This window comes from Sinohyriopsis cumingii, chromosome 5 (genome assembly GCF_028554795.1).
Source record: "Sinohyriopsis cumingii isolate HCF-2022 chromosome 5, ASM2855479v2, whole genome shotgun sequence".
Taxonomy (NCBI): domain Eukaryota; kingdom Metazoa; phylum Mollusca; class Bivalvia; order Unionida; family Unionidae; genus Sinohyriopsis; species Sinohyriopsis cumingii.
In genome coordinates, this window is record NC_142965.1 from 21,078,619 (window position 1) to 21,222,797 (window position 144,179).

Consider the following 144,179-nt stretch of genomic DNA (forward strand, 5'->3'; position numbering starts at 1 on the left):
ACTCCTACACTTATCAACATGAGTGGTTCACTCATCAGTCCACATGCTATTGTACCAATAGATTTCCATGTAGCATATCATTGCACTAGTGAATGCAACACTTGCCACATTCCAAGGACAGAAAATATAAATTTTCAAGTAAGGCATGAATTATAAATTTCCTGATGTCACACTTCATTAGAACTGTACCCTGCAGGCATATTTTACTGCACCGTATCCTGCTGTAACCTATCGTAGAACGTTTTCCAAAATTAGAACTGATGAAAGTTTAAACGTAACCGCAAAAAATATTTTAACTATTCATTTTCAACTTCATATGACATCCATTAGTTTAATGTGATATCACAGTAAAATATCAATTGATTTTATATTTCTATTTACTCGTGCGTAGAACATGTGTACTTAGGGTTGATAGGTCATCCCAGTGCCCTCATTAACATTTTCGTCTTCTTGTGCAGTATTTGGAAAGACAAAAGCACGTGGCTCGAGACTCTCATGATGCAATACTGCCAACAGATAACAATTACAACGTTTGCCTTGATATTTTTCCTTTCCTAAGAGCGGCACATATATCTCAAGTCTACTTAGATAATTATTCAGGTTTTCATAAAATAGTACAAAACCTGATTACCTTTATATATATATATATATATATATATATATATATATATATATATATATATATATATATATATATATATATATATATATATATATATATATATATATATATATATATATGTATGTATATATATATATATATGTATGTATATATATATATATATATATATATATATATATATATATATATATATATATATATATATATATATAGAGAGAGAGAGAGAGAGAGAGAGAGAGAGAGAGAGAGAGAGAAGCAATAATAATACCTGATGCATACTGTGTTTTGAATCTGCTAACTAAATTGCATGGGTTCAGTGTTATTTAATTTAGTTTGAAAAATTGTTGAGAAAGATAGTCTATGTCCATGGTTTTATCAAGACAAGAAAATCCCAGTGGTCGGGTTTCATTATTTCTCTCCCTAATCGGCATAGCCTAGTGGGGGAGACACACAATATAAGTCTTGACTGGGATTTCTTTGTCTAAGTCAAAACCCCATCATATATTCTATTATGGTCACCTATGCGACAGAGAAATCTAGCTACTTTGCAAACCTTACTTTTCTTATCTCAATCTGGTTGTCTCTGTTAGGCTGTCTCGGTTCACGCACTTGGAACTACTTTTAAAAACAAGAAATCCATGTTGTCTTCTTCTGAGCCTAACGGAGTTATTCTAAAATAAAACAACAGCAGATATATAAGAAAAAATATTATAATCATTAAGCAACATAAGGTCCCTTAAACTTTGATAACACACCATGCAAAACATTTTGAGAGAGACAGACACAGACACACACAAGAAACTGAGCTATTTGGTATTATGCTATAAATTATATACAGCAAGGTGAATTTTATCATATCTGTAATTTAGCAAATTTTCAGGTCAGCGTCATTGAAAGTATCTAAAAGTATTCAATTTCTTTACAGTACTTCGTGTGAAGTCAATTAGGTACTTTTAGCTAGATTTTAATGACGGTGACCTGAAAATTTACTTAAGAAATTTCCAAAAAGGTAAATCTTAAATTATTAGCTCATTTCATGAAACCAGACTGAGAATATAATGGAATTCTTCGTAAAGAAATGTAGCAGGAGTGGTGTAAAGTCTTTTGTTATGTATGTTTAATTTAATTGCTTGTTTGTTAGTTTTATATAATAAAAAACTTATTTCATTACCACGGTAGTTTAATGTAAAATTGTATGTTGGACTTGGCCTTGTCCAAAATTGAGTTCCTTTCTGCTTGACCTGCTTGATTTGTTTAAAACAGTTATTTCATTTTATGTAAACAACTAATAATAGCTTCATTATTCTCTATGTGTATGAGCTTAATATCAGGATTATTATTAAGGTAAACAAGAGCAAATATTTTTTTTTTAGGCGTGTTGGTTTGATTTTCCTAAGTGAATTTTGCAGGTTATTGTGTTGGAAGTCAACAGGGCTAATTAGATCATTGAAAAAGGTTACTTTGCATTAGAAAATGTTAATTATGAATTTAGGTAAAGTAGATGACTATATAATCTTGTAATTATAATGGCTTGGTCATTGACGATTTAACATCTAGCACTTTTAAGTTGTATTATGCTGTTATCATTTTGTGCTGAATTTTGTTTTCTTCAAATTATTGAATTCAAGTGTTTTATCTCTGGAAATACAAAAGTCCTCTGATAACATTCTTTGATAAAGACATTCACTGGAAATTGTACTGAATTCTAACCTGGGAATTATATTTTTGTGATTTAATAAAAGACTGTTGATAAATCAACATTTCATTAGCTACCATAGACATGTTATCGACTTTAGTTTTGAGATATTTTCTGCCTATTTACTTAATTTTATTCAGGACTGTAAACTACTAGGACTTGTCTCTGTAATTCTTGGATTATTTTGGGATTTAATTAGCAATGCCATAAGTTCTCTCTTCTCATTTTCACTTTGTATTCTAGGGAAATAACTATATTTGTTAAATTTTACAAAGCTTGTTGTCTTTCACTCTTTTCTCTAACTTACTTTAAGAGAATAGACTCGTCACACTTTTATAAAACATTTTAACAAATATAGATTTTATTCAGTAAGGAATTTGTATCTATTGACAATTTTGATGATGTGGAACCGTTTATAAGGAAAATAATAACTAGAAAGTTTACTATGCTTAGATATGTACATTTTCAACACGATTTTATTACATTGCAATATTAACACAGAGCATAATTATATTTCCACTGGATAATAAATATTACTATAATATATATGAATCGATTGAAAGAATGTTTGACATATCACACACGCAGTCTTGATCATTAGTAAACATAATATTTAAAGTTACACATGAATTTATAGATCTCTAGCTAATAATTTATAATAATATAAAACTAATAATGTCTTATTGTCCTAATAATGTCTTTTTGATGAAATACAGATAACAAGTATTGTTATGTCCTTTAAATTTATTATTACGCCTTGATATACATAGAAACACAAAGAGAGACCGACGTAGATATATTGAATATAACTGATAGGGAAATTACCATTTTTGTGGGATAAACATTATATCTTGTCATTGTTTTTCTCATTATAATCCAAAGTTAGCTCGAATGAAATTAGAACTTAGTACTGTTACCAATACAATAACTATAACGTCAAAAAAGTTCGGTGTAAAATTTATTAAAATAATCTTAAAATTCCTTTTCTGATATATTACCTAACCAATGTAAAAACGAAATAATTTCTGATGAAAAACAAAACAAAAACAAAACCCTCACTAAAACGAGATAGAAGAGAACAAAGCGAAAACAACTCTAAAACATAAAACAAAAGATCACGACCACCTGGAAATGTAAATATCGAAAAGGTGCACATAATTATTCTAACCTAAATTACATAAAGAGGCTGTAAGGACTGACCCTAAAACAGTCAAAAAAATTCAAAATAATGACGAAAAATGTATTTTGCTTTCAAAACGAATTGAAGTATATACTTACAAATGAATAGTAAAGCTATTTGATAGTCTTTATATCACGGAAATACACTTAGGAAATTGCTAAACATTCTAAAGAGTGTTGTATTCATAAAGCAAAATTTGATTATGGAACAATGCAGAAAATCGAAGAGAACAAAATATTATTAATATGTGGATTATTTTGATAATATTATTATAGCTACTAAAAATTGGAAACTTATTCGAAACTTTCAGGATCCGGTATTAGTGAAAATGATTAACAGCAACATAAACGATTTGATAAAACATTTTAATTTTTGAAGCAGAGCAGATAACATCTTAAGATTCCAAAGATAATCATTTTTTTTGTAAATTGGTTTTGGTTTATGTAAGATCTAGAAAATGGCATCGTGATTACAGAATACCAAAAATTGTATAATAATATGTTAAACAAGCGATACAGCTGAAAAGAAATTTCGTCTCTAATTACCTTATATTCCAGAAAGAAAATGATGTTGTTGTTTCATCTTCAGGTCTTTTTATCCATATATGATACAATTAGCAGAACATTTAATGATCAATAAATATAAAGAATTGATAGAACATGAACGAAAGATGGAATACATTATCTTGTATTTAAAAATCGCTCATATATTTCTGGAAAAGCGTTGTATTACAAACAAATAGGTTAAACTAGTAGTCAGCTCTCTTTTGTTGGTAGCCCATGTAAATTTAAATTGCTCTATAGATAAACAAACATATAAAAGTGCTAGTTTGAGTTTTTGTTTTTACTTTAGATGAGAGAAGAACAGAAAATACTATTTGGCTTTCATGCTGCTTAGCCCCTCAGTAGAAGCAATGACTGATCAATGATTGGTCATCACCAAACACCCAACATTGCTCAAAGTATCTGCTTGTGCATTGCAGTGGTCATTCTTTGGCAGACCGTTTTAGCAGCAGGTATAAACATGGTGAGTTGGGTCGATTGCGGTACATACTGACCCTAGGAATTTCAAAAGCGGCATAGATTTATGCTATCCCAACGTGTATGGCGGCGTAAGAAGATGACTTGGTAATTTTCACATACAGCTGGGGTCAACAACAGAAAGGCTAAGGGAGTATACACTGTCATACTAATCCAGGGTGTCAGTTTCGACGTCTTGTCTGTCACTTCTGCAGCTCAAGTGGTTCCAAACTGTATTTGTTCTCTCTTTCCTTTAGACAGTAAATGTGACGCCAACAGGCGGGACCTGATAACAACCCAAACTCGCGCCACAGTGTCGAATCCACACGAGAGGCAGCATTTACCTTTTATAAGCCTAGCTCGATTAGCCACAACGTTGGCAATCCGAGGACAATAACATGATGTTCCGACCGTCCGCCTTTTTCAATAGGCGCTTGAAGCTTACAGTCTATACTCGACGACCAGATTGAAACTATGACAAGAGGCGAGAAAAGCACGAATAAAATGAAGATAACAGCCCCCCAAAAATAGGATGATGTGATTTCGGAATCATGACGAATGGCAAGTTCGACGGCTTTCGACAGATCAACGACCCACGCAAAAATGCTGTGGTCACTCTCGATATGAAAAGATATCGCATTAATTGCACTGCTGGCAAAAAAAGCCCAGAAGAAATAATGCAGTACAGAGTTGGCTTCGAAGTCAAGAACACAATCATGGGAATGATCGACCCTTCCACAAGCAAAACTAAAATGCGTGTGTTAACTTTTGAGGAAACGTTAATACTTTTGAGAGTTTACAACACTCAACACGCACTTCGAAATAAAGTACCAGTTTTATGATGAGCTCGAGGCCATCATCAACCGAATTATGAAACATAAACATCTATAACTTTTAAAGGGATTTTAACACATGGGTAGCTAATGATAATGACATTTAACCCACTTCTATAGGACACATGCGAAGATGAAAGACAATAGGCAGATAGAACTTGAACTTTCTTCCTACATCGAGTACTTCCAGACAAAGCCTCAAAATAATGTGCATGAAGAAATCCCAGATCTTGCCACTGGCACTAATTGAATCTGATCATCAGCCTCAACACCATCATCATCACAAGCAGCTACAATAACGTTGACTACGACACATACCATTCCTTGGTATGTAGTAAAGTCAGACGTCAGCCAAAGAAACTGCACCGATCAAATACCAAAGGAATCCCACGTATCAACTCCAGCATCACAGCTGACTATAACTAGTCATAGCGGTACAATGACGCCCTTCAACAAGCTCTTCGCCTCAGCAGCATTACAGGAATGCGCAGCGAAAATGGGAGCTGAGGAAGAATGTGATCTACAACACATCCATGTAAGTAGTGGCAAATAGTAGAACAAGAGCAATAGCTGGTTCAAAGCAAATTCTTGTGAAATGATCACAGTCATTAAACCAGACGCATAGCCTTTGCCAGCTACAAGAGTTACCAAAACAAACAGAGAATATTATATGCAATGAGATCTGCCTGAAGCAATCCGCACAAAAATGCAATACTCTTTGCTAATTACTATTGGCTCAAGACATATCAGCACATCCAGGCATCAGGGGATACAGGCAATGTGTGAAGCATGTACAACGGGATCAAAACGGCGATAGGTCGAACTTAAAAAAGAGAGCCGTCCAAAGTCAGTTACATCGGAGATCATTAATGATCGCGACAAGCGAATGGAGCAATGGGTAGAACACTACTCAGAGTTGAACTTCCTGTGAAGTGTGTTAGTGATATAGCCCTGAACGCAATCGAAAACGTGCCTATCTTAGACGAACTCGATGATGATCAAACTGTTGATGAGCTCAACAAGGCCTTACATATCTTAGCAAATGGAAAGCTTCCGGAACGGTTGCATACAATCTTATTCAAGTACCACCACGAGTTCTTATATCTATGTTGGAAAGTAGTTGAAGTACCCACAAGATATGAGAGATGCTAACATTATCACTCTCTACAAAAACATTGGCTGCGCTAGCGGTTTACAGCAACGATCGAGGTATCTCCATATTGTGCAACGTAGGCATAGTGGTTGCTCAAACTCTCTTGCATATACTTCATACCCTTGCTATTCGAGTCTACCACAGAACACAATGCGGTTTCAGAGCAGAAAGTCCACCATCGACTTGATTTTCTCGAGAAGACACCTGCAAGAGAAGTGCAAGGAACAGAGAATGCCGTTCCATACAGCCTTCATTGACATCACAAAGACTTTCGATCTTATCAGCAGAAGCGGATTGTTCAAGCTGCTAAAATCCCTTTAGGCTCCTCAACATGATCAATACGTTTCAGGAACACATGTATGGCACAGTACAGTTCTGTGAATTACTTATGTTAAGAAATTAGGGAGCGTCCATTTTACGAAACTAATCCATGCTATTATAAAGTCTTGTTCTACAGCTTGACGCCTGAACAAAGAAACGTGATAATCATTCGGTCGGAAAAATATATTCCAACATTGATTATCCATAATATAAAACAATAATCACTAAACTCTAGGAACGTTTTGAACAGAGACGCAAATACAAGTAGCTCATACCCTAGGTTACAAATGTTAATTGGACACATTAGATTAGGAGGAACATGGAAACCCTAACATCACCTGACAGGAGATTCCACTGCTGCAGTCTGGAGCCCAATAGCTCTGCCTTACTCTTGAGTATTTCCTGATCCCTGACAAAATTATTCAGTTCACCTTGTGCAATGAGGTAAGGCTCAGAGGAGGAGAATGTGAGACAAAATGAGTCATGTGATATTGATGGTTCACGACTAGTAGTTTCATCCTCTTCCTCTTCCTCGTCTGACTCAAGTGAGAATGATTCTGGTGCATCAGGAACCGGCTGTCCTTTCCCTGGGGTTCTGGACGTACAGTAGCATCAGCGAAGAGTGGGTGACCTATTAAAAATTGCAGAAGGTGTTGGCAAGCATTTGCTATGATCCAGTCCATCCTGCAGGTTAAGGAGGAGTTCAGAAATTGTATGATGCTGCCAAAACCCATCTGAAAAGTTTCCGTTTACCTCAAGTGCAACGATGCTTACAAGAACAAGCCACGTAAACTCTACACAAACCAATTCGACTAAAAATTTCCAGAAGTCGCACCCGTGTGGAGGGCATCGATCATCAATGTCAAGCCGATTTAGCCGACTTCTCTCATTTGGCCACCTACAATAGTGGCTACAAATATTTCTTTTATGTCACACTGGACAACAAATTTTTACAAAAGTCATGTTACTGAAATAAAATTAGTCAATTCTTATCAATTTTTATGTGCTGAACACGAATATGACAGTCAAATTGCAAAATTGGCTCTAGTTTTTTTGTAATCTGCAAGAAATTAATGTTTACATAACGAAATGCATTCCAATAGTAAAAGGTCAACTGTAATAGCCTACCTATAAAAAATCAAGTCATTGACTACATCTTAGATTTCTTCGCCTGTCTCTTGTACAGCTGTTCGGGAGCATCTCTGAGGAGTGTCCAGCAGTAGTCAGCCAGCATTGTAGTGGACCATTTTCCCTGGTATCTTTGTTCCATTGTTGCGATATCTTGATGAAAACGTTCGCCGTGTTCATCACTAACAATAGCACAGTTGCTAGGAAAGAAATCCAAATGGGAATGAAGGAAGTGAATCTTTAGAGACATATTGCAGCCAAGTTTCTTATACTTCATCAACATGTCTTCTACTAGTTCCTTATAGTTTTCTGCCCTAACATTTCCGAGGAAGTTTGTAGAAACTAGGCGAAAAGCATTCCATGCTTGTTTCGCGTCACCTTCCAGCAAGTTGTTGAACCGGTCATCTTCGAAAAGCTCTCGAATCTGAGGACCCACAAAAACTCCCTCTTTAATCTTTGCTTCGCTGAGTCGAGGGAATTTTTCATGCAGGTATCGGAATGCTGGCAAAGTCCGGTCAATGGCTTTCACGAAGTTCTTCATCAAACCTAGTTTGATGTGAAGGGGTGGTAGCAAGATTTTCTGAGCCTCAACCAGAGCTGGGTGTTGGATATTCTTCTCTCCAATGGCTACATTCTGCCTGTGAGTCCATTCCTTCCTCATGTAGTGCATTTCCCTTGCTCGGCTATCCCACTCGCATAAGAAACACATGTATTTTGTATATCCTTGCTGCAGTCCCATTAAAAGGGCAACTACCTTCAAATCACCACAGAGGTGCCAGCTGTACTTGTTATACTCAATGGAATTCAGTAGCTGCCTTAAGTTATCGTATGTCTCTTTCATGTGGACAGCATACGCTACTGGAATAGATGGAAGAATGTTTCCATTGTGCAAAAGCACAGCCTTGAGACTCAGTTTCGAAGAGTCCACAAATAGTCTCCATTCTTGTGGGTCATGAGTGATTTTTAAAGCATTCATGAGGCCCTCAATATCGGAACAGAATATCAGATTACTTTCCTTTCTGAAGAAAGGCTCCAATTGCTGGTGGCGCTTTCGATATGCAGTAATTGTGACATCTTCTTCTAGAAGATTCCATTGTTGGAGTCTTGATCCTAGCAATTCTGCCTTGTTCTTTGATAAGTCCAAATCACGAATCAGGTCATTTAGTTCTTCCTGTGTTATTCTGTGTGGGGTTGATGATGCACCACAGTGAAAATCTGGATCACTGCATGCTGATGGACCAGTAGAAGAACAGGTCGACTCACCTTTGTCTTCGTCAGATGAATCAAGAGAATATTCTGCTGGAGGTTCTGGAATAGGAAGTCCCTCACCATGTGGAACTGGTCTCAATGCAGACGGAATGTTTGGGTAGACTATTCTCCACTTCTTTCGCTTCGTTATTCCGCCGGAAAGAGGAGGAACCAAGCAGAAGTAACAGTCATTTAGGTGGTTGCTTGGCTCTCTCCACACCATTGGGACTGCAAACGGCATTGATGACCTTTTGCAATTCAACCACTGTGAAAGCTGTGTTGTACATGTAGCACAGCATATATGCGGAGCCCAAGGCTTGTCTTGGTCACCAACCTTGCATCCGAAGTAAAGATGATATGCCTTCTTCACTTGAGAATTGATACTTTTCTTCTGGTTGGCAAATGTCACTTCCCCACAAATATAGCAAAAATTGTCCGCGGTATTAACACACTTTCGAGGCATTACTGTTCTTTATTGTACGTAAATGGATAAAATAATAAGTTTTATGTAACAGTAGCTTGAACTGTCTCGCACAACGTCTAAAATATTTTAAATGCTGAACCTATCTGATTGGGTTTTATATAGTACACTGCTTACGTCAGCTTCAGCAGCCGCCTGGCATTAGTATAATAGGCCTACACATGTATAGTACACTGCTGACGTCAACTTACTTCAGCAGCCGCATGGCATTAGTATTGCGTTGCATCAGAAAATGATGCAATCAACTGTGGATGATGTGAGCATGATGGTATTATGCAATGTTACATCATTATTCCGGATGTTGCTGCAGTCCTACTGGAGAAATTTACACAGTGAAACATAGAAAATGAGGTATATGAATATCTTCAAAACGAGAGCCAATACAAATTTTTCACGGTTATATTCGTGTTCGGCACACCAAAATACTACAGATTAGGGCCTTTTCAAGTCAGTAATGATTTCACTGTTGACCAGTGTCATCGACATCCTTTACAAATTTGCCAGGATTGTACCATTGACTTCCGAATCGAGCAGTGAATTAGTGCGAGCCCTCAAACAAAGTGATTGTGACCCTCTTCGATGGGAAACCAACAAAGGCACCGAATTTCTTAACCACGCTTTCTAAAAAGAATTAAAAGTACGAGCCATTCATTTTTCACTTCCGAGAATCCCAACAACAAAGCCAGCATTGTGGAACGTTTTCAACGCTTCGCAAATCATCAACTAGAAAATGAAGTGACCATCATGCCTTTCAACACAGCCTCAACCGCTACCACCACAGTAACCACTCCTTCACATATTAATTTCTGCAAGATCTGCAAACGCAACTCTTGCGGGTGTGGTGTGTGGAGCTTGTGCCTAAAATGCAAATCGTCTTTTTCTGCCAAATCTTTGTGGTATATTGTGTCATCGTTGCGGCCATTGCCATTTTGAGTTTAGAGGAAGGAGACTAATAAATGTGGACCATTTTACTGAGCAGTTGCATTGGTTACCATCTACCCAATCCTTCAGTGAAACACTCCTCAAACGGGAACAACGAGAGTCTTGAATCCAAATTCAGTCACCACTCCAACAATAACCACAACAACAATCATCTTTTAGACAGTCCTCTGGCTTCGAGTGACCCCTCGGAGAGCAGGTGAACACGGCCAAATTACCTCAGGCCATCCAATTAGAACACGAAGCCCATTGGGAAGTGGCTATGGCGGAAATGATTTACCCTACACAAATCAAAATCATCAGGTATAAATCCTGAACGTCCAATTGCAAGAAGAAATAAATAAAATCGGGTTTTCAGGTGACACAACGTCAGCAAACAATTCATCATGCAGCATCTACACGTTGAAAATTCCGTCAGGCTATTATTTTAGCGGCGAAAATTGGGTGGACAAAATTGCTGACAGGTTCAAGGCAGCGTTTGGAAAAGCTCTGAACAGAGTAAAAAAGTGTTAAGATTGAGTACCATCAAGTGGCTTGTCGCCTGCTGACGAAATTTCAGGATACCAAAGCGTTGTCCATCAGGTTTAATGGTAGTTTGTTTGCAATTTTCGGTGGACATCCACAGATGGTATCTCACAATTTGATCCCAAAAATCAACAGTAATATTGACCTTTATAGGAATTTTGGATCCCCTGTAGAAATGAACCAAGGACCTAATTTTATCTTTGTGTATTCCGATGTGAACGTAGTGGGACACACGTCCGTACCCGTTATTACGTGTCATTCTCTAAGTGGATTCTACCACAACCAATGACCAGGAAGGTGGAAACACCTTTCGCGTTCACCGTGAATTTGTACATCCTCATTATTTACCCGTCAGTAAGTCGTATTTTGACACTGTCGACATTGCTATAAAAGGAGATCTGGGACAAAAGGGAAAGTTACGGTGAAACTCTATTTTCGAAAACGATTCTTTAAGTCATGTAACTAGTGTACCGAGGCGTCGCTCGAGAGCAAGGATATGGCTTAGGAGATATGCTGCAATTGGCCTTTTGTTCGGTTCACCGGATTTGAAACCGATTGTGACACGAGGATTACACGCTTTGAAAGATACAGCATTGACGCACGGCAAAGAATTTGTCCGAAATGTCATCATGAACAATCAAAATCCCAAAGAAGCTTTCTTGAGAGCAGGCAAAAATGTCTTGCAAAAACAATTTGGGCCGACGAGAAACTCCTAGAAATGCCATGGACACTGCCGAGTCAGGTATTCCTGCTTCCCTGACGCCACAGCAAGGACAAGGCAGAAAGAGACGACGAAGAAATCAAAGGACAGCCCGAAGATTCCATCGATCTGAATAGCAGTTACTTGTAATTGAAAGTGAAAGTGATCGACATATCGACGGACGGTCCCGATATAAAGGACGAAGATAAAGTATCCCCATCAACAATTTCATGCATTCCTTGTTCAGTGGAGTGGATTTGTACTTGAATAACAAACTTGTCATTAACAGCATGGACACATACCCTTACTGAACGTACCTGGAAAATCTCTTGACGTACGGAAAAGAAGCCAAGAACACCCATCTGGATGATTGTATGGTATGGAAAACTGGCACAGCAGGCAAATTCAACGATACCGATTTGATTACAGATGAAAAACCAAACCACAATGTGGGATTCAACAGACGACGAAACAAAATCAAAGGACATAACAAAAATGTAGAACTGATGGATCGTTGGCATTTAGACAAGTGGTTGCAAGAGAAGTATTTGGTGAAGGCAGTGGATGTCAGCCTGAGACTGAATCGTAGCAGAGTCACTTTCCATTTGGTAGCTGAGTCTGCCTATTACAAAACGTTCATTCAAGAAGCCAGACTCTACGAGCAACGTGTGGAAGTGTCACGTGGGAAACGACACCAGTCGCAGAACGACCGCCAAGTATCTGATACGACGCGTGGAAGTGAAAACCTTTACCATTCCACCTATAGATCAATCGATAAACGTTTGATCATTGTGTACCAGATCATTCGAACCTGACGTTAGTGACGAGAAGAAAAATTACTTGAGACCGTACTTGCCCATGTACGAAGCCTTGGGACAATTAGTAACCAACACCAGTCACGGCATTACGTAGGAGGATTATGCAGAAGGTTCCATTTTGTGGGTGTTTGATTTCACTCCAGACCAAGGCAGCGACGAGGGACATTTCTACCCTATAAAATCCGGCCAAGTTTGTGTGGAACTTCAGTTTGCAAAGCCAATATCCGTAAACAACACGTTGAACGTCATCTTGAATGCCGAATTCGACAATACGATAAATCTACAGTTTGAGAAACGTCATTCTAGATTATTAGAAATTATGGAAGACTCTGTGGAGTAGCTATGAAAATGGAATGGGAGGACATCGTGGAAGAAGAACCCCAAGACAGAGACGAAGAGTACGTGGTGATGAGGTCCAGATGGTCAGAACAAGAGCACCATTTAGTCTTCTGATTTGTCAAACACTTGGCAGAAAAAAATTACGGACTTGATCAAGAAAGATTGTTATTGATGTCAACACGATCATCCCAGTCAAATTCAACACGATAACTGTCTGATGATGAGTCAAGAAGAAAAATTGGGCGAGTATCTGGAGGACGCTTGGGGTCTCATCTCGAAAGAAGCCGTGTTGCAGTGGTATAAAGACTTGCGTGATCATTCCTCACCTCCATTGATGGCTCAAGAGAGTCATCACTTCGAAGATCTCTTGTCCCAGAAGGCGGAGACAAGGCGATGAAAAAGTTACTTGTCAGAGATTTTCAAGCAAAAAGTCAGGATTGAGTTGATGACTTATCATTACCTGTGATAGAAAAGAACAAAACAAAAAATGGATACCTGGGAACTTTATTAACTTTTGAACAACAGTTCGTACACTGCTTTTTGGAATCCTGTCGTGTGTGCTAAAGATGAACTGCCTCATCGCAAACCTCAAGACCGTCAAGCTTATCAACATGGACGACAGTCATCTTCTAGGAACCCACTGGGTAGACGTCTACTTCCCTAACATGGGTTGTGTGGAGCATTTTGATTTGTACTGATTACCACCTTTGGAAGACGACATCATCGACTTTATGAGGAGAAATGCCCAGAGGAATCGATTCAATAATGTGAAATTACAAGGCACATATTCCATGGTGTGTGGACAACATGGTGTGTATTTTCTTCATCAACGCAGTCTTGGATATTCTTTAAAATATTTAGTGACTTATTGTGATCTTCAGTCTTCTAGAAACGATGAAAAAGTAGATCAGTGGTTTTGTGACCATTATAGCTATCTCTTGTCTTTAGCTAGAAAAGGTAGTGTACATCAATGGCCCAATGATTTTCATCAGCGGAAATCTTACTTCACTTCACAGCGTTGTCAACCATGCCAATAAAAATCATTTGTTTGATTAATTGTTTGTTTGTTTGTTTAAAAAAAAAGTTTTATGATTAATGGTTGGATGTTTGTTGTTTTAATAAAAAATGTTGTGTTTTGAAAAAATGTGTTTGTCGTTTGTTTTCATTTTTTATCGTTATACATGCTCTTTTACTTCTCTCTATCACTCACCCTAATATCAACTCTATAGTATTCCGACCCAACAAAAAAATGTAGGGATGTTTTTTATCACGTCTGCGCTTGAACCATATAAAGCGAGGCAGTCTCCAGTCTGACCATCCATTGTTGACTCGTTCACCTATGAAAATGCCTTCTAAGTAGGTTAAACTAAACGAAGCCTACGTGCATTTGCATCGTGTCAGGCAAAGCCTGATAATCAAACCTGAAGAGATAAGGTCAGGATGCTGAAAGTTACCGAAGACCTGATAGAAGAGGTCTTCAGAGAGGAAATCAAGAAGGATAAAGAATAATGGACAGAGACGTCCAGACTTCAGAAGCAGAGAGAGCAGCAGTAACAACATCATTAACCAGACAGAGATTTTTCGACTGCCGTGTGGACACGAAAGAGTTCTCATTCTCTTTCCGAAGAAGCAGACCCTATCCTGTGGGAAAGCCTGCCGCCAGACGGGGACGCAATCTTAGACGATAAAAGATTGCCATAATCTCCAGTCACAAAAACAGCCCTTCTCATGGTTACCCAGATCTCTAGAAAAGAGACTATTCAATTTGCTAATTGGTATGAGTGTGGAGTAGTGTGACTATAAACACTCACTCCTTTGCTGATATGTGTGTGTGTGTTTTTATGCGTTCGCGTACGTTTGTGTGGATGGTAGATACTGAGGTTTGTGATAGTAAATATTGAGGTATTTTTGATAGTAGATATTTTTATTTTTTTACCTTTCCCTTCTGTGTGGAGTGTGTGTTTGTATGCATGCGCGTACGTTTGTGTGAATAGCAGATATTTGCTTTTTTTTAATAGTAAATATTGGGGTATATTTGATAGTAGATATTAGGATTTTACCCTTCCCTTCTGTGTGGATAGTAGAGTGTGTGTTTGTATGCGCGCGCGTACGTTTGTGTGGATAGTAGATATTGGGGTTTCTTGATAGTAAATATTGGGGTACTTTTGATAGTAGATATTGTTTTTTTTACCCTTCCCTTTTTTGTGGATAGAACAGTGTGTGTTTGTATGCGTGCCCGTACGTTTGTGTGCATATTATATTTGGGGTTTGTATGAAGATAGTAGAAACCCAAAGGCCCATTTTTAAGGACCACTCCACTGCCTCGAAAAGATTTGCTTTCTTGCCTAAATTTTTTTAACTCGGTTGTATAGTTGTTTGTGTGATATATTAATGTTCATCAATCTATGTATATGTGTTATATATGTCCATGACTATAGTGTATTTGCCTCTACCTAGGGTAGGGCGTATTCAGGTCAGCCACTTGCAACACTGTTGCCAGTGTTGCGCCAAAGAGGTCAGCTACTTGCAACGTTGATGCCAGTGTCCACTAACGTAACTTCAATTCCTACTGAGTCGAAACAGGCCCATGTTCAATTCCAGTTTGAGGCTATAGTGCCAGGTCCATTTTCTAACGTGGAAGACTAGAAGTCTACATGAGGCCTAAGTGTCCCACTACACTACTGACTATAAACTCTTATAAGACTATAAATCTTTTTGAATCCATAAAACCGTATGAGACTATAAACCATTTTGACTTTATAAGCACTTATCAGACTATGAACCCTTTTAACTTCATAAATCCGTATGAGGCTATAAACCGTTTTAGCTCTATGAACCCTTATGAGACTATAAACCCTTTTGACTCCATAAACCCTATGAGAATATAAACCCTTTTGACTCTATAAGCCCTTAGCAGACTATGAACCCTTTTGATTCTATAAACCCGTATGAGACTATAAACCCTTTTTACTTTATAAACCCTATGAGACTCTAAATCCTTTTGACTCTATAAACCCGTATGCGACTATAAACCCTTTTGACTCTATAAACCCTTATGCGATTATAAACTCTTTTGAGGCTATAAACATTTAACAGAATATTTCATATCTACCTACAGCAGGTCACTTCGAACACTCTGTTTTGAAGTTCCCACCCGACTGAGGTCAGCCACTTGTAACACTGCTCCCATTTGACCCTATTGTCCATTACCGAGACATCGCCCATGTTAATTTCTCGTTTGAGGCTATAAACGTTTTGCGATCTTAGCAACCGGTTTCTAATTGGGTCTAGTGTGTCGTCCATTACTACTGCTTTGAAATACCAATAAAACTACTAATATATCTTACAATACCCAAATATGAAACGGTTGGCTAGTCAAGGTAACGGATATGTGCCCAACAAGGAAGTTTAGTTTCCATCTGCATAAAACTCAAAGAAAAGCCGTTGTTATGTTTCAAGGTGATCGACTTTTTAGGAAAAATCTGATCCGACTTCACTTTTATTATTTCCACGATGCCTTTTGATGAAACCTGCATGTAAAGGAAAAGTGAAAGGTTTGTGCTTTTTTTCTTTTCACCATACACAGACTATTTGTTATACTTCTTCATTTTACTAATGAGTGGCAGTCATTCATTTCACGATTCCAGACGAATGGATCAATTACAATCGCACACAGAAGCGACAATTTGCAACCGTTAAAGGCTGAGAACAGAATGAGTGCAGATAAATATACATGTTTTTACGTTCAGCTTGTTTGGCAGCATATCATGTTATGTCAGTTATGAGAGGCGGTTCATGTCATAAGTGGCAAAATATTCACGTCCTTGCATTCAACTTAAATAACATTATATGCTGTTATGTAATCTATGAGAGGCGGTTCATGCCTTAAATGGCAAAATAACGCGTTTCTTTTCAAAAAGAAGCGCTTTGGAAAAAATCTTCTTATACGTTACAAAGTAACACAGTAGCAATTTTTGCTCTAGCCCAAATTAACTTGTCAGAAGGATAATGAATTACTTTCTACCCCATTAGTAAGGTTTGTGGAAAAAGGAATGTCCAAAAGGTTATACCATACAGCATCAATTAGAAAATATTTAATATAATTAAGTATTTAATATACATTATTTATTTAATTAAAAAAAGTATTTAATATACATTATTTATCACATTATAAAAAAATGTGAGTAAACAGAGGATCTCAAAGGGGTTATGATTTAATTTTGAATGTATGAAGCGAGTTGAGTAATGGCCAGAATTTATTGTAATGGAAATATTTTAGAGATAACGAACAAACAATTTCGTGTATTATGACTAAGACCTTTTATTTGTTGCGAGTAAAATTAGTTCCAGACGCAGTTCGATAATAAATAATATTTAAATGTAGGTTTGATTTTTTTACAAATTGTAAATTAAAGAGCAACTGTCGTTCGGAAGAAATAAAACATTTAACACAGACAAAATCATTTTTCAGCACAGAATGTCGAATGGAAATTCCGTGTGATTTTACAGTGTGAGTCCTGTTGGGGTAGACAATCAATATTCATACCTAGAGTGTATCCGTTTCATCACTAAGCATTTCAGTTTGTTGGGTTATTGATGTGAATGGATGTATGCATAAGTTCCAGATTTACTCTTTGTGTATTTGAGGCCTGATATGTGCATTATTTGATTTGAAAAAGTAGACAACAGTATAGGTAGCTACCTAACCACTCTTGTATATAGGGTGAATTCCATGTTACAGCTATACCAACAGCCCTCTCCACTTCTTCGCGATCAATCGACCGATTCCCTTAGTTATAGATGATCTTTTTGTTTGGGGTTTAACTCCATTGTCAGCACATGATAGGCTGCACTTTCCGTAATGAGCCCCTATGGAATAAATTGGTCATATTCATACAGACGTGATCGTTTATTCCCGATTTCCACTCAAATCGGAAAATGGCCGCAAAATGTTGATAGAAACAGTAAAAACATAAAGTTCAACAAGGCGGGTAATGAAAAATGTTCTCTCTCTCACTGTATATATATATATATATATATATATATATATATATATATATATATATATATATATATATATATATATATATATATAATATATATAAATAAGTAGTTAAGTGGGATACTATAGGGACAATGGGACTTAGCATTAAAAAGACCCCTGGGACACTTTAGGGACAATGGAAATTTAACATGGAGAAAAATCGTGGGTCACTTTAGGGACAATGGGAATTTAACATAGAGTTTGGGTCTGTCTAGGGACAAGGGAAATTAACATGGGAATAGAGTTTGGGTTTGTCTAGGGACAAGGGGAATTGAATATGGGATTTTTTTTTCAAAAGTTTTTTTTAAATTTAAATTTAAATTTAAATTTAGAAAAGGGGTAAGCAATGGAAAGGCTATCTCTTTTCGAGAAATATGGCTGGCCCTGAAAAGGGCCTTTGGGTTTATGTTAATATTAATATTAACATAGATGGCATCTGTCACATCTTCTTCTTCTTCTTCTTCTTAAACTCCTTCTAACTACCGGTCCATACACAAGTACCCTCTTGAGACATCCTTGTCTTTCTATGTAAACTCTCCTCATCCATTGACTAGTATCTGTCCTATCAACAACAGTCCACTTGGACCTAACATACATGAGCATGTCCGTCCTAAACATCATGGAAGACACAAGGGTGGATGACTCAATGAGCGGGTACAAACACAAACACACAAACACAAACACACAAACACAAATACACAAACACATACGCTAAGAAACAATAAACAAATCCATAATCTACTATCCACACAATCGTACGTGAGCGGGTACAAACACAAACACACAAACACAAACACACAAACACAAATACACAAACACATATGCTAAGAAACAATAAACAAATCCATAATCTACTATCCACACAATCGTACGTGAGCGGGTACAAACACAAACACACAAACACAAACACACAAACACAAATACACAAACACATACGCTAAGAAACAATAAACAAATCCATAATCTACTATCCACACAATCGTACGTGAGCGGGTACAAACACAAACACACAAACACAAACACAAAAACACATACGCTAAGAAACAATAAACAAATCCATAATCTACTATCCACACAATCGTACGTGAGCGGGTACAAACACAAACACACAAACACACACGCTAAGAAACAATAAACAAATCCATAATCTACTATCCACACAATTGTACGTGAGCGGGTACAAACACAAACACACAAACACAAACACACAAACACAAATACACAAACACATACGCTAAGGAACAATAAACAAATCCATAATCTACTATCCACACAATCTTACGTGAGCGGGTACAAACACAAACACACAAACACAAACACACAAACACATACGCTAAGAAACGATAAACAAATCCATAATCTACTATCCACACAATCGTACGTGAGCGGGTACAAACACAAACACACAAACACAAACACACAAACACATACCCTCACACTATCTTAAAAAAGAGTTAGTGTTTATATTCACACTACTCTACCTACACATTGGCAAATTGATGGTTATTTCTTTTCTAGAGTATTGGGTAGCCCTGAAAAGGGCTGTTGTTTTTGGAACTTCATGGACACCTGGTTAATGGTGGCACCTTCCAGGCCTGGCGCCACATACACATCTTATCCCCCAGTTACTTTTTACTTTTTTGGGGGAGAGAGCAGAGGCAGGATATGTCGCTTCAGAATCCCAATTTTCGCTCTCTGGGATTCTGAAATTTATTCTTCTTCTCTTCTTTTCCTTCTCCTCCTCCTCTTCTTTGTTTCTTCTCTCCTCCTCTTTGTATCTTCTTTCCTCTTCTTCTTCTTTATATCTTCTCTCCTCCTCTTCTTTTTTTCTTCTTTCCTCCTCCTCTCTTATCCTTCCCTCCTCCACAATGGCTTCCGCGGCCAGTTCATTCAACAGGCGCCTGGCATATTCCAGATGCACATGAAGTTCCAACAGTTTAGACAGTCTCGTGTTCATTTTTGGTGTTGATCAATCAACAAGGGTAGCTAGACTGCCCAGCGAGTTTCAATTTATAGTGAAAGCGCGGACGTGAAGGAAAACATCCCCCTAAAAAACATAAAATTGATGTTACCTACATCATGACCAAAAACAACAACGCGCGGACCTAAAAGAAACACTCACTCACTTTTTTATGCTACCCATCACTATTTTAAAATTTTTTATAAATCACTTCAATAGACTATCCACATACGCAAAGCAATCCAATCTAACTCCAAATATACACCTCAAACACCAAAAAAACATGATTTTAATCTACTATTCATACCAACTTACTTAAGCACTTAATAACACACAAACACATACCCTCACATTTTTTAAAAAAGAGTTAGTGTTTATTTTCACACTACTCTACCTACACACATTGGCAAATCGATCGTTATTTCTTTTCTAGAGTATTGGGGTAGCCCTGAAAAGGGCTGTTTTTTTTGTTTGCTATGGCATTCTTTTTTTAGTTTCTAAGAATGCGATGTCCTCTGAGGATAGACTTTCTGGCGATAGGTCTGCTTCTTCGGAAAGAAAAGAAGAACTCTTTGGTGTCGATACGGCAATCGACAAAGCCTCTGTCAGGTTCAGGTTGCTGCTGCTGCTGCTGTTGTTGCTGTCTCTGAAGTCTGTACTTCTCTGTCCATTCTTCTTTCTCCCTGTTCATTTCTTCTCTGAAGAGCTCTTCTATCAGGTCTTCAGTGATTTTTAACATTCTCACATTCTCTATTTCTTCTGGCTTCGGTATCAGACTGTGTCTGACCCTATGCAAATTCACGTAGGCTTCGTTGAGTTTAGCTAGTTTGGAGCACATCTTCTTAGGAGGATGAGTCGACAATGGATAGTTAGACTGGAAACAACCCGGTTCTTAAAGTCAAAGCGCGGACGTGAAGGAAAACATCCCCCCACACGGTTTTTGAGTCGCAACGTTTAGTGAGTGTCATGAGAGGGATAGTAAGAAATGAAAGAGCATCAATCCAACATTCTTATAGCTAAACAAAAGACAAAGGCATTTTTTTCAAAACACAACACTTTTTATTTAAAAATCACTTAACACTAAACAACAACTCTAACATTTTTTAACAACAATGCAACACTAAAAGTTTCTCCACTAAGTAAAGAGGGATAACAGCCTTCCATGGTTTCTAGTAATCTAGGATGACTTCTCTCAAACTGTTGATTTCTATGGTATTATCGAATTCTGCATACAGGATGACGTTCACCGTTTCATCAGGGTCTCGGTCTTTAAACTGAATTTCCACACGAATCTGGCCGGATTTTATAGGGTGGAAATGTCCCTCGTCGCTGCCTTGGTCCGGAGTGAAATCGAAAGCCCACAAAGCGTAGCCTCCTGCATAATCCTCGTACGTAATACCGTGACTGGTATTGGTTCCTAACTGTCCGGTGGCTTCGTACAGGGACAAGTACGATCTCAAGTAATTCTTCTTGGTAAAGTCAGGTTCGAAAGGTCGGGTACACAAGGTCTTGCCATCGCGACTGACTTCGATTTTGGACACGCCAAAGTGTTGAAAGTAGAAAGGATTTTTTTCGGCAGCTCCGTTGAAGGCTGTATTCTCGACGATACCAACGATCAAACGTTTGGGTAACTGTCCTTGGAACAGATGATCTTCGATCATGGATCGCTGTCCCTTGGGAATGGTGAAGGTTTTCACTTCCACGCGTCGTATGGGATACTTGGCGGTCGTTCTGCTCAACGTCTGACTGATGTCGTTTCCCACTTTAGGTAACACTTCCACACGGCGTACGTAGAGTCTGGCTTCTAGGATTTTGGTTTTGTAACCGTCACTATCAGCCATCAAATGGAAAGCGGCACTGCTACGATTCAGTCTCAGACAGATATCCACCCCGTTCAGCAAATACTTTTCTTGCAACCACATGTCCAAATGCAAACGATCCATCAGTTCTAAACTTGTGTCGGCTCCCGTGATTCTCTTTCTTCGTTCTACAAATCCATCATTGTTGTCTTTCTTTTCATCAGTTTCCAATATTTCAAACTTGGTAGGTTCGTCAGCTTCCCATACCACACAGGCATTGAGATGAGTGTTCTTGGCATCTATTCCGTACGTCAAGAGATTTTCCAGGTAGGCACGATAAGGGTAAATATCCATGCTGCTACTGACCAGTTTGTTATTCAAGTACAAGTCCACTCCACTGAACAAGGAATGCATGAAATTGTTGACGGTAGGTACTGCTTCATCGTCTATAGCACCTCCAGTCTTATCTAGAATTTTGACTTTCAGGTACAAGTAACTGCTATTTAGATCGATGTAATCTTCGGGCTGTCCTTTGATTTCAAACTCGATGGGAGCGGAATCGGTCAGTGAGGAGACGGGGTGAAATTCCACCCACTGGGATTCTTGCAACGTCATCATCGTGGGGGGCATGGCAAACAGATCAAGTTCCGTCTTGGAACAAGCGCAAGATTCTCGGTGCATCATTTTTTTTTTTTGGTCTCTTTTCTCAATAATCGAAAACGTCTAAGTCTCGAACGGTTCTTCTTTTCTTGGCCTTTCTCGCTTGAAGTCTGGTGAAAGGGTGTTTTCTTCGTCGTCTCTTTCTGCCTTGTCCTTGCTGAATGCCTGACTCGGTAGCGTGCAGGGTATTTATAGGTGTTTCTCGTTGGCCTAAAATGTCTTTGCCCATTTGCAACAAGACATTTTTGCCTGCCCTCATGAAGGCTTCTTTAGGGTTTTGTTTGTCGATGATGACATTTTGGAGAAATTCTTTGCCTTGCGTCAGTGCCGCATCTTTCAAGGCGTGCAATCTGCGTGTCACCATCGGTTTCAACACCGGGGCCACCGAACGAAAGGCCGATTTTAACATATCTCCTAAACCGTGTCCTCGCTGTCGAGCAACGCCTCGGTACACTGGATACATGACTTACGAATCGTGAGAAAACCGTTTTCGAAAATGGAGTTTCACCGTGACTTTTCCTTTGGTGAATGGAATATTTTGTCCCAAATCTCCTTTTATAGTAATGTTGACCGTGTCCAAATACGACTTACTGACAGGCAAATAGTGAGGATGTACAAATTCGCGGTGGACGTGGTAAGTGTTTCCACCTTCCTCGTCAGTGTTCGTGGCAGAATCCACTTTGAAAGGAATGACACGCAGTAACGGTACGGAGGTGTGTCCCACCACGTTATACTCCACCACATCGGAGTACACAAACATCAAATTCAGTCCTTGGTTCAGTTCTACCGGGGCACGAAATAACTTGCTAAAAGACTCGTTGTCGTAAACGATGGGTAATTCGCTTTTCTTCATCATGCTCATTCTCAGGTTCATGTCTCCGCCCAACATGTCATACAATTCAGGACAAAATAAAATGGACAGGATTTTACTCCGTTCAAATTTCATCTAGAAGCGACGAGCTGTTTTGTGGTACTCCATGGTGACACTTTTGTTAACATGCTCCAAAGCTTTCAGAAACACGGCATTAAACCTGGAGGCTATGGTACTGACCAAATGTTGACCACTAAAATAATAGCCTGAGGAAATGAACAAGTGATAGGTGGTGTACGGGTTTTCTTGTCATATTTGACATTGCTATCCATCCACTGTTGCAATTGTTCGTCATGAACTTCCACATCAAAACAATTTTGATTGGGAAGGACATTGAGGACTTGGGTCGGGTGAATCATTTCTACTAAAGCCACCTCCCAATGGGCTTCGTGATCTAAGGGGATGGCTTGAGGTAATTTGGCCGTGTAACAGCACAACGTGTTCTTGGGAAACACCTCCATGGAACTGTCACTGGGTAAGGTTAAGTAAAATTGGTTTTGGTGACTCATAATTCCAGAGTTCTGTGGCTGTCCGAGGGGTTAGTGGACGTCAGAGGCATGTCTCCTTCTAAAATGGGGTTCTGGTTGTGATTGAAGTGGTGACTGGCACTGGCACTGGACACAAGGTTCCCGGGGTTCCCGTTCGAGGTGAATTTCAGGGAGGGATTAGGAAGCAGGTAACCGATGCAACTGCTCAATAAAATGGTCCACAATTGTTTGTCTCCTTGTTGCAAACTCAAATTGGCGATGGCTGCCCCGATGACACAATACACCACGAAGATTTGGCAGAAAAAGACGATTTGCGTTTTAGGCACACGTTCTCCACACCACACCCACAAGGGTTGTTTTTGTAAATCTTGCACAGAAGAACTAGGTGAAGGAGGAGTGGTCGACGTAGCTGCGTCTGCTGTGTGAAAGGGCATGATGGTCACTTCTTTTTATAGTCGATGACTTGCGAAGCGTCGATCCAAGAATCGAAACTGGGGGGATATCCTTTCCAACGTACTTTCACTTCTTTGACACGTCGTTTGCCCACTTTACGGGTTCTGCGTTCGAGAATGCTTTCGATGTCGTACACGTCGTCTTCTTTTTTGGTGACACGTTGTAACTCGGGCAAATAAAACGTTCCTTTGAGCACTTCTCCGTTCATGTCTTCCAATTTATAGACGGCAGGATGACGGCCATGCACTCGTCCAGTGACGCGAAACAATTCGGTCGTCCAGTTAGGTAAGTAACCTTTGTCGAAAGTGCGTTTGGTTTTGCCAATGCGCACCCAATCTCCTACGGCCAACATTCCACTTTTCTCGGGGACAGCCCTCGTCGGGGACGTACCAAACAGGCGCTCAAACACCAACACTTCGTTGTCGGGAGTCACGTCTTGCGGGGCACATCCGATGCTTCGATGGTAAGATTGGTTGTACGCTTGCACCAGGTGCGGTAAGATGTCGATGTACTTCAGAGTGTGGTGATGCGTAAAATATTTCCACATGCGTTCTTTCAAAGTGCGTTGAAAACGTTCCACGATGCTGGCTTTGGTTTCGGGATTCTCGGTGGTAAAAAAATGAATGTCACGTTTCTTTAATGCTTTTTGGAAAGCTTGGTTCAGAAATTCGGTGCCTTTGTCCGTTTGCCATCGAAGAGGGTGACGACCGCTTTGTTTCAACACCCGTTGCAGGGCTCGCACTAACTCGCTGCTCGATTTGGAAGTCAAGGGTACGACCCAGGCAAATTTGGAAAAGACGTCGATGACACAAAACAAATATTTGTAGCCACGATTGTAGCTGACCAAATGAGAGACACCGGCTAAATCGGCTTGCCATTGATGATCGATGCCTTCCACTCGGGTGCGACTTCTGGCAAACTTGCGTCGAATGGGTTTGTATAAAGTGTAGGTAGCTTGTTCTTGTAACCATCGTTGCACTTGAGGTAAACGGAGACTTTTCAGTCGCGTTTTGGCAGCACGATACAATTTTTGAACTCCTGCGTAACCTGCAGGATGGGAGGGATCGTAGTAAATGCTGGCTAAGACTTTTTCCATTTTTTGTGTTGGTTGGTGTGTTAATAAGACACCCACTCTTGGAGGATGCTACTCTTTTTCTCTTGGGGTATTTTCTTGGATTGCAATGCTTTGCGTGTGCGGCCAGCAATAGGTGTCGAAGAGGAGAAGGATGTCTGAGCGGTGGATATCGGTTCTTGTTTCACTTCTGTCTTCACTTCTGTCTTCACTTTCTTTTTCTCTTGTGATGAAGAAGGGGTGACCATCATCTTTTTAATCCATCCAATTCTGGAGGTAGGTGGTGTTGTTAACTTGCGTACTTTTTCTTGTGGAGTTTGAAACCCTTCCTCTTCTTCTCCTTTTTCTGTCTTGGTCACGGGTGCTGGTGGTACTGGTACTAGTGATGGTGCTGGACTTTTCATCAAGGTCTTAAAATCTTTCAGAGTGGGTAGAGCTGTTTCGTCTAAAGCTTTCTGGTGAAAGAGTTGCAGTCGTTGCAAGAGTTGACCGTACTTTTGCGATTTTTCTGTTTCGGACAAATCTTGGCGATCCATTAAGGACTGCAATTCGTGTTGTAACTGGGACATCTCGCTCAAATGGGGATTGGGAGGTAAATGCGGGGTGTGTTGTTCTTGCCACCGATGGTATTCCATCCATCGTTTGTAAGGCACTAAAGCTAGTTTTCGTCCTTCCATGGGGTTGTCAGGGATCGATTCTGAGATCTTGGAACTTCCGAGGCCTTTTTATCTTGCTCCCACCAGTCCTCCCAACATGGTTCCCAAGACTCCTTTCAGTATGGGGCCTAACAAGAGAGGTAAAATACCTCCACCTTGCACTAACATCTTCTTTTTTGACGAATGGGAATTTTCTTTTGAACCATTTGGCGAAGAACGTGACGATGTTTGCCTAAGCATTGTTTCTGGTGTTTGAACAAAGGGATCGTACCTTTCAAAACGTTCAAACAACATTCGCACACGGTATCGATGACCTCTTTGGAGGCTGTTTGAATGAGTTTTTTTCGTAGGGGTGGAGAAGCTTTGGACAGGACAGATAACATGTCCCCATGTTTGGCTAAACGTGGTGGCAGTCCTTTCCTTTTCTTTCCTTGGGGTTTTCTGGAGGGTGACATCTTTGAGTCTTCAGGAGCACCAAAAAAACACTGATACCCGACTTGGTCACAGGCCTTTTTTATACTGGAACGCGTCGCCACTGATTGTCTTTACGTCGTATCAGTTTGAGGACAGGCATGACACGTCGTGCAGGGGTACGTAACGGACTAAATCGAGCCAGTTCTTGCTTGGACAAATCCAGTAAACTTTGTAACATGCCCGATCTTTCTTGAACTTTGATTTTGGGAGAAGGTACTTTGTGAGCAGCAGCCACTGCCACTAAATTGGAAGGTCCTGCCACTGCGGAAGTTCTTTTGGGGGTCATCAACGGAGAAGTTCTTGGTGTGATCAACGTCTCCAAGTACTCTTCAGTTCTGGGTGTCATTAACGGAGAAGTGGACAAACGTGAAGCTGCCGGAGACGCAGTCACCGCCGTGGCAGGTCGTGGTTTGCGAGTGTAAGGTTGCGTCCTGGCCGAAGTGCCTCTCTTGCGACTAGTTTTCTGTGGACTTTTCTTTTTCTGGGGGCTTCTTTTCTTTTTCCGGGGTGGTGGTGGTGTCTGGTCAGAGGAGGGTCCTGCCACTGGAGAAGTTCTCCTTGGGGACCTGGTCTTTTTCTTCTTGGGGCTTCGTTGGACTTTTGTCTTGGGGATAACTTTGGGGGCATTAGGATCCCATCTTAAGAGTGAGCGAATGATGACCCCTCCTAGAGTACCGCTCCCTCCAGGTTTCAAAATGATTTGTTTTTTGGTTTGAGTGTCGATGCGGGGATCGGCCAGTTGGACCAAAGAGACTTTGTTTCGATCGAAAAAGCGTTTGGTTTGATGAGGAATCTGAATGATTCCTTGGAGTAATTGACGTGCCGTCACCGTGAACCATCGTAAGACTTCTTTGAGACTAGCTTCTAAGACACGAGCTCGTGTTTGTGGATCTTTTTCTCGACTGATTCCATACAAGGCACTAATCAATTTGACGGGAAGATGCGACTGAAGGGACGTCATGTTCGCACTGAGAGTGAGACAGACGAAAAAGGGTCTGAGGTTTTTATAGATTTTTTTATGGGGAGTGAAATGAAGTCGAGGACGGAGACGTGTACAGGACAGGCCCTCCGTCTTGGCACCAGTGGTGAAACAAGTGGGTACGAAATCGCAAATCCTCGGGAGTCGTAGGTTTCAAATCGACGAGTAAATAGACGTGTGGCGTTTGAGTGGCATCGTCGTACGCCTGAGCCAGCCAAGGCGTTCCTAACTGTTTGGTTAAGACTTGCACTTGCGATTTATCTCGAGGGCTTTTAAACAAGACCACGTAATGCGCATTGAGACTGATGGTGCGATGGGCTTTACTTTGTTGAAACAAATTTTGGGTGATGTAAACGACACTGGCATTACGGTGATGCCCTTTGCGCGTGAACCACAGTTTAATTTCTTCTTCGTCTTCTCCTAACATGTCGTCGAAAATGACCAAATGGGTTAGACGGGAGTCAGAGACGATGCCATCGTCTTCTTTAGGAATGCCTTCCACAAACACGATGGAATCGCCTTGACTTTCTCGCAAGAGGCTGTACGCCGATTGCCACTCTTTGTAACACCACACGATCCGTTGAGGGGGTCGATCGATCAAATGATGTTTATGTTCGATCAAACGTTTGACGAATTCGGTTTTGCCTGAACCGCTAGGTCCAGCAATGAGCATGTTAAAGGGATGGCGAAGATACAAAGCCTCCCAACTGGCACGATCTAAGTGTTCGTCGATGACTTTGACAGTAGAGGAAGAGGGAGCAGAGACAGCAGAGGTAGCCATGGTGTGAGAAATGTCACTTGTGACACGAAAAACAAACAAGACAAGAGTTTATATACTTTTTCAGAACACGTTTATTGAATGTTTCAAACATGAATACGAAAGACAAAAATGCATAAAAGCCAAAGGCTTAAGTACAAGAATAAAAGGCACATGATAACCATGAACGTGGAATAAACACAAGTGTCTGTACAACATGTTTTGGGTAAAGTTCTAACCAGTTCTATAGTAGGGGTAAGGTCACACAAGTGTCCTCCCGAAAGGGTCTTTCAGGCCTGTCCACGACAGTCCTGTCCTGGGTGACGGGTTCTTCTGGCACCGTCACTAACACAGGTTGAAAAGTAACTTTTTTCCTTGAATAACTCTCGTGCATACTTGGCCACCTATTGTGTCTAAGCCTCAAAACCCTGGTCTCGGAGATGTCCAACATTTGACTCCTAACCAATCTGGTTTCTTCTCCGTCAACGACATGGTAAGTTACTTCAATGAACAATGAACTATCGATCTTGCCTTGGGTTCCTTTTCATATACAGACCAATACCAACGTGACCGTACGGTAAGGTGAAGTGATTGGGAAGTCGCACTCGCTTCTGGTATACAATTTGATAGACTTTTTCCAAGGGTCGACTGACGATGTGGTGAGTGGGTAAACGTACAATCTTGTTCGGTTGATAGGTGGTCACTTTAAAGTTTCCATCCTCTCCCGATTGCAAGGCTTCTTTCAATACCCCAAAGTTGACCACTCGACTGGTACGATGATTCAGAGTCAGTCCTTTCACTTGGCACGTCGTGTGCACTTCTCCTTGTTTGTCCCGGTATTCGTAGCCGTAATTTTTGGGACCACCACTGACGAAACTTAGAATCTTGTCGTCGGGATGCTCGTCTGTCCAGGCTCCTAAACGGTCTCCTTCGATGTCAGGGTGCTGTTGAATCGGGTGATGGATGTAAATGCAACTGTCCGTGTCAAAGTACAGGACGCGTTCTTCTAACAGTTCTAAAGCTTCGTACAATTTTAAGCGAGCATGAGCTGTCACGTAAGCCGCAATGATGACGTTTCCAAAAGGGTCGTCTTATACAAAGTCCAGATCTTCTTCGTAATTGACCAAGATCAAATCCTCTCGAACGACGTCCACGTGTTTCATGTATTTGGTTTTGTCGTGAATCATCTGGAAGTAGCGGGAAGGTTCTGTCAAATATTCCGTCTTGGGTAAACACGGTCGTTGTGCCATTTTACCCCACAAGCAATTTAACATCACTTTGGCAAAGGATCGGCTACCTTCGTTTTTTTCGATGTGGTCTAAGGAGATGCCTTCTTGTGCGTAGTATTTCTCTTTGAATTGTATTTGGTCTTCGGGAGGGTGACACCAGGAAGGATAGCCGCTGGCTTCTTGTTTCAGTTTCAAAAAGGCATCCACGTAGTCAGCGAAAATGCCTTTCTGAGTAGGGTCACCCTTGTGGTACTGTTGTGTCTTGGGAAAGTGACAAATTTCGTACACTTCTAACAGTTGGTATCCCATGTCCAGAGCTTTGAACAATTCCACGCTGACCCAGGTTCCCGTCAAGGCACGTTCTTCCTGGCTGTGATGGCAAGGTTGGTCCTGGTTGCACGTTTCGGCACAAGTACCGCACAAGGGAAACATCAGTTTGCCTTGACAATGGTGAGGTAAGACGGGATGGTATAGGTTCGTGGGAGGCAAAACTTTACACTTGATCAAGCCTTCGTATTGTCGAATGTTTTTCAGGTCGATGTGTTCCGTGAACAATTGCGGGTGCCCTACAGGAAAGCGACAATATTTGCACACGTAGGGATACAGCGAACACACGTCCAAGTATTTGATTTCTTCTCCTTTCTCTTCGTCGGCTTGGTACAGCAAACAGGTGGCATTGGTCCTTCCTCCGTACAAACTATCCCTCGGGTTCAGCGGGTCCATGAACTGGTAACTTTCCACGAGGCGTTTAAACTCGGGATCGGTTTTCAAACGGTGATCGTACTCGTGTTCCCACATTTCCACCACTTGGTATCCTTGCTGTTCTAACTTTAGGCGTCGCTGACAAGTGTCCTGGTACAAGTCTTCCATGGTCCGTTGCAAAAACTGATTTTTAGTGCCACGGTCAGGGTAACAGACGGGACATCCGTGAAATAAGCAACCGTTAAACTCGTACACGATCTTGGGGTTTTCTAAGTCCCAGCCATCTACCGAATACGTTCCGATGGTCTTTTCGCCTCCTCCGTTGCGGGCATGCTGAATCCATTTGTCTTCCTTGTCGCACAAGTAATGTAACCAACGTAGGGCTTTGACCGAGTATTGACGCTTGACATAGTGGGTCGTTTGAGGACTGATGACAGCCACGGTGTTTTCAGGCATGAATCGTTGGCGGTACACTAAGGAACACGCTTTGGCAATGGTGCAAGCTTCTTTCAAAGGATCGACCCCTCCGTGTTCCATGAACAGTTCTCGAAATTTTCCACAGCAACGCCGTAAAATGTCCACGTCGGAACGACAATACTTTAACATTTCTTCCTGAAAGTCGAAAGGGTCCGAGGCGTGAGCCTGGTACCATGCGTAGAAAGCTTCTCGTTGTTCGGTACGCATGTTGTCGGGGTCGTAATAGTGAGCCTCAGGCAAATGGGGTAGAACAGCATGTTGATTGGCTTCCGTATTGAAAAAGTGTGGAAAGTACCCTTTAGCCATTTCTGTCATTCCAAACGTTTTAGGCATTCGGCTCAAAGGCATGGCCAAGTAACTCATCGAATCTTTAAACTGTACTTGTCCCACTTGCATGAAAATGATTTTGGCTCCGTTCAAAATCACTTTAGGACGTTCGGTGCCATGTTCCGTATAGTACCTCAAAAGAAACTGTCCATCGTATCCGGAGAAATTGTGAGCCATCACCGTGGCATGACGATGACAATCTCCGTAACGTTCGATGTCCTCTTGGCTCCACGTCTTGTCGATGGGATCTAAGACCCATTGGGCAAAATCGGCTAACGTGTTTGGTCCCCGAAAGATTTTTTCACGCCCTCCAGGAATCTTGCTGCAGTGAGGGCAATGACTGAAGATAGGTTCTTGAATGCACTTCTCGCACGCTCGATGAGCCACGCAGAAGTTAGGGATGTGAATGCCAGTCTCTTGCATGCATTCGAAATCGAAAAAGATGAAATTGCCCTTCTTCTTGTGACCGTCCTCTTTCTCTGGTGGGGGTTGGTATTTTTGCACGTAGCATTCGTGTTCCAAGTCCACGATGTGGTGACAAATGTGACATTTTTTCTTTCCTCGACATACGTGTGCCTTGGCATTGTTGGTAAGTATGCCTTGTCCACAGGTAGGGCACAATTTCAAGAGTTGACAAGCACATTTCTGCTGTGAACCTTGCGTCTTCAGATGTTGCTGGTAACAGGCAGGGCTGACAAACGTACGCAGACAAGTTGAACAAGGCACTGGTTCTTCGCTCAGACAGGGTGGAGAGGCCAAACATCCTGGGCATTTCAATCCACAATGCTTGTGTTGCTCTCGATTGTTATAACCATAATCACATTTCTCACAATAATAACCGTATCCCAGGAATCCAGTGATACTGGTAATGGTATCGAAATGGTCATCGTGATGATAGACATGAATGTATTTTCCGTCCTTAAAGTCTTGGCCTCGAAACAACAGAGACCCGCGCATTTCTTGAGGGTGCACTTTCAAGGTGTAGCGTGGAGCTAGGGCATCTTGCAATTTTTGCATCTCAGGAATGCCACAGGGTGTGTCTTTGGACAGGCCAGCTTGTTGCAACAGGAGTTCTGCTTCGTTTCGTTGTTTGGTTCGGTTCGATTTTCGAATGTTCTCCCAGGTTCTTTTCCATTCTACCGTGTCGTTCTTGTTGGCATAGGTTCGTCCCACCACGATGGCACGGGCAAAGCACATCTGGTCTTGAGGGTTGTTAATTCGGACAAGACTACGCTTAATGTTGCGAAGGTCGTCCACCAATAACATCTTTTTGCGTCCTGTCCCTTGAGGAAGAGAGACGTGAGCCATTTTCAGTGTGGCTTTACCATCGGTGATGTCAAACTGGTCATTAGATTGTTGTACGTGTTGAATCTTGTCCATGACTTTGGAAGGGGTTAGTTCTGCAGGTCTGCTAAACTCGATCCAAACAGGGGATTTCAAACCGTCGTGATCTATGGATAGTGTCAAGCGATCGTCTTCTTTGGGTTGACATTGTCGCTTGAGTGAGGTGAGCAAAGAATCCCACATCTCGGTGATAAACCCTTCTGCTTTCTCCAGGGGTACGTCAGCCTTGAAATCTTTAAACTTCACCGTGTAGGTGTAAGCCGTGGTTCTAAATTTTCTAGAGGAGCGCTTTTCCGTCTCTCGAATGGAATAGTACTTTTCAGGGTTGACTAAGGGTGGTGAACTTGGTTTAGAGGGTTCGGATTCTGGTTCACTCATGTCCTCTTCAAAATCACTGGCATGAATTTGTGCCAAGATTTCAGCCCTGGTACGAGGCGATAGATCACGTTTCTGCCTCTTACTTTCTTCTTCTTCTTTCTTCTCGAATGAATGGGATCGTTTCATCTTGAGTGCAAAACGTCAAATGACTCAAGTTTAAACACCACAGACTAATTTATAGTCTTGGCAAACCAGCGTATATAAAAAGGGTGTGTGTCTTGTCCTTTCACTATTCATTTCACTCTCAAGCTGAGCACAACGATGGAAGAGACTACCCAGATGGAACGTTTCGTCAGAGCTTTGCGAGGGGTCATTAGAAAATTCTCTTCAGACCAGCCGACGGACTACTCTCCTTCCTTTCGAGATAAAAGTCAAGATACTTGCTATATCTGTCAGAAGAAAGGGCATTGGTCTTCAGAGTGTCCAGACCGTCAAAAAAGAACAAAAACAGGGACTAAAAGAGACAAAAGTCAAGATACCTGTTATTATTGTAAAGAAAAAGGACATTGGTCTCCAGATTGCCCAAAAAAGAAACAAGAGGAGTCAGAAGAAAAGAAGGATTCTTCAAAAGAAGAGAGGGATTCTTCGGAAGAAGAGAGGGATTTTTCAGAGGAAGAAGAGGAAGAAAGAAGACAATTCTATTTAAAAGAAGCAAAGAAACAGGAGAAGAAAAGAAGAAGGGAAGAAAATGAGGTAAAAACGGTGAAGAAATTCAAAAAACAGAGAGACTAAACAAGGAGAAAGAAGAAGTCAATGAACTTTTAATTAACGTGTTCTGTGGTGAATTGTGAATTGGATTGTAAAAAAATGGATAAAAGAATACATGAATGATATAAGGTAAGTGTCTTTGAGTTTTGATTTTAAAATAAGAAGCTACACTCACGCACTCATACACAGACACGTACTATAAGGGTAAAATGGGTGGGGTTTATTTTTGAGTTATTGGCAAATTGAAATTGTATTTCTTTTCGAGAAATGTGGGTGGCCCTGAAAAGGGCCTTTTTATTTTGGTGTAGGAGTGAGTTTAACCAATCAACTTTAACTGCCTTAAGCCTTTGCCACGGCCAAGGCCTACTTCTGATGATTGGGTTGAAATCACTAAGGGTGGTACGACAGGCTTAGTCACAGGGTTGGCGTGTTTAGCTCGGGAAGGTCGTATTCTCTTCGGTCGTGATAAAGAAGTCTGATACATTTGTTTCAGACTTCTTAACTCCGCTAAAATGTCCAACAGTACCGTAGCCGTTTGATTTTCACCCTCTTGTTTCTTTGCTGCTACTTCTTCTTGCTGTTGTTGCTGTTGTTTTTTTCTTACCTCTTCTTGTTGCTGTTGCTGTTGCTGTAGGAGAAAAGCTTGTTCCGCTTCCTTTTGTCGTTGCATAAATTTCTCCAATTCTTCTTTCTGTCTCTGTCTAAAATTCTCCACTTGCGGTAATGAAGAAGGTAACGAAGGTTCTGGAACAAATTCTTGCGAGGTAAGAAAATCCACAAAATCCCAGTGTACCTCTTCTGAAAGTAAGTCCGGGTTCCCTTGGGCAGTCTCCCCTGCTGGTGCACCCCAATGGATCGTTTTCTGAGTTTCCGTCATGTTGAATCACTGTCGCATAGATTGACTGCACACAAGCGCTAACGAATCTATATAGACCACGTGACGTCACAGACTGTTCTCTTCGGATTGGATGCGAGCTGACTGAATTTTGTAACGCGTGTTCGGATTGGTGAATGAATTCAATCCGTTTCAATCCTTCCTGTACCTATAAATAAGCACAGTTCACTGCATTGATTCACCTATTCTCGTCGCTTCAAGATGTGGACCACAGTTGAGTCATCCACCCTTGTGTCTTCCATGATGTTTAGGACGGACATGCTCATGTATGTCAGGTCCAAGTGGACTGTTGTTGATAGGACAGATACTAGTCAATGGATGAGGAGAGTTTACATAGAAAGACAAGGATGTCTCAAGAGGGTACTTGTGTATGGACCGGTAGTTAGAAGGAGTTTAAGAAGAGGAAGAAGAAGAAGATGTGACAGATGCCATCTATGTTAATATTAATATTAACATAAACCCAAAGGCCCTTTTCAGGGCCAGCCATATTTCTCGAAAAGAGATAGCCTTTCCATTGCTTACCCCTTTTCTAAATTTAAATTTAAATTTAAATTTAAAAAAAACTTTAAGAAAAAATCCCATATTCAATTCCCCTTGTCCCTAGACAAACCCAAACTCTATTCCCATGTTAATTTCCCTTGTCCCTAGACAGACCCAAACTCTATGTTAAATTCCCAGTGTCCCTAAAGTGACCCACGATTTTTCTCCATGTTAAATTTCCATTGTCCCTAAAGTGTCCCAGGGGTCTTTTTAATGCTAAGTCCCATTGTCCCTATAGTATCCCACTTAACTACTTATATATATATATATATATATATATATATATATAGAGAGAGAGAGAGAGAGAGAGAGAGAGAGTGAGAGCACGACAAAGACGACACGCATCCGCTGTATTCTGAGTGGAAGATGTAAAACTCCCCCTAAGCGAATTATATTCTGATTTGTGCACTGTATATAGAGAGACGCCTTGACCTTTGTGTCATATGCCTTTGTGGCTAATATAATCTGTTTGGGTTTGGACCGAGAAAAGGAATTCCCGGTCAAAGGGTTAGGTTAATTGTCTCCCCATGAGGCTCTGTCAGGTGGGGAGACAAATAATTTAACCCCTCGACTGGGGTTTCCTTTCCCTTGTTACAAACACCGACATAAATTATTTTTCTAGCTCTGAACCCTTGCAATTTAGTTAGCAGATTCAAAACACAGAATTCATCAGGTACTATCATTGCTTCTCACTCTGTATTAAGGTCAGCAGCTTTTGAATTCTTTTGTGAAAATCTAAATAATTGTCTAAGTAGAATCTAGCTATATATGCCACTCCTAAAAGGAAGAAGATCAAGAAAAAAGTTATAACTGTTATTTATTGGAACTATGGCGCAACGAGCGTCTCCAGCCACGTGCTTTTGTTTCTCCCATACCTCGCATTAAAATGGATATGTTGATGAGGGCAATGGAATGACCTGTCCACCCTTAGTAAACAAGTTCAACGCATGAGAAAATATAAACATAAAATCATTATATATTAGTACTATATTATCATATTTAATCGATGGCTGTATTATGAATAAATAATTAATATATTTTATACGTTTAAATTTAAGTTTCATCAGCTCTAATTTGGAGAACTGTCTAAGGTAGGTAATATTACTATACTGTACAGTACAATATGCGTGCTGGGTACAGTTCTAACGAAGTGTGTGGTGGCAGCAGGAACATTCTAATTCATGGCCTTCTTGGAAATTTTTATTTTCTATCCTGGAAACATGGCAAGTGTTGCAATCACTAGCGCAAGGATACGCTACATGGAGATCTTTTTGTGGAATAGCATGTGGATTGACGAATGAACCACTCTGGTTGGTACGTGCAGGGGTTTCATTTGCAATCACATTACGCTGTTATAATTGATTCAACTGGGGCGGATTGTGGGCGTTCGACAAAGTTAGAAGAAACCAGTCTGACATAGCACATCTCTGGATTTATTTTGCCTGCTTTGCAGTTACACTTGAGAGAGCTTGGTTTTGTGTGGCCGGTGATATGTATTGCCCGTGTGTCTAGAGCTCTATCAAATATCTCGATATGTGTATTCATCTGTCTCAAAATGTTTTGGCTCACAAAAGAAAACAATATACCATATACACCAAATGGAAACAACTATATAAAAGCATTGGACAATCATAGAGGGCCAGGAAGCGAAGAGAAACAGGTACCCTTGTAGCACAATCAGTAATTTCGAAACATATATTGTGTAAATGTTCCTTAAATGCACAAAAGAGCCAAACACGTAAGCTATGTCCCACCAACGATTTAAGTTGACGGTGTACTTTCAATTCTTTTGTCGAGATATCCTTTTTGTCAAGGCAATAATTATCCAAACGGGATGTAACTTCATCTTTATCATAACGAAAATCAGTTCGATGATATTACTAGTATGAGATAATCTCTCAGACGATAAACATATTAATGTGACAAACGTGACCAAGGATTTAACAATTGTAAAATCATTTTCATTATGATTAGCCTTGTGTTCTTTATCGTCCAGACCTTGTTGTCCTGACCGATACGACAGGAATCAACAATGTTCTAGTTGCAAAAGACTATTTATCAGTCAACTACTATTTGATCGACTTCACATCAATCAATTTGAAGTGCGGAATAATCATTTACAGTGTTCTGCACTTGTGGAGACCATGTTGGCACCGATTCATACAGGTCATTCCTTTATCCAGGAAAATCAGATGCTTGTTTTGTAGCCAAATCAACGTGTTGTCGACTGCTGTACGTTTTTCTTGGAAAGTTCTCAGAAGACTCGAATTCACATACGTAAAGGAGTCAAAATCATTAACATGAAAGTGGGAAAGTATAACGTAATGACTCCAAGAGTTATGACATATGTCTTTGTTGTGATTGTGCAGAATAACTAAAATGTTTGGAAAGAAATCTTGAAATATTGTCTATTCTATCCGGACATTTAACTACATTGCAATATTTCGTCAGTTATCTCTGGTTCAAGGAAGTGTCAATCCCTTGAAGTAAAATTCTGCCATCGCCAAAGCTTGTGGATTTGTGTACTGAAAAAGTTGCTGTCCGAGAGAAATGTAGCCATCATACCACCGCAGTTATATCGATCTGTCATCAGCGAAAGTTTTGTGTTGGTTATATTACTTGTGTAAAACGCAAGACCAGTGGATACAATCCCACCTCCTATCCTCACCGAGACCTGAAAAATCCGTTGACAGACTCGAACTTAGAAGTGCTAAACGTTACAAAACTTAAAAAGAAAGTCATAGCTTTGAAAGTCAAGGATACTAAGTTGTATAAATGTGGAACAAAACTGCGATCGGCCTTTAAAATCAGATTCAGAATTCGCATTCATCCTCGAAGATTTCATTGTGATGGACATCAAACCATATAATCCACGCGATCGGTAAAACAGGACGGACAAAGCGGAGGAATACCAAATAGAACAAATTAAATATGTCGATTGTGTTCCTTGTTTTTTTTGGTGTATAAATATGCTCATCAGGTCATCAGGAAATATTGGCAAGACACTCTAAGTTGAATACATTCGCTGGTGCAAAGATTTGTTGAAATGTATAGTTCTTCTACTAAAACTTGTACGATCCCGTGTTGTCCCATCACTGTAACGGAAAACAGATGTTTCCTTGATATATACTTTTGCTGCAACAAGATATGTCTTCAATATCGTCAAGAACACACCTTGATAGGAACCTAGGTGAGCATTACATTGTTTCAAGCTCTCGATCGTGCTAACGGATCGCATAAATTGCCACAGAATTTGTCACTTGCCTACGACATAACAATACAAATGGACGGACGACTCAAATCGAGGGATTTCTTCAGGTAGTGAATGGGTTTCTGAACTTGAAACCAGAAGCCATTATATATCTTTTCTGGTGTCACAGTCGAGAAGAAAATATCAGCACAAAGAACGGTATTGGTCGCTAGACGGGTACCACAGTGTAATGGACACATCGATTTCGATTTGAACGAGGTCGAATGTGATGCATTTACCGTGCGGCCAGTGTGATACTATAACCTGCAGCATTAGCGATGTAGTACAACGATGCCGCTTTGTCTTCTGAACCAACACCGTTCGTGTACGAAATGAGCGATGTCATCTATGAACTCACAAGCCGTTTTTACCTGGCACATCACCAATGCCTCAGAACTCTCATTCAAGATCGGAAATCATAATTTTCAATGTCAATTGCCTACTACTTTTTTACTGGCATCATCTGCCCTATTGCTCTCGCTGGAGGTATTGGTCAAAATCATCGCCAGTTCCATCACTGCAACACGTTTAAGATCGAAGTCTCCCGAGACAGTCAACAGTTTGTACCATAATGTTTCAATCTAGCTTTGCTCGTAACAATTATTAGAGATTTTGATTCTGTTTGAGTCCACGGTTCAATTAAGAACCATCAGTATCCATACTTATGCTTTGTGTGGACTTGATTTCACTCCATTCATGGCAAGGTTGAAATACATTTCCAACCCATACAATAAGGTCTACTCCACGTGGAACCTTATTTTGCTATGCGACCATCAAGAATACATCAAACGTAATATTGAATTCCAAATAATTTGATAATACTTATGAAGACAGCGGCCTAAACAAAGTGTTCCCAGAATATTAAAGCACGGAACATACAAAACCATGCATATATGCGAAAACGATGCTATTATCCATCCATAAAAGGAGTCAAAGACGCAAACTACAAGTTGAGATGAGGAGAATATATGACAAACAATGTCATGGACATAGGCGAAGAGGATGATGTTTTACATCCAGATCAATCGCAGTCGCATGTTCCAGCTCCAAATTGCAGAGAAGAAAAGAAAGATACTGTCGCCGTGTCAAGTTGACAAAAACAAAAACAACACTTTCTCTCGTTTTACTTACCACTTGACTGAAAAAAATCACAACGTAACCAGAGAACATTGTTTTGGCTGTCAACTAAGCTGTCAGCTCAATATTCCCTGTCAAGTATACAATGACAAATTTTGTTGAGTGAAGAAGACAAAAAAAAAAAAAAAAAAAAAAAAAAAAAAATGGCGTGGATCATCCAATGTGATATTTTTCTAAGAAATTAAACAAGCACCAGATAAATGTTTAAGTCAAGAAGAATGTTCGGCTTTGATATCTACTTTTCATAACTTAGTAGTGCAAAACAGTCTAGCTCCTTTTCCGATTTTTGCATTCATTGATTACAAATCTCTTAGGTTATTACCAAAATAAAAAGCAACAATCAGAGATTACTGAATCAGAATTTGATTTTGCAGAAATAAAACATTGACATTAGGAAAAAAATAATCTGATTGCAGATACACTTTCACGTGTATAGAAGTACTGAAGATAGTGAAAAGTACCGTGGTATGTACCACCAGAAAAAAAATCGCGGTAAGCCGGTATACCTGTAATACCGCGAACTTCTAGTGACATATATATATATATATATATATATATATATATATATATATATATATATATATATATATATATATATATATATATGTATGTGTATTTGTGTGTGTGTGTGTGTGTGAGAATGGTTATCAGATCTAAATAAAAGAGTAGCATCTTCATGTGAATTTTTTTAAGGTTTTAAGTAAAACATACTGACTCATATCAGAAGAGTAAAAAAATAGACTTTTAAAAAAGATTTGAAAGATTTTATTTCAAATTATATTATTAGAATTTATTTGCAGAAATACTGACATTATTGTGTGCTTATTATTTGACATGTAGCTGTTTCCACAATACAAATGAGTTATTCCTAATGCATCTACCAGCCTGCATAAACTGGCATTTTTAAATTATGTCTTGTGATTTCGATAAACATTTTTCTCCATTTATTGAGGTATATACTTAATTTATGTCTGAATGGCTCAAATCGTCCTTAATATAACAGTTTCAAAGATTTTCATTGTAAGCGCTTCATCGAAATGTTTTTCATCTCATATGAGGTAACTGCATTCCTATAACTTGCTTTTAAATCTGGTCACTTTATATGATAATGTCTCGAAATCAAAAGTGTTCTGTCTCTCATAGAATTTAGTGATGTTTTAGACGGTCATGTAATCAGTAGTATGATCCTAAGGATGAATATATATCTGGATTCGTAATTTAATGTACTGATCTACATAGCTTTCAAACTAAAATTGTAAATAAAAAGTTGAATAGATTAAAGAAGCTGTAGATAAACAAATATTTATAGATCCTAAACACATAGATTTGTGCACCATGACAAAAAACTGTACAGATGTGGAGAATTGACGTAATGCTGATATGACTGGAATAAGAAACATGATTGTTGATCATTTGTACTTTAACATTATATATGTCAGCAAATGACCTTCTTGCGTTTCACATGAACATGTCACTGAAGATCATCTATTTTAGTACTTATTGCTATTATGTCCAGTTTTTATTGTATATACTGTAAACTATCTCTATAGCAAACCTCAGAGGAAGCCCCAAATACATTACTGTATCCATACTTTGTTATAACCTTGTTACGGTACTGCTTTTGTGCTTTATTATGTTAATTCACTTCCTTCTAACCGTAAATTTGTTATATCCATATCCATGCAAACCATGCGATACTTTTACAATAATGAATATGAGAGTATTAACAGCAACAAAATGCAAACACAATTAAACATTATTTAACATTAAAGAAATTACTGAAAGGGAGCCAAAACTGTACAACTAAAAATGAAACTGTAAATTAAACTGTACCACTGTACGACTAAAATATGACAGCTCTTCATGTTTGAATGTAACTGGTCACGTGTTCATAAAACCACCCACTTCAAAACAGAAGTCATAGAGATCATTCTCCATTCTGAAAGGCATGTCATAAATAAATAAAACAAGGTTTTAGGAGTCTAATTACTTACAATGTTCGATTTGTTTCCTTTATGTTTGTAACTTCAGATTTAGGTACAAGATTATAAAAATCAGTAAAATACATTTTGTAGGTAAAATTATTCAACAGGTCACATTTTCTCTTGAAAATACAAGAATATTAGATATTTTTCACCTTTCTTAATGATACCTAAACCCTCATCCACATCCCCTGTATTCTACCAACAAAACATGCCTCAACAAATTATTGCGCTTAGTAATTACAAGCATATTTCTTACAAAAGTGAAGATTTGGACAAAGGTTTTTTATGTAATATTGAAGCATATTAAATTGGTAACGTCATCTACATATGACTTTATTGCAAGAATTACATAACAAAGTATTGAGAGCTGTTACTAGGTCTACACTAGCTGAGCTCATGAACCGTTTTATATGATGATGAAGTGAACGGTTAAGTGGATGACCGAAAAGATGAAACCTTGACAGACCGGTGATATAAGAGATGACATCAAACAAATAAACATAAGTGAACCATGGTTTATTCCTGAAACATGGTGTATTCATGTGCCATAGTATTCCTGTACCTCAAACAGCTTTTATGATATTAAGCATACACTAATAAAACTTTAAAATTGGATCTTCGACTTTTACCTTGAAGGTATGAACTAAACATACAATGCAACACTTTCCTTGTGTCAGTATATAATGGCAAGCCATATTCATTTATCTTAAAAAGCTCTAAACGCTTTCTCTTTCTTTCTCTCACTTTCCGGTTCTTCAGCAATCCTTGTCAACATATAAATATAATGCTTGACTGAAATTGCCGTTATTAAAATGTTTAAACTAATACATGAATAGAATATAATAACATAAGCAAAGCTCTATTACAAATGAACATTTGTTGCACTGCTTGCAATATCTTCTGCAGGTACTTTTAGCTCCATGAATGTTTTAGCTGCAAGTTGAACATTTGAGTTGGCGTCACAATGTGGTATTCTATTGTTGCTTGCAAGCTGGCTCTAGCAACTAAGTGCTTCACCGATGCCATCTCGTGTTCGTTTCCTATGGCCTCTGTCAAATTAATGCCAGGCTTCTTCAAGTCCGTGGTCATGTCTGTCAAGTTCTTTAATGGATTTTAGATTGATTAGTTGTCATATCACTGAAATATGTGATCTTCCACATGGATGGTCCTAAGATTGGGTTCTGGGGTGAAATAAATGAATATGCAGTGGAAGTGTCATGCTTGAGGCAATCCGAATAATGCAACATTTCAGCATTGTAACTTGGCATTCATTTTATAATAAAAGAAAAATGGATGCAGTGTAGATTGTAACCTGTCCAATGGTGACCTTGCAGAACCTATTGGATGATGAAGCTGTAGTTTTCAGTAAAGTCAAGTACGATCATCCTTCGTTTCGCTGATGTAGCTGGACTGGGCAGTAGAATAAAATGCTGCTGACAGATAATACCATACACATCATCTGTGACTATATGTATAAAGTCCAAGGCAGAAATTACTAGACATGCAAGACAAGTCCTGTCAGCGTGAAGCTACTCTTTGTATACAACTAAACCGTCACCCTCAAAATCATGCGAAGTGAAGGAATCTGAAATTATAATCTAAACGGCAGTTTTTATGCGCATGATGCATAAAGATGGACCATACAGTTGTGATTATCTGTACTGCAAACAACTTTTCCCTGAATGTCTTTTTAGTAATTTCTCCAGGAATGCCACGTTTTGTAAGTTTGACATTCGTGTGATGTTCACATACATCAGTATAATGCATCCCAGCTGCAGCTACTGGAATACACCATTAGAACCTCAATTCACACAAAGGCATGGTTCGTTAAACGCCTATTTTGGCTCCCACATTAGCGACAAATAAAAATGTCTGTATAAATATTTTTTTATAGTTATGCCATATCTACAGATTGTCTACCGCAACGTAAGCACACAAGATATGTGTTCCATCGAAATATCAAATTTCGATTGATTTCGGCATCTTCAAAGTCCTCAAAAGGTAGCAGCGCTGTCGAAAGCAATACTGATTTATTTTTACAGTAAACACCTTTTGTAATTATCTTGTCGTATCCTCACTTTATATATGTTCTACTTTGCTCCCATACCTAACGAATATTTATTGAAGAACGGGAAATATATATATATATATATATATATATATATATATATATATATATATATATATATATATATATATATATATATATATATATATATATATCTTACAATCTCAGTTACGTGTATTGCAATTATAGAATCTTCGAACCCTCAATTATTGCAGTCATATATATATATATATATATATATATATATATATATATATATATATATATATATATATATATATATATATATATATATATAATTATTATTATTATTTCTCATGCATAACAGGAAAAAACTACGCAAAAATCTGCAGTGAGAAAGAAAAAGAATATGTTGTGAACCTTAAAATTGAACTTACACCGAGTAACTTGCAAGAATATGGTTATGGTTTGTCATAACGGTATGTATGCATTTTCTTGGGATTTATCTACCGTGTTCATATAATCAATGAATACGAAGCTGCAAACTCTGTCGACATTATAGAGTACATTTCTCGGTTACGTTGTAGACATACTGTGATGTATTGTTTTGTTGGCATTGTCGTTTCTTAAACATATTATAAAGGTCTAAACAATTATTAATTAAATATGAAAATACCGCCTCTCTCTCTCTCTCTCTCTCTCTCTCTCTCTCTGGACCGTCGTAGCAAGATACAGGCGAAAATCTATGAAAAGACGCTTCTGACATCCAACAATGTCTCTTAACTTTTGATTGATGGAAAAAGTTAAGTTAAACCAACCAAAGGTTGAGAGAGAGAGAGAGAGCGAGAGAGACAGAGAGACAGAGAGAGACAGAGAGGTATAAAAGAGAGAGAGAGAGAGAGAGAGAGAGAGAGTTTTATGGTTGGTAGTACTGTTATTAAAGCAGAATAATGACTTAGACGAACTGTCAGTATATTAATATATTTTTATAAACCTCTTGTTGGTTAGTCATTTCGCTTAGTTTCTATTCCACATTAGTTTCCATGCGACGATATTGAATTACTGAGCGTTCATGTGAATGGCGTAGGTAACAAATTGTTTATTGCGCTCTACTTTCTTCATTATAACTGTATTTCATGCTTAAACCATAAGTGTTTGTTATATTGATTTAATCAATGGGAAGAAAAATAAGAACTCAAAAGAAAAAAACAACAATCACCTTATCAATATCCAAGGATGATTGTGAATAGCCGCAAAAGGAAAAGAACTACATTTTGTAGCGGACATACTCGGCAGCGAGATGATGAGTTCATTCACTCGGTCAATACCCAGCTACCTGTAGTAAATCTGAACTCCGTTCAAAGGGCAAATATATGTATTGGAATGTGATATAAATAAAATATACGTATAGTATATACGCTGCATCAATGATATAGCACTCGCTTTATAAATGCCTTGTTTCCTTTTAATAAAAAATGTATACATCTTGTGGTATATCATATATTATTGGTGCAGCGAATATACTATATATATATATATATATATATATATATATATATATATATATATATATATATATATATATATATATATTATTTATTTCATTATTTATTTATAAATTTTGCGATAGTCTCTACCTTATACAAACGCATGCAAGCTTGCCTAGTACGTTTAGTGCGTCTTCCACAAGTTATTTGTTCATAATTACTGAGCAAAATTGTATTAAAAAATAAATTTCAATGTCATAAAATGGCAAAAAGTATATTGTCCTCTATTCACATTTTGTTACATTTGTTAGATAGATTTCTAGATTATTATTGTTTCTGAACATATCATTTATGGGATCAAGTTTGTGATTTTCTAAAAAATGAAAAATCCGGAAGAAATGTGAACTGTTCTTGAATCATGATATCGTGTTTTAATAAAAATAGCCGGAGATTTCAGGCTGGTTATCACGCACGATCTGAGAATATACTAGATCAGTATACCAGCAAGAAATGTATTCAAATTTAGGTAATACAAGGATAATGGAAGAAGCCTTTTATTCCACTTTGAATACCGATGTACAGTATTTTGTGTGGTACATGCTTGAGTCGTATCAGATTTAGCAAATATGCGATATATTAATATATATTTGAATCTGCTAAACATACATGTTCTTCCGGTCGGTTATTTTTACTAATAGTTTTATTCCGTGTGCCTCCCGGCGATGATTTGGAATACTTCTCTATTATGTGTGGGTGTGTCTGTGTGTGTGAAGACGGGGACATGCACTATATACAAGAAACAATGTAACGTTTGATAATTTGAAAAATAAAATATAACTGGTGTAATGACATATTGGCGACTTAGAGATTACAATCAACAAGTTATTCATTATAGAAAAAGAAACTATATAAACAATGAAAACACAAACACACATTTATGTTCTGGGGAGAACTTGGTGTATGCGTGGTGGCGGAAGTGGAAGCCTTGAGAATTTCCTGAAATAGAGAAACCATTATGGAGTACGTCTTGATATTGTTATGTTTCTCTGTCCGATATGTATTATCATTCGTAAAGGTTTTTTCGTCAATAACAATTTAAACACTAATACTCTACAATTATCGTAGTACTTTATAGATTAGTCGTTCTTGTGTAGTATATAGCTCCATTCATAAAGTTCCAAGGATGATGTATGCTGTAATTCAAGTAAACATCACGTGACCTTCTTCTGAAACCTGCGTTATGAAAGGTCAAGCTGACCTATTTTATGATACTTCGGTGTATAAAATAGCTGTATTATTAATGATAGTGTGTTTTCAAATTACAAAGCTGATTCATTTTAAATCTCCTATCGCATTCTCTCTGTTGCCTAATAGAATTCTATATAAGAAAATTAATATTTAGAATGAAGCATTCTTAGTAGTACAATCATTCTTGGAAGAGTTATACTGAGGGGATTGATTCATTTATTCAATTTAATTATTCGGTGGAATTACAGTGCTCCAGAATCACATTTCGTATTAAAACATATGATTCGATTTGAGAATATACTAGACAAATCACCTTAGATCAGTATGCCGACAGGAATATATGTTGGTATTTCATTGACGTAAGGATATATAGAATCTATATTGGGGTTTGGGCCGAGACAAGGAAATCCCAGTCGAGGGTTTATATTATTTGTCTCCCAACGAGGCGAAAGTTTGTGTTTTAAAGTTTACCGGTCCCAGACGTTCGTGCGATAATAATTAATCTTTCCCTTAGTACAGCAGTATGTTGTCGTCGAGGTTTAAGCCATAACCAGTTGACGCGCACCAAACCTTGAAGCTTAACAAAAACACCTTCGATTCATACCGATACAGCAAAGGTCTTCACATGCATGACATTGGATCGGAAGTTTGACATTTGTTCATACCAGCGTCCATAGAGGCTTAAAGAACTGATAACCCCAGAAATTCTTTCTTCATCAGGACCAGCTCTATATTACTGAAAACGACCTGGATGGCAAGCAAAGACACTGCTGAACGACATATCTGTTGTCTGCAAGTAGTTGCACCGTAATCTGAATATGACCAGATCCTAGCGCAAATTTTATTGTGGTCGCATTCATGAGCTCACGGTTAGATCTCAGCAGTCCACGGCACATTGTAAGCGGGTTTGTAGGAATGTCTGGTGATACAGTCCATAGTAACCTGATAATAGACGATTGAATTGTCACAGGCTTTGGTTAGCATGTTAGCACCTCCGAAGCGGTCTACCAAATGCTACGCAGACGGTACTGGAACCAGTCGTACTGCAACGTTTTGGGACATAATGACTGGCAAACTCACTGCCTGCCAGTGCTATAGAGATTTACTTGTCTTTGGGGAGCTAAGCCGTTTTACAAACGGTACGAACGCACAGAGCGCCTATGCCAAACTACATTGCAGCCCTTCGACGATATTTGCGTATCAAACGAGCTTGGCTTCTATCAGCGATACTGCCTCTATGGTGACCAGACAACTACCCATGGCCGGCAACTGCATCAGCTTTCTGGCTGAGCCTCAAACTAGCGAATAGGCGAAAACAAAATCTTACGCGAATAACATAGACAATGCGTGCCTGCATATCTGCAACATCATGACTGGCAGCCTGTGTTTCGACATCCCGTCCAGGATCACTATCAACGATGGGCTTTTCCCAACTAAGATGCAGGTCACCCATTAACCAGGTGTCCCTACCAGTAGAGGCCCATGATACCGCTATAAAGGCCTCCAACGATGACCGAGACAATTCCACGTTGTTCACAATACCAGATAGGCGAGAATGGAACCGGATATGTGCTAGGGAAGTTTTCCTGATGATCAAACTGTTAATATCTGTGTAATCAGAAATATTGACCTTTGGAACGAGTGGGCGGCTAGAGTGTGGTTTTCTGTACTTATGTGCAACGCTTGGGCCAGGTTTGCAATGATAACGGCTGGTCCTACGATTGTATGTTGGTTTCGCTGGTATGGCTTATGTGACATGGACATGATTGTGTCACCTCATCAATACGGAACTACTGCAAGACGTGTTGCAGCTACACTCCATAATTTCTTCGATGCGGTCAGCTGCAAAGCTGACTTCCATTAGCCGCCATCTCTTTAACGGTTCGCTGAAAACAAGCACAATGTAGGTGACTGATGGCCTTGATACGGTGTGTGGCCTTATCTGCTCCACCGGTTTTTACGCTGTCGTTAGCTGCAATCTTGGCTGAGATAGTAACATGTGGGTATTCGTTGTTGGGTGTATCATTGGGTAAATCAAAACGACAATCCCTCTGTGACAAGCAGAAACACCACAGCGCCGCGCAAAACATATACGAAATGTTGGCAAAGTCAGTTAGGGTCGAGTTATCTGAAGACAGCAAACGAGCGCCCATGAATTTGTTAAAGATGTTTTTCGCGAGTTTGAGTATATTAGAGTAACGGCCTCTGTTCCTAGCGATTTTGGGTGCACATAAAAATATATGTCTCTAATTATTAATATTAGCTTTTTCGGCATGAGCTTGTTCTCGGGCCTGGGTATTACAACATCAAGCTTTGACCGATCGGGAGGCGAGCCGTCCAGTCAAGCTTGAGTCGCAAACTATCAACACGACCACCTGTCTACAAAGGTTTATGAAATTGAATTTATTTTTCTGGTAGTTCTTGGTATTGAATGGAATTTTCTTTTATCAAGACTTCTGTGCTCATTAGCTCTGCTTATTTAGGTTCTTGTTTAATTGAATTTGGCCAAACCTTAAAAAATGCACCCACTCTCCAAGGAGTCACTTTTTAACTATTTCATCAGCACAAACACATCATTGGATACACGCTATATCGTGTTTGGTTTTAATGCACGTTACACTTTAACGTAATCTTCTTAAAGCAGCAAGGCGCTTTTAGCAGATGCTAGCAGCAATGTTGCTTTGTTTAAATAAAGCAATGTAGAATCAGACAAATCTTATAATTTATTTGTTGTTTCAAGCGTACTGAACGACAATCCTTTTGCAATTTGGGAGCAACATGTTTCAGGAATAGGCTTACTGTAGGCATTGTGCTCATTCTGATAACAAATAATGCAACAAGTGGCTCCTATGCCTTGTGCCTGCAAAACATGTCTTTGGGCCCGACGTGTGAAACGAGGCCGAGTATCGCCATGTTTTGTTAAATATAAAATATGCAACTATCTTAAAGGGCGTTATTGGAACTCAGGCTCATTTCGCTGTCTGCTAGTTCCTTATGTTCATATGCGAGATTGGTAAAAAAGGCTTGTAAGAATGATCTGCTTTGCATTTTAGACCAAAACAGAGCTTTACCTCTCTCGTTTGAGTTTTCTCGGGCATTGCAGGACACCAAAATCGATGAAGATGAATTTCAACGAGTTCAAGAAGAATTAAATAAATACATGTCAGAAAATGGACAATTACTCGCCAGATCCGTTGAAGCGTATTACTCCTTTGACGCAACAATACATCCCTAGCGCAGCGGGCTTTTACCTTTTTCCTCCGTAGCGAGAACCGCTGCACACTGAGTGCTAGGGTTTCTCACATTTTAGGCGGAAGCGCTTAAGTAATTAATCCCGTTTTCCACTGGTGTACCAAACGAACGTTCAAAGCAATAATCAATGCAGATTGAAGCGCCCGTGAAATAGTTGGTACAAGTGCGTCGAGTGATTAAAATGTTTTTGTTGTCTTTTTGGGTTGGAGTTCTTGCCGAATTGCACAGGGACATGTATTATTTTCTCGCTTCACTTCTGTGTCCATCTTTCACATACAGTTCAAGTCAAATACATCATTATTCACCTCTTCTTAAGTGGCCACTGGTGCTGTTCGTCGCAGTATTTAACCTGGCTGCATACATTCTACCTGCCATGTTATCGCCTCAGATCATTTTTGTGTTTAACGTTTAACGATGTTTCTATGCCCTACTTTCAGTCCGCTACATTATCACCGGATATTCTACAAATACGGAGCCTGGCATTTATGTGGATTCCAAACTAGAGCACGAAATTGATTTTCAGTATATCATTGAATTTCCACATTGTTACAATAAACGCAAAACAGTTTATGTCAAAGAGAATTTCTGGCATCCTAGTGTTTACAAACTTAAAATTTGTACTAATATGAACCGCATTTCTGGGGAATTAATTAAATTCAGCATCCCAATCGATATGAACATTTGCTTCCAATTGTATATTCTTTCATATCTATAACTGTACAGCAAGAGTAGTGTATTTATATGATTTAAGTGATTACAGTTTGGATTATGTGGAATCAACTTTGGACACATAGTTCTCAGACCGAGCAATTAAAAAAATGGCTGGTACAGTTGTCATACCGAACCGTTTCGAGATGACATTACGTCGGAAAAGTCTTAAAGTTTTCTTGGGATATTCTTGCTACAAGTATTTAGTAATCAGAGACAGGCATAATTATACATACTGTGTGTTTGGAATCTGTATAGTGATTTGGGAATGAAATGTCGAGTCACGATATAGAATTGCATACCAAAATATTATATTAAAGTGTGTCCGAAAAATGATACAGATATGAAATGAACGTTTCGAGAACGTGTCGCCCTTAGTTTAATTAGACAGAATATATTTGTCATATTATCGTATTCTTGAGTGACTGCTGTCTAAATGTCTTTGGAAATAAAGGGAAAAATGACCTCATGTCAGATCATGCATTATGTTTGACACTTTTGCCCTCTTGGTTTTATGTGAGCATAATCTTTTAATACATCCACAGTGAATTAGTATATACATTAATTTTTCCATTCATCTCCTCGACTATGTTTCAAACACATTTGATTGTCAGATCTGGGTAAATCTGTTAGAATGCTTATTATAAGTTTGGAATCAGTTGAAGTGTACAGCTACATTATCCTGAAGTAATTAAAGAGATATGTGATAGAAGAAATAGAGTATAATATTCTAAATAATCGTACAAACAAAGTATATGAATGTTGTTGGAAATGTTTTAGATGAACAATATATTCATGGGTTTTCATGCGGCGTATTAGCAGAGAAGTAATTAAATTGAAAAAAATATTCAAATTTTTTCTTCTTCTTCCTGTTACATAGTCCAGGACCGTAGGGTTGTAACAAAATTACACATACATTATACATGTTAAACACGATAAAAATGGAAAATACTATATTCGAAACAATAACCAAATGTTACAGGTTTCTTACAGCTAAGTTCTTTTTAGAAGGCATAACTGAAACATTTATAAGTAGATACCCTCAGTTTCTTATGATATGTCACAGCTTATCAGGTTATTAATACAAGTTAGGATTTGATCTATTTATTGACTGGCAATATGTGAGATCTGTAAATTGTCATTTTGATAAAAACAATGGTACAACTCTTTTCCACCAAAATTCCTTCTCCAAAATATTTCGACAGAGTCAAGCTTCTTAAAAATAGAGGTGGGGTTGAGGCTGATCACATTAATATGATCATTAATTTAAATTTAATTAAGCAATGTCAAAGAGGAAGCATGTTGAATTAATAGATTTGTCACAAAATAAAGTTTGTTTAGTGAACTCAGGATTGAAAAAAAAAATTGGCATAGTTGAAATCACTTATATCATTGAGTGTTCTTGATGCAGGATTTAAGGATGCATAACATTATATAACGTCATTTGGAAATCAATTTACATATGAAGGAAATGGCGACTTGTGTATTTTATCTAAGGTATAATTTTAACTATAACCTGAATGAAATGAGCGTGTTCTGATTATTTACGTAAATGTAAACCTGTCAGACCAAACTCTCATTGAAAAGAATATTAAAATTGCTCCATCATAAATATATTCACGTCATTACTGTCTTGATATCACGTGTCCACTTAATTTCAAAAATTTATTGCACTGAATATTTTGTTTATAAGTGCGGAAATTACTATGAATAGTACAACTTCAGTTTTTCAACGAATCGATGCATTTGTCCAATTGTTAGTTTCTTCATTAATTACTAAATTTAGTTGAACGCATTCCTTTCCAGTGTAAAATAATATGTGAGCGACAACTCAATCCGTGAAGTTATGGAGGAAATTCTAGTTGTGGCTTTGTTGCTGTGCTGGGCAATCTTTCCAGTATCAGGTATTTATGACTCGAAATTATGCATTCAAAGCGTGACTTAGATAGATGCAGCATATACAACATGTTTTAGCATGCCATACGGAAAATCCACTATTTTACTACATCATCAGCCCCCTCCCCCACATCATGTCGTTGACATCTATGACCGAAATAATGAGGACGCACTGTCAAGCACTGGTAACAAGTCTCATTATAAAGACGGCGCTTTCAAGATTGATTTTTTTTTCAGGAAGAAATAATGAGGACGCACTGTCAAGCACTGGTAACAAGTCTCATTATAAAGACGGCGCTTTCAAGATTGATTTTTTTTTCAGGAAATTGTTTTTAACTTCAGCAAGGTATTAACATGTAAAGAAAACGTTTCTATTCCACACTGTATCCAGCAGAATGTAGCCAAATATATCTGGAATAGTAAGCTGCTGCCTAAACAGCGCTTTTACTGCTATGAAAAATCCACTGTTACCACAATGTAATATCTCAAACTAGTTGCAGAACGAAATTGTTGTTATTAATTCATTTACAAGGGATTTACGAAAATATAACGGAATAAAGAGAAATAATTGTAAGTCTTGACCGAGCAACTCTAGCAATGCCATCCTCAAACTTTTATCTTTTTGCGCCACATTTTGTGTAATATTGATTTCAATGTCAACCCAAAAAGAGTCTCATTGTGTAATTAAATAACTGTTAAATATAAATATGGGACACTTTAGTTCAATGTTAAAATCCAAAGAAAGTTGTTAAATTAAACACAAGATTAAACAGCCAAAACGTCACAACACATCGAATATAAATATCACGCGCACCACCTTTATAGTATGTGCTACCAGCAGATAATGGAATCCAGGTTGCAAAACATTAAATTAATTAATAATTATATGATTAAAGAGATTGAACTCTACAACAATGTCAGAAAGAAATGCAAAATATAATGTAATGTGTCTAATTGGATAGACTTAATGGCTACTGTTTCAAGTATAAACCCATTGTAAAGTAGCAATTTTATTATTTATGTTTTAATACGTATCCGAAAAAACACAATTAATGTCGTTTTAATCTAAATTAGATGTCAATCGCATTTATTGTCTTTTCATTATCATCTATTGCATTTGTTGTTTCGGTTAAATCATTCTTTTTCTGCACCTCTGAGAGAATAGTAGATGTAACTGTTATCTTGCTGCAAAATAGAGTATGAAGCAAAAATCAAAAACCGTTTATAGGATGCACAGCGCTTCTAGAATTTATTGTACCAAGTAAGAATACTTCGGATGCTATCAGTGAAATATCAGTTAGACACATATATTGTCAAAGGAGGTGAAGGTTATGATTCCACTGGTCTACAACCAATATACTTTCGAAAAAAGTAGTCAAACTTTACTAATTCTGAGGACAAAAATGATGTCTAACATTGTTTGATTGACTTTAGCTTTACAAATATGATACTAGGTCAGTATACACGACTCTTGAGTTGGGAATGGCGGATGATAAGTGGGTTATGTAGGGAAGGGATCCCAGTTTAAACCAGAAATGACTAAAATAAGTCTTGGCATTAATCTATGAATAAATCTGTGACTGGGTTTGGACAGTACTTGCTTTCTAGGCAAAATAATTAATGATGCAATTGGAAGCTGCTGTTGTGTTTCTTACATGATAGGAATTGCATCATGTTATTCCTAGACGTCATAGATGATGCAATCATAACTAAGCTTACATCACTCTGCTGAACAAATTGCCCTGTATCAGCTCTAGAAATATCATACAGTGTCGTGTTCTCTTAGTTGTCAGTGTTTGATTTTGCAAAGGGCACATTTCTACCACATTGTGAACAATGCAGATAACTTCTGCTATGTTTGTGGTGAAGTGACATTGCATCACAAAAGCGCAGTATAACCACTATGGTTAAGAAAGCCTATCACTTTTTCTTGCCTGCAGAATTAGAGATCAGGACGAGAGGTGGGGCCCACACATATACTGCAACACTTGTGCAACAAATCTTCGCCAGTGGTTGAACAGGAAAAGGAAATATATGCCCTTCGCAGTGCCAATGATTTGAAGAAAGCCAACAGATCATACCAGCAGTTGTTACTTCTGCATGGTGCCTCAGTTGGGAAAGGTGTGTCAAAGAAGAAAAATGAACTGTGCAGTATTCAAACACTCCATCATCTGTACGTCCAGCACCCCAGGGAAAGGACAGCTGGTTCCTGATGCACCAGAATCATTCTCACTTGAGTCAGACGAGGAAGAGGAAGAGGATGAAACTCCTAGTCGTGAACCATCAATATCACATGACTCATTTTGTCTCACATTCTCCTCCTCTGAGCCTTACCTCATTGCACAAGGTGAACTGAATAATTGGGCTCCAGACTGCAGCAGTGGAATCTCCTGTCAGGTGATGTTAGGGTTTCCATGTTCCTCCTAATCTAATGTGTCCAATTAACATTTGTAACCTAGGGTATGAGCTACTTGTATTTGCGTCTCTGTTCAAAACGTTCCTAGAGTTTAGTGATTATTGTTTTATATTATGGGTAATCGATGTTGGAATATATTTTTCCGACCGAATGATTATCACGTTTCTTTGTTCAGGCGTCAAGCTGTAGAACAAGACTTTATAATAGCATGGATTAGTTTCGTAAAATGGACGCTCCCTAATTTCTTAACATAAGTAATTCACAGAACTGTACTGTGCCATACATGTGTTCCTGAAACGTATTGATCATGTTGAGGAGCCTAAAGGGATTTTAGCAGCTTGAACAATCCGCTTCTGCTGATAAGATCGAAAGTCTTTGTGATGTCAATGAAGGCTGTATGGAACGGCATTCTCTGTTCCTTGCACTTCTCTTGCAGGTGTCTTCTCGAGAAAATCAAGTCGATGGTGGACTTTCTGCTCTGAAACCGCATTGTGTTCTGTGGTAGACTCGAATAGCAAGGGTATGAAGTATATGCAAGAGAGTTTGAGCAACCACTATGCCTACGTTGCACAATATGGAGATACCTCGATCGTTGCTGTAAACCGCTAGCGCAGCCAATGTTTTTGTAGAGAGTGATAATGTTAGCATCTCTCATATCTTGTGGGTACTTCAACTACTTTCCAACATAGATATAAGAACTCGTGGTGGTACTTGAATAAGATTGTATGCAACCGTTCCGGAAGGCTTTCCATTTGCTAAGATATGTAAGGCCTTGTTGAGCTCATCAACAGTTTGATCATCATTGAGTTCGTCTAAGATAGGCACGTTTTCGATTGCGTTCAGGGCTATATCACTAACACACTTTACAGGAAGTTCAACTCTTAGTAGTGTTCTACCCATTGCTCCATTCGCTTGTCGCGATCATTAATGATCTCCGATGTAACTGACTTTGGACGGCTCTCTTTTTTAAGTTCGACCTATCGCCGTTTTGATCCCGTTGTACATGCTTCACACATTGCCTGTATCCCCTGATGCCTGGATGTGCTGATATGTCTTGAGCCAATAGTAATTAGCAAAGAGTATTGCATTTTTGTGCGGATTGCTTCAGGCAGATCTCATTGCATATAATATTCTCTGTTTGTTTTGGTAACTCTTGTAGCTGGCAAAGGCTATGCGTCTGGTTTAATGACTGTGATCATTTCACAAGAATTTGCTTTGAACCAGCTATTGCTCTTGTTCTACTATTTGCCACTACTTACATGGATGTGTTGTAGATCACATTCTTCCTCAGCTCCCATTTTCGCTGCGCATTCCTGTAATGCTGCTGAGGCGAAGAGCTTGTTGAAGGGCTTCATTGTACCGCTATGACTAGCTATAGTCAGCTGTGATGCTGGAGTTGATACGTGGGATTCCTTTGGTATTTGATCGGTGCAGTTTCTTTGGCTGACGTCTGACTTTACTACATACCAAGGAATGGTATGTGTCGTAGTCAACGTTATTGTAGCTGCTTGTGATGATGATGGTGTTGAGGCTGATGATCAGATTCAATTAGTGCCAGTGGCCAGATCTGGGATTTCTTCATGCACATTATCTTGAGGCTTTGTCTGGAAGTACTCGATGTAGGAAGAAAGTTCAAGTTCTATCTGCCTATTGTCTTTCATCTTCGCATGTGTCCTATAGAAGTGGGTTAAATGTCATTATCATTAGCTACCCATGTGTTAAAATCCCTTTAAAAGTTATAGATGTTTATGTTTCATAATTCGGTTGATGATGGCCTCGAGCTCATCATAAAACTGGTACTTTATTTCGAAGTGCGTGTTGAGTGTTGTAAACTCTCAAAAGTATTAACGTTTCCTCAAAAGTTAACACACGCATTTTAGTTTTGCTTGTGGAAGGGTCGATCATTCCCATGATTGTGTTCTTGACTTCGAAGCCAACTCTGTACTGCATTATTTCTTCTGGGCTTTTTTTGCCAGCAGTGCAATTAATGCGATGTCTTTTCATATCGAGTGTGACCACAGCATTTTTGCGTGGGTCGTTGATCTGTCGAAAGCCGTCGAACTTGCCATTCGTCATGATTCCGAAATCACATCATCCTATTTTTGGGGGGCTGTTATCTTCATTTTATTCGTGCTTTTCTCGCCTCTTGTCATAGTTTCAATCTGGTCGTCGAGTATAGACTGTAAGCTTCAAGCGCCTATTGAAAAAGGCGGACGGTCGGAACATCATGTTATTGTCCTCGGATTGCCAACATTGTGGCTAATCGAGCTAGGCTTATAAAAGGTAAATGCTGCCTCTCGTGTGGATTCGACACTGTGGCGCGAGTTTGGGTTGTTATCAGGTCCCGCCTGTTGGCGTCACATTTACTGTCTAAAGGAAAGAGAGAACAAATACAGTTTGGAACCACTTGAGCTGCAGAAGTTACAGACAAGACGTCGAAACTGACACCCTGGATTAGTATGACAGTGTATACTCCCTTAGCCTTTCTGTTGTTGACCCCAGCTGTATGTGAAAATTACCAAGTCATCTTCTTACGCCGCCATACACGTTGGGATAGCATAAATCTATGCCGCTTTTGAAATTCCTAGGGTCAGTATGTACCGCAATCGACCCAACTCACCACGTTTATACCTGCTGCTAAAACGGTCTGCCAAAGAATGACCACTGCAATGCACAAGCAGCTACTTTGAGCAATGTTGGGTGTTTGGTGATGACCAATCATCAATCAGTCATTGCTTCTACTGAGGGGCTAAGCAGCATGAAAGCCAAATAGTATTTTCTGTTCTTCTCTCATCTAAAGTAAAAACAAAAACTCAAACTAGCACTTTTATATGTTTGTTTATCTATAGAGCAATTTAAATTTACATGGGCTACCAACAAAAGAGAGCTGACTACTAGTTTAACCTATTTGTTTGTAATACAACGCTTTTCCAGAAATATATGAGCGATTTTTAAATACAAGATAATGTATTCCATCTTTCGTTCATGTTCTATCAATTCTTTATATTTATTGATCATTAAATGTTCTGCTAATTGTATCATATATGGATAAAAAGACCTGAAGATGAAACAACAACATCATTTTCTTTCTGGAATATAAGGTAATTAGAGACGAAATTTCTTTTCAGCTGTATCGCCTATTTAACATATTATTATACAATTTTTGGTATTCTGTAATCACGATGCCATTTTCTAGATCTTACATAAACCAAAACCAATTTACAAAAAAATGATTATCTTTGGAATCTTAAGATGTTATCTGCTCTGCTTCAAAAATTAAAATGTTTTATCAAATCGTTTATGTTGCTGTTAATCATTTTCACTAATACCGGATCCTGAAAGTTTCGAATAAGTTTCCAATTTTTAGTAGCTATAATAATATTATCAAAATAATCCACATATTAATAATATTTTGTTCTCTTCGATTTTCTGCATTGTTCCATAATCAAATTTTGCTTTATGAATACAACACTCTTTAGAATGTTTAGCAATTTCCTAAGTGTATTTCCGTGATATAAAGACTATCAAATAGCTTTACTATTCATTTGTAAGTATATACTTCAATTCGTTTTGAAAGGAAAATACATTTTTCGTCATTATTTTGAATTTTTTTGACTGTTTTAGGGTCAGTCCTTACAGCCTCTTTATGTAATTTAGGTTAGAATAATTATGTGCACCTTTTCGATATTTACATTTCCAGGTGGTCGTGATCTTTTGTTTTATGTTTTAGAGTTGTTTTCGCTTTGTTCTCTTCTATCTCGTTTTAGTGAGGGTTTTGTTTTTGTTTTGTTTTTCATCAGAAATTATTTCGTTTTTACAATGGTTAGGTAATATATCAGAAAAGGAATTTTAAGATTATTTTAATAAATTTTACACCGAACTTTTTTGACGTTATAGTTATTGTATTGGTAACAGTACTAAGTTCTAATTTCATTCGAGCTAACTTTGGATTATAATGAGAAAAACAATGACAAGATATAATGTTTATCCCACAAAAATGGTAATTTCCCTAGCAGTTATATTCAACATATCTACGTCGGTCTCTCTTTGTGTTTCTATGTATATCAAGGCGTAATAATAAATTTAAAGGACATAACAATACTTGTTATCTGTATTTCATCAAAAAGACATTATTAGGACAATAAGACATTATTAGTTTTATATTATTATAAATTATTAGCTAGAGATCTATAAATTCATGTGTAACTTTAAATATTATGTTTACTAATGATCAAGACTGCGTGTGTGATATGTCAAACATTCTTTCAATCGATTCATATATATTATAGTAATATTTATTATCCAGTGGAAATATAATTATGCTCTGTGTTAATATTGCAATGTAATAAAATCGTGTTGAAAATGTACATATCTAAGCATAGTGAACTTTCTAGTTATTATTTTCCTTATAAACGGTTCCACATCATCAAAATTGTCAATAGATACAAATTCCTTACTGAATAAAATCTATATTTGTTAAAATGTTTTATAAAAGTGTGACGAGTCTATTCTCTTAAAGTAAGTTAGAGAAAAGAGTGAAAGACAACAAGCTTTGTAAAATTTAACAAATATAATTATTTCCCTAGAATACAAAGTGAAAATGAGAAGAGAGAACTTATGGCATTGCTAATTAAATCCCAAAATAATCCAAGAATTACAGAGACAAGTCTTAGTAGTTTACAGTCCTGAATAAAATTAAGTAAATAGGCAGAAAATATCTCAAAACTAAAGTCGATAACATGTCTATGGTAGCTAATGAAATGTTGATTTATCAACAGTCTTTTATTAAATCACAAAAATATAATTCCCAGGTTAGAATTCAGTACAATTTCCAGTGAATGTCTTTATCAAAGAATGTTATCAGAGGACTTTTGTATTTCCAGAGATAAAACACTTGAATTCAATAATTTGAAGAAAACAAAATTCAGCACAAAATGATAACAGCATAATACAACTTAAAAGTGCTAGATGTTAAATCGTGAATGACCAAGCCATTATAATTACAAGATTATATAGTCATCTACTTTACCTAAATTCATAATTAACATTTTCTAATGCAAAGTAACCTTTTACAATGATCTAATTAGTCCTGTTGACTTCCAACACAATAACCTGCAAAATTCACTTAGGAAAATCAAACCAACACGCCTAAAAAAACATATTTGCTCTTGTTTACCTTAATAATAATCCTGATATTAAGCTCATACACATAGAGAATAATGAAGCTATTATTAGTTGTTTACATAAAATGAAATAACTGTTTTAAACAAATCAAGCAGGTCAAGCAGAAAGGAACTCAATTTTGGACAAGGCCAAGTCCAGCATACAATTTTACATTAAACTACCGTGGTAATGAAATAAGTTTTTTTTTATTATATAAAACTAACAAACAAGCAATTAAATTAAACATACATAACAAAAGACTTTACACCACTCCTGCTACATTTCTTTACGAAGAATTCCATTATATTCTCAGTCTGGTTTCATGAAATGTGCTTATAATTTAAGATTTACCTTTTTGGATATTTCTTAAGGAATTGAGATATAATTTGTTTCATAACTATTTTTTAACAAATGTTTGAACATTTTTTTGGGTAATGCATTTGTTTAGTATTTACACAAAGGCTAGACTATTTATTTCACAAATAGTATTTCCAATAATTTGTTTTGAAACTTTTTGAGATTTTTGCAGCAATACGCTTTTCTGAATCTATATAATAGTCAATTTATTTATTTCACTATTATTTTTCAAACAATTTTTCTTGGCCATTTTTAAGTTCTTGTTTTAATCAGAATTCGCCTTTCCCAGTGTATGCAACATCTGGGCAATTGTTTTTCAGAACTATTTTCGGCAAAGTCATTTAGTCAAATTTCATTTTAATCATTTCCGTGATATTTTGTCCGGATTGTGCAGGAATAAGTTCTTTTTCTTCCTTAATGCAATCGATATTCTTTTTATTTAACAGTAATTTCGGTATTTCTTTCATGAATAATTGTTAATGCTATGCTTTATAAAATTTATATTTGCCTAGTGCTCCAACTGGCACACGATTTATCTTAACATTTCTCTTTACCTAAATATATTTTAGCATTAATTTTGAGTTTTCAAAATTGTTTGACATTGACAACGGCATGACTGCGATTATTCTTCCTCGTAAAAGATTCCTTTAATATTCTCTCGCTATAAGCCTCACAAGTTTTATAAGACTTATAATGCTAAAGGGCATAAAATATGTTTTGCCGTATCAATGTTTTCTTATTTTTGTTTTGCTAATGATAATTTAGATGAATAATTACCAGATGATAATTTTCCAAACCCGGGCATACCATTAATTATTTTTGGTCATTTATACTTAAATTGTCCATCGAACTATGGTTATATTGAAGCCAAAGACTGTATAGATTATTATGATGAAAAGCAGAAATGACAAATTACAAGAAAAATCGTTTATCCCAATAAATGGTACGTTAGGCCATTTTTATATAATCATGAAACGAAAAATAAATACGAAATTGATCATATAACTTGACCAACATTATTATGCTTGTATTACAAAACCATTTATCTTACGAAAACCGAATTTATCTAGAAAGAATATGCCTATGTCTGATTACGTATTACATCAAAATAGTTAATATTTATCAAATCCATATAAAAAAACAATTCTCAAACCAAAATGGTTGAAGTAGAACATGACTTGATATGGAAATAAACAACAAATTCATATTTATTTATCCACTGTTTAAAATATACGTTTTATTCTGTCAATATGCACACTGCTCTATCTTTTCTTTTTCTAAAGCATCATGATGGTAACCAGTTTTATTCAGACACTTTTTTTCATAAGTTTACACCTTCCTAATTAGTTATTGCTGCCTCTTATCAGAGTTAATTTTAATACGTGCTGTCTATTTGGATTAACATACAACCTTTTTGCTACATCAATGATGTTTTAATTTTGTGTTTTTGTTACGTTAGTGTATATAAGCGTTATACGATTTCTTGTACACTGGGTGACAATTGTGATAGAAAACTTGATGCTATTAAACATTCAATAAAAATAAAGGTATTGTTGTTAAAATTTATTGGATGATAATGTTCACCAAGGGTTGGGTTGCAACCTGAATCATCAAAATGAAACAAAATTTAAATAATAATAACAGTAACATTGAAAATTTAGGGCAGCTTGTTTGTACAAGAAAAGTGATGACAAAATAGTATACAAAAAATAATGTCAACAGTCTCATAACACATTGCATTGAATAACTAATTCCAAAGAGTTGATATACAGAAATTAGATCATAGATGTCTGATACATGCACAACACAGTTCGTATCAAATGACCTAAAACGACAAACATTGCTCACTCTTTACTGTGCATTTTAATTCGTTATTGTGACGGGAGGGATTTCGGTACCTTGTAACTCAATAATACTGCTGTACTTAAAGTATTGTCGAGAATCTCTTTAATAAATGACATATTTCTGTCTGGAAGTTTTGAAAATCGGACAATAATTAAAATTGGGATAATTATAACTAAATCTGAGTTTAATGCTATCATATCAATATTCGGCCTCCCAAATTAATATAGCATAATAATATAAATGTTAAATATTTTACAAGACGAAACATCAGAAAATTACGTAATTATTTAACACTACGGTTTTCTGCGTGTTGAATAAGTGGTCAATTATATGAAAACATATATGAATCAACTATCCCAACAGAAAATTCGTTCATGTGGTACAGCCTCGGTAGAGGTGATATTAGCAATTCCGATTTTTGCGGCAACATTGAGTATCATACGTGTGATCCAACATCAATAAACTGTGCGTTGAAACTTGATGATAAGCAACCAAAATTCAACTCGCATTACTGCTATTTAAAGGGAGTATTCCTGCATGTAAATACCCTGAGGTAATTCAACCTATTCTATAACAGTTACCCTGAGTGGATAATGTGAATGTTAACTGCTTGTGTGTCTGTGATCCGTTTTGTTATATTGCTAGCATTACAACGAACTGTCACGCTGGAGAATGAATTAAAAATATATATTATGCTTCTGCAATTAAATAAAAGATGAGTTCAATCTGGACGTGGATACATTAGATCTCGTTAGGTTTTAATCTTCTTTGCTTTCTCGGTCACAACTATTTACATTTTTTGTTACTAAATTTTGTCTGTATGTTATGCCCGTCTGTCAATTTCGGAAGAAATATCTAACTCGTAACTTTATATTCCCATGCCTGGAGGAAGGTGTAATCTTTTGCAATGAAATTTCAGGTACTTATAGCCAGACCATTCTGATATGTGCACCATTTCACCTGAATTTATTTGGAAACATACGCCTTTAGACCAGAATGATAAAGACACCGCTAAGTTTCTTTTGTGCTAAAATTCCTTATAACGAATTATAGTTCTAAGTTGTGTACGAATTATATCCGCCGATGTGTGTGTGCCATTGAATCTATCAAAGAATTTTAAATAACCGGATGTTGTGTTCAAATTTTATCAAATAGGAATGAGTCTATATTTTGCAAGAATTTGACCATTTCCGATATGACCTAACGAAGTATAATCTCACAAAAATCTCGCTATTCCAACATACAAACAAGGGAACACAAATGCTCACCTTTAAAATCGAAAACTAGTCAGAATCATTGGTTATTTGCACATCAAGGTCCCGGAGTTTTATCTTGGCAACGCCATTTTTTCATATTGGCAATTCATTGTGCAACATGTGCAGTATATGCATTCCAATAAAAATGTAAAATGTAACATTAGTCACTTATTTGATAGTTAAGCAGGTTAGTCCTGTTGAATGAAAAGGATATTCAAAATACCACCAAGCGCAAGTCAAGAAGAATATTCATCCTTAACCAGCCAAAGCTCATAAGTACAATTAAAAACTATTCATCGGCGGTTGAAAAAGCAATACAATTACCGTTAAGCTCGCCCGAAAAATATTAAAATATAATGCTCTGAAGCACTAAGAAAAAAGGTTGCTTTATAGAAAAATAAAGTGAAAAATAAGGAATAAATACCCCAACATACTCTGTTTTAAAGCCTGAATAATCCGACAAATATATCTCGCTCGTAAAAATTTAAAATGAAAAAATATTTTAAGTTTGCCAGTTTAAGTTTAAAAAATTAAAATCGAAACATTAAGTCATATTTTAGAGAGAGTACAACGTCGAAAATGATGTTACGCCATGTAAAACCAAAGGACCGTAAAAACTAAGAACAAGAATCGAATCCTTGACTTCGTGATATACCTAGCATTAGTCATGTCAGAGCTTCTTAGCATATCTGGCATCTACATTATCAAACGTTCGTGATGGCAGAATAATAATCAATTATTCACTTACTTTACCCATAAATCGATCCATTACTCAGTTACTTTGCCCATGGAGCGATCGATATATAGATCATTAGATGAATTTACTTGTTTCCGTACTGACTGTATGACTGTATCATATTTTCTGCTGGCGTTCCTGACGATGACAGATGTTGGGCATATGACTGTGGAATGTGATGTATAGTCTTCATTAAACCGTCACTACCAGTATGTACGATGTATTATTGTTACAACTATATGGTGTTAAACTAAGCAAAATAAAAGAGCCCACAATAACAAGTTTAGTAAAATTAAAACGTTATTTATTTTCCAAGAATACAAAGTGAAAATTTAAAAACGAGCTTACAGTGTTGTGAATTAAATTCCAACTAGTCCTAAATATTTTATCGCAAGTAGCAAAGTACAGTGTTTCGAATGAATTCCAATGGTGTTCCGAATAAATGTCAATCTTGAATGCGCTGATCTGCCATTTGCACGGAATGTGGCGATGTGTCAAGAGTCTTGTAGTATGACAATAATATAATCCAAAATGTCATTGATGAATGAACATATAATCTAAATCATTTTAGATATGTGATAACTTTTCAGTAAACAAAATAAATTAGTCAAGAAGACCAAAGCTCCAACCTTTACATTTGGACAAAGGGCAATCACACAATACAAATTAAATTTTTATAACTTTTGAAATTTATACAAATCAGCCGAATATTTCAAACATCTTCTGACAGTGTTTAATAGTCCCAACTATTACCACCACCATTGATTGCTGCAATAAATAGTTCCATGATGGTTTGTTTGATTTGAATTTTAAACACGTAATGATATCACATATTATAATGTCAGTAAAATGTTCATTTCTAAAGCAAAGATTGCATTGCATATAATATTGTTTCAGACGACGGTTTATCTTGAAAGCCAAGGTTAGATGAAATTTTCTGATAGTATTTCAATTTTGGAAATTAAGTTTTGATTCGAAAGACGGCTTGTTCTTTTAGAAGACTGGATAATATCTATTGTATTTGTAATCATCAGCAACACGTGCATATCTGCAAAACGTGAGAGATAGTGAAAATCAAATACACAAAGAGCAATCAATATGTTTTGTACAAACACTAGCTGAAAGGGGAACTTTGAGGAAGATATGCTAAATGTTTGAATTCAATTATTTTCTTTTCAGGTTGCTCGGCAGGTTCCTACGTATCATTCTGGACATGTCAAAATTGTCCTGTTGGTCAGTATCAGAATCAAGCGGATCAAGTGTCCTGTATCGTTTGTCCTGTTGGTTGGTATCAAAATCAAATGGGCCAGACGTCTTGTTTATCCTGCCCTGTCGGACAATATCAACATAACCCTGGTCAGGCATCCTGTATGCTTTGCCCTACAAGTCAATATCAACCTTACACCGGTCAGGTATCCTGTATGTCGTGCCCTACAGGTCAATATCAACCTAACACCGGTCAGGCATCTTGCATGTTATGCCCTACTGGTCAATATCAACCTAACACCGGTCAGGTATCCTGTATGTCGTGCCCTGCAGGTCAATATCAACCTAACACTGGTCAGGCAGCCTGTATGTTATGCCCTACTGGTCAATATCAACCTAACACCGGTCAGGTATCCTGCATGACTTGCCCTACTGGTCATTATCAACCTAACACCGGCCAGACATCCTGTTTACCTTGCGAAATCGGCCACTATCAAAACCGTGCCGGTCAGCCATTCTGTTTATCTTGTCCAGTTGGCCATTTTCAAAATGTAAGTGCTCAGTCATCTTGCATACCTTGTGCAGTTGGTGAATATCAAAACTTGAGCGGTCGTTCATTTTGTCTCTCATGTCCTTTTGGTAAGTATCAGAACAAACCTGGTCAGACATTATGTTTGCCATGTTCTGGAGGTCAATATCAAGATCTATCTGGTCAAAGTTCATGTTTGTCTTGTTCTCTTGGACAATATCAATTTAACACGGGCCAAACATCATGTTTGCTTTGTCCATCAGGTCAGTTTCAGAACTTAACTGGACAGTCATCATGCTCGTTTTGCGATGTTGGTCTATATCAGAATCTCGCTGGTCAAACTTATTGTCATAATTGCGGTCCAGGCACATATCAAAATGTAACTGGCAAATCTTCATGTGATTTTTGTCCTCTCGGCCATTTTCAAAACCTAACAGGTCAAATTTCTTGCAGACTTTGCCCAAAGGGTAGCTTTAGTAACCAGACAGGTGCCAAAATATGCAAACCATGTGAAGTTGGAACGTATCAGGAATCAAGTGGACAAATATTATGTTTACCGTGTGAGACAAAGAAGACTACAAGGTCTGAAAGATCGGAATCAGAATCTGCGTGTTATACAGGTACATCGATGTATTCCAAAGTGTACGCACACGTTTATATGTTTGTGTTCGCATGTACGTGTCTGAGATAGAGAAATAACTTTACACTCCGAATCATTTCGTAGAATAACTGCTTTACATGTGACAGTTACGTTAAGTTAAAGGCAAGAACTTTGTGTACATTTCCCTGTCAAAATTCGTACAAGGTTTTAAACCTAAGAAATATATACAAACATTAGGACATTTACTGGAATATGCATTTAGGATTACAAAAGCAAATAAGATTGAGACCGCAAAAATGTATTGAAGACAAAAAAAGAAAAGAAAATCTTCCACATGAATTTTAATGTTTCAGAGCACTAAAATACTTAGATAGCGAACATCACGTTATTTTAATTCCATCCCTTCATTTTATTAACAATATCGAAGAATCTATAGTTTGATGTACGGTTCTATTTTGTGAAAACTAGGAGGTGTAGGATGCAACAGTTTGACCTGCTTATGAGCTTTCGAGTATTAGTCTGATATATTTTTGTAACTTAGAGTCAAACTTGATGTGGCGGATCGGAAAGTTTCCTTGTTTGACATTACTGTAAACTGAAGTCAAGTACGAATCATGGACTCAAGTGTTGCCATTGGTTATCTAAAATATTCTGTCTTGTATCGAAACTGATCCACAGTTTATAAACTTTATGTTGCAAAATATGGACAATAATCAATATCTGATTCAATAAGACACAATATCTTGAGCTCGCCTTTTTATGGGTCGTTATGGTACTTTCTGTTTCTTATTACCAACTTTGATCAAAGTTAACATTGTGAACTCACAACTGTGATCTGACAACAAATAGCGTGCAGATAGATTCAAAACGAACGATGATAAATAAATGTAACTCAGTATTTAAAGACAGAGCGTTTCTAATTATCGAAGCGACTGAAAGAGGATACTATAAACATAACCCTTTTCTTGTTTTAATTATCCGTTTATTTAGCGTTTCAACTACTAAGTGCGAGAGACGTTTTGTTTATTGGTAAAGAATTGAAGTCTAAGGAACTAAGTTCTAGTCTATGCGCCAGTTATCGACAAAGGAACAAATGGGTCCGTTTTTATTGTATTTGAAAAAAATTAACACATGAAACTTTAACTAAATTGTCATTCCACCAACAGTACCGACATCAGTATCGCTTTATACGTCCTAATGGTAAAGGTCCTTGTTGTAGCAAAACAAAAAGGTATTGTTAGGTATGGCGACATTTTGCACTGGGACACTGTACTGAATATATCATCAGTTTATATCATCATATAATTTTTCTTGTTTTCAGCAAAATATTTTCACTACATATACTAACTAACAAACAAAATGGTGAACACTTGCACCGAATAAGGCCTGTAGTTAAAGACCATTTTTTATCATAGAGCATGAACAGTCCAGTGCATATCGCATCCAGCTAACAATACTGTTTAACTGCTTTAGTTGAAAAGTTAAAGGCAATTATATTTGTTGATTGGCAAACTTGTAGTGCAGAGACTATCACACAGCATTCGAACACATTTAAGTTTAATGTATACATTTTATTCTCGCTCTCCTTCTATAAAAATTCCAACACCGTTGACTATATGTTTCCATATGCCCAACAGATACTGCTGCAAGATAAACGTTGCCATTACCAAAGTAAATTTTAAAACAAAATTAAAACACCTTTATCACCTTGCAAGCAGACGAGATTAAAAACAAGACTTTTCGGAAGATTGACAGGATTATAATTAAAATGTTAATTAATATCAGTTAAATACTGTTGAGCACAAACTTTACTTTGATAACAGTCAATACTTGTGTGCATTTTTCAATGACTTTGGACCATATTATATCGAGATTATCATTTGAAGTGTCGGCAATTTAATATGAATGTTCATATATATACTTTATAAGTAGACGTATAACAAAACCCATTGAAAAGGTGGATACCTTGGGTATAGGCAATTTGACCTCGTAATAAAAAAGGTTTATAAATATGTTAAATAGAAGCACAACGGATAATGTCATTGAGCTTTTATTTTTAACTTGCTTGTAAAATATGGCCAGGAAATAAGCGATTGTATAAGACAGATTTTTAAAAGTACTAAATATTTAACACAGTAGACATATAGGTATTAACAGCTGAAGGCAAGCTCGCCCATAGTTTTACACGAGTCTAAATGTGAAGAAAACTAATTAATCTGTATTTAATGTGCGAGGTGAACTGTATTAAATTCATCATATACTAATATAGTTCCCAAGCTATTGAATCATAGGCATTTAGCATTGTAGTGTTTGTTATGCGCTTTAAGTTTTACAAAGGCTGATTTTATCTTGTGAGTTGTGTTTAAGACTCTCGTCATCTCCATTTTCAGAATGTCCCACTTTCATTTATTAATATACATTTTGGAGTTGTACAAGTTCAGTAATTAAAACATTGTATATTCATAATGTTCCTGATGTATGCATATATGTGTCTTTCTACCTCTGCGAGACCTATTATCCGGAAATGATGACAAGGGCACAGGACAAGTTTTGTCCCTGAACTACCACGACAGTCACACGTATCATGGTGGAGCACTTATTCCTATCGGTTATTGTTGTGCATGAATTAGACATGTCATAATATAAAGAGATAAACAATTTTGCTGACTGCAGATGTTGTGCAGTAGTCGATTCGTAACTGTTTGGGTTTCGAATAATTCGTAATAATGCAGTATCAATATTTGATGGTATATGTATTGACATTTAAACTGCTTATTCAAAAACATGCTGTATGTTACTGTTAGGAAGGTAATAAATAAAGCATAGTCAGCAGGTTTAATACGTTTAGTTTTTACTCTACATCTGTCTGTTGTCAAACGCTAAGCCGTCATTTAACTGAAAGGTTTAATTATTTTGGTATGTTGTTATTAATCAATACTGATTTTTGTTGTCTCTGAACGTATATTTGTATATGTTTTAACGTTTTCAGACGCCTTAACAAAAGCCACATAAACCACAAAATGAAACCTAAAACAGCTACAAGACCCATGTACAATACTATATCATATTGTCTGCATTTGTTTATCTGCTTTATGTAACGTGATCATACCATCTGTTGATCATGTGCCGTGTATGTTTAAGTTTTAGCACCGTCTTCGATGCTTTTGCGTCAATTGTATCTTTATTTAACGTTGTATTGTTCTTTTCAAATTTCTGTAAACCTTTCATAAGTTGTATATCAAATTAAACTCTGCCGTGATCATTTCGTATTCTAATGAAATCGCTTTTTTGCCTCATTTTAGTTAATTTTGAGGCAAATCTTTGCACACGGATGTTGGACAATTGTAATTGCCACGATTTCAAGTCTTCGTTCTGGAATATTCCTATTGCGAAAACCAATATAAGTTTGCATGAGTCACATTGTTGTCATTATCAATCTAACGCAAACGAAATGGACCTAGGCATACAATATGATACCTTTACACTGAATTGTATGATATTGTTTGATATATTGAAGGCCATTCAACTCAGCAGGGGTGACAGTGTCGCCCTAAAATGAAAATCTCCAGTATCTCATAATGTACTATCACGTATGGTGGTAATTATTAGGTACACATAGTCTATAGTTTTTTCTCCAGAATATGTGTACCGTTGGATGTCCATTTTAAGGTATTACACCAGGTAACAGTAATTTACACATTTATTTACTGTACAGGATTGACCTAATGGTGTATTACAGTGTTTTCATAAAGTGCATATTATGGTGTGGGACTTCCCCTTACAACTGTATAGAGAAACCACTCCTTTCATCCCATTTCTCCAAATTTGAACCTCTGTTGAGATGAAACATTATAGTTAATTTCTTTTGCCCAACCTCAGGTCGGCTCGTGATTTCTAGATTGTACATTTTAGCAAAGAAAGTTATGTGGCGTCAACCTTGGCATTTCACGCCATACACAATAATGCATAGATTTATCTGCCTACTCCATAACCAAAAATATTTATGCTTATTATGCCAACTTCTATGCATGATATGTGCACATTTTTCGAACTGGAATTGCTTACACAAGTAAGCAAATGATGCAATTTGGGAACTGGAATGCGGCACACAAGTACTTATATGATACATTTTGTCGTTTTACTGTTCATTATAATCCTCAGCGCAATCAGTATAATCAAAGACCATTGCAATGCATTCATCGAAATTGTCTTAGACCGTGGCAATGCATTCACTGAGATTATCTTAAACCAATGCTATGCATTCATTGAGTTTGTCTTAACCTTGCGACTATTGATGTAGTTTTAGTAAAGATAATACAACTACTACTACTACTACTACTACTAATAATAATAATAATCTTCAATCGTTGTCCCAGGTGACAGTAGTTCACCTGGAAGTTTGACAAAACACCAAAAAGAATGCATTCGCATGCTTCATTCGCTATCCATGAATGAGTCTGGTGTGCAAAATTACCATGCAAATGTTTCATATTGATCGCTGGTGACTTGTTTCTGGTATTGTAATATAACTGCTCCAAATGAACCGTAAACATGCCTTAAGTACGTTTGTGTCGATATGGCAAGATGATGACTAGGTGATCATGTCTGGATATAGTGGAAATCTGCTATAGGATACATGATAATCATAATATGGATACAACTTATGAAATATATGCCTTGATTGCTACAGTTGGAACATACAGAGTTTCAAATTTACTTTACGTTTGGAATCTTTGTCCTGTTTTGTTCAACCGGAGACGCCGTCCCTATTAAGTAATATGTCTAGAGGCGACCTAATGAAATTCGGCCTGCAAGCTGGAAGTTTCATTGTATAACATTGTTGTTAGGATACGTAGAGCGGGAAAGCATATGTTGTTGCTCAGCAAAGCGAATTGCAAACCTTCCACTTCCTCGCAACGTATTTTCACTAGTTAAAGCTCTTTCCGTTATACGAAAAAATGAGATATTCAATATAAATGAGAAAGTTTCAGAAAGACCTAATGAAATCGTTATCGTAAAAGACGAAAAGATACTATCTAAATTTGTCTAAAAAGGAAATGTAATAGAGACTTTCATGTCATCACTACGAGGTGGAATGGTTCGATTTTTTTCCTGATAAATCTCCCCTTTGGTGAGATAAAATACTGTTTGTAAAAATTATACGTACTTTTGTATATTTATTTATTAATCATTTTGATGAAGATTTTTATTATACAGTTGATGTAAATTCACCGGTACCATATGGTATTATTGGAGGTCTTGCTGGGGCAGGATTTATCATCTTGGTGGCTGTCAGTCTGTTCTTTTGCTACAGGTACGTGAACAGTATACCCACTTTAGGGAGTTTATTTGTCTTTATTCTTGCTGCCGTGAGTTAACATCAAAAGTGTTTTAGGATGTTCAGTGTTATATCGTTTGTGATTAAGGTTTAGATTAAAGCACGTGCTACCGATAAGAAACGCAATGGTGAAAATAGACAATACATATAATATTTAAAGGTAATCATTTGGCATAAAGGGAATATAATATTGCTTTCTGTCCATTGTGATGCAAAATAGATACTTTATAATTTTCGATATTATCTCTCCCTGATTCAATAAACACATTTTAAGTGGCCAGTATAAGTGGATAATTAGTTTTGATTACTAATCCCCCAGAAAACATAATCAATGAAAACTATTTGCCATGTATTCGTTCATAAATTTCATGTCTCATAATTTCGTATTCACTTAATTGACCCGAAGTATATCACAGAGAAAAGCATGCGTTGTATTTCTAAATGTCGTAGTTACAAAACATGGAAACAAACTAGTACCGTATTCCTAATGACAAATTATACAAATCAAACCATATATATATATATATATATATATATATATATATATATATATATATATATATATATATATATATGCATTTTCTCCTAAGGATATGTATTTTAAGCTAGTTAATATATTTATTATTATCCAACCCATCAACGTAATGAATGAAACAACGATGAAAATAAAAATACAAAAGATAAAAATGTCGTGTTACAGTTATTAAGATGCCGTATGACAGGAAAATTACTCGTCATGCACGATGACATGCGTTTGATAAACAAGAAGGTCTGAGTGAAAGCTGTGCCATATAGATCGGGAAATTCAGTGTCGAGTTGATTAGCACACTATAAATAATGACGTATATGTATACAGTAAACGATAATGCAAAACATTGAAGCTTGCAAATAATTGTAGTTTAAAAGATTCAAACAAACACTTCGGTAATTAATGTAGCAGTACAAAAAAGCATTGAGAAAGAAATATCATCGTCGTAGGAACCTTCCAGCTTGAAAATATTTATGAACATAAATTAATAATATAATAAATAAATATCAAAAAGGAAAGATTTAAAAATTCGTTTGAAAGAAATTCATATGAGTACAGATTTTACGGTGGCAACTCTGTGGTTAAATTTGAATTGTGCAATTCTATCAAGTCATAGTTGAAGTAGATCATCAGGAACAAGTTTAAAAAAATCTTATTATTAAATATCCCAGTCAAAAATGCGAAGATGTTGTGCATAGTTTATAAAATACAGCACACGGCCTGCACATATGATAAATAGATGCAAATTAGATACGGTACTAAAGTTTATCTGACGATTTACGTGCCAAATGTAGACCGAAAATAAGTAAATATTACTATAGTCAACATTGCACACTGATCAGATAATAAATGTTTCATGCATGCCGTGGATCAAATGTCATAAGAATAGAATTTGTTTTCAAATAGCCGTTCTAGAGAAACGAGGATATTAAATACTTAATGTATATATATGTGTGTGTTTGTGTGTGCAAAATTATGAGGGAGATATAAGCAATTAGCAGATTTAAGGATCTACATCAATCCTGAACTGAAAAAAAACCCAAAAGAAGCAATGAAAAGTATAGTTGAAAATAGTTGGTCATACTATCAACAAAGTTTGCATAAATAATTGTCTTGGGATGAACATTTGTTTTCATAATTATTGTCATGTAAATAAACAAATACGACGGCCAGAAAACATCAGCAAATATTCAATATGTACAATGTCTGAATTGAATTCAGTTGTAAAATTCAAATCTAGCATTGTCAATTAAACATTCTGACTTCTCGTTGTGTTTTTAATAGTATCACTCAAGTAAAATGAGTAACACGTTAATATATGCAGATAAACTAACTGTATTGTTTCAAGTATTTTACGATGCTTGGGGCAAATTACAGGCCGATTGAAAGATGAATCAAGATACGAAAATAGTGTATGCAAAAGTTATTATAAAAAGCAATGTAATTTAACAGACGCATCTTACATCTGTGAAATTTAAATCAAGGCATCGGTGGTACGGTTCTGGATCAAAACGTAAATGATCATGATGACATACCATATAAGTATACAAGACCAGAATATAACTAATTAAATTTTAATTTTTAAATATCCAGAAAAGAATCTAGTGTTCATTCGTACGTTATGTCACTTATTCATCAAAACATTGACTCAAAGTGATCCAGACCAAAAGGGATAAAGAGAACTAAGACGAAAGAAACATATCTTTTAGTAGGGATTGCATGGTTCATTGTTTCATGGGTGATCAACATTAGAACAGTTGGAAAGGACAATTAGGTTTGTACTCAGATATACTTTCATGAGGAAATCTGTCGAACATATGCTAAAAGCTTAAGTAATGGAAGATTTACTTACACAAAGAAACAGTTTACTGAAATGAAATCGAACTGTTTTACAGACAATTAACTATACATATTCATGTTTAAAATCTGTCTATAGAAGATAGGCAAGCAGATGTTATGGAAACACTTAGAAAGCAACGTGACTTACTATATAAAGAAAGTGAAGCTGTGATTGTTTCAAATGTTTGAACTGTAGTCTTCCATCCATACCAAACTAACATGTACATCACTGCAAAGAAAAATGAGAGAAGTATAGCGTTCACTAAATACACTGAAAGTGTTATACACTTGGTTCTAAAACTGAAAAGAATACACTGGTACGAGTCTAGGGTCTTAAAATAAGTAAGATAAAAGGGTAAAAGGCAAAACGCTTTGCAAAATTCAACATTTAATTTATTTTTCTGCAATACAAAGTGAAAATGAGAAAAAAGAACTAACGATATGGCGAATTATTTCCAAAACCATCCAAGAATTACAGATACAAGTCCTAATAACTTCAAGTCCTCAATACAATTCAGTACAAGTCCCAAATTAAATCCAAACCTGATACAGATGATGTGTCCTTTGTAACTCATAGAGTGCTGATGTGTCAACAGTCTCTTGTTGAATCACATTGATATAATTCCAGTTTTGATTTCGATATGAATTGCAATGAATGTATCTGTCTATGAGTTTTATCAGAGCACGTTTGTATTTCAAGATAAAATAATCACTTAAATTCAATAATTTAAAGAAAATACATTTCCAGCCCAAAACTTACTGGCCACAACATATAATACAACCTGATTGGGATAGCTGTTTAAAGCAAGAAGGAAAAGTCATTTCTGCTAAAGAATTAGGATGTTCTCTACTTGACCTCAGGTCTCAATTAGCATTTCCTATATAAAATATTACCTATTGAAAAATAACCTTCTAAAATAATCCCGATGTTTACAAAATAAAAATGTCAGTTATTATTAGAAGCCTAATACTAAAATTAAAAATAAAATGGAAATTTCAAAACCTAGACCCAGACCCAAATAAACATATTTACTTCTATTAATAATAATCATGATAGTAAGTCCATACCCAGAAAGAATATTTTAGCTATGTATTAGTTGTTTAAAAATAAAATAAAACAAGTCAATTCATGTCAAGCTGAAAATGAACTCAATTTTGGACAAGGTTAATCCAAAAATACAATGTTACAGTACAATAGCAAATAATAAAATGTAAATAAAAAATAAAGAAATTAACCTGATGATAAAAAGCAACAGAAAAAACAGCAGATAATTTTGAGAAGAATGTCTGTCAATTAATGAATAAATATGGTTAATATACAGAAAATCGGAAGAACACAATAACAGTTAAGTGTAATTATTACAAATACCACAAAGCCTAAATTATTCGAAATTACTGATGATGATTTAAATTTAGAAGTTTTGAAATAAAAAAAACCAAGTAAATATAAGCAACAACACAAAAATAAATTCAATTTACAGTGTTAGTGTTATGAAGCAGTTGATGCACGAATTTTAGTGCGACACTCGTAAACATAAATACTTTGATAGAATGATACTACTTATGCATGATGCTGATTCATTGTGAATCCATGATAAGAGAGAAAACGTTTACAATGACATGAAAGGATAACATCAATTACATAAGCTGTAATTACATACTATATTGTATTTGGATCACACCAAATGAACAAAAAGCTCTTGAACGTTTTCATAATGAGTTCAGTGTCATTCTGCTTATGGAATAGGGCCAAAATCTTATTTATTCAAAATAGAAAAATATGAAAAGAACGATTACGATTCAATGTGCAAATAAAACAAATTATTGTTTAAATGTACACTGAATTATCATTTAATCGCAAGGACAATTACTAAGTGGTGGATTTGCTATGGACATAAAAACCACATGTATAACAGTAAAATAAAAAAATAAATCTTACAATGTCTGTGTTTTATGTATATACACGCACCTTCGGAACAATCTATGTGTTTAATAGAACGCTGAGTCCTCATGAAAACTTTATTTCTTTATTATTTTGTTTCTGTAGATGTTGCCTTCTGCTTGTTTTTAGTGGGTGGGTGTTTTATTTAAAGGTATATACAGAATTTATATTTATTTGGTCCTTTTGTAAATTTCCATTGTTTATTTTACCTTAATGTAAAATTTCACCTAAGAAACGATATATTTTATATCTTGGATATTTTATTACAGATATGTCTTTTGCATTATAATGATATTTCAAGTATCGTATGTTTTTTTTTTGTGTGTATCGTCATGATTACAAAAATTAAAATCCAGTTAATATCAACTGATCGCTTTCACCACTTATCTTCGGGATCTAGCACGATTACCTTTGCATCCGTTGCAACACTACTTTCTATTGTAAGTCTTTTGCAGACCGTAGCTGTCGGTCTGATGATATAGTTGTAATCGAAATGGTTTTGGTTTATGTTTCCACCTGTAAACAACAAATACTAGTATACAATAGATTCATTTACCCTGAAAATATCATCGATATAAGGTGATGCCTTTTATAGGGTATCCAAACTTTGTATCACTCTATTGCTATCATCTCTTTCATCGTGACATCAACCGCCATTATGAAACTAAGACGTGCAATGAATATGTTTGAATATATTTTGGAATATTTATTGCATAAAAATATATTTGATGTCACTTGTTGCTTGTTGCATATGTGATATAATGTGCTGGACTTAGATCTTTAACTGCATATTGATATGCAGAAGCAAGTAAATGATAATAATCAATAAAAATGCATCATGCATTTTGAGAAAGCTTTATCAGCTAAAACGAAATGAAACAAAAATTACAACGACAAGGGCAAGGCGCTGAGAAAGGCAGACACTGCCGACTAATTATCCACTTGCTCAGATATAATGAATCCAGTTATGGAGAGGTTTAATAGAATGTTAGATGATAAATTGTGGAAACATTTTCCACAAATGAAACTGTTAATATTCAAGATGTATTACATTAAGCGGATCAAGAACATGGCGATATGCTTCAGAGATACATAACAATGACGCCAATTCACGCGAGCGTTCAAAACATGGATTACATTATTAGTCCATTTGACAGCTGATATATTATTGAACAACAAAGTATACAACCGGCCCTACGCATAAAGTTGCGAAATATAAGTAAATATTTTCATAAGGATATGTACTTAAAATTACAGATGATTTTTACAAAATAAGAAGGGCATATTAGATGACCATGCCACGTATACATTAGAGCACTTAAAGGGAGGTAATATTCACTGGCTATTATGCACGAAAGAGTTCTCTTTCTATGACAAAAATTATAACCTATACAATTTTGTAAATATTTTAAACGATGAAAAATGAACGATGTAAACTTTCTTTTGGTCCCATGAAAAGAGATAATTAGGTTTTTAATTTGTATGAACCAGTTGGAAATATTGTGTCATTAAAATAAGTGGAAGACATACATTTTGCCACTTATAAAAATACGGTCGATAACGCAACTTATAGATATTTCAAATTGACCGTAACAAAATTTTGCATGGAAAAGTCAGACACTTTGACATTTCAATCGATTTGGCTTTCAAGTAGGACCAAAACAGTTACATTGATATGATGTAATGTGCGATGGAATTAAAGATTGATATAGATTTGTCTCATAGCAAATAAACATGCATGCCTAAAGAACAATGGATCTCTACCATACACAACATGCCCATACTGTATACCAAATAAAATTGTAGACTTGCTGTGCATCAGCAAAATATATCCTGGCAATCGAAGACGTGTTGCCAAATCGAATGTGGTTCGATATGCATCATCACAGCTTGACAAAGGAAACATCGAAATACATTCCATCACGGTTCTGTATGTACCCTAAGTCAAATAGAAGCTTTCGTGCTAGTTAGTCTGAGAAAGTTAGATCTAATCCACCAAATCAATGGTGGGTATGCAGAGAAAGGGATATTCAAAAGGCTGATGCAGGAATCATGCTATGCCGACTTGCAATCTAAATACAGTGATGCTTTTCTGTTGAAACAGAAATTTTTCCATTGATGCAGCATATCACTTTATGTCACTAGTGACTATCCACAAGACATTGTCTCTACCTTACCATAAACGAATAATCGTATTAACATATATTTCAAATACGAACTAACCGGCACATATATTAAAGATTTCTATAGGATAATACACAAAGTCTATTTATTCGTGCAAAACTAATGCAAAAAAGAACATGGAAAATAACACAAAAGATACGAAAAAAATGCAAAAGTTAACGTGCAAACACTGCTATTCAAGCAGGTTGTATTATCTCGAGATGAAAATATTTTGGTCAAATAAACATATATATATATATATATATATATATATATATATATATATATATATATATATATATATATATATATATATATATATATATATATATATATATATATATATATATTCATATACTATCAGAATCAACAAATTAGCTTCGAAGTACACTAAATGAAGTGGCTGAAGCATTTTGTTTTAACAAAAGGATACCTCAGCGCCATCTAATCAAAGTACATTCTCAACGAATTTAGTTTCTTTTATTTCAAGGCATCTGCAATTTCTCATTTATTTCTGGTCGGACGAGCACGATTCTCTTCAAACTATGTTGCCATTGTTGGTTTCTCCTTGCGCTTCGCAAAATCTTATGGAAGTAAGAAAGTATTTTTACATCTTGGTCTATATGAATAATTAACTGTAACTGCTGTTCAAATTTATCATCGGGGTGTATCTTAATCACATTTTGATCTGAATTGTTCTCTCAGTAGATTATTGTATTAGGGCCTTTAAAATACATGTATTCAAACTTAAAACATATTTGATCTTAATTGATTATTTGGAATATTTACCAGACCATCATACAAGAAATAAGTATATGTTTTGTTCTTTGTTGATTTTAAGCTGTAAACCCAGGTGTGCATTAACTAGTTTAGGACCTTTCCCGTGCAATCCGGTCTGTATCTTTGAATAGCTATTAGTGTACTATTTTGGTGTTATTCTTTTCGTCACGGAAAAGATTTTTACTGACTGGTTTCAAAAACATGCATATGTTTTTTTTTTTGTTTTTTTTTTAAATTAGATATCTCCATTGATTTTAGGGCAATTATTTTTCGGAGTGATATTAACTTTTGCCCTTATCTTTCAACATTCATATTAGTACTATTTTAATTGTTACTATTTTCGTCTATGCCCTCTTTGATGTCTAAATTTATATTTTAAAATTCTAATTACCATCAGGCATTGAAACTCTCTTTATTGCTTCCTTGTCATTTGACAAGTAAATTATATTGTCTCTGCCCTCGTCAGAAATAAAATAATATGCAAGAAGATATTTTTATAACAGATCTCTCTCTATACGTGGATTTATAGCAGTATGTGCAATATTTAACTGTGTAGATGTCCAGGATGGACACACAAATGCTTACCTTTGTTCTCATTTAAAAATTCATATAAATTTCCATTGTAATTTCGGCTGAAAAAAATGGAATCATTGGCTCAATAACTTCTCCGATATCCATTGTTGATGGTTGTCCAATAGCATCAACATACATTGCTATTGGCAACGGGTACGATCAGATTAATCTTGCGTAATAGATTGTGTTGATAATGTTGGTTTCTGTGCTCAACATATTTCTGCTATATAGTACCCAAGTTAGTGAACCATCTCAGCGGAAATGTTCTGATAGATCATTTCTGATATTGGTTGCCTGCATTTCAGGCTTCGCAATTGTAAAATCGTGACATGGTGTGATGTTGCTGCTGTCATTTTACTGATTGCATACCGCTAAATGCAACATCTTTTACAACAAAGTGGTACTCTACCGAAGGCATCATATTGTATATTCTGTGAAAAGATAATTGTTTTTCTGACCATACGAGTAAATAGGCGAAAGCAAGAATACAGATTCATCTTGTTTCATTTCTTTCAAGAATTATCATTTGGCATCGTGCGGTAAGTTTTGCACTCTTATTGACATGCTAGACTCTTGGTCTTATTTTTAAAAATTTCGGGTTGTGTGAGTGTTGTCTGCTTTTTTGTTGCATTCGTGCGAACGTCGTCGAAGCTACTTTCCTAGATGAGTCGTATTAGGACCTTTCGGCGTTATTGAAGCTACTTTCTATATTCACCTTACATTCACAATTGCCGTTTACTTTTGTTATCATCCATCTAATACAATTTGGATAATATATAAACTTAAAGATGAATACGAACAAAGACAATTTGCAAGATGACCAAAATTTTGTTTTGAATAGTGCAAATTAATTTAAAAAATGATATTGTAAGTAATAAGAGTATTCCAATACATGTCGAAACTATTTAGAACAGAAATATATAACTGCATTTAACATAAGTTATGATTATTGTACAAGATTTAGCAACACATACAAATAAGAAGCACGCACAAAAATATGCGAAAGAGTTCCAGTGACAAATATAGTAATTACAAAATATTAGGTTCTGTGTTATGTGTGTGTGATTTGGATTTTTAACGTATCTTTAACAATTGTTCAGTCATATCGCCAGGAGGTCTGCAGGGTAACAATTTATAGTGATGTCTAGCTCTGAGGCATCATGCCGCAGACATGTAGCATGATGTCCCACCCAGTCACATTATCCTGACACCAGGCCGACCAGTCCTAGCACTAACCTCTTAATGCTGAGCGCCAAGCGAGGCAGCTGTTAGTACAATTTTTGTAAGTCTTTGGTATGACTCGGCCGGGGTTCAAATCCACGACCCACGACCTCCCGCTTCCGAGGAGAACGCTCTATCCACTAGGCCACCGGAACGATCCTAGATTAAGATCTAATAAGTTTACATACATTGAATCAAACCAATAAATAAGACATCTTGAAAAAGTTAGTGTAGACATTAATACTGAGCATGTCCCATCACGTAGCTGTCTTTATATATCTAACAAAATAATCACTCGAGATGGTTTAACTTAATAATCACATGACGTACGAATGCAAGCAGGAAAACCATCAGAAACAACAACAACAACAACAACAACAAATAAACAAAAGATCTTGCCAACGGAAGATGAAATGCTCTTGAAGAAAGAGATACAAAATCACCACGAAAAAATTAACCGTTCAAGATTGTTAATTTATCACTGAGGATAATATAAGAGTACACGTTGCCCCTGGCATACTATTGTACAGTGCTGTTTAATATATTTTCCTTGTTAAGCTTCGTCGCATAATATAACGGGCTATTTTAATAATGAATATTGTAATCTTTGGTGAAAGCTTAACTGTGTAGTAATATTAAAATTTGACAATGTTTTTAATTTTTCAATTACGTACACTGTTGACCGTCAGTAAAGGTCACATCATTCTGCTGATGAAGTCCTTAGCGCAAGGGCGAAAGCTTTATGTTAGCTTTCTCTATTGTTTTGTGTACGTAATTGAAAGCTTAAATACATTGTCAAATATGAATATTGTAATCAGTGTGATTATGAGAAGAATTGCAATGAAGCTGAAATATATTTATTCGGCAGGCATTTTTCCAGTATTCTTAAATTCCATAATTTACAGTTGGTCTTGATATATGCTTCAAAATTAGTAAGATAACACTCAACGATGATATAAAAAAAACAGCCTTGAATGACAAAATTATGGTAAAACATTAATTCCGTTTGATGTCCTGTAGAATATTCAGTTCAATTTTAAATCTCACCAAATGGTTGATGCCCCCTACTGATGTTACAATGTACATTACTGTATCTGACAAAAACCTTGAAATTTCCGGACCTTTGCCATGTACCAAAATGCATTCTTTATTCATATGGATACTTGTTCGTCCATTGTTTCCAACTAGTTTTCAGTCATGTTTCCAAAGGTTGTATGTTTCATTTACGATAGCTCTGCTCAAATCCAGCTTGTGTTTTATCTGAACAAATGTGACCATGCATATGTAATGCCACTGTTTAATTGCTATATTTGTCTTCTATAAATCCCAATCATATTCATGCTGGACTTTGTCGAGGCCCTTTTTCATAAATTATATATTTCCAACGTATTCACATGATCCAAACTATGTCGGAGGACAGTATAGATTTTCTTAAAAATTATTTGAAAATCCCTCACGTGAAGATAATGTGTTAGGCAAGCAACAAATACAAGGTGAAAATACCATAAACCTTGCCAGTAGATTGGCTGGTAGAGGACTTGATGTTCCGAAGGTTTTCATACAAGATATTAGAATTGTACGCCACACGTTTATTCTGTATCAAGAAGAACAAAATGTGAAAAAGTGGCCTTACATCACAAAACATAACGCACAGTAATAAGTATTTTGGAGAAATGAAACACCTAGTTAGCATCTATACCTCGCAGAATATACAACCTGAATTGCATAGCGTCTTTGTAACAGAAGTTATGTTGAATCTTTTACTGTGCAAAAAGGCTACCAATACATGTCTTTGAGGAAAGCAGTGTGCAAATGCTAGACACATATGAGCCTTTAATAAGAATTATAAACTATGACTGATGATTGCCGTGTGCAAATGCTAGACACATATGAGCCTTTAATAAGAATTATAAACTATGACTGATGATTGCCGTGGAAGACTTGAAAGAAGTAATTTTCCGTCTGTGTTGAAAAAGATCATTAACCACAGTATTCAAGCAAGAATTGAGAGGACAGGTTACAGGTGTAGAAGATGCCAAATCAAAATATGAATCTTTGAAATCTGATGGTGAAAAGTAAATAGAAGAGTTACAAAAGGGTGTCAGCAGAAAAGGAATTGAATGAGCGGTAGGAACGTTTTAAAATTGAATGAGACAATTTCTTGGATATTTAATACAGTTCGAGATTAATTTTACAGAAAACTTTGAGAATGTCATTTTAAAACTTTTGGGACAAATTAAAACCAAGTGAAACAATGAAATGACACTTAAAATAAGAGAGTTCAACAATGGTTACAGCTCCAGTGACATGGATGACAATATCACCACTTGGCATCTCTGACAGTACGAATACCGTCATTATATACTTTTTCTTCTACGTAATTTTAATATCTGTATCTTCCTTTGTGTCCTTTACAATTTCTTATTGCACTGTTACATATTAGTTTTCCACCATTTTAATGCCATTATTTATTACAGCAATAGTAATCGAATGGTTTAACCAAAATTACGCCCTGGCCACGCTGATGTTTTATCCAAAATTGTAAAACAAACTACACATTATTTCCACATCTTGGGATTATTGTGTTTACTGTTAACCGCATGAAACAGTTTGTTCAAAAATCTGAATATATTTAAACATATTGCAATAAAAATATTATACCATGGTTTGTATTGAGCGCAGTTTTTCCAATCAGTATTTGCTCTATTCAATTTTAACTTAAGAAGATGCAATATTGCCTAGAATCTGGAATAGATTTATCATTTATGAACACATTAATGGCCCAGGGCTGTTGACGGTGTATTGAGTAGCAATGAAATTAAACTTGCTAGAATGAGAATTTCTGTAAATATTGTTATGTATATTTGATTTAATTTATATTTAATTTAATTTAATTGTGTGTTTGTTGATTTTAATTTTTTCCATTACATGCTATTGTAATGTAATTTTGTTTACTGGATTTGATATTTTCCAGAATATCAGTTCAGTTTTTCGAAAACCTAATATTAGAACTATGTATCAAATGTATCAAATGCTGACCTAGTTCCTGACCTTGATTCAGAATCAGTAAACGACTTCTTTTTTTCTATTTTTTTAAATTCATTCTTAGTGTGAAATTTAGAGTGAAATCGAGGCTGTACGTGATGTTTTGATAAATAATTTTAGTTGGGCTTTTAAACAATTAGACATCAAGGTGTTAATTCTGTTGTGACCAGTTGGAGTTAAATTTTAATTTTTCTTCAAATTATTTGGATTCTAAGAGACTAGTTCTTTCCCTGGGAATATTTAAGTGCTCATACAGATTTTAATTCTTGGATTATTCTTGGATTTGATTCTTAAAACCGTAAGTTCTTTTCCTGTGCTATCTTGTTTTTTTTTCTAGGGAAATAAATTATTTGTTAAATTTTACAAAGCATGTTGTCATCACCTTTTTCTTGTTACTGTTCATGAGAGCCTAAACACGTAACAATATGTTGAAGCTAGTATAGGAGGGATCGAGTGTTTCGGTAATTGAGACATTTGCTTGTGGCGAACATTAGATACACGAAATGGTCATTTTCATAGCAACATGCATGCAACGTCAGATTCCACTTGCACTACTATGTCTGCGATGTGCACCACTTCCGTCTTCGTGTCTATCAGTTCTTGCATTTCCTTCAGCCATTTCAATGCAAATCATGATCCACCTCTTTTTTGCTGGAACTCTACAGTTTGGCTTTAACAGCCTATGAATTCAATGCATGCAATGCATAAAGACCTGACTTTTTATACTTTGTATCTGTGTCTCAAACTTCTTTGTTTGGTTTCGTCCGAAAATATCTGATGTGTGCCCTAGGTGCGGATCTTGACGGCTTCGATGTATCATGTCCTTTCAGGTTTAATTATGTCATTTTTCGTTTTAATCTTCATCATCATCATCATCATCATCATCATCATCTTCTTAATTGTTATTACGATGATTTGTTTTTTTTATTGCCTTATTTTGTATTTTTTTATAATAATAATACTAATAATAGTAGTAGCAGTAGTAGTAGTAGTAGTAGTAATAATAATAATAATAATAATAATAATATTATTATTATTATTATTATTATTATTATTATTATTATTATTATTATTATTATTTCAGGTGGTATAAAGCCAAGGCTCTGCTGAGGCGATCTAAAAATAACGGCGAATCAGTATATGAAGGCATTTATCGGTCTCCATCGTCCGACTACGCTACAATAGATGATGCACAATTATACGACGTTCTAGAGCCATGTAAATCGGACATGCCAATCAAGGGAGAAAACAAATCTGATGTTGTAACTCAAGGGAGTGCATGTTTACCTATTGAGATGGACGTGACATATGACAACATGGTGATAAACACCAGGACTGAAACTGAACTATGTTCGGATTCTTCCAAATGATAAGTTCATTATTCGGAGAAAAACGAAATCCGAGTAAATCACCATTTTCACATGAAATGTCTCCTCTTCAGTTTCAGAAACTACCGAAGATTTTACTTTAAGCTCCAATATGAAATGAAAATGTATAAAAAGAATATGAATATTGTAAAATAGGGAAAAGGTTTAACTTTCAAACAATGAGTAGGATAGTGCCAATAATAATTGCCACCAAAGTAACCAAAACCACCAAAGGCATCTGAATATTTTACCGAACACATAAATTTACTTCAATGAAGCACATTACATTCTTTACCTGCCAGTGCCTGTGGTTTCGGACCATCAAGTACTAATAATACACATGTCTAATTACATTTTTAAATCGGCGTCAAATACCTAACTACCGATACTTGATTTATCGCCTATTGATTATATATGTTAACACTGCTGACTTGATGTTGGAAAAAGATCAATACATTCCTTTATGTAACTTTATATTAGCATATTCCATCTATTCTTCTTTGTACCAAGTATTATGCATTCTTTCTTATGCTTAATACCTTTTAGAATTGCAGATATTCATCCTAACTTGTACCTAATGGATATGTATCATAAATATATTAGCATGTAGCAATTAAAAATTACATTACTTCTCATTTTCCGTAGACAGCACAACTTCCATCAAAGATAGTAAAAGTATCAACTGAGTGTCTTAACAGACAGCTTGCACTTAGAAACATCACCTTAAACATTAATAATTATCAGTAAAAATACATCTTATATCATTGTATCCATCACTGACCATTATATTTCAACAGTTTGAAGCTTGCCAAAGATCAGTCAGTCTACTTTGAGATCGTAATGCTTTAATCTCTTTAACAATACAATACCTGCTGTTTGAATTAATACTTACTCACATCTAAGAAGTTATTGATAAGTATGCAAATTTGTTTTCAATCCTGTAAAAGAAATTGTAGTAATATACTCATTGATACAGTCTACTCAGTGATACAGTCTGCTCAATGATTCGGTCTGCTCACTGATACAGTCTACTCACTGATACGGTCTACTCATTGATGCAGTCTACTCACTGATACAGTCTGCTCAATGATTCGGTCTGCTCACTGATACAGTCTACTCACTGATACGGTCTACTCATTGATGCAGTCTACTCACTGATACAGTCTGCTCAATGATTCGGTCTGCTCATTGATACAGTCTACCCAGTGAGACAGCCTACTCATTAATACAGTCTACTCATTGATACAGTCTACCCAGTGAGACAGCCTACTCATTGATACAGTCTACTCATTGATACAGTCAACTCATTGATAAAGTCTACTCATTTTGACAGTCTACTCATTGATATAGACAGATTGCCTTTATTTAAAAGTTATTGAACATTCACACTAACAAAATGTTGACATTTTAGAATAAATTCAGTAAAATATATTTCAATTTCGGCATTAGTCTGAAATATTGAATGTTAGGTTCTTTAGCTATCGTGAATTTATTCGATATTTAATTATCTGTATTTTTGTAAAAGGCAGAAATTATACAAAGTATGATATTGGTAAATGAAAGAATATCGTAGTTTTACATGTATCTCTTATATCAGTAATTTAAGCTTATGTAGTTTGATATTGGAATGCAATTTTATATGTTGAGTATTTCAATAAAGTTGCTTCTCCAGAGACTCAAACAGGCTTCTGTCTTTACAGTCGATCCCGAGTTCCTTTGCTTGCCGAAATACGCCAGATGTTGCCATATCTTCATTTCAAGTGACACCTCTTTCAAGAGGATTGAACTTAGTCTTTCTTTTTTTCTTTCTGTCCCTATTGGGTCATGGAAACATCTTGACCAAGAGTTTAAGAGAAAATCCGTCTCTTAAAAATAGCATCGAAAATAAAGCATCAAAGTAACATAGTTTTCAATTACAATATTAAGATATTTGATGATTAGAATACCATGGCAATAATTTGAAATGGACCTGACTTTTTTTTAAAAAGAACTAAAAGAAACACGTCGTCAGAACTCCTATTAAAACAAAGCCACGAAGCTCGAAAAGGTTACAAGAAAAACACGACTCGAGCTGCGAAATAGGCATTATGCTTCAACGACTCAGAACCAAATACGTTCCTATCATTAATATAAGAGATATTCAGGTAACCTTGTTTCGTATATGAAGAACGAATAATACATCTTTGCGAACCTTATGTACCAGTTTTTGCTATCCTTGCTTTTTATAACTTTAGCCCTTTTTTTATCTTGTACCATAAAACTCTATTATTTTAAATTTGTCACGCTAGGAGTTCGGGCTATTCAGAAGTGAAGGCGTATCTCTCTGATTTCAGCAGTTACTTCCCTCTATTCTTCTCACTGGTATTTATTTAACTGAAAATGAACGTCCTTCTCCTCGATACTTATCCTCATCGCTATCGGAAGCATTGAAGTCTTCATTATGATTTATCTCCCTTGCAACACTGTCCCATTAGTACCATACGTAGCAATTGAAAACTTCAGAATAGACTATTGCTACTTCTACTGCTATTAATATTACTACTACTACTACAGCTAATATAACTACTAGCACTACTACTACTCGTAATACAACTAGCACTGCTATTACTACTATTACTAATAATAATAAAAGAGCCTTTGACACCTGTCTGTAAAGAATTTATACGACTTGCATCAAAAGCAAGCACCGACATTTTCAATATCATCTCCCATACTAAAGGCAAATGTATATCATAAGCTTTATATGGAAATTTCTTGTTAATGGAAGTCACCTCACGAATATCTGATCAGTGTTGTTACATGTAAGATACGTGGTAAACATGATAGTTATCCCTCATGATGACAGTGACTGCTCGTATAGTGTCGTCCTATGTAAGTCATTTCGTCCATATAGTTTTCTACTTTGAGGCTCGGTATTTAGGTGCTATTGTGGAAAATGTGTATTCCATTAACACATTTCGACTTTTTCAACACATGTTAAATGAATATTACAAAATATGAATCGCTTATTTATGTTGAAAAGAAAATGTGGTCTTAAAGTAAATAACATAAAGGAGAGAAAACCAAGAAGTTATGTAAACTTCAAAAAAAAAGAAAGAATTATTTTCCTAAAATACAGACTTAAAAGTTATAAACAACTTACAGTATTATGAAATAAATCCCAATCAGTTCTGAAAGTTCTATCGCAGGTCCAAATAATTATATGAAGTTCCATTTGAAGTATTTTCAAACGTGCAAATTCGCCTATTTTCAAAAAGTTGCACCAGTCTTTTGATGTATCACAAGAACATAATACAAAATGTCCTCGTCTGAATTCACTATAATTCAGATTTAATGTTTTAGTCCGCGGATATTATTAATCATTTTGTAATTCCAGTGAAAAATCATTTGAATAAATACATCCACCCACTGTAAAAACAGCACAAGAAAAAGACTGATTCTGCTTCAGATGTTACGGCAGGAATGAATAATGTTTTAAGTAAACAACATTGTTATAAAAACTAAGACTGTTGAGCTGTTTTTAAAGAATGAGAAGCCACATAGTACATTTACAAATGACTCATTAATGAGACAAAGGTATCTATTTCAGTATAATTACTCTAAATCAACCAGATGTGGAAATGAGACAAACACACACACACACACACACACACTCAAACCAAGGGAATGTAATCATACATTGCACAACGCATATACTTTAAGTGTAACATTTGAAAGCAGATGTAATTCTTAGTGGTGACATTAATTTATTTAGAATTTGCTAGCTTTAATCTCATGATATATATGTTGCATGAATAGTGATTGAAAGGTTAAGCGAGATAGTACGGTAGGGCATCATAACGAGTATCACTTTTATCACTCAAGTTTTCTCTGACAATACAGCCTTATATTCCCGCATTATACAATATATAAGTTAATACACGGGATGATATTGTCTAAATGATGATTGGTATGACATATTTTCTTACCGATTTGCAAGCGATCAAATCTCTTTTCTTCACCCAATAATATTCATCGTCCTTCCTCCTCCTCCTCTCTTTAATTCAATATGTCTGCCCTCATCATTCTCGTACACAAACACTACATATGCATCATTCGCATATTACATATCAGTTTTGGGGTTTACGAATTACAATTCGAGTGAATTAAACAAAATATATAATTAATAAAGCAATATTTTATTAATGGTGTGTAGGTACATATGAACACAAGCAATAGCATAAGACGTACATTGCTTAAGAAATATTTTGTCATAAATAACATGTAAATGTATATTCCAAATGGAAAGTTAGGTTGATCGCAGTGTAATACGTGTTCAATGTTTAGCATCCTCTTTGACTTAAATGAAGAAAGGACGTATTTTATGCAAATTATCAAAAATCTTGAAAGTTTAAACAGGAATCAGAGACACATACATTGGTTACGGCCATTTTGTAGCCCTACTGTCCAGAGGAAATTAAACAAAACCGTCCCGTTTATGGAATGTTAAATGAATGAAAGTTTCCAATGAAGAACGGGGAGAGATTATATGGACTGGTTAACGTAATGTTTATTTTGCAGATGGATACACTATTGTAATACGAACATTCCTTTATGCAGATATTTCTACGTCTCAGTTGCATCCACTGATCAAACTGATCATGAATCATAAATCATATATTATTCAAAATTACCTTGAAAGATGAACTCATAATGAAGTCCATGTCACAAATTTTTGATCATTGTTTTAGGAGGCTGGAAGTGATGAGAAATCTGCATTGGATCACATATTTCTCTTCTGTATCAGCATCAATGTCTCATTATTCACTGTGCACTGTCGCCAAACAACACACAGCCATGTACAACATAATGGTCATATTCTAAAGAATAATCAGTTACCTATATATCAATACCTATAATGACTAAATCTAAATATTTTAGCACCATCCAAAATTAAATTACAGAATAAAAATTGCTCTAAAACAAGATGTGACTACGTTGGGACTGGACTTGATGTAATACATTTTATCTCCATATGGTTATGCCAATCGGATCACCTCGTAACATTCAACTTCTTCTCATAGGTTATGAGAAATAGCCCAGTTTACATTCAGCATAGCAGACGCTAGGCCAAGACCTCATGGCGATCCTACCGTTTCGTTTTCAAACTATGCCGCTCTTCTTGTCAGTTCGCTGACAGTAGGCATACGTCGCACTTGTCGTATGATGCTAAATCATGACGTTTTCACAAACTTATCTCACTATCTTTGACACGAGTGGTAATGGTATTTCACAGTATTTCTTATAACAATTTAATACGTAAAAATGATGATATTGATGATAATGACGACGAAACACGTTTCAAACGTACCAGAGCGTTGTAAATATACACCAGGTCAACATAATTAAGCAGAAAAAACGCGATGTAGCAAATGTTTGATTAGTGAATATATTATACGCTAAAAGAATTGGAATAATTTACTCATTCGTTGTAATAAAGTTGGTTTGCATACCTTAAAAACCTTTTGAACAGTTGACAAATTCAGCTAATAGAACACCTTTTTTGGGATATGGTTATTTTTTTATTGGGTGACATTAAACATTTCCTCTGGGCGACAGTAATGTGTCAATTGATGTCTTGGCAACGTGTACATCATTGTGCATTAGGCTGTACATGTACTTTGATCATCACTGCAAAGTCGAAAATAGTCTCATTAAGGTATATGTAAGTACAACGATCTCAACATTTATAGTTGTTGGACCCCATTATTACATTTTCTGTGATCCAGAAATGTAATATAATGTGTTTAACGTCACCAATACGTGTCTTGAATAGCCACGCAGTTCAATTGTTCCGACAAATCCCTGTTAGTACGTCTGTCCCACATATTTGACCGCACTCATAGTTAGACCTTACTCAATAGTATCCCTCTGTACCGTGTTACTGCAATGCTTGCGGTATTGTTCTTTCATTAAATTATATTAGTACATTCCAATAAAACATGAAATCATCTCTTTTAGTGACCTGACTAAACAATATTCTACTAAATATGCAATACAAGTAGTGAAGCGGGGCGATTCAGCCTCAAGGGGACTTACCATTAAAAACATGGTCCCGGCGATTTAGCCTCTATGTAAATTTAACATGGGGAAAACTAGCCCGGCGATTTAGCCTCAAGGGGATTTACCATTAAAAACACAGGGTCCCGGCACTTTGGCCTCAAGGGAAATTGAACATGGGGAAAACTAGCCCGGTACTTTGGCCTCAAGGGGAATTGAACATGGAGATACAGGCCCGGCACTTTGGGTCTCTATTTTTTTTTTAAAAAAGGGTAGGCAATGACAGTCAAGGTCTTTTCGAGACCTATGAGTGGCCCTGAAAAGGGCCTTTGGTATTATGTTAATATACCCTTAATATGAACATAAAGGGCATCTGTGAGATCTTCTTCCCAAGCTGCGCCTGACTGCAGGGCCATATATTAATTCTCTTTTTAGGCATCCTTGCCTCTCTACATATATTCTTCTTATCCACAGGCTGGTGTCTGTCCTGTGGACAACTGTCCACTTGGATCGGACATACATCGGTTTGTCCGTCCGGAACATCATGGAAGACACAAGAGTTGATGATTGCACATCGGTCCACATGTTGAGGGTGCCGAGAACAGGTGAAGGAATACAGTGAACGGAGCTTATTTATAGGGAGAGGAAGGATCGAAACGGATTGAGTTCATTGACCAATCCAAACACGCGTTACAAAATTCAGTCAGTCCACGTCCAATCCGAAGAGAGCAGTCTGTGACGTCACATTACCTATATAGATTCGCTAGCGCCTGTGTGCAGTCAATCCATGCGACAGTTTTTTTCAACATGACGGAAACTCAGAAAACGATAAATTGGGGTGCACCAGCCGTGGAGACTACCCAAGGGAACCCGGACTTACTTTCAGAAGAGGTAAATTGGGATTTTGTGGATTTTCTTACCTCGCAAGAATTTGTTCTGAAACCTTCGCCACCTTCTCCTTCATTACCGCACGTGGAGAATTTTAGACAGAGACAGAAAGAACAATTGGAGAAATTCATACAACAGCAAAAGGAAGCAGATCAAGCTTTTCTCCTACAGCAACTACAACAAGAAGAGGTAAGAAAAAAACAACAATAAGAAGAAACAGCAGCAGCAAAGAAACAAGGGTGTGACAGTCAAACGGTCACGGTACTGTTAGACATTTTAGCGGAGTTAAGAAGTCTGAAACAAATGTATCAGACTTCTTTATTACGACCGAAGAGAATACGACCTTCCCGAGCTAAACACTCCAACTCTGTGACTAAGCCTACCCTAGTGATTTCAACCAAATCATCATCATCATCATCAACATTACCCAGTCCAGAAGTAGGCCTTGGCCGTGGCAAAGGCTTAAGGCAGTTAAAGTTGATTGTTTAAACTCACCCATACACCAAAAAAGGCCCTTTTCAGGGCCACCCATGTCTCTCGAAAAGAGATAGTCTTTCAATTGCCAACATCCATTCAAACTAAAGAAACCAATTTATCCCTATAGTACGTGTCTGTGTATGAGTGTAGGTTCTTATTTTAAAATCAAAACCCAAAGACACTTACCTTTTTATAACTAATTTATTCTTTTATAAATATTTGCAAACCAATTCACAATTCACAGCATAACACTTTATAAAGTTCATAGACTTCTTCTGTCTCACTGTTCACTCTCTCTGTCTTTTAAATTTCTTCACAGTCACAGTCTTTTCCTCCTCTTCATCCTCACTTTCTTCCCTTCTTCTTTTCTTCTCCTGTTTCTTTTTCTTCACCTGTCTGCTTTCTTTCTCTTCTTCTTCCTCTTCTTCTTTCTCTTCAGAATCCCTCTCTTCTTCTGACTCCTCTTGTTTCTTAGGGCAATCTGGAGACCAATGTCCTTTTTCTTGACAATAATAACAGGTATCTTGACTTTTGTCTCTTCTAGCCCCATTTTTTCTTTTTTGACGGTCTGGACACTGTGAAGACCAATGCCCTTTCTTCTGACAGATATAGCAAGTATCTTGACTTTTATCTCGAAAGGAAGGAGAGTAGTCCGACGACTGGTCTGAAGAAAATTTTTTAATGACCCCTCGCAACGCTCTGATGAAACGTTCGATCTGGGTAGCCTCTTCCATCGTTGTGTTCGGTTTGAGAGTGAAATGAATAGTGGAAGGACAAGACACATACCCTTTATATACGCTGGTCTGCCATGACTATAAAGTAGCCCATGGTGTTTAAACTTTAGTCATTTGACTTTTTGCTATCAAGATGGACAAGATTCAACACACACAACAATCCAACGACCAGTTTGACATCACCGATGGAAAAGCCACACTGGACATGACCCACGTTTCTCCTCCTCAAGGGACCGGACAGCACAAAAAGGTCTTATTGGTGAACGGTCTTCGCAGCACAAAAAAGGGTCTCGTCCAAATTAACAACCCTCAAGACCAGATGTGCTTAGCCCGAGCCATCATGGTGGGATTAACCTATGCCAACAAGAACGACACGGCAGAATGGAAAACAGCCTGGAAAACTATTCGACAATCTGACCGAGCCAAACAACGAAACGAAGCAGAACTCCTGTTGCAACAAGCTAGCCTGTCCAAAGACACACCCTGTGGCATTCTGAGATGCAAAAATTGCAAGATGACCTAGCTCCACTCTACACCTTGAAAGTGCACCCTCAAGAAGTGCGCGGGCCTCTCTTGTTTCGAGGCCAAGATTTTAAGGATGGAAAATACATTCACCTTTATCATCACGATGAACATTTCGATGCCATTACCAGTATCACTGCCTTCCTGGGATACAGTTATTTCTGTGAGAAATGCGACTATGGCTATAAAAATCGAGAACATCACAAACATTGTGGATCGAAATGCTCAGGATGTTTGGCCTCTCAACCCTGTCTGAACGAAGGACAAGAACGAGTGCATTGTCCTGCTTGTCCGCGCACGTTTGTCAGTCCTACCTGTTACCAACAACATTTGAAAACACAAGGTTCACAGAAGAAATGCGCTTGTCAGCTCCTGAGATGGTGCCCTACGTGTAGACAAGGTCTATGTACCAACAATGCCAAGGCACACGTATGTCGAGGAAAGAAAAAATATCACATTTTTCACCACATCGTGGACTTGGAACACCAATGCTACGTGCAAATGTACCAACCACAACCAGAGAAAGAGGATGGTCACACAAAGAAAGGCAATTTCATCTTTTTCGATTTTGAATGCATGCAAGAGACCGGCATTCACATTCCTAATTTCTGCGTGGCTCATCGAGCGTGCGAGAAGTGTATTCAAGAACCTATCTTCAGTTATTGCCCTCACTGCAGCAAAATTCCTGGAGGGCGTGAAAAAATCTTTCGAGGACCGAACACGCTAGCCGATTTCGCTCGATGGGTCTTAGACCCCATCGACAAGACGTGGAGCCAAGAGGACATCGAACGTTACGGAGATTGTCATCGTCATGCCACGGTGATGGCTAACAATTTCTCCGGATACGATAAACAGTTTCTTCTCAGATACTATACAGAACATGGCAACGAACGTCCTAAACTCACTTTGAACGGAGGCAAAATCATTGTCATGCAAGTGGGACAAGTACAGTTTAAAGATTCAATGAGCTATTTGGTCATACCTTTGAGTCGAATGCCTAAAACGTTTGGAATGACAGAAATGGCTAACGGGTACATTCCACACATTTTCAATACGGAAGCCAATCAACACGCCGTTCTATCCCATTTGCCTGAGGCTCACTATTACGACCCCGACAACATGCGTACCGAACAACGAGAAGCTTTCTACGCTTGGTACCAGGCTCACGCCTCAGACCCTTTTGACTTTCAGGAAGAAATGCTAAAGTATTGTCGTTCCGACGTGGACATTTTACGGCATTGCTGTAGAAAATTTCGAGAACTGTTCATGGAACACGGAGGGGTCGATCCTTTGAAAGAAGCTTGCACCATTGCCAAAGCGTGTTCCTTAGTGTACCGGCAACGATTCATGCCTGAAAACACCGTGGCTGTCATCAGTCCTCAAACAACCAACTATGTCAAACGTCAATACTCGGTCAAAGCCCTACGCTGGTTACATTACTTGTGCGACAAGGAAGACAAATGGATTCAGCATGCCCGCAACGGAGGGGGCGAAAAGACCATTGGAACGCATTCGGTCGATGGCTGGGACTTAGAAAACCCCAAGATCGTGTACGAGTTTAACGGTTGCTTATTTCACGGATGCCCCGTCTGTTACACTGATCGTGGCACTAAAAATTAGTTTTTACAACGAACCATGGAAGACGTGTACCAGGCCAAGTTAGAACAGGAAGGATACCAAGTGGTGGAAATGTGGGAACACGAGTACGATCACCGTCTGAAAACCGATCCCGAGTTTAAACGGCTCGTGGAAAGTTACCAGTGGGTGGACCCCCTGAACCCGAGGGATAGTTTGTACGGAGGAAGGACCAATACCACCTGTTTGCTGTACCAAGTCGACGAAGAGAAAGGAGAATAAATCAAATACTTGGACGTGTGTTCGCTGTATCCCTACGTGTGCAAATATTGTCACTTTCCTGCAGAGCACCCACAATTGTTAACGAACACATCGACCCGAAAAACATTCGACAATACGAAGGCTTGATCAAGTGCAAAGTTTTGCCTCCCACCGACTTGTACCATCCCGTCTTACCTCACCATTGCCAAGATAAACTGATGTTTCCTTTGTGCCGTACTTGTGCTGAAACGTGCAACCAAGACCAACCTTGTCAGCACACCAAGGAAGAACGGGCCTTGACGGGGACGTGGGTCAGCGTAGAATTGTTCAAAGCTCTGGACATGGGATACCAACTGTTAGAAGTTTATGAAATTTATCACTTTCCCAAGACACAACAATACCACAAGGATGACCCCAGTCAGAAAGGCATTTTCGCAGACTACGTGGATGCCTTTTTGAAACTAAAGCAAGAAGCCAGTGGCTATCCTTCCTGGTGTCACACTCCCGAAGACCAAAAGACATTCAAAGAGAAATACTATGCACAAGAAGGCATCTCTTTAGACCAGATCGAGAAAAACGAAGGCAGGCGATCGTTTGCCAAAGTGATGTTAAATTGCTTGTGGGGTAAAATGGCACAACGACCGTGTTTACCCAAGACGGAATATTTGACAGAACCTTCCCGCTATTTCCAGATGATTCACGACAAAACCAAATTCATGAAACACGTGGACGTCGTTCGCGAGGATTTGATCTTAGTCAATTACGAAGAAGATCTGGACTTTGTAGAAGCCGGCCCCTTTGGAAATGTCATCATTGCGGCTTACGTGACAGCCCATGCTCGCTTAAAATTGTACGAAGCTTTAGAACTGTTAGAAGAACGCGTCCTGTACTTTGACACTGACAGTTGCATTTACATCCATCACCCGGGTCAACAACACCCTGACATCGAAGGAGACCGTTTAGGAGCCTGGACAGACGAACATCCCGACGACAAGATTCTAAGTTTCGCGAGTGGCGGACCTAAACATTACGGCTTTGAATACCGGGACAAGAAAGGAGAAGTGCACACGGAGTGAAAAGTGAAAGGACTGACTCTGAATTATCGTACCAGTCGAGTGGTGAACTTTGGCGTATTGAAAGAAGCCTTGCAGTCTTGAGAAGATGAACACTTTAAAGTGACCACCCAACAAGATTGTACGTTTACCCACCCACCACATCGTCAGTCGACCCTTGGAAAAAGTCTATCAAATCGTGTATCAGAAGCGAGTGCGGCTTCCCAACCACTTTACTTTGCCGTATGGACATGTCGGTATAAAACATTGGTTGTAAGAGGATAGCCACCCACCAGAAGCATGACTTCGCCACAGCAAGAATCGAGTGAGAAATCCAGGGAGAACTCCATGTTCAAACCCTACCATTTTCCGGTCTTCTTACCTGACTATTGTGATTGTGCCCGTCGATTGGAAACGTTTCAAGCATGGCCTACGGATAGGGAAGAATTATCTTCTTCGCATGTTTTAGCTAGAACAGGATTTGTCTACTTGGGACCTGAGTCTGTTTTGGGATACGAAGTACACTGTTTCGCTTGCGGACTGAAGTTACGAATGGATCTATGTATCTATAAAGATTCAGCTATTCTGGAACATACTCGATGGTCTCCGCACTGCCCTTGCCTTTCTATGGCCTTTGCACCCATTACACTACGGTACAATTATGACGGTTCCTTAGAGACGGTACCTTCCAAAACTATACATAAAAAAGGAACGATGGTACAAACTTGAGACTGCATTGCGACTAGTATAAAAAGGGGATATGGTCAAGATCGATAGTTCATTGTGACTAGCAAGACCAAGCGAGCAAGATGAATACTTTCAGAGAAAGACAAAACAAGTTCAGACAGGCACAGTTCAAGTTTGGGGCCTCTGAAGTGGAATGCGATTGTGAGCCTTGCGATGGGAACCATACCGTACGCTGTGACCTTAGCGATGCCGTAAAGCATCATGGGAACTTTAGTGTCACTACCCCTATCATGGAAAGTGATGCTGTGCGTGTCCATGTCACCCTTCCCTCATCGAAACGAACCTGTGAAAGACGAATATTCGTTTCCTGATTGGTTAGGAATCAAATGTTGGACATCACTGAGACCAGTATTTAAACTCCATTTCAAAAACGATATTGAATCATTACCTATAAAACTGCAATAGAAGATTTACAAGGAAGTTTGGCAGGGTTTACCAGCATATTCCTTGTGGACTCTTTACGAACAGTATTTACCATCCCATTCAACATGAAAGTGGTGCCTTTAAATGTTCACGAGAGACTCATTTTGCTCAAAGCCTTGCGTTTTCATCTGGATACTTCTCGACCTCTACGGGAAAAAAAGATTCGTCAACGTTTAGCTACCCAAGACGTGTATGACGATGTGTGTGTAGCTTGTGACTTAGACCCCCATTGGACAGATGTCCGTGCCTGGAAAAAATGGGATTTTGAGGCTTGGACCGAAGAAGGTACCCAGTATGCACGAGAGTGGTGATCCTTCCTTTCAACGTCCAAAGAAAAAAGTCACTTTTCAACCTGTGTTAGTGACGGTACCAGAAGAAGAACTCGTCACTCAGGACAAGACTGTCGTGGACATTTCTGAAAGACCCTTTCGGGAGGACACTTGTGTGACCTTACCCCCTATAGAACTGGTCAGAACATTGCCCAAAACATGTTGTACAGAAACTTGTTTTTATTTCACGTTGGTGGTTTTCATGTGCCTTTTATCGTTGTATTTAAGCCTTTGGCTTTTATGTATTTTTGTCTTTCGTGTTCATGTTTGAAACATTCAATAAACGTGTTCTGAAGAAAGTATATAAACTCTTGTCTTGTCTGTTTTCGTGTCACAAGTGACATTCCTGACACTATGGCTACCTCTGCTTTCTCTGCTCCCTCTTCCTCCACTGTCAAAGTCATCGACGAACACTTAGATCGTGCCAGTTGGGAGGCTTTGTATCTTCGCCATCCCTTTAACATGCTCATTGCTGGACCTAGCGGTTCAGGCAAAACAGAATTCGTCAAACGTTTGATCGAACATAAACATCATTTGATCGATCGTCCACCTCAACGCATCGTGTGGTGTTAGAAAGAGTGGCAATCGGCGTACAGCCTCTTGCGAGAAAGTCAAGGCGATTCCATCGTGTTTGTGGAAGGCATTCCTAAAGAAGACGACGGAATCGTCTCTGACTCCCGTCAAACCCATTTGGTCATTTTCGACGACATGTTAGGAGAAGACGAAGAAGAAATTAAACTGTGGTTCACACGCAAAGGGCATCGTCGTAATGCCAGTGTCGTTTACATCACTCAAAATTTGTTTCAACAAGGTAAAGCCCGTCGCACCATCAGTCTCAATGCGCATTACATGGTCTTGTTTAAAAGCCCTCGAGATAAATCGCAAGTGCAAGTCTTAGCCAAACAGTTAGGAACGCCTTGGCTGACTCAGGCGTACGACGATGCCACTCAAACTCCACACGCTTTTTTACTCGTCGATTTGAAACCTACGACCCCTGATGGTTTGCGATTAAGTACCCAATTGTTTCACCACTGGTGTCAGGATGGAGGGCCTGTCCTGTACACGTCTCCGTCCTCGACTTAACTTCACTCAAAAAAAATTTTATAAAATCTTCAGACACTTTTCGTCTGTCTCACACAGTTTGAACATGACGTCCCTTCAGTCGCATCTTCCCGTCAAATTGATTCGTGCCTTGTATGGCATCAGTCGAGAAAAAAATCCACAAATACGGGCTCGTGTCTTAGAAGCTAGTCTCAAAGAAGTCTTACGATGGTTTACGGTGACAGCACGTCAATTACTGCAAGGCATCATTCAGATTCCTCATCAAACCAAACGCTTTTTTGATAGAAACAAAGTCGCTTTGACCCAACTGGTCGATCCCCTCATCGACACTCAAACCAAAAAACAAATTAGTTTGAAACCTGGAGGGAGCGGTACTCTAGGAGGGGTCATCATTCGCTCTCTCTTAAGATGAGATCCTAATACTCCCAAAGTTCTCTCCAAGAAAAAAGTCAAACGAAGCTCCAAGAAGAAAAAGAGCCACAGTGTCCAGACCAGGTCCCCAAGGAGACCCATGTCTCCAAGAACTTCTCCAGTGGCGGGACCCTCCTCTTACCAGTCACCACCCCGGAAAAAGAAAAGCCCTCAGAAAAAGAAGCAGAGAAAAAGTCCCCAGAAAAAGAAAAGCCCACAAAAACTAGTCGCAAGAGAAGCACGTCGGCCAGAACACAACCTTACACTCGCAAACCACGACCTGCAACGACGGTGACCGCGTCTTCGGTAGCCTCAGGGTCATTCACTTCTCCGTTGATGACACCAAGAACTGAAACGTACTTGGAGACGTTGATCACACCAAGAAATTCTCCGTTGATAACCCCAAGAACTTCCCCAGTGGCAGGACCCTTCAATTTAGCGGCAGTAGCCGCTGCTCACAAAGTACCTGCTCCCAAAATCAAAGTCCAAGAGAGATCGGGCATGTTACAAAGTTTGCTGGATTTGTCCAAGCAAGAACTGGCTCGATTTAGTCCGTTGCGTACTCCTGCACGACGTGTCATGCCTGTCCTCAAGTTGATACGCCGTAAAGACAATCAGTGGCGACGCTTTCCAGTATAAAAAGGCCTGCGACCAAGTAGGGGTATCACTGAACTTCCAAAAGATATTGCCTCCAAGAAGTGCACACCGTCACTATCGTCAAAAAAGAAAGAGACAAAGGCAGACTCGTCATGCGACAAAGCGCTTAGTCAAGCATCGACGTTACCCTAAGAAAAGATACAGTCGTTCAAAGAAAAAGAGGAGTCGAGAAAGGGGAGGATTCCTTGGCGATTTTGGAAAAAAACATTGTCACCTTTATGACAAAGCGATAGTCCCAAAAAAAGATAAAAGGGCGTGTGTTAAGTCATCGACGTTAGTGTATATTATGTGAATGTCCCGGAACCCACAAGCAAAGATGTCACCCTCCAGAAAACATTCCTCTTCTAAACCCCAAGGAAAGAAAAGGAAAGGACTGCCTCCACGTTTAGTCAAACATGGGGACATGTTATCTGTCCTGTCCAAAGCTTCTCCACCCCTGCGAAAAAAACTCATTCAATCAGCCTCCAAAGAGGTCATCGAATGTTGTTTGAACGTCTTGAAAGGCACGATCCCTTTGTCTAAACACCAGAAACAATGCTTAGGCAAACATCGTCACGTACTTCGCCAAATGGTTCAAAAGAAAATTCCCATTCGTCAAAAAAAGAAGATGTTGGTCCAACGTGGAGGAATTTTACCCCTCTTGCTAGGCTCATTACTGAAAGGTGTCTTGGGAACCGCGTTGGGAGGACTGGTGGGAGAAAGATAAAAAGGCCCTCTGGAGTCCCAAGATCACAGAATCGACCTCTGACATCCCATGGAAGGACGAAAACTAGCTTTAGTGCCTTACAAACGATGGATGGAATACCATCGTTGGCAAGAACAACGCACCCCGCATTTAACTCCCAATCCCAATTTGAGCGAGACGTACCAGTTACAACACGAATTGCAGTCCTTAATGGATCGCCAAGATTTGTCCGAAACAGAAAAATCGCAAAAGTACGGTCAACTCTTGCAACGACTGCAACTCTTTCACCAGAAAGCCTCAGACGAAACAGCTCTTCCCACTCTGAAAGATTTTAAGACCATGATGAAAAGTCCAGCACCATCACTACTACCACCACCACTACCAGTGGCCAAGACAGAAAAAGGAGAAGAAGAAGAAGAAGGGTTTCAAACTCCACCAGAAAAAGCACGCAAGTTAACAACACCACCTACCTCCAGAATTGGATGGATTAAAAAGATAATGACCACCCCTTCTTCATCAGAAGAGAAAAAGAAGGTGAAGACAGAGGTGAAACAAGAAAAGATATCCCCTGTTCAGAAATCCTCCTCTGCGACACCTATTGCCGGTCGCACACGCAAAGCATTGCAATCCAAGAAAATACCCCAAGAGAAAAAGAGTAGCATCCTCCAGGAGTGGGTGCCTTATTAACAAACAAACACAAAATGGAAAAAGTGTTAGCCAGCATTTACTACGATCCCTCCCATCCTGCAGGTTACGCAGGAGTTCAAAAATTGTATCGTGCTGCCAAAACGCGGCTGAAAAGTCTCCGTTTACCTCAAGTGCAACGATGGTTACAAGAACAAGCTATTTACACTTTACACAAACCCATTCGACGCAAGTTTTCCAGAAGTCGCACCCGAGTGGAAGGCATCGATCATCAATGGCAAGCCGACTTAGCCGATGTCTCTCATTTGGCCAGCTACAATCGCGGCTACAAATATTTGTTTTGTGTCATCGACGTCTTTTCCAAATTTGCCTGGGTTGTGCCCTTGACTTCGAAATCGAGCAGTGAGTTAGTGCGAGCCCTGCAACGAGTGTTGAAACAAAGCAGTCGTCACCATCTTCGATGGCAAACGGACAAAGGCACCGAATTTCTGAACCAAGCTTTCCAAAAAGAATTAAAGAAACGTGACATTCATTTTTTTTACCACCGAGAATCCTGAAACAAAAGCCAGCGTCGTGAAACGTTTTCAACGCACTTTGAAAGAACGCATGTGGAAATATTTTACGCATCACCACACTCTGAAGTACATCGACATCTTACCGCACCTGGTGCAAGCGCTGGTGCTGGTGTCTGATCGCCTGTTTGGTACGTCCCCGACGAGGGCTGTCCCCAAGAAAAGTGGAGTGTTGGCCGTAGGAGATTGGGTGCGCATTGGTAAAACCAAACGCACTTTCGACAAAGGTTACTTACCTAACTGGAGCACCGAATTGTTTCGTGTCACTGGACGAATGCACGGCCGTGATCCTGCCGTCTATAAATTGGAAGACATGAACGGAGAAGTGCTCAAAGGAACGTTTTATTTGCCCGAGTTACAACGTGTCACCAAAAAAGAAGACGACGTGTACGACATCGAAAGCATTCTCGAACGCAGAACCCGTAAAGTGGGCAAACGACGTGTCAAAGAAGTTAAAGTACGTTGGAAAGGATATCCACCCAGTTTTGATTCTTGGATCGACGCTTCGCAAGTCATCGACTATAAAAAGAAGTGACCATCATGCCCTTTCACACAGACTCAGCTACGGTGACCATTCCTTCACCCAGTTCTTCTCTGCAAGATTTACAAAAACAACCCTTGTGGGTGTGGTGTGGAGAACGTGTGCCTAAAACGCAAATCGTCTTTTTCTGTCAAATCTTCGTGGTGTATTGTGTCATCGGTGCAGCCATCGCCAATTTGAGTTTGCAACAAGGAGACAAACAATTGTGGACCATTTTATTGAGCAGTTGCATCGGTTACCTGCTTCCCAATTCCTCCCTGAAATTCTCTTCGAACGGGAACAACGGGAACCTTATGTCCAGTGCCAGTGTCAGTCACCACTCCAACAATAACCCCATTTTGGGCAGAGACACTCCTCTGACGTCCACTAACCCCTCGGACAGCCACAGAACTCTGGAATTATGAGTCACCAAAACCAATTTTACTTAGCCTTACCCAGTGATAGTTCTATGGAGGTGTTTCCCAACAGAACTTTGTGCTGTTACACGACCAAATTACCTCAGGCCATCCAATTAGATCACGAAGCCCATTGGGAAGTGGCTTTGGTAGAAATGATTTACCCAACACAAATCAAAAAACATCACTGAAACTCAAAACACTTTTGACGTCGAAATTCTGGACCAAACAGTACAGCAAACCATGATTACCACTAATCAACATAAATCACTTCCGAATGACACAGTACCCCGCAGCAGCAGTGACACTTCTCCTCCTTTTTACATTTATCACTTTATAATTAACTCAGGCCATTATTTTAGCGGTCAACATCTGGTGGAGGCAATCGCTGCCAAATTCCATGCAGCATTTGACAAAAAAATCTAACCGGACTAAAAAATCGTGTTACGATTGAGTACCATAAACTGTCTCACCGTCCACTAATCAAATTTGAAAGTGAGGAAAAAAGTATACGTGTTAAATTTTGCCCTGAATTGTATGACATTTTGGGTGGAGACCTCAATATGGTCACGGATAAGCAGACCAAAAGGATTCACATCGCAGACATTGACAACAACGGGCATTTGGCGAGGTATTTTCGTTTCCCGGTAGAACTGAACCAGGGACTGAATTTGATCTTCGTGTACTCCGATGTGGTGGAGTACAACGTGGTTGGACACACCTCCGTACCGTTACTGCGTGTCATTCCTTTCAAAGTGAATTCTGCCACGAACAATGACCAGGAAGGTGGAAACACCTATCACGTACACTGCGAATTTGTACATCCTCATTATTTGCCTGTCAGCAAGTCGTATTTGGACACGGTCAACATTGCTATAAAAGGAGATTTGGGACAAAATATTCCATTCACCAAACGAAAAGTCACGGTGCAACTCCATTTTCGAAAACGGTTCTCTAACAACTCGTAAGTCATGTATCCAGTGTACCGAGGTGTTGCTCGACAGCGAGGACACGGTTTAGGAGATATGTTGAAATCAGCCTTTCGTTCGGTGGCTCCGGTGTTGAAACCGATGGTTACACGCGGATTGCATGCCTTGAAAGATGCCTCACTGACGCAAGGCAAAGAATTTCTCCAAAATGTCATCACCGACAAACAAAACCCAAAAGAAGCCATCTTGAGGGCAGGCAAAAATGTCTTGTTGCAAACGGGCAAAGACATTTTAGGCCGACGAGAAACACCTATAAATGCCCTGCACGCTACCGAGTCAATCATTCCCGCTTTCCTGAAGCCACAGCAAGGACAAGGCAGAAAGAGACGACGAAGAAAACAGCCTTTCACCAGACTTCACACGTCTAAAGCTAGAAAGACTAAGGAAAGAAGAACCGTTCGAGACTTAGACGTTTTCTATTATTGAGAAACAGCAAAAAAAAAAAAATGATGCACCGAGAGTCATGTGCCTGTTCCAAGTCGGAACTGGATCTGTTTGCCATGCCACCTACCATGATGACGATGCAAGAATCCCAATGGGTGGAATTTCATCCCGTCTCCTGATTGACAGATTCCACTCCCATCGAGTTTGAAATCAAAGGACAGCCCGAAGATTACATCGATCTGAATAACAGTTACTTGTACTTGAAAGTCAAAATTCTAGATAAGGGAGGAGATACTATAGTAGACGAGAAAGTAGCTCCCGTCAACAATTTCATGCATTCTTTGTTCAGCTCAGTGGATTTGTACTTGAATAACAAACTAGTCAGTAGCAGCATTGATACTTACCCTTACCGTGCCTACCTGGAAAATCTCTTGACGTACGGAATAGACGCCAAGAACACCCATCCCAATGCCTGCGTGTTATGGTAACCAGACGATACGGGTGAGTTTAACGAAACCGAACCTGATTCAGGCAAAACACCACACAATGCGGGATTTGCAGAACGAAGAGAAAAAATATTAAATGGACAGTGTCTTGAACTGATGGATCGTTTGCATTTGGGCATGTGGCTGCAAGAGAAATATTTGCTGAACGGTGTAAATGTCCGCTTGAGACTGAATCTCAGCAGTACCGCTTTCCATTTGTTGGATGATAGTGCTGCCGTCAATCTCAAAAGCAAAATCGAGGAGGCCAAACTCTACGTACGACGCGTGGAAGTGTTACCTAAAGTGGGAAATGACATCAGCAACACTTTGAGCAGAACGACCGCCAAATATCCAATACGACGTGTGGAAGTGAAAACGTTCACCATTCCCGCTAACCATCATTCCATGATCGAAGATCATCTGTTTCAAGGACAGTTACCCAAGCGTTTAATCCTTGGTATGGTGGAGAATTCAGCCTTCAACGGAGCCTTCACTGAAAATCCTTTCCACTTTCAACACTTCGACGTGAAGAAAATCGAAGTCAGTCGCGATGGCAAGACCTTGTGTACCAGACCTTTCGAACCTGACTTTACCAAGAAGAATTACTTGAGATCGTACTTGTCCCTGTACGAAGCTACCGGACAGTTAGGAACCAACACCAGTTACGGCATTACGTACGAAGAATACGCAGGAGGCTATGCTTTGTGGGCTTTCTATTTCACTCCTGACCAGGGCAGCGACGAGGGACATTTCCATCCTATAAAATCTGGCCAGATTCGTGTGGGACTTCAGTTTGCAAATAATCTGCCAGAGACAGTGAACGTCATCCTGTATGCAGAATTTGATAATACCATAGAAATCAACAGTTTGAGAGAAGTCATTCTAGATTATTAGAAGCCATGGAACACTGTTATCCCTCTTTATCTAGTGGAGAAACTTAAGACATGGAATGTGAGGAGACTGGAAGAAGAAGAAGTTATCATGATGAAGTCGAGATGGCCAGAACAAGAAGCGCATTTAGTCTCCTGTTTTGCTACAGTCCTGGCAGAAAAAAATGAAGGAATTAATCAAGGAAGAGTGTTATGGATGTCAAAACGATCATCCCAGTCAAATTCAACACGATAAATGTCTTATGCTGAGTCAAGAAGAAAAATTGGACGAGTATCTCGACAATGCTTGGGGTCTCATCTCGAAAGAAGTCGTGTTGCATCAGTGGTATTAAGGCCTGCGTGAACATTCTTGTCCTCCATTAACGCCTCTGGAGATCCGTCTCATCGACACTCTCATGAACCAGGGTCCGAAGTCAGAGCTAAACGCCTTTTACTTGTCAGACATTTTCCAAGAGAAAATCAGGATCGAATTGATCACTTATCATTACCGGTGAAGAAGAAGAAAACCACACAAATAAATGGATACCTGGGAACTGTATTACCTTTTGAACCACAGTTCGTACACTGCTTCTTGGAATCCTGTCGTCTGTGCTAAAGATGAACTCCCTCATCGCAAACCTCAAGACCATAAAGCTTATGTGATCAACACGGACGACAGTCATCTCCCAGGAACCCACTGGGTAGCCGTCTACTTTCCTCAAGAAGGATGTGTGGAATATTTCGATTCGTATGGATTGCCTCCTTTGGAAGACGATATCTTTGACTTTATGAGAAGAAATGCTCAGACCACCCGATTCAATAATGTGAAATTACAAGGCACAGATTCCTTGGTGTGTGGACAATATTGTGTCTATTTTCTGCATCATCGCAGCCTGGGCTATTCCTTAGAACATTTAGTGACACGTTTTGATCCTCGTTCTTCTTCTAGAAACGACGTGAAAGTAGATCGATGGTTTTGTGACCATTATGCTTATCTTTTGTCTCAAGCTAGGAAACGTGGTGTCCATCAATGGCCTAATGACTTCCAACAGTGGAAATCAAAATTTCATTCACAACGTTGTCAGCCCTGTCCAAAATAATGTGTTAGTTTAAAAAAAAATGTTTGTAATTTGAAAAAAAATGTTTGAAGTTATATTGTTTGATTATTGTTAAAAATGTTATAGTTGTTTGTTAGTGTTAAGTGATTTTGAATAAAAAAAGTTGTTTTGAAGAAAAAATGCCTTTGTCTTTTGTTTTGCTATAGGAATGTTGATTCATGCTCTTTGACTTCTTACTATCCCTCTTATGACACTCATTGAACGTTCCGGCTCGAAAACCGTGTAGGGATGTTTTTCTTCACGTCCGCGCTTTGACTTTAAAACCGGGGCAGTCTCCAGTCTAACCATCCATCATGATTCAGGTAGTGGACAGCGACAGAGCAGGACGCAAAACCAGCAGCGGTGAAGAAAGAGCGGGAAAAGCAAGAAACACGTGCGTTAGGAGTGCAGAACAAAGAATGCACCCACAGCACTGGAATTAGTAGAGAAAAATACTCTACTGCTTAACTATTGCCCTTCACTTGAGCAACATTGCTGATTTGAGATACCTACATGACCGGCAAAGACGATTAAGATGGTAGCAGCTCTTAACTGGCGGCCATCTGACAGAGAGTGCGGGGAGGAAGTGCTATACAAAGAACTCCACCTGAACTCTGTAAACAAACAGAGGGTAGCTGTGAGAAGCGCACCGCTGAAAGCTTTGTCTGCGTTATGGGGAACTATACAACTAGCTGAGCGAAGAACGAACGAACTTGCAGAATCTTACTGGAATTTTTTTCCGGTCGACCACCGAGGTACCAGAAAGAAAGCATGCGGAAATCTTCGGACCGCATCAGCTACCTATACCGGCTAACCTGCAGCTCCAGAACGATAGCTATCTATGAAGAACAAGAAAGAAGAAACAAAAGATAGTTACCATTGCCTTAATGATACACGGCTTTCATTTGGTAGAAATCCGTATTTGATAATACTTTATTTAAACCAGATTTGACCTTATTGGTACCGCCGTAAAAATTTCTTATACTGATTATTTACATATGCCTGATTCTAACTTTTTTAAGTCATTCCGACTTAACTGATTGGTTTATTTTTTAGAATTTAAAAAGTACACTATGTACGTAAAAATTTCAACTTGTTCGATCAAATTTTTTTCAAAATTGATATAACTCTAAAAGTTGGCTAATTGCAGAGGTGGCTTACACATTATTGTTTTTTTTTATTGTCCATTAGTATAACTAGACTCGATTTGAAATAAGTACGGGCTGGCGTTTCGGGAAGTACACAACATCCAGGGCTGGCTTGCTGAGCACCTTTCCTTCTTTACCACGCTCGGATTTCGTACAAAAGTGGCAAGGTGTGGAACGATTTCCACTTGCCACAAGCCAGGTGTCCTAATGTGACGTCATAGCTGGCCAATGGCAGCTGACGTTACATACTGCTTGGGTTGACACCTGGGGCAGCTAAAAGCAAACTGAATACATGAGTGTGGGTTTGTACTACTCCTACTCATATCTTAGGCCTTACATTTAGTATCGTTTGGGCACGCCACTACTGTCTACGAACTAACGGCCCAATTAAATAGTACTCTGTGAGTACATAAATGCTTGAGGGGTGTGGCACCATTCCTCCCCTCAGGAGTAATAAAAAACTGCACCTTGTGCAAACAAGCCACAGGTACATGTCTATTGCAGACGAACACCTCTATAATTCAACTCAACAACAACAAAAGTCTAACCATCCATTGTCGACTCATCCTCCTACGATGATGTGCTGCAGACTAGCTAAGCTAAACGAAGCCTACGTGAATTTGCATAGGGTCAGACACAGTCTGATACCGAAGCCAGAAGAGATAGAGAATGTGAGAATGTTAAAAGTTACTGAAGACCTGATAGAAGAGCTCTTCAGAGAAGAAATTAACAGGGAGAAGAATGGACAGAGAAGTACAGACTTCAGAAACAGCAGAGAGAGCAGCAACAGCAACAACAGCAGCAACAGTAACCTGAACGTGACAGAGGCTTTGTCGATTGTCGTATCGATACGGAAGAGTTCTTCTTCTCTTTCCGAAGAAGCAGAACTTATCCTGGGAGAAAGCCTATCGTCAAAGGAGGCCGCAATCTTAGAACCTCAAAAGGATTGCCATAGCAAACAAAAACACCCCAGCCCTTTTGAGGGCTACCCCAACCTCTAGAAAAGAAATAACAATCGATTGCCTATAATAAGTTAAAAAATAGAAGTGAGTGTATAAGCACATGAATTATTTATCTTGCTTAGAAAGTGTGTGTGTGTGTGTCATTGTAAGCGCTCACGTACGTTTGTGTGGATAGTAGATTATGATAATGTTTTTTGTTGTTTGAAGTGTGGGAATAGTAGATTTGGGGTTTAATTTGACTGCTTCACGTATATGGATAGTATATTATTTTTTTAAATGAAAATTTTTAAATTAGTAATGGGTAGTAAAAAAGTGAGTGAGTGTTTCTTTTAGGTCCGCGCGTTGTTTGGTCATGATCTAGGTAATATAAGTTTTGTCTTGGGGATGTTTTCCTTCACGTCCGCGCTTTTCGTATAAACTGAAAATCGTTCGGCAGTCTAGCTACCCTTGTTGATTGATCAACACTAGAGAATGAGCACCAGACTAGCTAAACTGTTAGAACTTCATGTGCACCTGGAATATGCCAGGCTCATACTGAATGAGCTGGCCGCAGAGGCTATAGTGGAAGAAGGAAGGATGAAAGAGGAGGAGAGAACAAAAAAAGAAGAGGAGGAAAAGGAGAGAGGAATGGCTGTACCACAGCCACAACAACGAAATTTCAGAATCCCAGAGACAGAAGATTGGGATTCTGAAGCCACTCATTCCGCCTCTGCACTCTCAGCGAAAAGAGTGAAAGGAGACTGGAGTAGGAGATGCGTTTGCGGTGCCAGGCCTGGAAGGTGCCATTATTAACAGGTGTCTGTGGAGTTGAAAAAAACCCAGCCCTTTTCAGAGCTACCCAAATCTCTAGAAAAGAAATAACAATCGATTTGCCAATGTGTGTGTAGAGTAGTGTGAATATAAACACTGACTCTTTTTTCCTAGTGTGAGTGTGTGTTTGTGTTTGTGTTTATGTGGATAGTAGATTTTTGGGTTTTGTAAGTGATAAAGTAAGTTTGTGTGGATAGTACATTTGGGTTTGATTTTAATGCTTTGCGTGTGTGGATAGTAGATTTTATGTTTGTTTATTGCTGCTTCGCGTATGTGGATAGTAGATAATATGAGATGAGAAAAGTAGGGGATGTTTTCCTTCACGTCCGCGCGTTGTTTGGTCATGATCTAGGTAATATAAGTTTTGGATTTTAGGGGGATGTTTTCCTTCACGTCCGCGCTTTTGAAGATAAAAGACAATTTTATAAATCTTTTGCAATTGTTTTAGTTTGTATATTCCTGAAAGGAATTGGCTCTGAAAACTTGTGGACGCACAAATTTTGCGTAACACGTTTTGGTTGCCAAACTTGGACTTAGGTAAGAGATAGACACAGTCCTCCTTTATTCTGCTAAATAGTGCGTCAGTATACATAATTTAGAACCATAAATTGTAATTTGCGGCCAGTAAATATGATTCTAAATCGATGATAAGTCGTATCAACCGCCAAAGACGTTTCACGAACTAGACTAAGAATTGCTTGTCGGTATGATATTGGAACAACAATAAATAGCCCACAGTCCACTCTTCACCAGCGTGAACCCTATGTGGTCTCCATTTCGTTATTAGGACTGTAGCGTTCAAACAATAATAAGCAGGTACTTGCATGACTTCAGTTTTTCTAATAGCACCCCCCCCCGAAACAAACAGGAGATCGCAGGATCTTTTTATTGTTCGATAACGAGTGGCTGTCTTTTGTAACCCTGATTAGAATAAAGAGAATCATTATTTGAAAGAGGATCAGAGTGATCAATCCCTCGTGATTGATCAATACCAGGAACAAAATTGAATTCATTAAGAAAGCGAACATTAAAGGTGTCTGCTAAAGGAATAAATTTCTGATCAACATCCTTTTCATCAGCTCTTTTTGAAAGAGCTCAAGTAACTGCAGGTTATAAATCAGGGATTCATTTTCATTAGGATCAGATTTCTGATCGAAACAAGGATTGTCAGTTTCTAGTGGACTAACCACAACCTTATCTAAGCCTAATTCATTGCCTAGTAATAAATGAATACCCTAGATGAGTAAAGACGTTCGAACTATCACAGGTTCTGAGACTAATACTGATGGCAGATTGACACAGTAAAGAGGAACATCTACAAAGCGGTACTCTACTCTCTCAGTAAGGACATTTTCAGAAGTATTTCCTGAATGGAGGGATGTTCATTTGAGACTAAACAGAAGTAATACCGCTTTCCATTTGATAGCCAACGCAAACGTGTACGAAACCATCATCAACGAAGTCAGACTCTACGTGCATCGCGTAGAAGTGTTACATGAAGTGGGAAACGACATCATTCACACTTTTAACAGAAAACTTACTTGAGATCGTACATGTCCCTGTACGAAGCCACGGGACAGCTATGTATCAACAGCAGCCACGGCATTTCGTAAAACGATCAAGCAGGTTGTACGCTTTGTGGGATTTTGACTTCACCCAGACAAAGGCAGTGACGAGGGACATTTCCACCCTATAAAATCTGGCCAACTTAGAATGGAACTTCAGTTTGCAACAGCTCTAACCGAGACGGTGAACGTCATCTTGTATGCAGAATTCGGCAATACGATATGAATTAACAGCTTAAAAGAAGTGATTCTAGACTATTAGAAGCTATGGAAGACTCTTTGGATTGTTGAGCCACTTTAGAAATGGGGAACAATGATTTCTTTGAATCAAATGACAAATGCAAAGAGACATCACACTGTCGATATGACCAGAACAAGGATAACATTTAGTCATATTTTGCTAAGCACCTGGCTGAAAATATTGGAGGGTTGACTCGGAAACATTGCACGGGATATCAAAACGATCATCAGCGGCAAAATCATCACGATAAATGAATGAAGAAGAGCCAATAAGAAAGGTTGGAAGAGTATCTGGAGGACGCTTTTGGTCATATCTCGGAATTAGTGGTATAAAGACTTGCGTGACCATTCCTCCATTTCATTGACTTTTTTGAGGTCTATCGCATCGAAGGTCTCTTTCAACAGAGGTTGGAGAGGAAACGAACAGCCGTTCGCTTGACAGAGAATTTGAAGAACTAATTTAAGATTGAATGTGGCTTATCATTACGTGCGAAAGAAGAAGAAAAAACGTGGATATTATGGAACCTCATTTCCTTTTGAAATCAGTTCGGATACCTGGGAATTGCATTACCTTTTGAAAACAGTTCGTACACAGTCATATCCCATGAACGCTTCGGGTGGTATTTGCTTTTCCAACGATTACAGCGTGGGGTAATTTTATTGTTATGGATTTCCTCCTTTGGAAGAAGACATTATCGTTTTTATGAGGACGAATGCCAAGACGAATCCATTACAAAATGTGAAATTACAAGGCACAGATACCATGGTGTGTGGACAATATGGTGTGTATTTTCTTCATCAACGCAGTCTTTGATATTTTTTAGAACATTTAGTGACATATTTTGATCGTGACTTTTCTAGAAAAAGTAGATAGATGGTTTTGTGATCATCAAGCTTGACTTCACAACGTTGTCAGCCTTGTAAATAAGAAACTGTTTGAAAAACGTGTTGACTTGTTGATGATGAACAGATTATTTGTTAGTTGATTATTAATACAAACTGTTGTATTTTGGAAACAAATAGATGTCTCTGTTCTTTTTCGAAAATATGGATGCTGTGTGAATATGTACTCTTTCTATCCGTCAAGGTTATGTTTGCTGTAACGTTCCTACCAAAACCGACGGCATTTTTTTTATATGACATTCAAGCCTGAAACATGCAAAGCGGTATGGTCGACGGTCTGGCCATCCATTATTGCCTCGTCAACCAGTGAGGATGACTTCAACCTTAGTCATGTTATACCATGCCCATGTGCATACATGGTGTTGTCAGGCAAAACAATTGCGAAAGCCGAAGAAATAGACTATTTCATACCGAATTTAACCGAGTTGCTCTGTAATTATCCGAATAACCTCCCGAGTTACTTTATAACTCTGCCAATCAAACGCTCGTGGGCACATGTACATAACAAAATGGCGTCTATTTTTGTTTAAAAATATTTCAGAAATACAATTAATTAAATGACTGAGATTTATATGTAAATTATCCACAGACTTTCAAAAACAAAGCTGATAAACTCATATGAAACACATTTTATTATAGTGAAGTTTCGGATGTACATACATAGTTTGAACAACTTGCTCTTTGATTGTCAGGATTAAATTTGTTTACTTCGACACCGTTTCCTTACTTACATGTACATGTCCTGATGTAAACAACTCAAAGCTACACTCTCGTATGGTTTTGAAATCTGTTCTGGCTTCCAGAAAATAAGACAGGATGGTTCCATTATTAAATTTCTTCAATATCTGCGGGAGCATCGCTGTTGAATACGCATTGTTTAACTCGATAAACGATGTTTAAGTAGTTACAGAAGCTGATGCTGATGCTGAAGCGTCCACCATATTTTGCCCACCACCTATAGATTGACTATTACGGTCAACTGAACACCGGCCACGTGATCAAAATTCCAAGCAAACTACGAAGTTCACCGAAGTCTGCATGAAATGGGCTATAGAAAATGTGAGAATTATTAAGACAGCATAATACCATAAAGAAGAGGTCTTTAGAGAAGAAATAAGAAATGAGCAAGAAGAGTGGACAGAAAAGTAGAGACTCCGGAAACAGCAACAGTAACAGCAGGAATAACTATAACAGCAGCAGGAACAAGAAAGAGGACTGGTCGACTGCCGTGTGGACACCAATCAGACTCCAAGCCTGCAAAGAAACGAGGATGTAATCCCAGGCGTTAAAAGATTGTGAAAACCCCTAAATCAAAACATCCCTATTCAGAGCTACCCCCAATGTCTAGAAACCAGCTATTACTCTATTGCCATATTGGTCTACTTGTGTTTTTTCATGTTAGTGTGTTAGTAGGTAAAGAGATGGATGTGTCTATAATGATAGTGTTGGTTTGATGTATGATTGTATGTAATGGTGGTGATAGAATGTGCTTGTAGGTAACAAAGCTGAAGTGGGTGTTTTGTATGTCCGCGCTTTCCATATTTTTGTAGTGGTGCATACTTTTAGTTTTGTACAAGGGGTGGTTTTGTTTCAGGCATATAAAGTGGTGCGTTCGTCAGTCTGTCGAACAATTGTTGACTGGTCACGATAGAGGATACAAGATTGATTGATTGAGCTCCATACGCATCTGGGCGAGTTGGCAACTGCAATCAATGAAGAGTAGAAAAGAAATAAACAGAGGAGAAGGAAACGAAAAAGTAAATTCAACTCACCTCTTTCTCCGACAAACCTGTGACGAACCACCGCCAGCCATAACCACCAAGAGCTGTCGTCCCCCTGATTGAAAACTGGGAAGAGGAGCTGGCGATAAAGTGAGTGGGAGCACACAACATCCGCGGGTCATGGCATAGCGAAAGGAGAGAACGAATCTTCACTATGTCTCAAAATGAGGAACGAGTTAGTGAAGCCAAGCATCCCTCATCTGCGCTCCCAATATGGAGAATGATTGGAGTCGACGTTGTGTGTGTGGTGCTAGACCTAGAAGGTGGGAGCATTGAGTGGGTGCATTTGGAGCTAACCATATCTGTAGAAAAGAGAGACTGAGTGTCTTGGTATATTAGTCTATGTGAGTGTCTTTTCATCTAACAAAAAGTCATGTCCCTAGTCTAATGAATTTTTGTTTTGTGTGAGAGTTTAGTAATGTCAATAAACAATACATCACTTTGATTGTGTGATATTATGTTTGGTAGGTTTGATGATTGTAAATTGTATGTGATGGTTTGGGTATGTAATGTTAGAAAACGGCTTTCCATTTCAACTATGTGTTTTGTTCGTATTAGTGTGTTAGTTTTATAAAAACATGTACAACCTGTTTCTTTAAGGTCGGCACTGTTAAGTCTTTTGGTTTTTGTGGTGTGTGATACGTGTTGTTGGTGTATGGGGATGTTTTCCTTTACGTTCGTTTCTGAGGCATATAAAGCGGTGTGTTTTCCAGTCGTACCTTTCATCACTATCATTGAAGGATGGCGTCGAATAACCTCAACAAGCTTGAAAAGTTACAAGAGGTAATAAATACTCTAAAATTGGTAGAACTGTTGCTATAACAAGTGCAAGTAGGTTGGTACAGTACTCGTAGAGTAACACTTAAAGCGAGTAACCTAAGGAGACCAAAAGGAATTTCGAAAGACGTAATAAAGGAGGAAAAAGAAAACGGAGATAAAAGAAGAAAAAGAGAAGATGAGTAACGACAAGAAGGAAGAAGAAAATAAGAAGAGACAAAAGAGAAGAAGGAGGAAGACGGGGAAAAGACGACGAAGAAGAACAATATAACAATATAATAGAGAAGATTAGGAACGAAATTAGAAGAAAACAATCGATCCTTTTCCCAGCCACTGAGTTGCTTCGAACAGATTTCTACTCAGCTGCCACATGTGTGCATATGTATGTGTTTGTGAATTTGTTGGTTTGTTTGTTTTGTTTATTTGGATACGTTGATCCATACACGCTTGACCCTAGACAGACGCACCATGTTCTATTTTTCATATTGCCCGAGAGAGTCATTTTGCTCAACTCCCAAACTGACCCCGAGAGATCCACCTTTTTAAATGCCCATATATATCCCAAGTGGCCCTAATGTTTATATTCAATACCTATATTGCCCCCAAGTTGCCCAACATGTTATAAAACCATATTGCTTCCAAGTGGACCACCATGTTAAATACCCACATTACCCCCAAGTACATCCAGTCTTTTCTCCCTATATAAAATCATATTGTCCAACGGTTCTCCACTGTAATGATATCGAAGGTCCAAAGAATGATGTTTAAATTGAATTCCAATGGTGTTTAAAATCAATTCCAATCTGTTCCAGGGATATATTCTAATACAAATAATTGAGTGCTGAATGTAAAACTACTTCTACCACTACTACAGAGTCTACAATTGAACAAATATGTAAACATATTTAAAACAGTTCGTGGACAATGTGTAATAATAAAGCGAGCTTTGCTGCATAACTTGATCTTTACCGTCTGTTATATCGACCATTTCAAATGCATTAAATCCTTATTAAAGATTCCCGTGAATATTATACATTTTACACCTCATTTAAATCCGGCAGTTTGACCTATAACGCTTCAAATGAATATGTCTAATTACGTCGATTTTACTGGTATATATTAAAATAGTCTTTGCGAAATATTGCATTGCATTCCATTATAAACCACATTTGCATTTTGTCAAAACATAGCACAATACTAAGAGCTGCATACGAGAGAGAGACGTTTACTATCAAGACTTCTAAATACTTTATGACTAAATCGACGTTCACCACTGAGACGCTAGTAGCAACAGCAATTGCTAATGACAGTACAATAGCGGCAAGAATGGGATACGGTTATAGGAAATGTTTAAGGCAGTTACAACTGATGATGTCAAGTCCAGAAGGTTTTGTTACTCAAGAAACGCATCTAGTGTTTTTCGTGGCCACCTATTTTTGCCTAATTAAATAAAACTTGAACCCCTCAATGATCAACGTTGTGCGTGTGTTAGTTTGGGGATATGTTATCCATACTAAAAGAAACAAGGAGACAAAGCTGCAGGGTTTCCTTTGCTATATGTTCTTTGAATCACAATCATTATCACAGTTCATAAGACAGGACAAAATCCATGTTCTTCCTTATTTCTGTCTCTTAGCGTCCTTTTCTTATGAAGTTTTCAAAAGTTTTTTCTTCTTTTTTTCTGCTGGTCTTGCCCAATTAGGACTTCGTTACTAATATTCGATCTTTGTTTGATTTTCTTTCTGAAGGCTTGATGAATATATTTTTAGGGTGAGAATTCCCATATATACTGAGTGTGTTTTCCCAGTGAAATCAAATATTGAATCGAAATGAAATGAGTACATCTTGCTAAGGAGAAACCATACTAAACCATGAGACAACTATTCCCAAGTTTCGGTGTTACCTCATACGCTAAGTGATATGTTACACAAATTCAAGCAATATTGAAGATGACATAAGTGATCCTAAGCCACGAATACCTGCCTCCACCACCAGACCGAGATAATCGAGATTTACCAAGAGAGAAAGTCGCTTGGAAGTTCCTGAAGATTAATAGAAAACGTGCCCTCGGAACATTTCAAACCATAGGTTACACGCTGAGATGTAAAGTGTTCAAGTTTTATGTTTCCCAAGAGAAGGCAGCGAGTTCCTGTTATGCTGGTACCTCAATTTACGTTGACGTCCTTCGCGGAGCTGTCGTGTTCCATGTACTGAATTTCCAAGACAGAAAGTATATTCATGTTTATCATCATCAAACCCATTTCGATGCTGTTACAAGAATCACATGAATTATTTATGAGAGACAAGTGACTGAAGATTTACCAGAGTCAACAGATCCATTGCGGACAGAGATATCATGAGGTTTCAGCTTCCAGACTTTGCGTTCATAAAGGAAACAAATAATTCGTATAGACACAACCCTGTCGCCCCTATTACAAACGCCATATTTATTTGGTATACAGCAATTCCAAGAAGAGAAATCTGCTTGCGAATTAAATAAATGTTTTTGTGACCAAATTGTAGACTTCAGTCATCATTCGAAAATATGACAAAGAACTTCAGTAGGGATTCAATGACGATCAGAGCAAAAATAAAGTACAAGGTGTAAATTGTATTTATTTAATTATTTATATATGTATGTATTTATTTATTTTATGTTATTTGTGTATTTCCTCATTTTCAATGTTCACTTAACACCGAATTAAGCGTAAATACCTTTTGTGTAGCTCATAGTGTTTGTGTGAAGTATACGCAAGAACCTTACTTTCATCTGTTCGAATTTTGTCCTGACTTGGCACGAAATATATTTCATGAACCACACACTCTTCCTGAATTTGGACTTTAGGCCCTACCGACGACAATGGGAACGGAAAGGAACACCATAGTTACAAAAACTTTCATCGATATCTTATTTGAAGGCAAACCAGTGCAACTAGCTTCGTGTACACAGAGAGTTCCAAGAAATATTGTTCATTGGGAATACATACCTCAACCTACAGTGATCAAGTCAACGTAGCAACGGTGCGGGGAATCCAAATGCTAAATCCATACTCTACTAATGTGTGTGCATAGCTGTGTCTTGTGACCATAGTGGTGCCGTATCCTATGACGTCTGAAGCTCTGCATTACCTTGTCGTTCAACTATCAAAAGTAAGCCGTTCCTTTGTCCGTCTATGAATCTCACCCATTTATCACTCACACAGCACTTTGAATATCAATGCAAATCCTTCATCGATAATCACACGGCAATTAAGACTACATGTATAACAACACTTTATCTGGCTATTGTAATTTTCAAAGTCGAATCCAGACTTACAAATGAAAATATCCTTACTGGAAAGGCCTTCTTTTAGATCTGCATCCACATCTGGATTTGTCGTCTTGGGAGAAAGATATAAAGCACCGTGTTTCAGATGCGGTGTCAAACTTCACGAACAACAACATACAATTACAATTTATCTGGACAATTATGTTCGATAATTTAGAAGAGGAGAGGGATAGTAGTTTTCCACTGGAGCTGCGAGAACACATTTGCTGTGATTTTGTCAGGATTCGAATGAAACACAATGATCAGATATATCCTCTTATTCCTGGTGAAGAAGAAATTTGTTTCTCACAAGAAGTTTGTTTAGACAGTTGGTTATAAAAAGATATTGAAGAGCACCCGCAACAAGTTGCCAGTGGGGGTGGCAAACATGCAAAGGTCAGCCATTACGTTTTAAGGATTAGGGCAAAAATATGTTTACAGGTGAAATAGGGGTGTGCGGTGGACAAGTGCGTGCCCATGAACAAATTTACGACTGGAGGGATGTACTCGAATTTATTAGTCTTAGATTTCAAGTTTGGACACAATAGGTGATCAGCTAGGCATAAAACACATGCAAAACACATCGTGTGTGATTAACTATTCAAACGACATTGTGTTTGAATGGCTATGCACAATACAGTGTTTGTGACTGACTATGAAAATACACTGAGTGTGACTGAATATGCAACATAAACTTGTGATTGCCTATGCAAACGACACTGTGTGTGATCGATTTTGCCAAAGACTGTGTATGATTGACTATGAAAAAAACAGTGTATGTAATTGACGATGCAAAATACACTGTGTGTAATTGCCTATTAACACACTAAGTGTGATTAACTATGCTAAATACACTTGTGATTGGCTATGCAAAAGACACTGTGTGTCAATGACTATGCCAAAGACACTGTGTGTGACCAGCTATGCAAAATACTGTGTGTGATTCATTATGGAAAAACACTGTTTGTGATTGACGATGCAAAATGCACTATGTGTGACACACCAAATAAAATGATTTGATTTAGTCAGAGGAGAAAGATAGAATTAAATGTGGAACATATTATGATCTTATTAAGTGGAGGACACATGCTTATTTTTGTGGATCCTAACTTACTTATAAAGGGTGATAAGAACTGGAAATAGAGGAGAAATGGCTACAAGCCGACAAGATAAGTATTTTACAGATATTAGCAAAGAATAAGAGATTATATTTATGGAGAAGTTAGAACAGACTGACTCCAAAGAGACATGGTCGATTGAGATAGAGCCTTGCATAGATTGAATGTTGTCTAGGTAGAAAAATACTATTGTAATCTCACCTATTTATGCTCAGCATGGGTGAATTTAATTTTTACCTCAGTTTTATGGGGTGTAATTTATGCCGTACTTATCATGTTTTAGTTTTGTAGAATGACTATGACACAGATAGTGTGTCTTTGATGAAAGAGAAGAAATGAAAAACATGAACTTGGCTTGTTTGTGAAATGCAAAGATGTTTTTGTTGTGCTACAATACTATGGAATCTTATATTTACAAACACATTTATTATGAATGCATCCTCATTTCTCAAAGTTACTGACAAAATGCCAGATCGTCAAAGTTAGGAAAAATCGTAAAACAGTTTGGAGCACACTGGCTAAATTCTCTATATACAGCACACCATTCTCTATTATTTATGACTTCGTACATATTTATTCACGCTTGGTTTTAAGAATGAGGGCATGTCATTTGCACATCACCTCCCTCTTGTTGGCTTGGTTGTAGTGGCTCTAATGATTTCATTTGTATTCACTTTCACGATGGGATCTAAGTACAGAAGCTAACGATACTAATTAGCATACCATCAAAAAGAGAATAGAAGTCACACACAAAGAAAAGTACCAAGAAAAAAAATACTGCAATAAAGACTGGTACTGCTGCTCGAATACGCACATGTTCAAGGCGGTTGCGCTGGGTACTGTTTCTAATCGATTCTTGAAGATTACCACCAAGACCAATTCCCTATTAGATGAAAAAGGAAGACTCATTTATAAAACACTTTCTACATTTCCTTCGTTGTCGTTTTCAATTAATGTAGCTGTCCCCACTATTAAATGTGACATTTCCTAAGACAAAAGTGCAAGGCTTAACAGGCATTTTAGATAGTTTACCGTATGTTTCCTAACAATAACTGCATGAGTTAGTCCGTTAGAAACACATTATTGCATAGTGGTGTCAAAAATTATGTTAGCATGGTGTCCTAACAATCATTGTATAAAAGGTGTTCGGCACGATTCACTTCAGGTTTTTTCCTCCTCAAATCATTATGAAACAGAGTTCACACGATCATCATCGTTCAAAGAAATATTCTCTAAAAAAGGGATACAATATGTGCTCCCTGTTAACGTGAATGTTTCGTAAGAACTAAATCCAACTCTCCAATGCTAACACAAATCAGACAAGAATCATCACACTAAAAACAACCCAGTTTATTTAACATTCCTCAGTGACAGTCATGTAGATGTGGTTCCCAAAAATACCTTATGCTATTTCATATCCACATAGCATCATACCATAAAAGAAGATCACGATGGTCATTGGGAAGTGGTTGAAATCTTCAATAACATCGTGGGACAAATTACTTTCGTCGTCAGCATCCTCAATGAATATGTTCGTGTTCTGCTACTGAATTTTTAACAGCAGGAAACATTGCAGCCTTAACTTTTTCAGCCGGCTATTACTAGTTTTAGTATAACGCTACAATGTACTTTTGCCATAACCCATTAATGAAATATGTGTCAAAAGCAACATTTTAAATATAATGAAATATTAACATTTACAGTCAGTATGTTTAACATTATAGATGAAATGATAAGCAAGGCGACGTTCACACACACATGGACGAGGAGTGCATGCTTTCTATTGCAAGTCAAAAATTATGTTTGTTTTAAACTAGACGATTACGTATGAACGAAGCATGCTTGCTTTAATCTAGACGATTACCAATGATTGAAGAATGCTTGCTTTGAAATAGACGATCACCTTTAAATGAAGCATGCGTACCAACGAAATGTTGTAGAAGATGTAGTTCAGTGAAAGCAAATGATGTTATTTTAATAGGCCATGATTGGCTTTCGTGCCATTGATAATTAAATGATTTCATTTCAATATATTACATTTGGATTTGTAAGTCAAGTGAAAATCACCTGATACTATTTCAATTGATAATATCTGGATTTTTATTTTAGTAATACACACAATGATGTTATTTCAATAGGTTATTTTTGGCTTTGCAAATGATACATAACGACAGTGTCGAATGATTTCTTTACCTATCCTTCGAACATTGTGAGAAGAAAATAATCAAAATGTTGCATTATTATCATGTAAACTTTGAACGTTTTAAAAATAAACGTTCGACCTTGTGGTTTCATTATCTTTATGCCATGCTAAATTCCACGAGAGGACCTGATTTTATATGCTTTGTTAAATCCCATGAAAGGACCTGTATCTGTATGCTTTGTTAAATTCCACGAAAGGACATATATGTCTATGCCTTGTTAAATCCTACAAAATGGCCTGTATATCTACGCCTTGTCGAATCCCACGAAAAGGCCTGTATGTCCAATCCTTATCATATCCCACGAAAGGGCCTGAATATGTATGACATGTCAAATTGGAACAAAGGATCCATATGTATGTGCCTTGTAAAATGCCACAAAAGGACCTGTATTGTTATGCCTTGTTGTTTCCCAAGATAGGGCCTGTATATGCATGTCTTCTCAAATTCCATGAAAGCATTCATGTGTTTATGCTTTGTCAAATTCCACGAAGGTCCCATATGGTTATGCCATGTCAAATTCCATCAAAGGATCCATATGTGTACGCCTTGTCACATCCCACGACAGGATTCATATGTTTATACCTTGTCGAATGCCACGAAAGGATCCATATGTTTATACTTTGTCGAATCCCACGAAATGATCCATATCATTATTCTTTGTCGAATTCCACGAAATGATCCATTTGTTTATGCTTTGTCGAATTCCACGAAAGGATCCATATGTTTATGCCTTGTCAAATCCCACGAAAGGATCCATATGTTATACTTTGTTGTATTCCACGAAAGGATCCATATGTTTATGCCATGTCGAATCTCGCGAAAGGATCCATATGTTTATGCTTTGTCGAATCCCACGAAAGGATCCATAAGTTTATTCTTTGTCGAATTCCACGAAAGGATCCATGTGTTTATGCTTTGTCGTATTCCACGAAAGGATCCATATGTTTATGCTTTGTCCAATCCCACGAAAGGAGCCATAAGTTTATTCTTTGTCGAATTCCACGAAAGGATCCAAGTGTTTATGCTTTGTCGTATTCCACGAAAGGATCCATATGTTTATGCCTTGTCGAATCCCACGAAATGATTCATATATTTATGCCTTGTCGAATCCCACGAACGGATCCATATGTTTATGCCTTTTCGAATCCCACGAAATGATCCATATGATTATTCTTTGTCGAATTCCACGAAAGGATCCATATCTTTATGCCTTGTCGAATCCCACGTAAGGATCCATATGTTTATGCTTTATCGAATTCCACGAAAGGATCCATACGTGAATGCCATGTCAAATTCCACCATAGAATCATATGATTATGCCTTGTCAAATTCCACCAAACGATCCATATGTGAATGCCCTGTCAAATTCCACCAAAGGATTCTTACGTTTATGACTTGTCAAATTCCACGAAGTGACCCATATGCTTATGTCTTGTCCAATTCCACGAAAGGACCGATATGTTTTAAATATTTTCATGTTTTTTCCCTGCGATATAAAAGATCGTATACTTCATTTTCTGTTTTCTGGTTTTTTAACGAGTATCTTTTAAATGAAATTATTTGTCACGCGTGATTTACTATATCTCAGGTACTACTACTACTACTGCTACTACTACTACTACTAATAATAATAATAATAAAAATAATTTTAAAAATAATACTAGTATAGAGGGAACATTTATTCAAGATAAATGAAATCAAATTGGATAACATATTTCAAAACATTACTTCCAAAAATACAGTACATTAATTTGCGTAATGTACATATTTATTATGTGTGAACGTGAGTGTGTTTCTTCTGCAGATCAAAGACACCTACAAATTTCACCGACAATGAGAAAAACTGAAAAATGGCCCATAGAGCACTGACTATGATCCTAACTTTCACTTTTTACATGCAGTACTCATTTTCTGAAAAGGTACTCTTATTATTATATGAAATCTCTATTAAACATCCCATAAGCTCTAAATACACTAGCCACATTTATGCATGAATAAATCTTTGACTGGGTTTGGACAGTACTTGCTTTTCAGGCAAAACAATGAATCATGCAATCTGAAGCTGGTAGCTTCTGCTATGCTTTTGGTGAAACGTTTGCATCACAAAAGCACAGGAAGACTATATAACCACTATGCTTAACAAAGCTTATCACCTTTATTATGACTGCAAATTGATTATGACAAGACGTGGGCCCCCCACATATGCTGCAACACTTGTACAACAAATCTTCGCCCGTGGTTGAACAGGAAAAGGATATATTTGCAATTTGCAGTGCCAGTGATTTGTAAGGAACCAACAGATCATATCAGCAATTGTTAACTCTGCCTGGTGCCTACAGTCGGGAAAGGTCTGTCAAAGAAAAAGGAATGGACTGCGCAGCACCTTAACGTTCCATCCGCTTTACACCCGTTACTCCACGGAGGACTGCAGGTTCCTGATACACCATAATCATTCTCACTTGAGTCAGACGAGGAAGAGGAAGACGATAAGACTTTTAGTCCTGAACCATCAATGTCACATGATCCATATGTTCTCCCATCCTCCTCCTCCTCTGAACCACACCTCCTAACACAAGGTAAACTAAGTCACCTTGTCATGAATATCCAAGGGTATGGCAGAGCTGTTGTGCTCAAAGCTACAGCAGTGGAAACTCCTGGCAGGTGATGATGTTATGGTTTCCATGTTCTGTGACTGTGAAAAAGATCTTGTTCTATTCTTCTCCATGGAAGGTGATCTTGTAGCCTGCAAAAATATTGATGGAGTGATGGCAGCCCTCAACAACGTTCATGATTCATATGAGTGGATACTGTTTGTTGATTCATCGAAATGGAGTTTAAATCTGTTCTGAAGTATATTTGCCATAAATTCCAGTTGGTTATGCAGTCCATTCGAAACAAACCTATGCAATCATTTAACAACTTTTGAGGTGAATAAAGTATGAACAACATCAGTGGCAGATTAGTGGCAATTTGAAGGTTCTTGCACTCTTGCTTTTTTCGCAGTCTGGATACACAAAGTACTACTGTTTTAACTGCGAACGGGAAAGTCTTTAGTGGTTCCAACTTTACTAAGAGCGATTGACCACTACGACAGCCTAGGAGTAAAAGTGTTTAGCATCCACCACTTGTTGAATCAAGGAAGAATTTGGTACCACCCTTGCATGTCATGGCCTTAGACAAAACACAAAATCTTTCAAATACCTCCATGTAAACGTTCCAAGGGTAAGTGAAGCTACCATAAACACATGAAAAAACCTAGGATTACAAATGATAAATAAAACTTTACTATCTACTCAAAATACATAGAAGTAATAACTATAAACTTGAATATCTTTGAAATTGTTGTCAATCACTTGTTTAATTGTCATATTTAAATTCAGCACATCAAAATCCATAATAAACAGCACATTTTTTCTCTGAAGCAGACGACTTCTAAACGACTGTAGACCAGTGTAATTTCCAACATGTTGTCCATTAGCTACTGTTATTGCTATATATATAAATTATTTAGAATTTAAAACAAGTGGTTGTAAGTTCACACAATTGCTTTTTGTCTATTTATTTTAAACTCAGCAAATTTACAATTCACTTTTGTTTATGCAGTTTGTAACATGCCATAATGTGCATTAATAAGCACCATTTTGTCAACAACATTTTGTCGATACCATTAACATTTTATCCTCCTAACATTTTGTCCGTACATTTGATCCGCTACGTTTGGTCCTAATACCCACCAGCACAGTGTGTAATGTGTAAAAAGAGCAAAACCTTTGTTCTGTTTCAAAGCTTTGCAATAGTGTTTTGTAAACGAACACCAAATATTGTTTGTTTTTATGTATTGCTTAATAAAATATTTTGAATATCAATTGGTAAACGGAGTACATGCAGACGACATAATACGTCGTATCCATTCAATCGGAGGTTGACAGAAATGTCGTTGGTGTTGCCATCCTATAACCGGCATATATGTCGTCTTTGAGGTTGAGGGGTCAAGCGTTGATTTTACAAACGGTTACAGTTTTAAATAACGTGTTTTTCAAATTCTTTTTTCGGCATTTTTTAAGAATCTTTATAATGATATCACTAAGTTAAATAATTAACTGTCTTTTCTTCTGACCGTGCTAATTTCAACATTATGCTAATATAATCAATGAAATTACCTACTCTGAGTGGTGACCAGTTATTAAAAAACGGCGAATCCGTTTTCATCAAAATGTGTTTGCCTTGTGCAATACGTGTGACCCTTGAACAATGCTTGTGGCAACTGAATAGTATTTGTGGCCTCTGTACAATATATGTGGCCTTTGTACAATATTTGTGGCCTTTGTGTCAAGACACTGTACCCGAAGGTATGTTGTACAATATTTCGAACAGTGAGTTCGGTTCATCTTATGCGGCACGTGCGAAGTGCTCTCGATGGGAAAAAAAGATATTCATCAAGCGCACAGACGACATAGGGATACATTGTCTGTGTATAAATGCCTCACCGTAGCACGAAATCTTTGCATTACGGAACGTCTTGCCAGTGAGCTGTCTACTTAAGGACTTGCACATCTTCAGCTGTAGAGGTATGTGAGTTATTTATTAATTTCGTATGTCTATTATAGGCTATAAGTATCGTACTACCACGTTTATTTTTGCACATTTTTTTGTGTAGCTCCGGCTTGCGTAGTATAAGGCAAATACGTTCTATTATATTATAGCTTAGTGAATTAACTCACCAAAAGTCCTAAACGTCCTATCAACAGTCCAAACGTAGAGAGCATTTCGAATGAATTCCATAGGCGCTAGGAATGAATTCCAGTCTTGAATGTACTGATGTGTCAATCGTTTTAAATGTGCTGATGGGCTAATAATATTGCTTACAAAACTCAGCCCAGATAAATTTGAACTTAGTCGCGCGCTGGACATAACTTTCGAAAGAAAATGTCGTTTTGGTCTACTTGCAATTGAATTGGAGTTATGTTGTGAATGAATGCGCATTGCAACAACTTTTCTATTTGATCTGGAATGAACAGAGTTTGGTAAATTTGTTGATTCTACGAAATTCCGTGATTATTGACCGGATGCATCTGTGTTGATTCGACATGAAATACATCGGATTCAAGCAGCGAGGGAGAAGCGTGTTGACATCTCCAAGTGTGTTTCTCTTTTGTCATTGAATTTTTGAAATCATACTGTTGGAAACATTTGAAGTCTTTCAAATGCAATTACCATAAAGCAGCTATGGAATTTAATGTTTATTTTCTTTTTGAGTGGAGTAAGGAAGATGTCATTTGTCTTGGAATATAGTCTAAATTACATTACAATTTCGAAATGTGTAATCAAGCTTGAGAACCCATGACATGGTTCATGTAATTTGGATTTGCAGAGCTAAGAAAGTACATTTTCAGGAAATTCAGGATGTTAATCTGTAAGTATATATTTTGCCATTCTTATTACCAGCTAAAGCAGACAAGTTATGCCTTGTCATCTGCATGTTATTTGTAAAAACCATGTCTGGCGTCTGTAGCTAACCTAAATCCGAAAAATTGTATCAAAACTGTTTGCGTGGAATGTGCCAAAGCAGATGGAATGTGGCATTAAAAACCCCACCTCATTTAGTTCATTCCGAAACAAATTTAGTCAACCAAAACGTAAAGCGTATACTACAAGAGTGTACATGATTTATTTACAAAGTAGTTACTAATACACTATTGGGTAGATGTGAGTTCAATATGAAGTTGCTTGCGAGTGCAAAATACTGAACGATTCTGACAATATAAAGTTAACGAAGAACAATGAACATATAATAACTCATCTTGCCGATGAAAATATAAACATTATGTATGCAGTGTATAATTTTAATACATATACCTCAGCACATATTTTCCGACTGCCTCATAATCAAGAATCCTGACATTTCGTCATAAATACTATTAAAAGGATCCATCTCTTGTTTAACGATGTCAACAAAAATATAAAAAATAAAAAGATTAAAGTGGGGACAAAATACAAAATATTTTCAAATCCTACTATAGATAAATGGGGACAGTGAAAATAGATCAATATAATCAACAAATCCAGATAGGTAAATCTTTTGTTTTTAGATAACTTCAAAATTTCAAACATTTCAAATTTACAATTCCTCAATAAAGTAAATGGTATTTGTATAAGAACGAGTACAGTCGTATAAGTGCTGGTACATTTATAAAAGAAAACGAAGCAGTTGATTGAAACAACATGAACAAATCAACAAATCATTTCTACCCACCTTATGAGATATCGCGGACAGATGCATCCTTACAAGGTTAGGGATGCATTCCCCTAGGCTTCAAATTTAAAGTATAGGTATGTATTTATAACACGTATGCTTTATGTATATCATGTACTCTGTATTATTGATATATCACCAGCTGTATACAGGTTTCATTAAATGAACAATGTCTTCGACTGGTATATCAACGATACTTAGTCGCATTAACACTATGCTGTGATAAAATTAGCCATCTGGTACAGGTAGAGATAATATATATCAGTACACTTCAATTTGCGTGCGCAAACCCAATGAGATATAAGCTGGATTGATTTAATCAAGTAATGTAATACTAGACTCAAAGTAAAATGAACCAAAGCTTGTATCCGTAATAGTACCAACGAAATCTGCTTTTGCTAAAATCGACAAATGCCTGAATTATTTGAAAATTGATCCAGCTTTAAAATATTATGTAGACCTAAATTTACAATTTCATTGCTATGTAAGCCAACTATTATACAGGATATGTGCGTGCAAAAGCTAATTTCATCAAAACGATATTCAAAATTGTGCACTTTTATATTAGCTTTTCACCGGAAAGGTGCACTCACACAGTCAACAGCGGAGTTGGTAACATAACCATGCTATCAACACAAGATTCCCGGTTAGAGCCGAGCTGCCGGAGGATTTTTTTAATAATTAGGGAGATATCTACGTCCATTTTGGCAACATATGAAAATGAAAGTAACTCTGATCATGTAAGATTGATATCAGCTACGAATACGTTGGCAAGAATAAGTCTTTGGGTATGCATTACTTCCTGTGATATATGGGCTTCAAATATGTGGTTTGGCAAGCTATGGGCTCATTTGGGTCGCACTGTATCTATTGTAACCATTTGTAACCCGACTGCATCCATTATCATGGCCATAAGAACTTCATATCTAACAGCTTGCAATTAATCACGTGCTAATAATCTCAAAATACTAACTCCAAAACAGAAACTGAGCGTTATATATCTTTTTTTAATATTGAAGAATTATCGTGGTTTATATATAATGGAGACAATATCCCAGATCGACGATCATACTATTTTGAAAGAATTCATAGTGATCTCAAAATAGCGACATCCCGAAGACTGGAATATAAAATGCGTGTTCGAAAACCTTAAATTAGTGTTTCGTTTAAAAGCATCATACATATTTATCAAATAAGATCAAAAGACACATATGCGAAACGTATCAATAAACTAATTAACTTAGCGGATTATTTAATAATAGTAAAAATGCAGGATTGTTCACGATTATGAACAGAAAATGGTAAAACTTTATTTGATATTATGCAAACAAAATCTAAGCTTCATCAGAAACGACATAATTTTCTGAAGATATTAGCTGCGAATATTCTAGCAGTGGTGAATATTTCTAAGATCAAATCAGTTAGATAAATGCTATTGGTATTTGTACAACAATGTCATCAACATTCAACAAATAAACGCTGTATGTTTTACAAAACGATATTAGGCGATACAAAAGTAGAACAGCACTATGAAATTAATAAGAGCGATTACCATACATAGCAAACCTAACAATGTTTTTGAAATTTACAGTACACTTGACATTGTTGGATATGTAGATCAGAATAGCAAAATTCATATTGGTTCATACTCATTGATAAATCATTGGAGGTTATTTTGGACGATTCCATTCTGGAAGATATTTTATCTAATGCCGCAAAGGAATTTAGCTATGAAGACCTTAAAATAAGCACAGATTAACAAATTTCAAAAGACAGATTGACAAACTTCGATTACTGTTGGCGAACTCCATCGTTTCTTGTAATAAATACCACTGAAGACTTATAAGAAGAGAAAACAACAACAAAATTCTACTGTTTTACGCACAATTAGATAACTTTTTGCATATACAAAAGTTAAATGGCATTGAGAAACAACAACTATAAAGGTTTCTGCATAAAACAATTATTAACTATTCGGCAGAACATGCCATAATGAATATTGTAAATCACATTTCTTCGCGTATCGTTTTGGTACAGGTGCTCGACCATGTCGTAAATGTGGTGTTGGAGTCAAATCACATGAATAGTTTACCAGCCGTGTGAATCTGTTCGTGAATATTATCGCGAACGTCGGCGATGATTAGAGGAACCTGTAATTGCACATTCGCCTATAACCTGTGCCCAAACACATGCTATTAGACAAACACCAGTGATTGCACAAACACCAAAAATGATTCAGAAATAAATTATATTGATTGCCGTTTCCGATCTTTTAAATATTCAAAATATTAGGTTTGACGGAATTATCAATTAGAGAATAATTTTCCCTTATACAAGCAAGCCGACTACGCATCAGTTAAAACATACTTCCCAACAGTGTGGAATATGAATGCCAAGCATTATGAATAAATCTGACATACTTGAATTATTGAGACCCATAGTTGCATTGGATCAATATTCTTTTTTCAGATAACTCCCCACTGCAAGCTAATACAGCAACATATGTTAATCCATCACCAGATGCTAATGAAACTGCAACGGTGCAACAACTGAAACAATTTGCACATGAAAATAATATTTGAATACCAAGAGGAGTAAGAAAAGCTGACATACTTGCATTATCAGGTGTGCTTGAGAAAGAACAAAACCGCCATCGGGAGACTGGACAAAACCGTCGTCGTATTTGCATTCTCTATTTCGGCCTAGGCTGCAAAGCATGTTTCAAATGAACAAAAATGTGGATTTTTATCACACTGAAAACACACAACAATTTTAAGTACCAGAATGTAAGGTTCATAATCACATAGGTGAGTTAGAAAATTATGTGACAATTATCCATGCACATACAAACCATTCAAAAACACTCGACAACTGTTATTAATATGATTTCTGGAATTATTCTGGATGCGTATGATCCCTCTGATGTTAACAGTTACATTACGTATATTTAATAACCTTTGTGATTAGGCAATGATTCAACGGTTACCTGTCGGGGATTTCAGTGGATTGATCCTGTACATGTTGACCTAAACAAACACTTAAGTGAAAACAACATCAATAACTACCGGGCATACTTCTTTAAAGTTTATATAGAATACTCTAAAACAATTTTACCACGCTTATCAGCTGGCACCATAATAGTCGTTTGTGGCTTCTTGGTGGTTGTCACCTTATCAGTGTGAAATTGTAAATTAATCAGGTTGTAAATTTACTGAATGCATCAAGTTTGTTCCAAGTCACAGGGCCAAAAGCAAATATGTACTGAACGTAAGAAATGTGCACTGTATCTGTGATTAGGAATGCGAGGGAGTAAAGTACATCGAGTACTTGGATTACGCCAGTACGCTTGAATGGCTCCATACATTCAGGTGAATACCTATCTGAACGGAAAAGCAACGAGCGACATTGAATGTGCTGAAACTCATGAATTATCCATATTCGGGAAGACGATGGAAAATTTACGAAAATATTTCGAGTTTCGATTTGCTCGTGACAGTGAACAATACAAACTTCGAAGGCTCATCTATGACCCGGCATTCGAATCCCGGAAGATGTTTCTTGGTGGACTCATGGTCGTTCATAATAAAAAAAATCCACAGCTTAAGTTGACAAAACTAATTTATTTTGGTTTTCATCAGTGCTCTTCTACCAGTTTTAATGCAGCAAAATCAAACTGTTATACCAGGATCGTGTTAAGATGTTTTATACTGGCTATGATTCGCTGCTGATGCATTTAACCACCGATGATGAATATTCATGAATCACAAAGTAGGTATAGTTTTCCTATAGTATGTGCAATTTCATATTTTTGATATTACAACATGTTAAAATATCACTTTATGCGAGTCTGATTGATCCAAAAAAGCCCATGAAATTATTGTTCATTATCCTCTTTAATGATTAGCTGGGATCGTGGGAAAACATTTTTAACCCCACATTATGGAATGTTTTGTTTTGAATGAACAATTTTGGCGGCCATTTTTTATCTCGACTCACGAATGGAAATGGAGGAAAAATTATTTCCGCTGTCTGAATACGTATTTGTAACCCCACACAGTTGTTTGTTATGTCAGATATAGCAATATCACAATGAGAATAATGGCGTAAAACTACAAAATATGAACCACAATAAGAAGTAAAACTAAGGGTATTGCTTATTTGATGGCGGGATGGGGGGAGGGTTGGTATATCTGTAACATAGATATAGACTCCACCGTATACAACAAGCGTGGCTTAAATGTTAACATACAGAAGTAAATAAACTCACCTCCGTTCACAGAAGAATTTGAACACAATTATAAATGGGCGTCTTAACTGACAGAACTTTATCCAACCACAGCTGATCTTTGCGCAGTGTATATGGGATGCAAATCCGATGAAAAAAGAAATTAGTTCACGTCATCTGTGCAGTCTGTTGTTCCAGTCAAATACTGCAAATATCCGGTCGCAAACGCATTGCAGTAAATGTGGGAATTTCTGCATCCAGTAATCCTATTTCACATGAAAATCGCAACGGTGTAATGTTTTGTTCTAAAACGGACATTCTAGGGTAAACATGTACTTTAGACCTACTGTCTACCGTATCTAACAATGTGGCATCACATCGCATTGATCATTTTGTTTTGAAAAATGATTTTGCCGTCAAAAAATGTTCTGTTTATTTTTATGGAATCTTTTTCTTTGATTTGTAGTTTGTAAAAAAGTACAATCTACTTTTACTAGTTCAACTTTGTTTGGAACTATAATTTATGCACAACAAATGAAATGTGTACCATATGTCAGAATGAGCGAAATTATTCGTTCTTCTTTCTGTCTAAATAATTTATACGGAAATAAAAACTATGTGACAAAAAGAATCGCAAATGGGTAATGATATAATAGTAAGGCTCGCAAAAGTTTGACATTATTCAACTCGTTTCATAAATTCAGTATTATATTATTAGCGATTGGGGATCCTCTATATATCACACGTGTACTTGAGAACGAATTTGATAACAGCGATTATGTGAAAGAATACCCGTTATTTAGTAACAACAATGAAAAGGTTGTTGGGAAATTTAAACTGTGCAAACCAGTACGTGGGACGTCGATCTAATATGTACTCGATTTTGGTTGGACTAGAAGGCGGTCTTCGTGGCATGAACATTGAAAAGGTGTTCGATGGGTTATTGTGCCAAATGATCTCGTGCATAACATGCATGTGGAATGTCTTCTACATCGATATTAATTCGCACATACAGAAAATCTCATTTGGTGTCAGAAACATCACATGGGTGTATCCTGATTCACTAAAGTGTGTCGCCGCTTTGCTACCAAGCGATGTGTATGACCTGATGGTATTGCCACTAACCCATTTGAGCTTCGTGCTACTTTCAAAACAACAGACGATTATTGCACTTTGTGGATTCCAAAGCAATTCATTAACGTGTTCAATAGTTCTTAGTGGAAGTTGCGTATTCGCTCGAATTACTTGTTATACTTCTCACCAATGTTAGAGATTCCTGCACGTAAATGACTTTAATTGGCCGAAGAATCGTTCCTTAAGTGTGCAATTAAATCGTTCCACAATGGCTTGGGTACGATGTATACTAACATATCCAACACTAACTTGCACACGCTGTTTTTCAAAAGCGCAGCTATGCATTCCAGAAATTCTATATCATCATTTACTGGTCGTGCTCATATTAATTGTGTACGTTCATAAATCAGCGACACTTGCAGAATCTTTTGAGGTCAATGGCTCGTCTTCTTTGTATCTGCTTGCAACTTTAACAATGGTTATCGCGTACTTGTAGGTTTGTATCAACTTTGTTGATATCGTTGCTACGATCATGTGTAAGAAATAAGAGATCGACACGATGGACCTCATTTATAATTAGGATATCAACGACTTGAATGTTTTCCTGGTACTCGTAGGTAAATTTGCCACAACGCGTGTTTGGCCAACCATGCTCAAGCAATACCGTGAGTGACCTTTGCCACGCTTGCTAATACAGACCCAGCGGCTGCACCTTTTCAATACCCTGTTGGTATATATTATATACTGATAATGCCCGGAGTTTTTGTACCCATGTTTGTATCATTACATATTACTTGTTTTGGCTACCATCCAAGACAATCTTTGCTTTCTATCTCCTTTAATGATTAATCTAGCTGTTCGTTCTCCGGCACCTGGTCATGAATGAAACCTACGTTGGCACGCTGACGCACACGGATATCTTTTGATATATTATAAACAAGGTCATGTCAGTAACACACAGCAACAACAAAATAAACGGGTGCTTCACCAGGTTTTGATTTCTTATTAAGGTCAAGATGTATAAAATGCCGTGTGTCAGACTCACATGAATTGTGTCGATGTATGTTTTTTTTCTTACCAAAGTATTAATCCGTGGTTTTCCTGGTACTTTTTCCAATGCAGTAGCAACGTCACCTCCGCCCGTATTAAAACCTTGGGCAGTTATGAACGCTAGAACACGAAATTCCTTTGAACGTAAACTTTTCGGCTAAACATCGAACACAAGTTCCCTTGATTACGGCTCCACCATTGTGGTTCAGAACTTGAGTTGGATTTGCAGTTAGAATTTTCATGAGGCATCGCACACAATATGATTACATGAGTGTGTTATGCATGAAATGGTCTGTTGATTGGCATCACGGAAACGAAGAATGGACGAAATTTATTTTTCCGCGCAGATAAAGAACAAAAAACGCAGGCACGGTGACATGTTTCCAAACTCGGTTCGTGAGCTAATCATTGGTCCTACTGGTTCAGTGAAAATTCAGCTTTAATTTGCTAAATATGAGTTTACAACGGCTGACATGGGGTCAGTTTTAAGTGATTGCACTGTCGACTGATGATCAGCCGTGTTATGATGTAATCAAAGATTTACCGAAGCTCTCAATCAAAGCATCCATGGGAAGCAAAGAGTGTCAGCGCACCGCTATTGACGACTTGGATGCAAATGAAAACAATCTTGTCATGTAAAACGATGCGATGCTTGAAAATCAATTAACTCTGAGGATAATGTTTGACGAGGTCAGCAAAAGAATGGCAATGTGATTTCTTTGTCTTAACCATAGGCACACGTGCATAACGTGACCCACAACAAATGTAACATGTTGATGATACTTCGTGATATTGGCCTGCATGACCTCGCAAATATGCATTGGATATGTTGTGCCTCTGACGTTTCGTCGGATGAATTTCACGACATCTATGATAGGATCACTAAAAACCCGTACATTTTTCTCACCATTGAAGTTACAGGTGAACCTGAAAAAAGTATCATGCGGGTCGGAGTGCAAACGTGTCTCACACCATAATTGTAACAATACTGAAAATAATATAAAATTTCTAAACCCGCTAGCGATGTTATAGAAGAATATGAACAGCAATGCCATCAAACCGCACGTAGAGCACATAGAAGAGAAATAAACATTTCTAACATGTTCAGCACGTGGACCGCCTGGCAAAGAGCTAAATGCGCCTCCACTAGCAAACCAGAAGAATTTGAAAACAGCCAGAAAAAAGAAATGGTCTAAATGAACGTGGAAAAATAAATCATACACCAGCACATGCGAAAACTTAGTTTTAGTATTATCTACCACAAATAAGAGCTCTTCGAAAACGATAACGTCTATAAATGTGAAAGGATATGAGCAGCGACAACCACCAAGACATTTACCGACCCTGTCTTCAGCATTCTTTTATGCCAACACTGGTTCAAGAAAAAGACTAAGAGAAAGATTGAAAGGTTTTGGCGGACAATATGACTTTAATGACCTCATGAATCGATTAAAAACGCTCATGCAATCAGCACAGAGGTCATTATTAAGGCTGCATCGATTTGTCAGCGGTTGCTCGCCAGCGACATTATGGACAGAACAACTTATCGCGTGTTGATGCATGAACCTGTTAAGGACATTATTGACGTATATTGCGTTATAAATATGCCGCGATACAACAGCTTGTTGTAAATACAACCCAGATCGTTACCTCGATGATTGCCATCTCGTAAACAAAACCAGAATTGAATGTGCCTTATGTTTACATCTGTTACAGCTGGTGAACCACGAACAGTTAAAATTGCGTTTATAGTATTGTGAGTTTATTATTATGGAACTAATAACCGATCACAACCGTTTGGTGTTCTCCCCTCGAACTACTGATTTGTGTTATCAGCTGAAACTGGAGCCATGTCATATACTATTAAACTTCACACGTGCGCATACGACATTGCATTGATCATTGAAGAAATTCGACGACGAATCACATTGTTTACCGGTAAAGACTCTAAAATTTAGATACATGAGGATAAGACGACCGTCAGATTTGTCATCGCAATCAAATCTCAGAGGTATGTGATTGACATCAAACAGTTGTCAGTAAGGTCTATTTTAGGTTGGCATGATGACATTGCAGTAGTTGAATGCATTTTTACGCTTGTATCATCGCGCCTGACACTGTCAGAATATCAAAACGATACAGATTAATTTAACCTGTGACACCATCAGTGACTGTTATGAAGCGGGCTTTCTGCAAGTGTGGCTGTTCAGGCTTGTATACTGTTTGGGTTTTGGCCCACTGTGGGACCAATGGTGTAATATAGATTAAATGACCTGCGTATATTCCATGTGTAATTGTCGGTTGACATATATGCGTTTTAACCTTTAGGCGGCACCGAGTGGCCGAGTGGTCTAAAGCGCACATCGCTCCAGATCACTGCCATCTCGCCTCTATCTGCGTGGGTTCGAGTCTCAGGCTCGGCTAACGTGGGTACGTGAGAAAGCCTGCCAGTAGCTTATCGTGGGTCGGTTGTTCTTCCCGTGATTTTCCAGGGTTCTCCCTCCATCAGTTATACTGGCCGCCATGTATAGCCTATCTTGTGCTAAGAAATGGCGTTTAACCTTACAACAGCAACACAAATCTAACCTTTTGGTTCAAGACAGGCACATTGAAGATCTGCGATTTGAAACGGTCATGAAACCACTATACGTTAGGCTCGACCTGATAATTTAATATAATCACGGTCTTAAATGGACCTTTATTACAAGTGCGCGTTGTTAACGTCTGAAAACCCATTTAAGTGATATATTACGGAACAGGCCTTGGCGACGTTGTTTGTGGACTGTTTGCAAGTACACCAAACGTGCTTTCGGCCTTGTCTTTACACTACGCGTGGCATTAATTGTCAAACAAGTTCGAATGTGAGTTCTTGATAGCATCAAACATTTCGCTGCGGATCGGTTAAACAAATATGGGATTACGATCGGTTCAGTCGCTACAAAGATTAATGACTCGAGTGCTATAAAAACTGCTACGCTATCAACAACAGAAACTATGACAGCCGATGCTGGTAGAATTACTGCAGATAGCGGAATCTGCTATTTCAAACTTTGTAATGGGAAGTGGAAATGGGCGACACTCTGTCACGCAAAGGTATTAAACTAAATTAACAATTTAGAAAGAATGACTCAGTTCAAATATACATCAGATATTGCATCTGACACCAGTGAGGCTGTGTTGGTTCGCTGGCGTGAAAGGGATCTTCAGTATGATTCGTAACCAACTAGGGACACTGAGTAATAAAAATATAGAATTATAAGTTCACGATATGTATATGGTTTCCTTCCGTGCTTGTATTCCTGGAATTTAGAGAAAACTTGGGCCCGCCGACAAAGGTAACACTTGTAATGCCAATGTATAAGTTGGATTTGTTAGCAATCGAATCATGGCGTTGTTCAACACTACACTATATTAAAAAAACGGGAAGAAAATCGAATCAATTCATGACAGTTTTGATGTTGTCACGACGATATTTAAACTTGCCAGATACGGCGTCGATTACGCGAGTTCAGCTGGTTGAACAATACTGTTTATCAAAAATAAAACTAATAATGCAGATCAAAGAGTGTAACATTTCATCAAATTGAACGAGATTCTTTCACGGACCATGCTACTGTCATCCATGGATTAACACAGCGACGCAACCTACTCGCTGGAAACTTTCACCTCAGTCGCATATTTTGGTTTGGCATACATGTTTCCAAGGTTAATTTGATGGCGAAACATACCGTCACATTATTCCGTAACAACAACGCCAACAGTTTAATTTGGAGTAAAGGAGGTGATGATGGCAAAGTTGATTTATCAATATTGATTCTGTGGATGCCCTTGCAAACCTCGTCACTGACTACTGAACCATGTTTATTGTCGTTCGTGTCGTCAGGAATCGCTTCAAGGCTGTAATTTATCGCTCACTAAATAGATGGGCACCAAACCAATAAGTGAAACAATTGGTCTAACCGCACAAAAACAGTTTTTTTTTGTCGTTTCAACTTATAGAGCGAGATAATAACCAAGAGCGGAGTAAGATGTTATCTGATAACGTACGAGTGATACAGGTTTCTTTGTGGTTAAACGTGTATTAAGAACCCTCTCAAGAAATTCTGCTTGATTATCCAGAAACCAATTTTGATACTGCAATTGCATATCGCAAACTGTGGTCGTATGTGGATCGACATATAAACATTGACACTGGTTTGCAAATTTCCCATGAAGACTTTATTACATTATACCGAATGTATTACTTTTCATAGGAACATCTGGAGCTGGTCAGACAGTCTGTATTTGACATGGTGATGCTGGAGCAGCTGTTTATTGATGTTTTGCTGTGTTTCTTTCCGACAAGACTCTCTCGTAGGTGGACGCGTTTTACCGAATGAAGATCCTTGATGCACCCTATAGAAAATTCATAACTGAACCTATTACTCTTTAAACAAGAGTGTCCTATCACAAAGTTACGGTCAGTCTCAGCAAACATCAGCTGAAGAAAATAGGAAAATGCAATAACAAAAATGGTGGATCAGTGTGGCTTTCCTCAACATAACTAACCAGAATTGTCCAAATGTGGTTGACCAAAATACAGCTTGAACAGCCAAACGTAATAACACCTCAGTGGTATTAAAATTATCAAATCAGAAGTGATGCAATTGCAAAATACAGGTGGAATATGTTTATTCCTTGTGGCGACTCCAGCGTTGTTAGCAGAACCGGCTCCATCAGTTGCTAAAGTGGCCGCGATAGGGATTGCTGAAACTGCTTCTGGGATGGCTTTGAAAAAAGCGGTAAATGGTCTAATACGAACACAAAATGGAATATGCCTTCGATTCTCAGGACCAAATTGTCGAGTACGATCGATAAGAGGTCGTTGACTACCCTGTACAACAACTACAATGGGAAATATCTTAACTCTTCTAAAAACCCACCTGACCTTATTAGCCAATGAAATATTTCTTAAAAAACATGTCAACAGGTCCAATATATAGGATGCAGTTAACTTTTAAACACCTATTTATAACTCAAGATCTACCAAAAACGAGTGTACATCCATGGAGAAAAATGTAACTATATATAATCTTGTTGATAGGTAATCACTACATTTTACTGTCATAAACGAGACTTAAACTCAATATAGATACAGTCATGTACCAAAGGTTACATACATTATAGATATACATAACAGGTTGCATACATGGTGACATTTAGACATCGTTTCTATTTTTGACTCATATGGACTTGCACCACCACTTGAAGTTGTTAATTATTTAACGAAGGGTACTAGCACTCTATGTGGGCATGTCAATGTACTTCGACTATACCAATACAGACTTAGCTGGACGGCCCATATGTGGCCATCTTGTTGCTGGAGCGTTGCAATTACTTGCGAAAAGCAAAGCCTCCTCATACACAAACCCACAAACACTTATCAATTTCACATTAAAGCACGTTTAATATTATGCAAAATGATGATTAATATATCCGGACGTTACTTAGCCCGACGACGCGCTGCTGATGTCAATCTGAGCAAGTATACCACATAAACCGGATTTGAAAGAGTTTACCAGCCGTATTGTTGTAGGTGTTGAGCCAGGTTGTGATTTCGAAGATCGAACTGGAAAATTTGAAATGTCTAACGTGGACATTCAAGATGTTATTGTTAGGCTGAATGGCGCTGTTGCAAATAATCTGGTTCAAATCACTGACAAAGGTGAAATAATAGACGCTGGTGTATCAATGACAAAGTTGAGACTGCTAATGACGTTATGAAACAATACGTGGATGAACAGATCACAAATATACCACTACCACCACGCGTAGTAGCTTAATTTAAAACATACATAGAAATTTTAACCAGCGATGGAAAGGAGGAAACAATTGACGTCTTATCAATTGTTCGAATTATTTTCCCTGATATGAGTAGTTGTCATAAATCCTAATTCTAACATCTTAACAACGCTCGTTACAATATACAATACATAGCACAAATTATCTTTCATTTGGCTGTGTTTAATACATTGCTTACTGCATTCATGTCTCCGCTGTTCTTAGTCAGTAACCTTTCATATTTGTATGTCCACTGGTAGCCGTTATGATGATCTTTCTACACATGTATATTATATTTTGTTTGCATTTTCCTCTGTAATTAAAGTGGTGTCGCTGCATGGTAACTTCTAATAGTTTATCGTTATTTCGTATGTTAGCACTTAATTTTCCCCTCAGACTATTTACTAGACAGTGAATCTACCTCTGCCATTATTATTGTCAGTGAGGATATTTTTGACGTCTGAAAAGCCATCATTCGTACCGGAAGTTGATATCACTAAGAACACATTTATTATCTCCCTTCGCTGCAGAGGTACATGATTAAATTCTACGTCAGGTGCTTGCAAGTTATGAGGATGCATCGAATTTACGTATATGTTCGAGAAATGTGTGTGGAATATAAAATAATAGAAATGAAGAACAAACGAAAGGCAATTCAAACGTTTAAATGTATTTCCAGTTGATCATTTCCAAGCTTAAATTAACATTACTACATAACATAATATTGTTTTATCCATTGTCTCTCTCTTTCTTCCCTTTTCGTTAAACGGCTTGACTAACTTTGACAACCATTCATATGTATAAAACATCGAAACATGACACAGGCCAAAATCCTCTATGCTCTTTTTTCTCTTATCTTCGTCCTTGCTACAATGGGCAAGAGAGAGAGAGAGAGAGAGAGGTACTGTGGTAAAACGGATATGCGTACAAACCTATACATATACGTGTGTGTGTGTGTGTGGTTTTGCTCCTCAATCTTATTTAGTAAGACAAGCCGAGTTTAAACGTTAAATGTTATATCAAACTTACGTACAGCCCCCCCCCCCCTTCGCTCGACATATTATGCCACATTAGTATTCTACCGCTACGCAATACCCCATTATACTGACTAGTATGAGTTACGCAACCAAATATGCAACGATTGGCTAATCGTGCTAACAATTCAGTGACGAACGAGGAAGTTTAGTTCCCCTATACATACGAATCTCATCAGAGCTATAGCCATATGTACTTAAGACAACTATTTTGTCTGATCCAGCTTCAAAACTTGTGTTTTTCCACTGTGCTTTTTGATGAACCCTGCAGATAAGAGAAACGAAAGGTTTGCTATTTTTTTTCACCCTATGTATAATGTATTTGTTTACGCAAACATTTCTTTTACAGATATAGATTTCATTATAATGGTCTAATAACACTTGCGTAATAAGGTCCTATTAACGTGGAGATAAATATATATATTCTTACATTGAGCTTGTTTGGTAGTATATGATATTATGTCATGTGTAGTATATCACATTATGTAATCTTTACGAGACGGAGCATGTCTTAAGCGACAAAAGTAACGGCTTGTTTTTTTAAAAAAAAAATAGCAGCGCTTTAGAAAAAAATCATCTTCTCATATTTTGCATAAAAAGTTACGCAATATAGTTTTTTGTAGCAAAAGGAAACTTGTCACAAGGATCATGCGTTACATTCTGCCCCAATAGTAAGGTTTGTTGAAAAGTATCATGTTACTTTTACTGAGAGACATGCATTGCTTTTTGTAAGAAGTAAAGCGTTTCTTTCTTGTATAAAAAAATCATTTGATCAGCATACTTCTGAACGTATATTTTAGTAAAAGTATATCCTGAACAAATGTTATGCTTTTTGGTTTCCAAATTTCCCTTGCATTTCTAAGTCCCCAATGGAAATGTAATGCTAAGATTACATTGACTATCCAACAACCACACTTGCTATCACTCCGATTAGGCAACTAACAAGCAAGGATCTACTGACCATCAACCTCTTATCCACTTACCAAAACCCTCGCACCTACTAACCAACGCTCTCATATTACTAACCAATACATCCTTTGTATGACAAAATCACAGTCGTCTTCTGCCCAACAAAACCTCTGCATATCAAATAAAAGAGGGTAGGATTATACACACACTATACACACAAACATGCTTATATACTATCCCAACGAAATTGAGTAGATCAAGTTCAGGTGTGAAGTGTGTGTGTGTGTGTGTGTGTGTGTAATTTGGATTTGTAACGTAGCTTTAACAAGTTTGCAGTCATATCGCTACAATGTATGCATTGTGACCGTTTATAGTGATGCCTAGCACTGGGGACATCATGTAACATGTAGCATTAGTCCCACCTAGTCACATTATCGTGACACCAGGCCGACCAGTCCTAACACTCACCTCTAATTGCTGAGCGCCAAGCGAGGCAGCTGTGAGTACCATTTTTTTAAGTCTCTGACTCGGCCGGGATTCGAACCCGCGACCTCCCGCATCCGAGGTAACCGCTAGGCCACCGGAGCGGTAGTTGTGAATAGACGTACACTAACTAGCACAAACATAAATGCCTAATATTTCATACAATGTTTCGACAATATTGAATGGTTTTTCAAAGAAAACTGGACAGCCCGTTAAAGGGCGGTTTGGAGTGGTTAGCCAAAGATGGTTAGTAATGGTCGGTTTGGAGTAGCTACCAAAGATGGTTAGTAAAGGGCGGTTTGGAGTAGTTAGCCAAAGATGGTTAGTAAAAGGCGGTTTGGAGTAGTCAGCCCAAGATAGTTAGTAAAGGGCGCTTTGGATTTGTTAGCAAAAGATGGTTAGAAAAGGGCGGTTTGGAGTAGTTAGTCAATGATGGCTAGTAAAGGGCGGTTAGGAGTAGTGACTCAAAGATGGTTAGTAGAGGGTGCTTTGGAGAAATTAGCCAATGACGGTTAGTAAGGGACGGTTTGGAGTAGTTAGCCAATGATGGTTAGTAAAGGACGGTTTGGAGTAGTTAGCCAATGATGGTTAGTAAAGGACGGTTTGGAGTAGTTAGCCAATGATGGTTAGTAAAGGACGGTTTGGAGTAGTTAGCCGAAGATGGTTAGTAAAAGGCAGTTTGGAGTAGTTAGCCGAAGATGGTTAGTAAAGGGCGGTTTGGAGTAGTTAGCCAAAGATGGTTAGGACATACTACCCCTCTTCAGTGTTAATCAAAGCAAGCTTTTATGGAATGTCGGTCGATATGCTAATACTCTTTTGGGGCATTCTTGCCTTACCAATTGCAATGTTTTCTTCCAAAGATCCACATCGGTGATTTTATTGATTACTCGAATACATATGGTAGTTAGGATTGAAGTTGGTCGATGAATCCAAGTTGGTTCTGATCTTGACTTTATCTTTAGAACCGATGAAACAAAGGCGAAAGCGTCTTTATATATATATATATATATATATATATATATATATATATATATATATATATATATATATATATATATATATATATATATATATTATACAAGCATGTTAAACATGGCCAGGAGATTACAGCAAGAAGAACATAATTCACAAAGGGTGAATCTTTTATCTTCCAATCAGAATACATGGGACGCATGACGCCAATTTCTCTCTCTTTCTCTTTCTCTCTCTCTCTCTCTATTTCCCCCTCTATCTCTCCGTCTCCGCTCCCGGTACCAAACAATGAATCATCCAGATTAACAACGATAAAGAGCAGATTGCTAAGCCGTGCTATTCTGGTGGCTCGAATTTATGATCCTGAAAACTATACACTAAAAGAAAACTACAATGGAAAAGCATTCAACAATCGTACAAGGCCAGACAATGAAAAGAAACACACATTTTTCAGAACAATCAATAATTTTGAAACATACTATGTGTGCAACGTCTTGAAAGAAACGACGAATTTGCCCCTTGTTTTACGCTAAATGTGTACTCTCAAGTCTTTTGATGAGATTTCCTGTTTCGATACACTAATTTTCCAGACAGAAAGTACATTCAGGACTAACGAATGGGAAGCAACCGAGAATATATCCACTAGGCCAGGGCCAGCATGGGCCCCGGGCCAAACAACACTTTATAATTTTATATCAAAAAATTTTTGAACAAGACCATAGAGAGGCCCGGGTTTTTCTTACCCATGGGCCCGTGATAGCTTTCTGCCCCCTGAGTATATTCACATTTATCATCAACAGAATCAGTTCGATGCTGTTAACACTATGACATGATGTCTCAGATGATACACATATTATTCGGATAAATGTAACCAAAGTTTTAACAATGGGGAGAAACATATTCATTGTGGAGAGACATGTGCAATTTTAGAGTCCATACACTGTATTCCTGTTCTAGTTGAAATAGAACGTTCGTCAGCCCACCGTTATGAG

General features: G+C 37.6%; 1 protein-coding gene across 3 annotated transcripts; it reads left to right on the plus strand.

The window, feature by feature from the left end:
- The first annotated feature begins 16,414 nt into the window (after nt 1-16,414).
- LOC149798757 (uncharacterized) lies at nt 16,415-86,394 on the plus strand. 3 transcript variants are annotated; one of them, XM_089957632.1, is made up of 6 exons: nt 16,445-16,556; nt 43,584-43,695; nt 51,718-51,815; nt 64,760-65,935; nt 71,134-71,230; nt 84,431-86,394. In XM_089957632.1, exons 3-6 carry the CDS (start codon nt 51,758-51,760, stop codon nt 84,714-84,716), a joined length of 1,617 nt encoding a protein of 538 aa, XP_089813758.1. In that variant the 5' UTR covers nt 16,445-16,556; nt 43,584-43,695; nt 51,718-51,757; the 3' UTR covers nt 84,717-86,394. The 3 variants fall into 3 exon arrangements, with proteins under 3 accessions (XP_089813759.1, XP_089813757.1, XP_089813758.1); XM_089957631.1 differs by lacking the exon at nt 43,584-43,695 and having other exon boundaries at nt 16,435-16,556; XM_089957633.1 differs by lacking the exons at nt 43,584-43,695; nt 51,718-51,815 and having other exon boundaries at nt 16,415-16,556.
- Nucleotides 86,395-144,179: the final 57,785 nt, after the last annotated feature.

What these genes read in the sequence shown, in the direction of transcription:
- LOC149798757 (XM_089957631.1), top strand. Translation starts at nt 51,758, where the DNA reads ATGGAGGAAATTCTAGTTGTGGCTTTGTTGCTGTGCTGGGCAATCTTT. An exon ending in AGAATCTGCGTGTTATACAG is followed by an intron (nt 65,936 to 71,133) that starts GTACATCGATGT and finishes TTTATTATACAG; the next exon opens with TTGATGTAAATTCACCGGTA. An exon ending in AGTCTGTTCTTTTGCTACAG is followed by an intron (nt 71,231 to 84,430) that starts GTACGTGAACAG and finishes TTATTATTTCAG; the next exon opens with GTGGTATAAAGCCAAGGCTC.